General features: G+C 34.4%; 1 long non-coding RNA gene across 1 annotated transcript; it reads right to left on the reverse strand.

Annotated features, from left to right (window-relative positions):
- Window positions 1-21863: 21863 nt before the first annotated feature.
- On the reverse strand, window positions 21864-119817 carry LOC113604753 (uncharacterized). The gene is made up of 3 exons (XR_008297590.1): window positions 119656-119817; window positions 84052-84119; window positions 21864-22659 (listed from the first exon to the last, which is right to left on the reverse strand). It is a non-coding gene; the product is annotated as an uncharacterized LOC113604753 (long non-coding RNA).
- Window positions 119818-144179: the final 24362 nt, after the last annotated feature.

Below are 144179 nucleotides of genomic sequence, written 5' to 3' on the forward strand. Positions count from 1 at the left end.
CAAGGAAAGCTTTATCATATTCCTGGAGCTGTTTCTCAATGCAACACTCTCTTTTCTAATACTCTGCACAAATTGCAGTCCCCTCAGCCATTCTGAACTGTCTTCTCACCTCAGTGTGAAAGCCATGCTCTGCTTGGGCTCCATCTCAAAGTAATATTATCTAGAGAGTGTTTTCAGGCAGAAGCCCTGGGCAATTGTAGAGTTCACTTGCTTTGTTTTCGCTGCCCCAGGCATCACAGTCCTGAGCTGATTAGTGTCTAATGTTCAAAGGCTATTGTCTCATATTTTTCTCCAGACTTTTAGTTGTTTTTGAGGCAGTGATATTCCAGTGTCAGCTACTCTAATATGCCCAGAGCATACAAGCTGTTAGTGGTTTTTCATTGAAGAAAGCATTTAACTTCTCTGTGATTTAACTTCCTTATCTTTAGAGTTTGGATAATAATAAATACCATACAAAGGATTATTGCCTTTATCTCAAGCTACACTGCAGATAAGATACCCTGAACTTTTGTTGTGTTGTTTTCCCATAAAAGTGCTCTTTCTCCAAGCTGCCAGATGGGGAGACAGGTTACTTAAGGCCAGATCAATCATATCATGAAACTAAGGGCACAGGTTTGTTTAAATCATTTGCCAACACACCTTCATTAGACTATCAGATGGAATCCTATCCTCCTGATGTTCCTGTTTACCTCTGTCAGCACCAGTAGCCTTTTCATCCATCAACACCAAGTCTTTTCTTCTCATATTGATTTGTGCATCTCAATATACAGATCTTCCTTTTTTCCTGTTCTCTTAGTCCCTTCACTGGAATCTTAAGTCTGCATTTCCTAAATTTTCAACTTCTGTCAACCTTGTCTCTGAAAAAATTTCCACCTCCTGGTATTAACTGACCCGTAGATATATTCTGAGAGTGCTCCCTAATCTGTAGATGGCCCTGTCGGAAGCTCCTTTTATTTATTTTTGTCATTTCTACTTACCTTAGTTCTGAACAGTATAATAAGTATCTGTTTTCCATCTCTGCTATCCAACCATTTCTTTTTCTTTCTCCTTAACATCCCACTCTCTGTTTCAAAATCATGCTTTCTGTATATGTCCACAACACTTCTTCCTGCTATCATTCCTTAGCTCTTGCTTAGTCCTTGATGTTATGCAAATTTTTACTTGAGCCTGTTTTAACACACTAACAAAATTTGGATTATTAATATAATAAATAAAAAATAAAGATCTAAGTGACCCCTTTCTCATTATTATCTGCATATAATTATTCAACAAATAATATTAGTTTCCCTTCAATTTACGTTTCCATCTTTTCCTATCACTAATGCTACCACATAACTCCTAGCAATATAAACTACTGAAAATATTTCTCCGGTTAGATTTTTGCTTCTTTTTTTCTCTCTCTACAAGTCAATCTTCACTGTGCAACCAGAAGGAATTTTATTACCCTTTGTGGTGAACATCTTAAAAAAAAATAATGTTTATTTATTTTTGAGAGAGAGAGGGAGAGAGAGAGAGAGACAGAGCATGAGCAGGGGAGGATCAGAGAGAGAGGGAGACATAGAATCTGAATCAGGTTTGGGGCTCCAAGCTGTCAGCACAGAACCCAACATGGGGCTCAAACTCACAAACTGCGAGATCATGACCTGAGCTGAAGTCAGACACTTCTGAGTGTCTCAGAAGTGAGTGCACCAACTGAGCCATTCAGGTGCCCATGGGGCAAACATCCTATATATACACTGACCAGCCTTTTCTTCTGGAACATCCAAGTTCTTTCCCATTTCTGACTTTCTGAATTTGCTTTTTCATGGCCTGAAGCACACTTTTTTGACTATAGGTATAGGAAAATACTTTCACATTCATTTTTATCCTCACTTCTTAGCTGAAATGTCAGACACACTGAGTGGTCTTTCTTTCGTATTCATAAAATAACAATCATCCCTCCAATATTTTTAAACGATTGTCTTTTGATTAAAAACACTTACCATAATGTGATTTTTTTGTTATTTATTCTTTTTACTACTTTTTTCTTTCTCATATTGCTTTTAAGCTCCTCAAAGGATTGTATTCTCTCTCTCATGGTTACCATAGTGTTCCCAGAACTTAGAAGACTGTCTATAAACAAATGTTTAACATGTATTGAATAAATGAATAATAAACATCAATAATGAAGAAGTCATGTTTGTAAACTACCTTGTACTGTGTCTTATTAATTGTTATATCTGGTCTAGGTCAATTTGAAATACTTGTGTATGTGGTGCTATACTTCCAACCTTGCTGATCCTATCAGAAAAGTCTGCATTTTAGTTTGATTTTTCATTAAGTAGACTGTCCATATACTTCCCTAGAATCATCTAAATTATGAGATCAGGGCTCTTTTTTTGAACCCCTTTTTTGAACTTATGGCCATGTCCAATTCTTAGCAGACTTCTTTCTTTACTTCTGTTTATTGCTATCCATATTCTGTCTCTCTTTTATTATATATTATATATATATATTATAACTCTCTCCATTAATAAATTTTCCATTGTTCATAACTTATTCAACTTCTGAATTAATCACTTGGCTATCCTTCCTAAATTTGACCACCTAGTATAATCACCAAAATCAACGATGTAACCATGCTTTTGGGTAATTGCTTATGGATTTGTGACTAACTTTGCCCAGTCTTTGATTATGTATGTGGATCAGCTTTCTGTGCCCACCTTGATACTTTTTTTTTTTAATAAATCTGTCCACTACTAACATGTTTCTAAGACTTAATATCCCTATCTTTTTCATTTTTACAACACCTGGTTGGGGGTTATTTTTAATTTAAATTGAATATGCAGTCACCTATATCATATATCTATATGGATTTGGAAAAAGTGATTCTACAACAAAAGTATTTTTCTGTTGCCTCTCATAATGTTCAAAACATCCATACTAATTTTTGATAAAGATGTAGAAAGAGTAACCTTGATAAGACATAAAAGTGCCACCTAAGAAGGTAAATTAATAAACTATCTCCAGGAATCATTGTGGGTTCTGGAGAATCAGAGGGGACCAAAGAATCTCACAAGTATGTAGTTATTCTGAAAAATGGAACCAAAGGCAAACCTTAATTCTAGATCCAATTGACCTAAAATTATTTTTTCATTTGCTTTAATGAATAGCAAAATATGAGTAATGGATCATCATCTACATTACACATCTAGTATCTACATTAGATAGCTGTTTGATTATGCTAACTTAAATTAAATCCTTACTGTAGCAGAAATTTAGCAAATTATGCCATTCTTGTTTTCTCAATTTTTAGTTCGTTTTAACAAAACACCAATAATTCTGGAAATTGAATTATTAAAGAGATGTATATCTATACTTAAAAAAAACATAAACAGTTTCCCTTGTGCCTTTCAGATTCCAGAAATACCAGCTGTTGCTGCCATGTGTTATGAAATTCTGGCTACAGGCCTCAGACAAAACAGTTTTTTTGTTTGTTAGTCACAACAAAGTGAACTTCTAACAGTGTAGCAGCATGGTGGGATGCTGGAGGAAAGAAGAAACACTTGGAACCAACCCAACCAATTAAAACTAAGTAAAAAACATTTAGATAAAACAAAAAAGTCTGCTCAAGGGAAAAATAGTGTTCTCTAGAAGTACAAAGTGAAATGATATTCCTCTCTCTTTCAAACTCATGTAACAAAAATAGTGTTATTGCATTGGATTGTCATAATACGAGATGTGTGTATGATTTCAAAAATAATTCTTTATTAAAAATTCATAAAAGCAAGTATCTGTAGAGACCTATAATTTAGCCATTTCTCTTGTATAGGTCAATCCTGTATTCATTTATTTTGATGTTACCATTGGAACCCTTTAAAAATAATTTGATAGTTTTTCTATTGCTTTTTTTCATTGTTTTTTTTTTACCTATCAATTTACAATGAAAGATCTTGAAAAGTAGAATTTTTCGAGACTTTTCCTGATGTTTATTTAAACTATTAGAAATATGTTCCAAATTAATAATCATTTTAGTATAGGTTTTGAGACTACACTCTTCTGGAACTTAAATGAAAGATAAAATATTATGGCAAAGATATGACAAAAATGAATTTGACTTATCATCCAAAGAGATTTATTCCTGGAAAAGCAGAATTTGCTTGAAATCTCTGGATGTTATATTATTCATGTTCATCTATTTGTTAATTTAATGTTTTTTAAAAGCAACTGACTATGATGCTTAGTATAAATGGTTCCTAGTATAAATTTTAATTTGTCTAAATGCTGTATTTTTTTTGTGCATTTCAGTGACACTATTTCAATGTCTCAATGATCTTAAGAATGTGTGTATATGTATATTCCTTGAGACATAACAGTTCTACATTTTCCAGTTCTGTCTTCATGGATTAATCAAAATTCTTATTACTTCCATTACTTTCTGGAAATCTTATATAGATCTAAGTATTGTGATAAATTGAGTCCATTATTAGCAACATACACTTACCAAATAAATGGGACATACTGACTGATACATATTTTCTTATTTTGACTCTTTCCTTCTTCAGCAAGAGACTTAAAATTTTTCTTTGGTTGTGAAAGAGAAGTTGATCTTTTTTATTTGTTATCTATTCAATTTTAAATTAGATGCAGAAATCTTTGTACATCCAATGACAAGAATTCAAATTCAAACTAGATTAAACAAAGGGGTTATTATGGCATGCTTTATATGGAAATCCAAGTATTTTAGGAAAGGATCAATCCATAGGTTAATGATGGGTTCTTTGCCACTTTCTATCCCCTGCTTCTTTCCTCTGTGTGTTTGTATGCATGACTCATACTAAGGATTGGTTTACTTCAGGACATTAGGGAAGCCCACCACCAGTACTCCCAGATTGCCCACTATCCCAACTTGTGAACCAAGAAAACAACTTCTTCTTCATTTTTTGTTCTTTGTTTTTGCTTTGTTTTTGGTATAATCTTAAGGGTATGTCCACTTTTGGAAGAGTGGGACCGGGGAGAAGGCAAACAGTTTCGTTATCTATTCCTTATCTTAACTTGGACATGTAACTGGTCAAACTTCCATGTTTATAGCTGATCTTAAAACAGCAGTTTGCCTTTAATGAAGTAATCCAAGTCATGTATCAAGAATAATAATAGCTAGGGGTGCCTGGGTGTCTCAGTTGGTTAAATGGCCGACTCTTGATTTCTGTTCAGGTCGTGATCTCCCAGTTTGTGGGCTCTAGCCCCTTGTCAGGCTCCATGCTGACGCTATGGAGTGTGCGTGGGATTTTTTCCTTCCCTGTCTCTTTGCCTCTTCCACACTCGTGCTCTCTCTCTCTTTCAAAATAAATAAATAAACTTAAAAAAAGAGAATAATAATAGTTAACATTTATTGAGGTCTTGCTATATTCCAGAGGATGCTAATGATGATTGTGTGCACTGCTTTATGGAATCCTTGCAACAATTTTATAAAGTAAGTTATACTGTTTAGATATATTTTAGTGTTGAAGAATCTGAGGCACAGAAAGTTTAAGTAACTTGTCAAACTTCATATATGAAGTGGTAAAGACAGGATTCATTAAGATAGGTTAGCTCTCAGAGCCACATTTTTAACCATTTTCATACCTTGCTACTTATCCTATTAGATATTTAATCTAATGCATTTTCAGTCATACTAAGCTATGATCCTGTATCTTTTTAAAAATGTCTATTTATTTATTTTTGAGAGGGGTGGGGGAGGCAGAGGGGCAAAGAGAGAGACAGAGAATTACAAGCAGGCTTCGTACTGTCAGCGAAGAGCCCAATGTGGGGTTCGAACTCATGAATGGTGAGATCATGACCTGAGTTGAAATCAAAAGTCGGATGCTTAACTGACTGAGCCACCCAGGTGCCCCTATGCATCTATATCTTAAAGGTTAATATCTAGGAATGAAAAAGAGTAGGAAATTTCAATGTTATCTTGGTAACCAGTCTATCAACTAAACTATTAATACACATTGAAAGATTTCAATAAAGAATATAGAGGAAACTTGTGATTTTAGGAAAGCAAGAAACACATAGAAAAAAATATTTTCTCCCTACCTCATATGAATAGCAAACAGAAACAATAACATTGCCACAAGAAATCAAAGGCTTTGAAAAAGTCTAGGAAATTTGTGTTTTTCAAGTAATCATTATCTTTCCCTACTTAAAAGAAGTATTAAAACTATACCATGCTTAGTTTAATCAAATACCAAAAACTTAAAGTTTATGGCTTGTTGCCAAAATTACTACATTAAACAGGAGGAGAGGGGGATAACTTTAACACTCATCATTGTTTTGATACCTGTTTAATATTAATCATCATTGTTTCATGAAAAACTTTAGTCAATGCCTCTTATTGTTTGACCGCCAAATAAATTGCTGAAATATGCAGGGATCCTGCAAAATCCCTGCTTCCTTAATTCTCCCAGATGATAACTAAAAATCATCTAATTATACAAATGGTTTTATTCCTGTGTTCATCAACCTTCCCTAACAAACCAGATCACAACATTACTTTAGAAGGGCAAAAGGTTCAATTATTTTCTTTCCCCCTCAAAAAAAATACATTAAAAAAATTTTTATTTATTAACTTGGAGAGAGAGAGAGACAGACAGACAGAAACAGAGCATGCGAGTGGGGGAGGGGCAGAGAGAGAAGGAGAGAGAATCCCAAACAGGCTCCACACTGCCAGCACAGAGCCTGACTTGTGGCTTGAACCCATGAACCATAAGGTCATGACCTGAGCCAAAGTCAAGAGCTGAACTGACTGAGCCACCTAGACACTCCCCAAAAAAAAGACATTTAGAAAGAAGCTGTGTGTAGGATGAATTCATTATAATGTATTTTAAGTTTTTTTCTTAAAGATTTTGTTTTTAAGTAATCTCTACATCCAACATGGGGATGAAACTTACAACCCTGAGATCAAGAGTCATATGCTCCACCAACTGAGCCAGCCAGGCATCCTGATTTTTTTAACTTTTTATTGAGGTATGATTGACACAATAAACTGCATATATTAAGAGTGAATATGTTTTCAAAAAATTGTTGAAATGTTAAATGTTATAAGGAGATAGATATGGATACGTATATCTGAGAATATTATCTAAGATAATAATATACATGGGGGCACCTGGGTGGCTCAGTCGGTTAAGCATCGGACTTGGGCTCAGGTCATGATCTCTCAGTTTGTGAGTACGAGCCCCACTTCGGCCTCTGTTCTGACCACTCGGAGCCTACAGCCTGCTTCAGATTCTGTGTCTTCCCTTCTCTCTGCCCCTCCCTTGCTCATGCTCTGTCTCTCTCTGTTTCTCAATAATAAATAAACGTTAAAAAATTTATATAAAAAAAGAGATAAAAATATACATGAATCAGATGTCACCAATGTGTTCAATATTTTATTTTTATTTAAAATGAATTTCTACATGATCCACTTGACTTGTTATTTTACAGCACATGTTCATGTCATATTGGCTTTTTATGAGAATCTGTTTGAATTTAACAAAGGAAAATGCTACATTTGTATAAAAGACATGCTCACAATTTTAACATGAAAAAAATATTAGGTCTTAATAAACAGATTTTTTATACCCCTCTTTCTGTCACAGTCCTATGGAGGAATTGTGCTATATTATAGTGCCTCATACAGTCCTATCACAACAAAATTGTGATTCTAGTGAACTCTGTCACATGTTTACTGCCTGAACTTATTTCTAAGATAAAAAAAAATTGCTTCCTTTTGACTTGATTTATGAAAAGATGTGTTTCTGTGTTTGTAAAATCTTAGTTGCAATGGATGATTTCCTAAGCAAGACTCCTTAAGAATAATCTTAATGAACATGAAGACTGTCAAATCATTACCTTAATAAGTGCTAAAGGGACTTGATACCTAAAATATTGCTGGTGGGGGGCCAAAAGAGAACATCTCTTTTAATAGTAAAAGTCTATGGGCACCCGGGTGGCTCCGTCAGTTAAGCATCTGACTCCTGACTCCGGCTCAGGTCATGATCTCACTGTTCATGGGTTTGCCCCTGTGTCAGGCTCTGCACTGACAGCATGGAGCCTGCTTGGAATTCTCTCCCTCTCTCTCTCTGTCCCTTCCCTGCTCATGCTCTTTTTTTTTTCTCTCTCTCTCTCTCCCTCCCTCTCTCAAAATAAATAAATAAAATAAAATCTTAACAATATAGTAAAAGTCTAGTGTGAATCCTAAGTGTTATTGTATTTACATAGATATAAATTTGGACATCTAAAGCATGATTTTTTAAAAATTTTCTTAACACCAAAATATCAGTTTAATTAGTAGGTGTAGGGAAAAATACTATGATATAAAGTGGATTTAACATTGCATTATATTTCAGAAATGCACTATTCTAAAGCCAGTATTTTTAGGACCATTTTGTAATGCCATTTTAAATTACACTCAAACCTATGCTACTTTATAATTATATATGTTAAAACACAGACATGGATATAGAAACTAAGAAGAAAATAATGTGGTTTGAAAATACTTTTTTCCCCATTTTATAGGCTACCTTTTCATTTTGTTGTGTACTGTACAGATTTTAGTCTGATGTAGTATCATTTTTTTTTAATTTTGTGCTTATGCTTTAGGTGTCATATCCACAAAATCATTGTCAAGACCCATACCTGAAACATTTTTTTTCTATGTTTTTCTCTGAGAGTTTTATGGTTTCAGACCTTACATTTATACCTTGAATTCACTTTAGGTTAATTTATGTGAGTGGTGTAAGAAATGGTCCAGTTTAATTTTTTTTTTTATTTTTTGTATGTGAATACTTAATTTTCCAAGCACCACTTATTAAAGAGACTTTTCTCCATTGAATATTCTTGGCTCCCTGGTCAAATATTAGTTAATATGGGTTTATGCACGGGTTTATTTCTGGACTCAGTTCCGTTCCATTGGTCTATGTGTCTGTTTTTATGTCAACACTATACTGTTTTGATTTATATAGCTTTGTAATGTAGTCTAAAATTGGATTTCCACTTTAAAGAGAGTAACAATTTCTTTTATACTTTTGATACATTTCTATTAGAATCAGAATCTTTGCACTCAAATCTCTTAAACAGAACACTAAAGTGTTTACTTTATGAAGCAATAAACAATAATTATAAATGAAAGAAAATACAATACTATAGAAATATAAATAATTGTTTTATTTAGTAATAACACTTATTAGTATTTATTTTATACAGATACTATTTTTATAATAATTTATATAATGTATTAAATAATATAGAAAATATAGAAAAACATTTACTGTTCTCAAAATAGATATTAGATTAAATTGTCAAGCATGTGTTTTGTTTTAGGGTTATCAGCCAATTAAGCTATACAACATAGGGTAAGCACTGAGTCTGAAATCTTAAAATATAAGTGCCAGTCAGTTGATGGGGACAAAAACAACAAAACAAAGTCAAAACTATATATGTATATAAGTATGTATAAATTTTTGTGGATATACATATATTTGTAGGCATATATTTATGTATTTAAAATAAAACATATTTATTTTCTTTCAGTTCTGGCATTCCAAAAAGATAAATATAAGAAAACACAAAGTTTTATCACTCAATGATAATAATTTTAATTAAGTAAACTAAAATAAAACTCTATTCAACCTTGGATATTAAATCTTATGGAATTCTTACCTTTTAATATGCTACATAATAACCATTTTTATCATGAAAAAGATATATTCTTTGTGCCTATTACGTTATGTTTTTGTGTACTTGAAAAACTTAGTGATCATTTTAATCTTAATATTATCTATCAATCTGTCTATCTATCTATATGCATGTGTATATGTATGCATATACACACATGTGAGTATGTGTGTGTCTTTATCTGTGTAGACTGTTCATGAATGTTTTGGGCAAATTTAAAGTACCCTATTTATCTTGATAATAACTTTATAGCAAAATATATTTATTACATGGCATTTATTATATGAAGGATCTTTTAATCTTCAATTATCTTTAGGAATTAAACCTTAGGGATGCCTGGGCCTTGGGCAGTTAAGCGTTGGACTCGATTTCAGCTCAGATCATGATTTCATGGTCGTAGGCTCAAACCCTGTGTTGGTCTCGGCACCGAGCACGAAGCCTGCTTGGGATTCTCTCTCTCCCTTTCCTTCTATTCCTCCCTCCTCCATCTCTCTCTTTTTCTCTTTCTAAAATAAATAAATAAATAAATAAATAAATAAGAAATATTAAATAAATAATTAAACCCTTGAAAATGGCATGTGTATAAAGCTATACTTTGGAAAACAGATATGATTTTTAAAATCTAAAATGATGATTCTTCCAGAGTGTGTGTGCTTGCATTATCTTTGTAATAAAGCAATCAGAGTTAGGAAAGAATAGGAAAAAGAAACTAAAGTAAGGCAGAAGGAAAAGACAGATTAAAGGAATAATTATAGGAGACATTGCTTGAATGTACATGTAATATATAAAAATTCTTAAACAATTTTTCAGTTTATTTATTTATTTTGAGAGAGAGAGAGAGTGCAAGTGGGGAAGGAGAGAGAGAGAGAGAGAGAGAGGGAAAGAGATAGAGAACCCAAGCAGGGTTCTGTCAGGGCAGAGCCTGACACAGGGGTCAAACTCATGAATGGGAGATCATAACCTGAGCCAAAGTCCGACGCTTAACTCACTTAGTCACCCAGGCATTCATAATATATAAAACTCTTAAACATTTTGTTATGGTATGTGCAGATTTCATTCTACTGAAAGGATATAGTAGTTTAAAAATATAAAAGTGGTGTTCTTAGCTCTCAGAATAAGCAAGAATCAGTAAAGAACTTAGACACTAAAGTTTCTCATTAAAATATGAAACTGCTCTTAAATTAATAAATATATGAGTGATGAAATGGACATTTCAGATGTTTGGTTTAGCACTTCAAATAATATATCCATAGTGTTAATTAAGCCAGAAAAAAAAATACTAAAGGTAGCAATTGTTTCTAGTTAATTTAGTGACATTTTTTAAAAGAAATTTTCATTTATTTAATATCAAATATCAAGTATGTACCTTAGATTAGAGCTATGTTTTTTACCATGTGAAAGTCAAAGCCTGGCCTAAAAGGGCATATAAAACTAAAGGTGACATATAGATCGCATTTACAATAGGGATGACAATGTAATGTTTCAGATGTGGCATTAGGGTGAAAAAGGAATCCTTCTGAAGACCTTTGTGGTTCCAAGTAGCTAAATAAATCAGGATTGTGTGTTTACTAAACTGAATTATATGCATATCATGGAATAAATCTGGAATGTTGGCTCCGTAATGAGTATACCCAAACAACATCAATATTTCATTTACTAATAGTAATGTCCAGTGCAAGACAGGCCATCGTGTTTTGCAGAGGCATTTAGGCAAGGAAATCAGACGTGGAGGAACATTTTGCAGAGCTGAATACACTGATTATGCTCAGAGATTGTGTATCATCTCTGTGTGAGCCCATAAATCATTGTGGAAAAATTGAAGACCAGATTTTGATAAGGTATTATTGGAGTTAATAGAGTTGCAAAAATATATAGGCTACATACAATTCTTGGGAAATAAAATCTATTTTTCCCCACCAGAAAAGGAAGTGCTATTTTCTTTCTGTTTTCCTTTAATATACTATTTTTAAAACACCATTTCCAATAATAAAAACATGTTTTCAAATTCAAAATTCCTTTAGGAAATTTGGGGAAATATTTAGTTACACGGCCTAATGAGGTTATCTTCAACCTGGGGTAGATATCCCTCTCTTCATTTGGGAATTAGGGCTTAACAAAGTGGTACAGCTTACTCATCATTACTCATCATAGAGGGATGAATGTTCAAGAAATAGAATTTTCACAGTTTTCATCAATTCTGCAGAAACAGAATTAAGTTTTATAACCCTGATCTAGTGAATTTTCATCCTGTGTTATATCTTATTTTCCTTTAATGAAAAATACCAGCATACTAAGTGACATTACAGAAGTAAGCAAGAGTAGACCAGTCTTCATTGGAAAATAAAGATGTTGGGGGCGCCTGGGTGGCTCAGTCGGTTAAGCGTCCGACTTCAGCTCAGGTCATGATCTCACTGTCCGTGAGTTCGAGCCCGGCGTTGGGCTCTGGGCTGATGGCTCAGAGCCTGGAGCCTGCTTCCGATTCTGTGTCTCCCTCTCTCTCTGCCCCTCGCCCCTTCATGCTCTGTCTCTCTCTGTCTCAAAAATAAAATAAACGTTAAAAAAAAAATTAAAAAAAAAAGAAAAATAAAGATGTTGAAATAAAGATCTTCAAGCTTTTTGCCAGTTTTAAAAATCTATCGATTTGTTAGTGCAGCTGTGGGAAAAGTGGCACTCACACGATTTTGGTACAAATTCCAATCAGTAGAACCCTTATGGAGAAGAATTTGATAATATCTAACAAAGCAACATTTCTGTAACCCCCAAATTACCCTTCTAAGCGTTTATGTTGAAGTTATACCTCCAACAATATGAAAATACATATACATGGAGCGATTAATTGCAGCATTGTCCATATTTAAAAGATACTGGGGACAGAATATATATATATATATGGCTAATAAATTGGTATATCTACAAAATGGTCATGCAACTTTAAATGGTATAAAAAAGACCCATAAGAACTGATGTGGAACAGTTTTGAAGAAAGTGGAAGAAAGTATCTATATGTGCAAAGAAATAACATATTTTGTGAAAGAATAAAAGAGACCCATGAACTTAGCGACCTACATTATGGTGTATACAGGGCAGAAATAATAGAAATAATAGGCATGAGAATTACACTACAGTGAATATATCTTTTTGTCCTGAGTTTTGAAATTATGTTAAAGCTTCACATATTAAAAAAAAAAAATAAACTCAGAAATCAAAAGGGATAGAGAAAACACACTGATATAAGATGACAGTAACATGTAGATTCAAGTGGATTTCAAAGGCATAGCATAACTATAGTGAAAAAGGAAAAAAAACCTAAGTAATTTGGACTAGCTCTTAGGCTCTTAGGCTAACCATAAATCCTTTATTTTAGTAGCTGCTTCAGTTTCCTATTTTTATGTGTCAGTAATCCTGTAAGTACTTTGCATGTATTTTATGAATGAGTAAATAGGTTAATATATTGTGGATAACGAGATTTAGATTTGTCACTGTCAAAGGAAGGAATTAAAATACAGAACTGGTGAAAACTAGAATGAACCATGAGGTGTTGAATTATAATTGGCAGATAGATGATAGATAAATACTGTGAGAGAAAAGATATTTATTTAAAAAAGATGTTTATGGGTATATGGATATGCACATACATTCATTTATTTCCTAGCTGTGTCCTCTAATATAGCAACCAAGTCATGAGCTTCCGTAGCATTGAGTACAATTAGTGTCCCGATTTTGGTTTCCAAATAAAAGTCTCTACTAAAAGGAACTAGAGGTCCTTCAAGAAATGGCTGATGCCAAGACTAGATCAACTGATTCTAGATGAACTGAGAACACCTTTTTGTGCCAACAAGTCAGGAACTGTTTAAAGAAAGAATGAGGTTTGGGGCGCCTGGGTGGCGCAGTCGGTTAAGCGTCCGACTTCAGCCAGTTCACGATCTCGCGGTCCGTGAGTTCGAGCCCCGCGTCAGGCTCTGGGCTGATGGCTCAGAGCCTGGAGCCTGTTTCCGATTCTGTGTTTCCCTCTCTCTCTGCCCCTCCCCCATTCATGCTCTGTCTCTCTCTGTCCCCAAAAAAATAAATAAACGTTGAAAAAAAAAATTAAAAAAAAAAGAAAAGATGAGGAATATATTTCAAAAAGTCACAAAACTTCTTACTGGGAACTTAATGACAATTTGAATATCAAATAAATAAGTAAATAAAAATAAAACAGTGAACTCAATAAGAATCCATGAACCCATATGGATATAAGTAAGTTAATAAATGCAAACAAATAAATACAAAGGAAGTGTTCTTCGTTATAGTAGAAAGATAACTCAAATATGTAAGAAATAATGATATTATAAAAATTGCCAGTTGACAACCATAAAAGCAATAATTGACTCAGGCAAGGATCATCAAAGAATGCTAAAATTAGCATTTGGAAGTTTTATCATTAACAGTTTATTTGTAATAATATCAAAGCATATCACCATACAACAGTCATGGATTAAAATGTTGAAAATAATAGTTTTACAGTGGAGAAACGTGGCAGTCACCACCTTAACTGAGTGATTAAAATTAGTATCTATCATAGTGGGACAAGTAGACATCATGAGTTCCTGAAAAAAATGCAACTCTTCTGGACTATTCAGTATATAAATGCACTCTTTGAATTTAATCATTAGAAGGATAATAAACACATCATTACTGAGGGATATTTTAGGAAATAACTGACTCAAAGTGTCAATGTCGAAGACAAAAAAGATTGAAGAGCTGCTTGGGATTAAAGAAATGGGATGACAGGTGAATAGAACACCTGATGTGAGTTTTCTTCTGATATAAGGCAAATTTGGAGGACATTCCAAAATCTAAGGTATTAGGTTAATGCGAGTTAATTCCCTGATGTGGATAATTTTATGAATACACCTGAGAGGGTCCTGACTTCCCAGGAGGTATACACTAGTAATATGTTTTAGAAATCTACCCTTTACATAGATTAGTAGAATAGTACTATTGTTGTAGCATTTTATTTAATTTGCAATTATTTTAAATAAAACATTAAAAAAAATTTCTATGGCAACAGTTTTTTAAATTTTATTAAATGTTTATTTATTTATTTTTAGAGATAGAGGTGGGGAGAGGCCGAGAGAGAGAGGGAGACAGAATCTTTGAGCTGACCCACACGAAGTCCAACATGGGGTTCGATCCCATGAATGGTGAGATCATGTCGTGTGCTGAAATCAAGAGTCCTACACTTAACCAACTGAACCTTGCTTCCTGCAACATTTTTAACTATAATTCTGCCTATCAGAGTTCTTTCATTTTAAACTGAACGAGTCCAACTTTCCTATTTTACATATTGAGCAACTTTGCCAAGCCTCTTATTCATAGAAAATGCTTAATTCTTTTAAATGTATGTAGCACTATCCTTTCCATCTTTTGTTTCCAGAGTAATAAATGGTAAATGATTAATAATAATCGTTTGATATCACAGAAGTTAACGGTTTGTCTAGGTTCAGAGATCTGAATTCAAATCCCCCCTATACCACTTCCTAGCTGTGTATCCATGGACAAATTATTAAACCTGTTAACCTTTTGGTTGTTAATTTTCAAAACATAGATTATTATCTAAGTTATTCAACCCCACAGCATCACAACCATTGCAAATTAAAACAGGACACTCTAGAAGGTGAACATAGCTTAATGACCGACATGGTAAGCAGTAAATACATATGTGGCAGTCAGAATTTCAAGATGGCTTCAAGATAGACACCCCCTGGTATACAAGTCCTCCCACCACTTCAGTGTTGGGAAGGCCTGTAAATATGGTTGGATATTGCTGCAACGAGTGGGTTAAGCTGTATGGCAAGAATAAGGAGATTTTGCAAAAGCAATTAAAATCCCATGCCAATTTATAGTTGAGCTAATCTAAAAAATAGGTTTCCTGGGGCACCTGGGTGGCTTAGTTGGTTAAGCATCAGACTTGGGCTCAGGTCATGAGAAAGCGGTTCATGAGTTGGAGCCCCGTGTTGGGCTCTGTGCTCTGAGCTCAGAGCCTGGAGCCTGCTTCGGATTCTGTGGCTCCCTCTCTCTCTGATCCTCCCCTGCTTGCAGTCTCTCTCTCTCTCTCTCTCTCTCTCTCTCTCTCTCAAAAATAAATAAAGATTAAAAAAAATTAAAAACAAATAGATTTCCTGAGTGGGCCTGGTTTAGTTATATGAATCCTTAAAGAAAGACTGAGCCATTCACAAGGAGAGAAATTCATTTGCTGGCTCTGAAGAAATGAGTTGTCACATTATACAAAAACTTGTGAGATGGCCATGTGGCAAGAAATGCAGGAAACTCTGGGGCTGAAAGGAATCCCCTGCAGACAGTCAGCAAGAAAATGTGGAACTTACTCCTATAACTGCAAAGGACTAAATTATTCTGGCAACCATATAAGCTTAAAAGAAGAACCAGAAGGAAAAAAAAAAAAACGAAAACAAAATAAAACTAGTCCAATAACCTGACTGCATCATTGGGACATACTGAATGCAAGACCCAGCTAAGTTCTGACCAGCCTCCTGAGCCTCAGAAACTATGAGCTAACAAATATACATTAGTTAAAGCTGCAGAATTTGTGGGGTGCCTCGGTGGCTCACTTGATTAAGCATCCAACTTCAGCTCAGGCCATGATGTCAGGCTTTGCGAGTTCCAGCCCCACTTCGGGCTGTGTGCTGACAGCTCAGAGCCTGGAGCCTGCTTCAGATTCATAAACCTTTGTGTTTATGGAGTCTGACGACTCATCTAGGCATTTTCAGTGCCTTGCTTTATGTATTTAAGCTACATTAACTGGGACGTAGGGTTAATTTGGGTATATAGGATGTTGTTCGATAGGGACGAATTAGAGATCAGGTCAGTGTATCTATAGATAGCTGCGAACAGAGTTATGATTTAGTATTAATAGCTAGTAATGATAGGGGATTGGTAAAGCTTATAAGCGTTTTCTTAGGCCTTATGTTTAGGTACGGTCTAGTCTTGTTTTTGGGGTTTGGCAAGACATAAATAGACACGTATTATTATAAATAAGGTTAACGGGGGGTAAGGGGGGTTTGATTAAGCTAGTTATATACTAAATCAAAGTGTTTGCGTGTGTATACGTGTGTATACGTGTGTATATGTGTGTGTACGTGTACGTGTGTACTGTGTACGTGTACGTGTATACGTGTACGTGTACGTGTATACGTGTATGTGTATACGTGTATACGTGTACGTGTATACGTCTCCCCTCTCTCTGTCCCTTCCATGCTCACGATCTGTCTCTGTCTCTAAATAATAAATACATGTTAAAAAATTTAAAAAAAAACTGCAGAGTTTGTGATAATTTGTTACATAGCATAGACAATTAAAACATCCATGTTGTTATTATAATTATATCAATTCTGCATCAGGATACTAATACATTTGACTGACACTATAATGTTCTTTTTTCTGTTCTCTCTTTTTTTAAGATTTTATGTTTAAGTACTCTCTACACCCAACATGGAGCTCGCATTTACAACCCTAAGATCAAGAGTTGCATGCTGTACAGACAGAGCCATTCAGGTGCCCCTATAATGTCGTTCTTGATCATACTGAAGCTATAACTGGCATTCAGTTTAATTGTTTTATACAGTGTAAACCTATATTCTTTTTATATATTTAAAATTTTGATTTTAAGTCCTTCCATTCTACTATTAGATTTTTTTAACTGTCAGGTATAAAACCTATCACAAAGCCAAAATTTATCTGTTAATGATTTATTACTGAGACTAGTTAAAAAAGGAACATCTTTCCTGGTGCAATAATCACATATGATATTTTTTATATAGTTAAGAGATATCATTTACTTGTTATCATACATCACAATTTAATTATTGTTATCTATATGTGTAAGCATTCTATGAAGCACATTAAGGTCTTTTAAATATTTTTTAAATATAGATGATAAACAATGTTACATTAGTTTCAGGTGTACTACATACTGATTTAACACCTCTATGGGGCACCTGGGTGGCTCAGTCAGTTAAGAGTTCGACTTGCTCAGGTCATGATCTCACGGTTTGGGAGTTCAAGCTCTGCACTGGGCTCTGTGCTGATAGCTTAGAGCCTGGAGCCTGCTTCAGCTTCTGTGTCTCCCCCTCTCCCTGCTCCTCTCTCCCCTGCTTGTGTTCTGTCTCTGTCTCTCTCTCTCAAAAATAAATAAACATTAAAAATAATTTTCTTAACAACCCTATACAGTTATTCTATGCTCACTACAAATGTAGCTACCATCTGTCACATGCAATGCTATTACATCACCATTGACTATATTCCCCATGCTATGCCTTTTATTCTCATGACTTATTCATTCCATAACTGGACTCTTATCTCCCACTCCTCTTCATCCATTTTTCCATCCCTCTGCCCCCTCCCGCTGGCAACCATCAGTTTTTTTCTGTTTTATAGGTTTGATTCTACTTTTTGTTTGTTTATTCATTCGTTTTGCTTTGTAGGTTCCACACAGAAGTGAAACCATATGGTATTTGTCCTTTAAAAAAAAATCTTTTTTTTTAACCAAACTTTACTTTGTAGAACGGTTTTGTATTTACTAAAATAATGCAGAAGACAATACAAAGATTTCTTTGTTTCTTCTATTATTAATAAATTACGTTAGTATTATGCATTTGTTACAATAAATGAATGAATACTGATACATTACAATTAACTATAAGTCCGTAGTTTATTTAGATTTCTTTATTTTTTAAGATTTCTTTATTTATTTTGAGAGAGAGAGAGCAAGTAGGGGAGGGGCAGGGAGAGAGGGAGAGAGAGAATCCCAAGCAGGCTCCATGCTGACAGATGGAGCCTGATGCAGGGCTCGATACCACAGACCGCGAGATCATGACCTGAACCGAAGTCAAGAGTTGGCCGCTTAACCAACTGAGCCACCCAGGAGCCCCTAGATTTTATTAGTTTTTACTTAATGTCCTTTTTTGGTTGCAGAATCCATCCAGAGTACTACATTACATTTAGTTGTCACATTTATGCAGGCTCCTCTTGGCTATTGCACTTTCTCACTTATCTTGCTTTCGTAACTGAATGTTTTGAGCAGTACTCAAACCTTCTTGTAGAAGGTCTTCAATTGGGATTTGACATTTTTTCATGGTAAGACTAATGCTATGGGTCACTGGGAGGAAGACCACAGAGGTAAAATGCCATTGTCATTATATCGTGTCAAGTGTGTATATTATCAACATGATTTATGACTCTTGATGTTACGATAAATGTGTATACAGAATAATTAAGTATATGCTTGATAGATGGTGAGCACCAGGCTTCTCATTTGAGAATGGATTGGAAACATCAGAATAAACTCAAGTCTATCTTAGTGTACATATAGATGTTTACATATATAAATATTTATAGATACGTGTATATACACAAGTTTGTATAAATATGTATAATTTCATTCTGTTTGCTCAAAAGGGGGAAAATAGGCTGTAAAGTAAAAAAAAAAAAAAATCAAAACGCCCCAGTCACAATGAGTACATCTAGTGTTTAGATCTTGTATTTTTATACCATTCTCCAACAAAAGGAACCAGTTCTTCCTATTGATATGGCTGATTCTGGGGCTAGGGTAGGATATACATAAGATGAGCCTACAGCATCTTGTAATATTGGAAAGTAAGAAAGTTCCCCAATACACACACACACACACACACACACACACACACATTTACAGTAATAAGGAGGCATGTCAAAGAAGTAGAGGAGCAAACTGAATGAGTCTCCAACATTCAGCTAAAGCTGAAATAATTTGGGCAATCTTAAAATAGTGTAATGCAAAGTATAAACTAAATATCCATAAAACCTTAAGAATAAAAATGATTGAATACACTGCTTAATTTAATTAATTAATGAGCGAGAAGAGATAAAACTCTCCTGTGGAAGTATTCCAAATAAGTTACATAGATGCTCCACCCTCAAAGTGGGGGAATATACCTTCCACCCCTTAGAAAGGCTGGGCACAGTGACTTTCAAGATGAACTGTGTGGAGACATGAGGAGAGGTAACGTGGGAAAGGATTATCTTCACACAGAGAATGTTCCCCAGGTGATTAAGGCCAATAAGTCATAAATTCTTTGTTACTTCGATTACTTATTTCACCGACCTATGGTAGTACCTGACATTTGTTCTGAGTATGGTGTCAAACTTGTGGGCATGCTCAGTCGCAGGATAAACCGGTACATTAGAAATAAGAAAGGGTGACTTAGAAAGAGATTGTCTTTTTGGGGCATCTGGGTGGCTCAGTCGGTCAGGCGTCCGACCCTTGCTCAGGTCATGTTCTCACGGTTCGCGGTTTGAGCCCCGCCTCAGGCTGTGGACTCACAGCTCAGAGCCTGAAACCTGCTTCAGATTGTGTATTTCCCTCTCTCGGCCCCTCTCCCGCTCACTCTCTGTCTCACTCTCTCTCTCAAAAATAAATAAACATTAAAAAAAAAGAGAGAGACGTTGTCTTTTATGGTTCTGTCTTGTGAGATACGTCACCACATTTTTTTACTGAAATAAAATTTATGGATTTAGAAAGATGCAATTTAAAAATGATAATGCAGAATTACTTAAACTTATAAAAATCTGTAAAGATAATTCTGAAGCAAACGAAAGGCTCTACATACTTTTGTTTCCGAGTATTATGCACATTTACCTTATCATTTTAATGTTATTTAAACTGTGGTTAATAGATTGCCTTGCATCTACACATGTTTAATAAATAATTTTTATTTGATTTGGTTATGACTTCATTGAGCAGAAAGAGTGCTGTAAAGTGATTTTTCATTTTGGCATATTATTTTCTGCCCTTTAAAAATGGAGATTTATGTATGTGACAATTGCATAGTTTTAAATGATACTTCTGTTGATGAAAACCCAGTTGGTCTTTCAGGAAAAAAAAAAGGACAATCTATCCTCTTTACCAATTAGAAATCAAGAGAATAAGGATTTTAATAAGCCTCCTGGGAGACTTGTCTTTTGTATCTTTGATAAATACATGATTATAAGGACAAATTATATGAGTAGCAATAATTCCCCAGTAATGTGATCATTAAAAGACCTCTCAACTGCAATATATCAGTATTAATTGGGGACAGATGATCATTTTAGTGACATGCTCAAGTCATTATCCATATTTCAATACTTCATGAATACCTGAGTATTCTTAATGATGTGATTATTTTTTTAAAGATTTTTCAGTGCAATGATCTTAATGAGGTTGTTTATTTTGAAATGAGGAAAAATACAAAAAATAGAATTAAGCATTGTTAATGAAGACTATTTAAGAAAGATGTTTGAGGAAAGTGAACCAAATATTAACTTTTAGTTATGGATGTAGAAATGCTTTAGCATTTACTCTAATTAAGCTGTGTATTAACAGGTTTTTTATATAAGCAAAATAAAACATCGATGTGTGTGTTCTGAATAATTGATCCGGATTATATTATATTCAAAATACTAAATAGTGTATGCCCCCATATCCCTACAAAAACCTCGTATTTTCTGATGATTACTTTTTAGTTATGTAATTTATTTAATACCATGTGTATCTTTCCATCTACAAAACACAGGCTACACCATCTCTTGTATATAAAGGGATCCCAAAGCCAATCAAATTTGTTCACATCTTTTTCTTATAATTAATTGTGTGCTTCCTCATTTTGATTATGATATCAGAGACATGTCCTTTTGTTAAGCTTACCAATATGGCAAAAGTAGTTTTTACTGTAGACTCAGTTTCTGAATTTCAACTTGTGCTCTTTTTACTAATACATCATTTCATACTGCATATTTTAGTATGATGCCAAATTTTTGACAGAATGTATTTATGCTCCTCTCCTCTCACAAAGCCAATAATCTTTTTTTTTTTTCAAAGTCCATATTCTCTCTACTGGCTTCTTTTGCACCTCGCTATTCTGGTTTGCTTCCTACTTCTCTATTTCTTCATTTCAAATTTGATAGATTTATTTCTTATTTGAAATTGTTAAGTATTAAGATTCTACAAGTTCTGCTAGTTATTCATTGTCTCTTCTACCTTCCCCTCCTACATCTAGTGATCTTATATTCACGTTCATTAATTCATGAATCTCAAAATGATATTCCCATTGTCTTGCACTTCTCATACTGCTTTAAGTCTTACAATTCTATTTTCTCATTTAATTTTCATAACAACTTGTGACTGGTGCTGCTATGATTTTCTAATCACAGATAAGCAAACAGAGATGTGGGGGAGTTGGGTAATGTTCTCAAGACCACACAGGAAAGTGATGGAGTGAGAGTTTTAACCAAAGCAGTAGTACTCCAGTTACTGTATTCCATGGGATGTTTTCTCCACCCCAAATTTAAAAAATCAGTTATTCTCCAGGAAAGTACATTTCTTGTTACTCAGTAACATGTTCACTCAAAATAGAAGGCTTGTGATTCTCTTCCTTTATTATGCAAATTCAATAAATTCTCTAATTTCTCATGTGTGAACATGACTTTCCCATCTAACCACTCTATTCCCACCTCCACAGTGTTAAATTTGGAACTTGCAATCCTTTATTTTGGTGACTGCGGTAGCATCCCATCACTGTGATCAGTCTCTTCCTCCATCTTATTTCCAGTTAATCAATCATCAAACTATCTTCACTGTCTTTTCAAAGATAATATTGGCCAGGTCACATGTTTCTGACTGTTCAAACCATTCTGTTTAGAGGACATCATGTTAAATATTTCTATGCCTTAAATTGACATCGTGTCCTGTTGGCAGTGTATGGCCAGGACTACCATATTAGTCCCAATGGTAAATTAAGAAACGCAACCAAAACAAATATGATGACTGTGGCACAATGACCAAAATAGTATACGGTATTATGGTCGACAGTGCCTAACCCCCAGGTAATGGTGTCCTGAGTTTCTTTGGCTTGACAGACTTTTCATTCTTTGTTGACTTCATCAATCATTTCCATTGGTAGCCTTGAGAAACAAAGGAGAAAATAAATGACTTACTTCCACTCTTAAGCTTGTGAGCATACTTTGCATGGCTTGTTAATAAGTTCTTGCTAAACAAATTGAGAACAACTCAAACCAACTCCAGATTTCCATTCAAAATCCTCATCTGCCTTTGGAACCTGATCAGCTTTCATGGCAGCCTAATCACACTTTCAAAACCTGACCCCATCTTAACTTTCCAGTGTTATCTCTGTTTCTAACATATTCTATGTGACATTCTCTATTTTCTGGAAACACCGTAGATGCTTCTTGTTCCTCTGCCTAGAACATTCAATCTTTGACAAACTCCATCTCATCCTGCAAAACCTATCAAAAATATTGTCTCTTCAATCAAGCCTGCTTGCAGACTTTCCCAAGCAGTCTATTGATTTATACTCTGCATGTTTTTTGTTTTTTTTTTTTTAATTTTAGGGCTTCTCATACTTCATTGCAATTTATCTGCCTCCTCTTCTCATTTCCTTGATAATTAGAATCTTAAGGGCGAAAATCGTATTGACTCATTCTCTATGTCATTCTCTCTTTTCCATTTTTGCCTTTTATCAGTTTTATAACTGATATCACTTGGTCTATGGAGATTTTCCACTCTTTCCTCCCCAAAATGCCTTTTATTTTATGACACTCACTATGGTTACTTTATAGTTATGTTTTTGCTTTATTTTTATCTCTTCACCACCTCCTGCCCTCACCATTAAATCAGCAATTTCTGTGAAGATAAAGATTGTATCTCACTGATTTTTATTTCCTCTAAAGCCCCTAGCAATTGTTAGATATTTAATAGTCTCAGAATAATTGTCTCTGAAATAATATTTCTAAAACCAGCCCAAAGCTGGTTTAACAGATTGTTGATGATCTTCATATTTTAGGCTCTGTTAGCCTTTGTTATAAACCATGTTACCACCAAAGAGAATTCTAATTATTTTCCCTGATGAATCCTGTAATTCAATCAAAGTTAATTTTTATGTACAATTTAATTTGTAATTAACCAAATGTATATACATCTAACCGTTAGAGTTTGCCATTAATAAAAAAAATTACTAACATTACCATACTGAGCTGAAATAGTTTCTACTGTAAAGAAGAAAATAAAGAATAAAACATTAGTTGGCTTATGATATTTTTTAAAGGTAAATACACAGTTTTCAATAAGCATCATTTTTTCTACAAATAGCACCTTTCCAATAACTTCCCGGACTCTAATGGTGCTGAAATTAGGACAAGGCAGCATGGAATGGTCTAGTCAATGGTAATACTTAAAATTTTATTATTTCCCCAGGAATAGTAACAAATTATTATCATCCTACCTGTACTCTTTAGATTCCTTTGGCTAAAATTGGGACACCTGTGTAGCTCTGGGGTATGGCTCAGTCGGTTAAGAAAGAGGCCAACTCTTGATTTCAGCTCAGGTCATGACCTCATGATCCACATCAGGCTCTGTACTTACAGCATGGAGCCTGCTTGGGAACCTCTCTCTCCCTCTCTCTCTGCCTCTTCCCCACTCAAGTACTCTCTCTCTCTTTCTCAAAATAAGTAAATAAACATTAAAAAAATAAGTAAAATGTAAAATATATGTGACTTCGGCCAAAACTTATGTGTGTGTGTGTGTATGTGTGTGTGTGTGTGTGTGTGTGTGTATGTGTGTTTAATAATACGATTTTATGAGAAGAATACAAAAGAAACTTCAAAACATTTTATTTCTGTTAAGACTGTGATTAGCTTTGAAGACATGGAGAGATTAACAAAAAGGTGATGGAAAATCATAAATAGAGGTGCAGAGGCAGTACCCTCAGGGTTACAAATATGGAATATTGGGAGACTGACAATTAATATCATGATGCTGGCATGACATTGGAAATCCTAGTGTAATTAAAAAAATAAATATAAAAAGTCCTGTTGGAAAAGTTTTTGATTTACAGGAGAATGGAGGGGACAGTACAGAGATCCTCATTTACTGACACACAGTTTCCTCTATTATTGACAACATATAATTATGACACATTTTTTATAATTAACAAATACTATTAATGAAACAAGTCCATACTTTATTAAGATTTCCTGAAGGTTTACTTTACTTATTTATTTATTTTTTCTGTTCCAGGATCTTACCTACAATACTGTATTGCATTTAGTGTCATATTCTCTTAAGTTCCTCTTTGTTAAGAGAGTTTTTCAGTTTTCTTTGTTTTTGATGATATGGACAATTTTATGGAGTACTGATATGGTTTTTGTACCTCAACTGGGATTTCTATGACATTTTGTCTATATCAGATGAGGGTTATAGGCTTTTTGGTAGGAAGACTACAGAGATAAAATACAATTATTGTCACATCATATCAAGGGTAGATACATATACATATACATCAATATAACATATCTCCAATGAAGTTGACCTTGACCTCTGGGCTGAGTTGAAGTGTTTGTCAGGTTTTTCCATTCACATTTACTCTTCTTTCATCCACTTTATATATCCACTTTACACTATATACTTTGGAAGAAAGTCACTGTGGGTAGTTCATGTTTAAGGACTGGGGACCTATATTCCATTTCCTTGATGGTGAAGTATCTACATAAATTATTTAGAATATGTCTGCATGGGAAATATGTCTATTAAATCTCATTTATGTATTTAATATTTTATTTATATTAGTGTGGATTCATGAATATTTATTTTATAAGTTGTGTGAAAGTCTAATACTATTTTATTTATTTTATTGCTATAATTGTTTCAGTGTTGATTGTCAGGAGCTCTTTTATCCACTCCTGTATCCCTTGCATATATCACCATTATTATTTTTGTTATTTTTAAACACTTTCTCACTTTCTGGCACTCCAAAATATTCCAGGATTATCTTGTCTATTTCTTATTATAGTCATAGTGTCAGCTACTTTTCTAAGGAGCCCTGGTTCCTCTTGTCTAGAAACAGAAACTGGGTGTGCTTTTGTGACTGACATGGCAATCATTCAGCTTACAGAGCAAGGAAATATATGTATATACACAAACCGATATATGTATGCCTATCTGTTTCTCTCTCTCTCTCTCTCTCTCTCTCTCTCTCTCTGCCTGCCTGCCCATCTGTCAGTCTGTCTATCTAATCTATGTAGATATTTCTATATATACTCAACTGCATCTACATTAAGCTAAACATAAGTTAATACATTACCCTAATATATTACCACATATATCATCCTACCCTCTACCTTTTTTTTATATATAAATTCTAAATGAGGAAACTGACTGTACCTCTCCAGTACACCTATATGGAAGTACCAAAATTGTTAACTTGTATTCCTATGGGACATTACTTTAACAACTAGAATGCAATGCTTATGTACAACTTATTTTGTCTTTAGTTTTATACTCTCCACTCATATATTAACTTTCCATATAGTTATATAGTTATTAAGACTCCTCTAGTCTTAATAACTGAGAGTCTTGATCATAAATAAGTTTGGAATCTTGTCAAGTGCTTTTTCTGAAATTATTGCTACTATAATAACATTTTTCTTCTTTAGCTTGTTGATGTGGTGATTAATTTTCAAATATTAAGTCAATCTTGTATATCTGTAATAAATCCACTTGGTCACAGTATATAATTATACATATACATTGTTGGATTCAATTTAATGATATTTTGTTCAGGATGTTTGCATCTATATTTCTGAGAGATATTGGCTTATAGTTTTCTTATAATGTCTTAATCTGTTTTTGGTATTTGTCTCATAGAATGTTTCTGTTCGGGGAAAAATTTGTAAAGAATTAGTATCATTTATTTCTTAATTATTGAGTAGAATTCATCAGTGAAACCATTTGGTTCTGGTGCAATTTTTTTAATGTTTACTTATTTATTTTGAGACAGAGACAGTGAGAGACAGAGAGAGCACAAGCAAGAGAGGGGCAAAGACACAGAAAGAGAAAGAGAATCCCAGAAGGCTATGTGCTGACAGCACAAAGCCCAACACTGGGCTCAATCTCACCAACCGTGAGATTATGACTTGAGCCAAAATCAACAGTCCGATGCTTAGCCTACTGAGCCACCCAGGTGCCCCTCTGGTGCTCTCTTTCATGGAAGTTTATTTGATTACATCTTCTTAATAGATACTCTCATATTCATATTACCCATTTCTTTTGAGTTTTTCTTGAGACTTTATCTTTACACCCATGTGTTATTTAAACTTGTTTCATGTCTACTTTTCTCTGTGTCTCCATCAGTGGTTTACAGAGAAAGAGGTATTTGACCTGTGTAAGTCTTCAATTTAGTCTCTTTCACTTTGCAAATGCTTAACTTTGTTTAGTTAATAAGTAAGTTTTTTTTTTTTCACAGAAGGCAAATCACTCATCTCACAATGTAAACTAACTTAAAAATTACATATATATATATATATATATATACACACACACAAAGTAATCTTATCTCTGAAAGTATCATTTCTATAAAAATTCATCACCATCATTTTATATATTAAGCAGCCATTTTATTTCCATAATTTCAGTCATAATTTTAATTCTAATCAAATCTCCTTAAAATAAAAAGTGTTAAATTCTAGTATTGGGCTTCTTAAGTCTTAATTGATTACCTTATTTCTGTATAATTATTTTGTCTTTTCCCAACCCATTTCTTTTTAGGTCCCTCCATGTTTGCTCAACCTCTATTTTTCTCTTTCCCTCCCTGACTTCCTTCTCTCTTTTTCCGCATGCACATGCGTGAACACACACACATACACATACACAAACACTCTCATGCATGTCTTTTGACAAAGTGAAAATGAAAAGGTGATTTATAGATTCTTGTGAAGTATCAGTGAATATTTTATAACACAATAAAAAGTTTAACAACAGAACTTTTCATTTGATAAATTGTTATTCTTCTAAAAGAGATATACTACAGAAACATTTTTTTTCTGAAAAAGCGGTGAAGTACCCTGTTTTTTTTTTATTACATTATCTTGAAATAGATAAAAAAAATCGCTCAAAACAAGCTTACTTGATTTTATCATGTGTGAAAGTAATTTTCTTTTGAATCTTATTTACCTTGGGACGGCAAAAATGGGATTTATGAAGTATTTTGTGCTATAAGAAAGTGCAATTTCTTTAACTTCTGTTACATATGTTCTGTTTTTTTAGTTTTACTTTGATTTTTAAAATATTTATTTTCAGAAAGAATTCTCAGTTCATATCGCTAGTCATTCCCATTATTAGTGGAAAGGGAAAGAAAGGAAAATGCATAGTTTTGTAGGCTTCTTTTCTTCTATTGCTTTTTTATTGACATATCTAAATCTTAAGCATATTATTACAATTTCAATATTTATACAGGAGGGAAAATAAGAAAAGGCATTTCAACTGATGGCCGTAGGATATTTCATTTTCTTGTTCATAGGAATTATATAGTTTTCCCTTCTCCCAGACATTTACCAGATTATTTTAATCTCATCCACCAGTTTCCCATAGTCACCATGTTGTATTATTTTTATTAAGCTAGACTGAATATAGCTATTTGTCCTGAAAAGGTTCTGGCCTACATCTATCCTGTACCCAATTTTTATGAATGAAACTGAGATTCAGAGAGAATATCAATAATTTACTCAAAGTCCACCATTCATTTGTGTGCTCTGACACACACATTACTATTGGATTTCTAAGCTTGTTTTTACTGTACCACACTGTGGTTCTTTATTTAATATTTTCTTGAATGCTTCCCTGCTGGTAAATTTATTCATCCATTGAGGTCGATACCAACTGTAGATTAAACGTTATTCTTAGTCTAAGTGATCAATTTGGATCGGACTCACCAGGAACGAAGTATCTTTAGGACTGTAATTTACTGAATCAACATTAAACTAGCCTTAGCCTTGGTATACGTTTCTGTCTTGACTATGGTAACCACGTTCCAGCAACTGAAAATCCTACACCAAATCCCTGTGTTCCTGTTCCTTTCACCTTCAGAGATTGAATCTCAGGCCTGCATACTACGTTTCTCTAAAAGAACTGATTCCTGCATCGAACCCCAACCTCCTAGTAAGGAAATCTCTCTTCCTTTTTCCTACACTCCTTTCTCTGCTAGGAGAGATAATAGAGATGTAAGACTGAAAAGACAAGTTCCAGTCCTTTGAATTTACATTTCTTTTCAACTGCTCTGTGATGCCCAATCTGTTTGTCTCCTTAACAGTTGTATACCCATTCTGCATTTAATGAATTTATAAGTCTTCTATTAACTGCTATTGGAAGTAAAGATTCCTTTATGACTGTCCTAAGAGTAATGACTATGTTAAGAATAGATTTCCCGGCTTTCTCTGTCTTCAGTTTAGGGGCTATTAACTTCTGTAAACTCTGCTGTATCCTCACCTTGCCATATTTGTCTGGTTCTCAATAACTGAGTACCATTTATCATTTGATGCTGTCTCCAATAATGTTCTTATGCAGTGTAACAATGTACTATTGTAATATAAAGTTGAATGAAATCACTGCACTGCCCCAGTCTTAGCTATCTCTAATTACTGCATTCATTCCACATATACTTAATTATAATAATCATGACCAAAAATAGTGATATCCTTTAAAAATGAATGCACATATTTCTAAAATCGTTATATATATGATACTTAATAAATTAATTACATAAAAATGAGATTTTTCTACTTCATCATTACTTAATATTCTCCATAAGAAAATTCAAACATTGTTATACTAATTGGAACTAATGGCCAATAATTCCTTTTCTCTTAAGGAAATCCTTTAGCATATTTTTAATTTTTCCTTGTGTTTTAAGGATTATTAGTTGCATCACTGGGGTTCCAACATAAGTATATAAAGCTACTTTTCAACTCTACACTTTAAAAAAAGTAATTAAAGCTGTCAGACATCATGTGTAAAGCATTTTTTGAGAAAGTCAGATTTTATTTGTGGTTTCATCTGCTGAGATGACTGTTTTCATTACTAGAGAAATCAGTTCTATAAATTTTTAATGGGACAATTTCTCAAACTAAGTATAACTTCGGGAAAGAAATTATTCAAATGATGCTTTCTAGTATGTGAATTTGTCACTATGAGTTAAAGTTTCATGGATTCCTGCTTGTTGAAAAAAAAAGAATATGGAATTTCATGTTTGGGCCTTTTAGATGATATAATCACGGCATTTAAAACAAAACCATGTGTTCAAACTTTTAAGAAAATACTACTCTAGAATTTGCATCTATCAAGAACCTATGATCAATTTTTTTTCTAGCTTGTTTATCTCATGTTTGCCTTTTTTATTTTCATGGAATATAGAATAAAATATTCCTGGGGTTTATAAACCTATCTGAGAAGGAAATACTTCAGGATACTTCTTCAAATTTAACATAATGTTCTTTTAGTTTTCGCAAAAATTTGTAGAAGATTCTGATTTAAAAAAAAATATGAAAGTCTGTCACCTGATGTTAGTAATAACAGAAACCAATAATATTGATTTTAAAAGTTAATTTACAAGAAAGTGAATTAAAAAAAAAGATGAAAGTGTAACTATGCTTTGAGTTTAATTCATTTGTATTTCTTTAGACAGGTGCGACCACTGACAAAAACATGAAAGACAGCTTCATATGTTATTGAAGTAAAAGCATGAACTTACAGATATACTGAAGATATATGAAAAGTCTAGTCATTTTAAACATTTTATTAAATTACTTTATAACAACACATCTACCTTTAATATCAAGAAGGTCTAGAAAATGACACAGATGGATAAGCTACATAATAGTTATGTAAGCTTGTGTTCTTAATATATCCTTTCTGTGAAAACTGAAAAAAATAGCTAAAATGATGAAAGGTATAAGCAAAGTATTTGTTTTTGTTTTTCTCATACATTATTATATAGAAACCGCAGGATACTCGATACATTGAAGTCCAATTTTCTTGGTAAAAATAAAGCACATATATCCTTAAATTGTTTGCTTTTATGTCAGAGGAATAAAATAAATTAATTCTAAGTAACAAAGTATACAATAGTGGTCAGAATTTGTCTTATATAGAGTCATGTTTTAGAGGACAATACAAAAGGCAAGGAATAAACAAAGGAGAAGGAAGAAGATGGAAAGGCACACAGAAAGACAGACACATAGAAAGACAGAGACAGAAAGAGACAGAGAGATGCAAAGAAGAATCTAGGTGAGATTAGTTTTTGCATGAAAACAAAATTATTGAAAAATTTGATTTAACCAAAAAGTATGTATCCTTGTATAATTTATAGTCCTAGATAAAGACTGGCTTTATTAATGATTTAGATGTTTAGTGCTCACAGATGGTTAATCCATCATCTGGTTAAAAATGTAGGGATTCAACAAGAATTTGCTTGTTGAATAGTAATAAAGTGGAAGTCAGAGTCCTGATTTGTAGGAGACTTACAGTCTGGTTGCAGAGGGAGAAAAATGATTAAAACATATTTAATACCTAGATCACTAATTATCAAAATATGTCATCATTTGCAATTTTCTGAGGTTCAGGAGAGAGTGCAGGAACTAGATAAGAACAGGATGAGCATAGTTTGGGACAGATAATAGGTTTAGCAATGACCCTGAAGACATCTAGGTCCTAATCCTTGGAGCCTGTGAGTATTACCTTATATGGCAACATGGATTTTGCAGATGTGATTAAATTAAACATATTACAATGGATAAATTACCCTGAATTATCTTTGCCAGATCTAAGTGTAATCACACTATGAGGCAAGTAGAAGATGATTGGACTACAGAAGAATAACAATGTGAAGGAGAAAGAAGGGGGGGAGACAATGAACCATGAAGCAAGCAATGAGGACAGCTTCCAGAAGCTGAAAAGCAAAAAGACTGTTCTCCCTAAAATCTTCCAGAGTACTGCCCTGCCAAATCCTTGATTTTGATCTTTTGAAACTGATTTTGGACTTCTGACCTCTGAACTATAAGAGAAGAAATATGTGTTTTTTCACACTACCAACTCTGTATAACAGCAACAATGGGGAACTAATACAGTGCATTCATGAATTCATCCTTTATGTTTTTGTTAACTATCATAAGCTAATGATTCTAGCATTGTGCCATTATAGTGGTGATACAGAAATTTTCTGCAAACATGAAATATGTGTGGTTTGTGGTGTATAGACTGTAAATAAGTAATCTCATAACTAAATCAGACATTTTCAGAAAGTATTAACTCTTATGCAAAAAATAAAAAGAGTGTAGAATAATGTAAGAAGAATAACTTTCAAGAAAATGGAAAGACAGACTACATATGGAAAGAAAATACTTCCAAATCACATATTCAACAAAGGACTTATCCAGAATATATAAGAACTCATCACAGAACATGAGAACAAAAGCAACGCGGTTTTAAATTGTACAAAACACATGAACAGACACGTTATCATTATCAAAGAACGTGAGGATGGCAAATGAGCTCAAGGAAGATGTTCAATATTATCAGCGTTTGGGAAAATGCAAATCACAACCACAATGAGATGCCACTAGACACATATCAGAGTAACTTTACAAAAAATTACTGACAATACCAAATACTATTAAGAATGCAAAGCAACTCAAACTCTTATACATTACTGGTGGGAGTGCCCAATGATAAGGCTACTCTGAAACACTGTTTGGCAGTTTATTATGAATTTATACATATGGTTACTATATAATCTGGCTATCCCACATTTGGAAATTTATGCCAATAAAATGAAAACTTTTATTCACTCAAAAACCTGTACACAAATATTTATAATGGTCTTATTCAAATTTGCAAAAAACAAAACAAAACAAAACTGGAAATAACTCAAATGTCCTTCCAAAGATAAATAATATAAAAATAGTGATACATACATGCAATGGATACTACTCATGAATAAAACACTGTATTGATACAAATAAGCAATTAGATAAATAGCAAAGGTATTATGCTAAAGAAACCAGTCCCAAAACATTACATACTATTTGATTTATTTATATGAAATTCTTGCAGAGAACAAACTGTAATGAGGGAGAGAGAATATATCAATGAATGTCTATGATTTGTAGTGGGTGGAGTGTGTGGCCACAAAGGAATAGCACAACGGGGTATTTTGGGGAATTTGGAATAGTTTGGTATCTTGATTATAGTTTGAATACACTTATCTAAACATAAATCAGAATCCATAAGACGTACATCAAAAGAAAAAAAAGATAGTCAATTTATTGTAAGATGATTTTAATTTATTTTAAAAATAAAATTAAAAAAAAGACTATTGTGGCTTTTCTTTTGTCCATTAAAAAATATAAAAGAATTACAATGGTAGGAATAAAGCAGAAAAATCTAGAGTCGTCATGGAAAGGATTCTGAGAAGATGAAATCAGATGACAAGAGGGATGAACTAATGAGGATCTGGAACAGATGGGTTAGACATGGTTGAAGGTATATGTAGAGTTAAAGCAGGGATGATAGTTGTGTATCTGAATAAAAATACAAAAAAAGGCTAGTATGGGTGACATAGTGGAAATGGAAGAATAGGTGTTGCTAGAATCAGGTCAGAGAAAGGCCAGTTAAGAAAAGCTTTACTAAATAGGTGCATCTTGAGTAATCAGGACAACAGAGTAGTTGAATAAAAACTTTTTTTTAAAAAAAGGGCCAAAGACCTTAACAGAAATCTCATCAAAGAAGATATGCATATGGAAAGTAAGCATGTGAAAAGAGACTTCACTTTATAAGTCATCAGGGAAATGCAAATTAAGCAACAAGATATCATTAAACACTTATTAGAATGGCCCAAATCAGGAATATTAACAACACCAAATGTGGGCAAGTCAGTGGAACAAAAGATTCTCATTCATTGATGGTTGGAATGCAAAATGGTACAACCAGTCTTAAACAGAGGTTAGTGGTTTCTTAAAAACGACACGTATTCTTACCATACAATTCCCGCAGTTGTGCTCTGGTATTTACCCAAGGAGTTGAAAAGCTATGTCCATTCAAAAAACCTGCACACAGACATTTACAGCAGCTTTAGTCATAATTGCCAAAGCTTGGAAGCAACCAAGGTGTCCTTCAGGAAGTAAATGGATATATAAACTATGGATACATTCAGACAATGGAACATTATTCAGTTCTAAAGAGAAATGAGCTATTGAGCCATAAAAAAGATGTAGAGGAAACTTAAGTGCATACTGAATGCTAATGAAAGAAACCAATCTGACAAGTTGTGATTTCAACTATATGACATCCTGAAAAAGGCAGACTGATGGAGACAGTAAAATTATCATTGGTTGTCAGGGGTTCAGGTGCAAAGGAGAGTCAGATAGGCAGAGCACAGAGGATTTTGGGGGTAGTAAAAATATTCTTTATGATACTATATAGATGCATACATGGCATTATACATTTGTCCAAACGGATAGAATGTAACAAAACGCCAAGAGTGAAGCCTAATGTAAATTATGGGCTTTGGGGAATTATGCTGTGTTAATGTAGTTTCGTCAATTACAATACATGTACCCCGCTAGTGGGGGATGTTGATAATGGGGTAGGCTATGCACGTGTGGGGGCAGAGTATATGTTGGAAATCTCTGTGCTTTCTTCTTAATTTTGCTGTGAATGTAAAACTGTTCTAAAAAATGTCTTCCAATCAATAAATCAATCAGGTAGTAAATAAATAAGCTAAAAAACAAACAAAAACAACAAGAAAACTCTTTACTGTCTCTCTGTATATGAAAATTTTTTCCTCTGGAATGTTTTAACTCTACTGACACGCTCACTGATTTGGCAAAAAAATCTACACTTGTCTTCATGTCTTTTCTTCTTACCTAATTCCCTCTTGGTCTTCCCATCCCTCCCTCCTTCCTTTCATTTATTTCTATCTTTGTATGTTATTTTTATATCTTTACGTATTGTTTTTAAAGTTTATTTATTTATTTTGGGAGAAAAAGAGAGTAAGGGAGGGGCAGAGAGAATGGGGGAGAGAGAGAGAGAGAGAGAGAGAGAGAGAGAGAGAGAGAGAGAGAGATTCCCAAGCAGGCTCCACACTGTCATGGCAGAGCCCAGTGCGGGGCACAAACTCACCAATCATGAGATCATGACCTGAGCCAAAATCAAGAGTTCGTCGTTTAGCCAACTGAACCACCTGGGTGCCCCTAATTATCTTTTAATTCATTTCTGCCATGTTACAAATACCACCAGTATTTAAAAAACTGATACTTTCAAAGCACAAGTAAGTGTATCTTGTGGCCTCATAACACATATGATAATGTTTTCTGCATTGGAGACTTTTGGTTTGGTGTCTGATTTTTGTTTATTGCTTCTAAACATTTTTTATAAAATATGTATATTGTAAAAAGAAATGTAACATAAAGGTTTCTTTGCATAGTTTTCTAACATAGTAGAAAACACAAGTAAGTTTCTAATATATGCTGTATTTATTTCAGCAATACTTCTCCCACTCCAAAATGAGTAAGAAAAATTTCAAGATACTTAAAAATGGAAAAAGTGGTCCTATGAAAAAATGTGGAACAGTCATAGACATATATTTAGATTAGGAAATAAAAGGTTAAGAGGATAACTGATACCTGTTTTCAAGTGTACTAAGCTTGATTAAAGAATCATGTTGACCATATTTTTCTAAGTTTATAAAGGTCATGACTTGGATAAAATTATCATAAGTTGCTACAATACCACTAATTTACATAAGGAAGTAAAAAAGTTTAACCTTGATGGTAATTAATTACTCAAGCAAGTTATCATGGGGATTGCAGAATTCTTATCATGGAAAATGAAAAATATATATATATATTCCTAGATTATTTCTCTCTTAAAGAAAAAGTTTGGTACAAATTAATCCTCATAGAAGTATAGTTCACTTATTAGAGAAAAATAAAATTCGCTTTAAATTAGAAATACTTTGTAAAACTAATAAAGATGCTTAACTTTAAAACTCAGTGTCTCAATTGGTAAGACATAAGTAAAATGATTTATGTTCAGATAGTTTTATTAGTTAAAGTCAGTAATTCTCCTGAGACTGTTTTCTAAGTATATTGAAAGTTCTAAAAAATAAAGTGACTTTATATTAGTCTCTATAATTATTTATTTCCCTTCTTTATATGTGTATATATATATATATATATATATATAATGTTTATTTATTTTTGAGACAGAGGGAGACAGAGTGCGAGTGGGGGAGGGGCAGAGAGAGAGGGAGACACAGAATCTGAAACAGGCTCCAGGCTCTGAGCTGTCAGCACAGAGCCTGACACGGGGCTAGAACCCATGAGCCGTGAGATCATGACCTGAGCCGAAGTCAGAAGCTCAACTGACTGAGCCATCCAGGCACTTCTCTCTTCCTTATTTTTAATCTTTCCAATGAAACATATTTTCTATCAGCCAAGGGAGGATATATTTTACATCTCAATTTAGTTTAGAGTTTAGCACACAACAAGGCAGAGAGAAGATAATTGTATTGGATTGTATGTTTTAAAATCATATCCATATTCTAAACGTTGATCAAAAGCAATTTATCAAAGACATTCAGTCATTGTGGTAGGTGAAATAAGGTATACAGAAGTATAAAACTATGTCTTCTCTTTCTCAAAAAAAAAAAAAAAGATAAATGCCACAGGATATGATTACTGACATGAAAAACTCATTTTATAAGACTATGTCATTAGATGTAAAATTAGACTTTAGATCTTTAAGGATAGAGAGGTCAGAAGCAATTGAGTAGCTGTGAAAGGCTTCATTTACTTATTCAACTATCACTCAGATTTTACCTCTTTCTGTTTCTTCTAGGCAGGGAATTACTGACATAAAACCCTGCCTCCACAAAGCTGGAAAGACTGTGGCAGTGATGAACTTTGCAGGCAGAGTGAAACAATGTAAAGGCACAGATTAGACAGGAACACAGTGGGATTTCAGGATGTTTAGGTACATGCTGGAGGTGTCAGGAAAATCTAATTGGCTGAGCACAATGGTGCCAGATTTTAGAGGAGATTAAGAGCCAGACAAGGTAGTAGTAAGGAATGGAACAGGAAATGATATCTTAGACCAAAAAATGAGTTGGATCAATTCTCACTACATTATTAAAGGTAATGAATGACTAACATTTAGATGCTTGAAATCCATTTCAGTGTTCAGGACTTTTATTTTAAGATTTTTTTTTTTATTTGTTATCTTGAGAGAGAGATGGAGTGCATGTGCAAGTGGGGGAGGGCAGAGAGAGACGGTGAGAGAGAAAATCCCAAGCAGGCTCTGCGCTGCGGGCTCTCAGTGCAGAGACCCACGTGAGGCTTGAACTCACAAGCTGTGACATCATGACCTGAGCTGAAGATGGACGTGTAACCGACTGGGCCACCCAGCTGCCCCAGAATTTTACTTTAAGCTGTGATATAGTAACAGCATTATTTGAAAACATTTTTTTTTGAGAAACATGAAAAATGTGATGCATAACTTTAGAGTAGCCTAAAAAGATTTAGCATATGCAGGACAATAGTTTAAAAAACTTGAAACCATTTCTACTTTCCATCAACTATTTTTATTAAAGATTGTTACCAGCAGAACAGAATTACTGTTAAGCTCCAAGTTCTTATGTATGGATTTATTTTTCCCCATAGGAAATATTCATAAATGAAACATTATCACACAATATCTATTCACATATCAGGGATTTTTGCTTTCTTGATACCCACATTGGTGTTTTTATGACAACTTTGCTATGTAACCTATGGGGATATCCTGAAGGAAGTCTGACATTACCCTATTCATTGCCAGTAACCGCAACATTTACCCTTCTAGTTTAAGCTTAAAATGTGCTTAAAATAAAGTCTATGTAAAAATGAGAAAATTTCTCCATGCCTAAAATCACAGTCTATTTTGCCAGAAACTCTGTGCTCCTACTTCAGCCATCTAATGTTTCCTTTTAAAACACTAATATATCTTGAATTAGTCATACTGTGAGACATCGTTAATTTCCATCTGAATTATCAGTTAAGATCTCAGTAGGTTTTAATTAGCAACCCCAAACAAAAATAGATCCAAAAATAAGTGCTGGGTTTGTCAGAAGGTTCTTAGAGAAGAGGAAGACATTATACAAGGAAAAAAAATACAGTGGTCCCCTTCTGATCCACGGTTTCACTTTCTGTGGTTTCAATTACACACCATCAACTACGGTCTGGAAGCAGATGATCTTCCTTGAGACACTGTAGCCCAAGGCTACATCACAAAGCCTACCTGCATCATTCACCTCACTTCACCTCATAGCATTTTGTCATCTCATATCATCACGAGAAGAAGGCTGAGTATAGTACAGTAAGATATTTTGAAAGTGAGAGACCACAGTCATAACTTTTATTATATTATGTTGCTATGATTGCTCTATATTATTAGTTATTGTTGTTAATCTCTTCCTGTGCCTAATTTATAAATTAACCTTTATCATAGGTATACATGAATAGAAAAAAAACACAGTATATACAGGGTACAGTACTGTTATGGTTTCAGGCACCCACTTGGGGTCTTGGATTGTATCTCCATAAATATGGGGAAACTACCATAGTTGTTAATTGAGAGAGTGTTATCACATATTGCACACTTCATAAATTGGATGAAGCATGCTATAGATCCTCACCCAAATATGCTTTCCTTCAGATCTCCATAAGAATTTTCCCCCTCATTTTCTTATTTAAGTGATTGTTCATCTGTCACTCTTATAATGCAATTCTGCTTAAAATATTCTGGACAGTAATAGATTTCTGCTTCTGAGGCTTCTGAGGCCAAAGTGTGGTAGAAGGAGCAGGGAAATTAAACACATTGGCCAGTACCCGAATACACCAACGATAAGCTGGGCTAAATAAGATTAGGGTAGGGGGGATTATCCGAGCAGCAGAAGGCAAACACCTATTGAAAGGGGACAGAGATAATTATTGACCACTCAAGACCTGTTAAGCTCCAAGTTCTTAATCTGTGAAACATTAAGTAATCTTCAGATTAATAGGAGTACAAATAAGGAGCAAAATGAAGATCTGGGGAGATGAAGGGTTGATTTAAAACAAGGCAAACCAGGACCAGGTTCTAAGTAGTTTCCGAATAATTGGAGGTCCCAGGGACCTGTCCATAGCGGTGTGTGTTAGCTGAAGGAAGAGGGAAAGGGCAAGTCAGTTTGAAGACCTGAAATAAACCCAGCAGAAAGAATATCACACCAAGAGAAAGGAGACAAGCTGTTTTTTTTTTCCTTTTCTTTTTCTTGTTTTCTGATGAGCCTCATGACCTTAGGCCATTTTTCAATATTCACACAGATCTCCGTAGATATTCCACACTTGTGTGGCCAGGAGTATGTAGGCCACTGGAGATGCAAAAATGAATAAGGCACAGACATAATAATATGGCACACGCCTGAAGGAAGCTGGCTAGACTAGAGGATATTGTGAAATCCCTTTATGTAATTTTGTTAGAGATGCAATAAAAAATTCTTTGTTACTGGTTTCTATACCTTTGGTTTATTTTGTTTGTGCTGAAAAACCACCTCAGTAAATTGGGAAAATTTTTATTTGCCAGCAGAGAATCTAAAGAAGCTGTATGTATATATGTATGGCCATTGGATTTTTTTTCCCCCACCATTCTTATCTTTTTGTTGTTGTTGTTGTTAAGCAACATACCAGGTCATTTCCTAATAGGCACTATGGTACATTATAGTGCTAAGAACTACATCTTTGTTTTTGATTTTGAGGTATACTTGATTTGATATTTTCATCAAAGTGAGAATTATGTCAGGCAAAATTTACAATGGGACTTTATTCCCTTCGACTATATTACAGAAATTCTATTCATTCGATTTATGAATAAACTCCCTGACAGTAGCCTCCCTCTGTCTCCTATATGCACTCATCATCAAAATCCATCATTTTCACGTTCTAAATATATTTTATAACCATCTACTTCTCTTCAGGCTAAGTGACTGTTATCCACAGCTTCCTTTCTCATTTCCCTACGTCTCCTCTCAGCCCCTCCTAATCTATTCCTCAGAGCAGCAAGTGGGAGATCTGCTCACAATGCAAACATGATCATGTCAAGCCAGTGCTCAAAATCATTCAGCAGCTTCTTTTTTTCTATTTTCAAATATACACAAATGCGCGCGCGCACGCACGTACACACACACACACACACACACACACACACACACACACAGAATGACCTGTCATCTGTCTCCTGTGTATTTCTCCAACCCTTTCTTTCTTCAGTTCTTCCAAAGCACAGTATTCCATTTTATGCAGATTCTTCTCTTAGGTTAATTTCTTCTTACATGACTTCTTTTCCATTTATCGCTCAACAAATTCTTCTTCATTCTGTCAGACTTAGATAAAGTGTCATTACCTCGGAAGCCTTCACGACCATTTCTGAGTAGATTAGGTTTCTGTCTATATAATTTAACTGTTATCTATATTTTTACCTTATAAATTTATCAAAATTCACAATTATGGCTTATTAATAAGTGAATGAATCCACTATTTCCCCAGGAAGGCAACATCACAAAAAATTATATAAAACAAAGCACCAGCTCTGGGCTCCCTTAGATAAGGGAGATTTGATATCATTTTATAAATATCACAAATGCCTAACCTTGAAAATATCTCCATCCTGGCCTTGGTTCCTAATTCCGTGTCTTTTGTAGGCGTTTCAATGGATCTACTCACTGGCAAAGGATACAGAGTTTTTATGCTTCCATTATAAAACCAGGGAGTGGCCAGATGTCTAATAAGTTTTTTTTTTCTTTTTCTTTTTCTTTTTTAAAGCTTACTTATTTTGAGATAGAGTCAGAGAGAGTGAGTGGGGGAAGGGCAGAGAGAGGGGGAAAGAGAGAGAATCCCAAGGAGGCTCTGTGCTGCTAGCACAGAGCCAGATGAGGGGCTCAAACTCATAAACCGGGAGATCATGACCTGAGCCAAAACCAAGAGTCAGACGCTTAACCATCTGAGCCACTCAGGCACCCCTTCCTCTCTCTCTCTTTGTTTTAATTAAGTCTCTTCCATTGGATCATATACTCTGTGAGTGCAAGAATTATGTCAGGTTATATTCCTAGACTCTGGTATTGTGCCTTCTATATCGTGAGAATTCAACAAATGTTGTGAGTGGATAAGTGAAACTAGTTATTCCTACATTGCTTCTGCCTAAACATTTCATCCTACTTCCACCCCTAGATTCACTTCAGTTAATCCTTAAAGCATTCATATATTTACTATTCTTATATAAATATATTTGCTTCAGTGAATAAGATATGCTTATACAGATTAGAAGTCAGCAAGTTTGTTTATCCAGTTGTATTGTGAATTCCACAGTTCTAATATATTTTGAAACCACTAAGAGTTTTTAACTCAATAACTTTTAATTAGTTTTTCTGAAAGACAAAAGAGAAATTGAGAGGTAATTGAATTTATCCAATTTAAGTATTCACATCTTGAGAGAGAGAGCAGGAGCAAGTATCAGAAAGAAAAATCAGAATCAAAACATTACTTTATGAGAAAGAACCATGACACGACCGTTTTTTTTTCATTCAAAACATTTTATGCCATAAATCTGTTTCCACACAATATGTTCAACAGTTCTCATTCCAAATGAAAGCACATTAACTTTTAATCAGACATAAAATGTCAGCTCTTAGCCAAAGAGTAGAGAGATTCTTCATAAAACTTACCCTGATAAATTAAAGCCTGCTGTTAGCTCTGCCAAATCATCTACTGGAATTACTTTAATGAATGTTAACATAACTAAAAGAAAGGAATTGCAATTCAAAAATTTGGTACAGGAAGCCTCAATTTGAGTTTTTTCCTATGTGACTTACTTTAAAGAAGAAAGATTTGAGAGACTCTTTAAAACGCACGGCTTTGCAAACAGAAGCATGTACTAATATTCAAATTTATATGATAAATGAAGGTAAAATAGATATTAAAGTATGTTGTAATATGTTATTTTTCTCTCCTACCATGTATTTTATTTTAAATGAGATCCTTATTAGAAATTGAAAATGTTACTTGCACAATGATGTCAGAAGCATACACTTGCTGAATAAAGGCAAGCAAAGTCGTAAATTTAGAAAGCTTAGGAGAAAGTAAAGAGTAAGACATTTGGGTTGTTTTCAGTGAGAGTGTACTACTAGTTATTTTTAAGACTGTAGATGGGCTTAAAGAATTTTTAAAAATGCTCAAGAAAATGAATTAGTCATAAATTAATATTCAGAGAAAATAACCATTAAAACCAGAATTATTGCTATTTTACAGTATATAGAACACTTTGCAGATTGTTAATTTTAGTTTTCAACAATCTTAATTTGTGTGAGGTACAAATACCACCACAACCATTTATCATTGTGGGTTCAACACCAATACATGAGTGAACACTAGAGTTCTCTTTGCCCATGTTGCTTTTTTTTCCTTGTATTCTTTTAAAACTTACAGTTCTTGAATATAGTTCTGGTAAAACTTTCTTTGTGAAAACGTCTTTCTGAATGTCCTAGCCTAAGTGCCTGCCCACAAACCACATGCTCACTTATGCGTAATGAGCTGCCTTCTCTCTGAACACCCATAATATTGTGCTCTTAGCTCCTTATTTTTGCATGAGCTCTTTTCTTCAAGGCCCCTAAAACCATCAAAGGCAGGGAATTTGTTTCAAATATATACATATAAGTATCTAGCCTAGTCCCCATTTCAAGGTAGATGTTCCAGAAATGTTGAGCATCTTAATCTATGATGTAAAACCTAAGTTAGGTAACAGTTCACATACTTAAAATTAAAAAAAAAAAATCTGCATTTGTGTCCCAGAAACTATTTCTTTGAGAGGACTTTAATATGCAAGTTCCATTCTGAATGTATGGAATAGATTATGCCATTTTGACACCAGGGTGATTTTTTTTTTTTTTTTAACATTCACAAGGATAACTTAAAACCGAGGACATCAGGGGTGCCTGGGTAGCTCAGTTCATTAAGTATCCAGCTCTTGATTTTGGCTCAGGTCATGATCTCACGGTTTGTGAGTTCAAGCCCATCTTTGGGCTCTGCACTGACAGCAAGGGGCCTGCTTGGGATTCTCTCTCCTTCTCTTTCTGCCACTCCCTCCCCCCCCCTTCTCTCTCTCTCTCTCTCTCTCTCTCTCTCTGAATAAAGAAACATAAAAAAAAAAAACCACCCAGGAACATCAAAGTCATTTCCAAAAGGGACAGGAAAAACTAGTATAATTGAAAGAAAAGAGAGAGAGAGAAAAAAAAAAAAAAAGGAGCACCTAGGTGGCTCAGTCAGACATTTGACTTTTGATTTGCCTCAGGTCATGATCTCACAGTTCGTGAGTTCAAGCGCCACTTCAGGCTCTGTGCTGACAGTGTGGAGCCTGCTTGGAATTCTCCTCACTCACACCCTTTTCAATAAAGAAATAAACTTAAAAAAAAAAAGAAAAGGAATAAATAAGTCTGGTATGAAGTAGGCAATGGTAGGGATTATGGCCAAATAACATTATTCTACGATTCTAAAGAGGCAGATACTACTGACTTCTAGAAAACTATTGTACAGAAAGTATGTACTTTTGGATATCCTGATTTTTCATGAGAAACCAAACTTTACATTAATTAGTTTGTATGCCACTCGTGATGTATTTAAAACAACTCTGCCTTCATTTATTATTCTAATGCAACTTCTCAAATTTAAATGATACCTAGCTCTTATCTAAACCTAATCACCTTCTTAGGATTTCGTGTTAAGACAGTAAAGACGTAATTACCTTTAGTTACTAATGTCAGCATTCAGCTGAACACTCTCTGGCTTTCTATTGTCTATGAGAGTAATCCATTGTGTCTTACCCTGGGGTTCTTGTGCCTAACACCAGTCACCTTATTCACATTTGTATGTTTTGTCATACGTCACGATTTAGAGCAATCAGTCAACAATCAATGCATTTGTTGTCGGAGGGGAAAAAACACTTCCTTCTTCCTTTCTAGGTTCTTTGGCTTGTCTAATTAAATTGACGTAAGACAGATCAATGGGATAAAACAGATTTCATACATACAGGAGCCCCATAAAAATAGGAGACTCAAAGGTAGTCAAGTAATTGAGGCTGAGATGCCAACCTAAGCCGAGGAATGGGATAGAGGTCTGGGGCTTCAAAAGGAGGAAAGCAATTCACAGGAAGATAGTAGGAGCAGCTGTTTGGTAATCAGGCGCTCGCTGTGTCACGCAGGCAAGACTTTCGGATAAAGGAATTATTTCTGGTAATAGCTCTCTTTCTGGGGTAGGCCCCAACTAAATTCTTTTAGGTAGTTAAGGAGAGGTCAAGGTTTTCCCTGAGTCGGCTTGGCCCCAATTGTCTTCAGCTAGAAATAATCCACATGCCGCAGTGGCACATTCTGGGGTATCATATTCTTCTCCCTCTAATTGACTTTGTGTTTGAATCTGCAAAGCACTCTCTTAAATACAATATGCAAGGGGACTTAGGGAATCTGAATTACTTAAGATCTTACATACTTGATTTTGCAAAGGGTCTGATTTAACACATTCATTATTTCATTCACAAATTAGGGGTGCCTGGGTGGCTCAGTCGATTGAGTGTCCAACTCTTGATTTTGGCTCAGGTCATTATCCCAAGGTCGTGGGATGGAGACCCATGTCAGGCTCTGTGCTGATCATAGAGCTTGTTTAAGATTCTCTCTCTCTCTGTCCCTTTCCCTGATTTGTGCATGCTCCCTCTCTCAGATAATTTTTTTTTTAAATTACCTTTTCCATATCAAACAAATTCATTCTGTAAACTAAAAAAAGCAAATGTATTTTCTAGCTTTGTGTTTACAAAGCAATGTGTTTACATGGGTTTAGATTCCAAGATTACATGCGTGTTTTTGTTTAATAATTGAAAAATCATTCCAAGTAATAATTTCATTGAATAACTTAGGAAGGACTTTAGGAAGTAGAGAGTTTCTTGCTTTTCCTTATTGATAGTAAGAATCAGAATCTCATACATTTAAAGTGAAACCTTTTTACCATATTCAGTCATTTTCCCTTGTTCTCTCATAATGTTCTCTCATAATCATTAGAATATAAATCTTCCACAACTCTCTCTACATTACCTTACTGATAATTTTTATACCTGTGTTTTGTTAACTCACAGGATTTGACTTTATAAAATCCTGGTCTTGAAGTCCTACCGTAACAAATAATTTGTAGTAATTTTATCCAAAGCAGAATCATTTATCATTCCTAAGTTTTCTATGTATAAGAATGAAAAACTTTCTCACTGTCCTTCAAACATGCCTTGCAGGTAAGTACTCATACCCTTATGCTTCTTATTCCTAACCATAACTATAACCACTCCTTAATTTACACACTATGAAACATGGGAACTTCTAACATTTTTAAAAACACTTCCAGGTCATAGCAATCCATTTGCCTGAATTCCTGTGCATTATTTTGTATTCCAGAGCTTAAAATTTTTATCCATTTTTTGTTTCTAAATTTGCTACAGGTAAACAACTCAAGAACAAAAGTGTTTTTTTTTTCTCTTACATATGCTTAAATTACCATAGTACCTTCAATGTTATAATTGATCAATAATCCTATAGAAAAAGATACCAATAAAATCTAGGCTAGCATTGTAGCTTGGAACACAAATTTTGACTGAGGCTTCCTGTAAATCAAAACAAAAATGGAGAACTGTCAGATATAATGCTTTCCTTATCTAATAAAGGGAGGTAAATAAATTCATAAGGAGAGGGAAAGAAAATTTGTCCTGGCTCTAAGTGTAAAGAGAAATTCATTATGTAAATTTTTTGAACAACCTAACGGACATGCCTTTAATGCAGTGCCACAATATATTGGACTGACTTTTCATGTGATTGTTTTCTATGTCTATCCATAATAAAAACAAAAAGCATAATGCAGAATCACATTTCTATGAGGGAATCTCTGTGGAGCTAGAATTTTATCACATTGTAGTTTTGAAGAGTTCTTATTGTGAGAAAGAACCATTGAATAACTCCATATTCCTGAAAGAGTAAAACTGTAGGGAGAATAGGAAACAGAAAAGCTAGAAAGTTTGGGTTGGAGGTAAATAATAAAGTAAAGGTATTTTAATTTAGCTATGGGAAGAAATTGAAGGACTATAATGTGGGAGACACATAATTAGGCTTGTGTTTAGCATGATGACAACTCAGATTGTACTACCACCTGAAATTCCACATATTGACCCTATTGAAACAATCATGCAGGCATGTTTTCAAAGGCTTCTGTAGAAACAATGCTTGGTCAAAAAAAAAAAAAAAACAGAATAATTAGTGACCATGATCATACATAATATAGTATAAGTTCATATTAAGAAATCATCTATAGCACTGCAGAATGTAGATTTATGTTTGCATGTAGAAAAAGATATAAGGAATATGCTAGTAAAATAAAGAAGTTCACCTTAGGGTTTTGCCCAAGATATAGATTGCTGGAAGTAGGCTCTTTCCCACATTGACAACAGAGGGTTGGAATAACTTCAAATTCACAACTGTTTTCCAACCCTTTGGAGACCTGAGACTACAGAGTAACCAACTGGCTCAATATCTGAAAGAGGGTGCCTGCAGAGAGGTAGAATACATGAGTTGAGCTAGAAAATTTGACACAAGAGTGAAGACTGAATGTGGGCTGGCAGAGTGAATAAAACGTTAGATGTTTCAGAAACTGGGGGAATCTATATCCTTTCAAAGGCTCTTTCTCCATGAATCCTCTAGACATACAGAAAAGCTGTGAAAGAGCCTTAAGTGATCATTGTGGTGCAGACTTGAGGAGGAAAGCAACAGTCATTGGGGAGGCATAAGAAACTCCAACAGGAACTTTCTTCTTATCTTCACTACAGAACAGAAGTCTTAATGTGTGGAGAAAAGGTAATAAACGCTGATGACCTTAGTACATTGTGAACACTCATTGAAGATAGGTGAAGGGAAAACAAAAAATTACAGTAAACAAATACACTGAAAAAACAATTTACTTCTTGGGGATGAGCATGATTTTATACTGAGCCCATACCCAGTGGTAGCAAGCAATATAATATTCTGGAAAATGTTTCGGCAGGGTTTTTTTATGGGAAGATTTTAAATGACAAATTCAACTTCATTACCATGTCAAGGGCTGTTCTGGTTATTCATTTCATGTTGAGTGAGGGGTGTGTGTGTGTGTGTGTGTGTGTGTGTTTTAAGAGTTATTTCATTTACCTTAGTAGACTTGTGATGCCCACAGAGTCTATAATGATTTATTACCTTTCCTTACTCTTATGGTTAGTTTGTGTCTTCTAATTTTCTTTCTATTTTTCTAGAGATTTATCCATTTCATTGATTTTTTTCAAATACTGGTTTTAAGTCTCCTTAATTTCCTCAATTATTTTCCTGTTTTCAATTTATTTTATTTCTGCTCCTATTTTCATTATTCCTTCATTCTTCATTATATTCTTTGTTCTGCATATTTGGATTTTTTTTATTCTTCTATACTAGTTTTGCAAGGGGGAAGCTGATATTATTGATCCTAGATGTTTCTCATTTCTAATAAAAGCACTCAATGATATAAATTTCAGCACTGCTTTAGTTATGACACATAAATTTGATATGTTATAGTGCTATTTTTGTTAAGTTCAAAATACTTTCTAATTATCCACAGTGGCCAATGAATTATTTAGAAGTGTGTTATTTTATTTGAAAATGTTTGGATATTTTCCTTTATCTGTATATGAATTCCATTATGGCCAGAGAATATCTTTGCATGATTTCAACTTTAAAAATTTTTTGTGTTATGATGTACAAACATAATATCAACATTATGATAGTCTCTATATCTTGGAGAATATTCCACATGCAATTAAAAAGAAAGTGCATCTTGTTTCATTTTGTGTTTTTAATATTGTATTTGGTATTGTGCTTTTAATATTATGTGATGAAATTCTGGTTTTCTTTATATCCCATGGAAGACAATTATGTTTTTGGTTTAACAGACAATTGGCCTGGTTGAATTAGGCTTCAAGTTCCTATGAGATTTCCCAGGGTTATCATTTCAACATTTATTCTATTTTTAAAGTCTTTGCCATGCTATTCTGATATGTTCTGCATTTACCTACACAGTTTGTAATCAAGGTAATGGTTTATTACTAGTTCCTTTTTTACAGTATGTTATATGTTGCATAATATCAGATCCATTTATATAGACCTCAGAGCTAAGTCCAGAAGTTTATTTTTTTTAAATGCATAACCGTCAGGAGATTCTCCCTCTCCCTTATATCTATAGTATTTCCTGGTTCCCTGAGGCTTCTCTTTTTGTTCCACCAGACAGAATGAAGAACTTTATTTAAACTTTTCTTCCATGAACTCCTGCACCTGTACCTGCATTCAGGGCTAAGATTCAAGAAGTCAGAGAAAGGAAAAAAATGGTCCCATAATCTAGGGACTATAACTTGCTCAATCAGAGAGGAAGGTGTCCCTCCCACAGAGCTGAAATAACCTGCATGGAGTCAACTGCCATTGAACACTCGCAAGAAATCACTTTCCTGCTCCTAGAAACAGAATTCATGTAATTAGCCTGAGTTCTCTTTGGCTTTCATCACTACTGCCCCTAGAAGAAGAAGAAGAAGAAGAAGAAGAAGAAGAAGAAGAAGAAAATTCAATCAATGTCTATTCAATGATATTTTGCATGCAGTTCTTCTATAATAAACCTGCTACTATTTCCTTTTCCAAATCCTTAAATATTGCCTCTAAAATATTGCCTCTAAAAAATCTGGGTTTTTACCTGAGTTCAATGAGGTGGGGGGGGTGGGGGGAGATGACAGAGTATAGTAACTCTATCTTACCCAGAATCAGAACTTAAGCATGCACCTATGACCCAGCAATCTCATGTCTATTCAACCAAGAAAAACAAAACAAAACAAAAAGCTACACACACACACACGCACGCACACACACACACACACACACACACACACACACACTGTCTTTGCTCAGGCTGCCATAACAAAGCACCAGTAACTACATGGCTTAACAACAGGAATTTATTTTCTCACAAGTCAAGATCCTAGGAAGCTCCAGATCAACGTTCTGGCAGGTCTCAGTTTCTGGTGAGATTTCTCTTCCTAGATGGCTGTTTTCTTGTGTCCACATGTGATGAAGAGAGACAGAGAGATGGAGAAGAAGCGAGAGGGCGAAGAGAGATTTTTTCTTATTTGTCTGTTTGTCTTATTTGTCTAGACCATTAAACTCATGATCTCATTTAACCTTAATTACCTCCTAAAGACCCTATCTCTGGAACCTGTCACACTGGGAGTTAAGTCTTCAACATCTGAATTTTGGGGAGACACAATTTAGTCCATAGCACATACATATAAAACATCTATCTATCTATCTATCTATCTATCATCTATCTATCTATCTATCTACCTATCTATCATCTATCATCTATCTATCCATCCATTTATCATCTTTCATCTGCCTATCTATCTACCTATCTATCATCTATCTATCCATCCGTTTATCATCTATCTGTCATCTATCTATCTATCTATCTATCTACCAATCTATCTATATCTCTCATCATCTATCTATCTATTTATCTGTCTATCATCTATTATCTATCTATCTAGCATATATCTAGCATCTATCTGTCTGTCTATGTATCTATCATCTATGTATATGTTTGTGTGACATTTATACCCAGCTCTTAAGAGCAATTATATAATGAGTTTTCATTTTTGTTTGTTTTCTGGGTCTCTTCACATGTAGCATTTTCAGCAATTTGTCATTTGGCAGTATGATAATTTCCCCAAGCCATGAATGAGTTTTTTTTTTTCTGTTTTGTTATTTTTTTTTCATGTCCTTCCACTGCATTTCTTTTTAGAAAGTCACAAAAGTGTTCATAAGTAACTGGGGTATATCCAAATTATAATTGTTGGTTCTTCATAGGAGGTAGATGTTTCAAAAAACTAAAGAAAAGAACTCCGGCTTTCTGGTTTTAGCTCTGACTAGTAAAGTACAGCAAATAAATAGCTTAGAAGTCATCACTCCTTGCCTTACAACAAGAAAACATAAGAGAAATAACATTTCTTGAGCCCATCAAGACACTGATGTTACAGGGCAAAGCTGCTCCAAAATGTGGTGAGATAGGCAAAACAAGAGAGATACAGGGACAGAGATCTGGTCTCCAAAGCAAAAGTCACTAGAGCCATAAACTAATAGAACACATAGATGGTGAAATGTTGACTTTAGATACCATCAGAATAACTCCAGGTGCTCCACCCAGCTCCTATGGGAAAAATCTGAGTAAAATCCCTTCCTGCCTTTTGCAAGAGAAAGGAAAGAGTAATCCTTGTGAAATATACTATCTTCTTATGAAAAAGGACTATTTTCTAGGGCCAAAGTCACTGCCAGAGCTTCTCTTCTGGGAAAGGGAATTCTTCTGTTTCCAACTTCCACCCTGCCTGTATTAACTAAGGGAAGAAAAATAACACTCTGAACAGGGGTCAAGGCATTAAGAAATGGATTGGAAGCCCTGCAACCAGTGATGGGAATAGGGAAACAAAACTACAGCACTGAAGAAACACTTGTGCCATTCAGAGACCCAGACACAGCCCATCCCTCATCCCCACATCAACAGGGGGTACAGCTGAGAGATCCACAGGCAAAGACTCTCTTGGAGGAAGACTGGAGAAGACTAGTCAGGAAGGGATAAAACAAGAAGACTTCAGGAATTTGAAACTTCTGTACCTATAGCTTTCCAATAAGTTTTTCTTATGTGTCTGATGAATGAGCTAAAAGTATAAAATCATTCTCAAAAGTAATGATCTCCTCATACAGTTCTTGCCATATTCAGTGTTACAATCTGAAAACAATTCTAGTCCTGTTCAACCACGAATTTGTTTTTATTATTGGTATCTTGGTCTCTAAATTGATGATTTTTTCAGTTGGCATTTGAAGCAGGGCAATTCTTAGTTGCAAGGTACTTTCCAGCACATTGTTAGTACATAGCCAACAGGGCCATCAATCAGATTCACACATTACTGTGACAATCAAAACTACCCCCTTCTATTTGTCAAATGCTCTTTGGAGAGAAACTCTCCTTGGGTTGAGAAACACTAGTAGGCACTCTGAGTATTATACCCAGTTCTAAAATTAAGAGATTAAAATAGTCCAAGTGATTTTTGCATTCTGAACAAAATCAAACCCCTATAATTTCACCCCAATAAGTTTTGTGGTTAACACTAATTATCTGAAAGAATGACACTCAATTATATTTCTCATTTTTTATGTTTATGAAAATATGCTCATTATGCCACTCAGAGCCTGTTTTATCTGAATAATGGAACATTGGAAAAATCAGTAGCTCTCCCCCCCCCCCCCCCCCGCCCCTTTGGCTAGCACTGATTAGCTTACTTCTAACTATGTAGGCTTCTTGGAAGATAGAGAAATTACAATGTAGATTAGTGATAACTGATATTCCAAATAAAGTAATGAGAAAGAATTAGGTTACCAAGGTTAATTTGTACTAATTCACACTTAATAAGCCATAAAAGAGCAAATTATATTATCATAATAAACATAATATAATTGACTTATCTCTATTAGTAATCACTCCATAATAACTCTCTAAATTAGATGTCTAGTCATAAGCTGCTTATTCTAGCCACAAATCCTTAACAATCTTATATTTTTCTCTAGGAATAATGCCACACTATAGTAATATATGAGTATACCTCTATATGTACATATGTACATTATATATATAACGTACATATATAATGTACATATATAATGTACACATAAATATAATGTACATATATGTACATATGATGTATATACATATTATGACAGTATTCACTTTCTGAACCCTTGTATATGTGGAATCCTTTTGAGTTACGCTCATTATACTAGTGAGGACTAACAATGAGGATTCTCTGAATATCTGCCAGAGTTTATATTTGAGTTCACATGAGAGGACCTATTATACAAAGAGTAGTATAATAGCTTTTGGCCAGTTGAAATTTTTTTTGATTATTTCTATTAGCAAATTATTAAAATGTAGGGCTTATCCTTCATTCCATAAATATATATTGAGGACTTACTCTATAATATGGATTCTGCTATTTCTGAGAGAACAGTGAGAATGAAACATACATGACATGACCAGCCCACTGACGGAAACAGGCAATTAAAGATACAGTTGCAACACGTGAATATCGTTATGTTGTCAGTTTCTCAAGATGCTCTGGGAGCACACAAAAGGAGATCAGATAAAAAAAAACACAAATGGAAGTAAAAAACCAGAGAGATGGATTATACAGGAGATTGGAAGGTGTTTTCCATGACTGCAAAGTGCAAGTGGCATGGTAGCAAAAGATGAGGCTGGAGAGCAAAGCAAATATCAAAGCATGAAGTGGCCCTCTGTCTCTGGAGAGGAGTTTGTCCTTCACACTTTGAGAAAAGTAGGAAGTCACTGAAGGACTTTAATTAGAGGAGAGACATCACTCTTTAGATTTGGATTTCTAAGACTTTTGAAGATCCCTCTGGGCATAGTGTACAAATAGATTATAAGAAAAAAAATCAATTATATTCTTCTTGCTTCATTAATTATTTTTTTAATTAATTAATTTTTTTTGAGAGAGAGAGAGAGAGGGTGAGCGGGGGAGGGGCAGAGAGAGAGGGAGACACAGAATCTAAAGCAGGCTCCAGGCTCTGAGCTATCAGCACAGAGCCCAAGGCAGGGCTTGAACTCACAAGCCATGAGATCATGACCTGAGCCAAAGTCGGATGCTGAACTGACTGAGCCACCCAGGTGCCCTTTTCTCATTAGATTTTTTTTTTAATTTTTTTTTCAACGTTTATTTATTTTTAGACAGAGAGAGACAGAGCATGAACGGGGGAGGGGCAGAGAGAGAGGAAGACACAGAATCGGAAACAGGCTCCAGGCTCTGAGCCATCAGCCCAGAGCCCGACGCGGGGCTCGAACTCCCGGACCGCGAGATCGTGACCTGGCTGAAGTCGGACGCTTAACCGACTGCGCCACCCAGGCGCCCCTCTCATTAGATTATTAAATATACTCTTATAACTTCATAGTTTTATATAATTTAATTATATATTATATAGCACTAAAATAAAAATACTTTATACAACAGAGTATTTTAAATGCTATTTCCCCTGATATGCTTTTCTATCCCTCCATTCCTTTTTCTTTCGTTAAAGCAATCATCTTCATTGTGTTTTATAGTATATTTTTGGTAACATTTCTCATGACAGCGTTAAATCATTGATCTTTGTGAAACGCAAGTAAGGCTGGCCATGAATCCTTGGCCACAATAATTGGAGCTGGGAAGGAGAGCTGACTCATCCTGGGTGAATTGGGTGCTCTCTCACATGGCATTTAAACTCCTAATCTTGGGGTACCTGGATGACACAGTGGGTAAAGCGTTAGATCTTTTTTTTTTTCAATTTTGTTTTTACATTTATTTATTTTTGAGAGACAGAGAGAGACAGAGCACAAGTGGGGGAGGGGCACAGAGAATGAGAAACAGAATCCGAAGCAGGCTCCAGGCTCTGAGATGTCAGCACAGAGCCCAAGGCGGGGCTCCACCTCACAAACCACGAGATCATGACCTGAGCCGAAGTCGGACACAACTGACTGAGCCACCCAGGCACTCCTAGTGTTAGACTCTTGATCTGAGCTCAGGTCATGATCTTGGGTTTGTGAGCTCAAGCTCTGCATGGGGCTCCATGCTGATGGTGCAGAGCCTGCTTGGGGTTCTGTCTCTCCTTCTCTCTGCCCCTCTAGGGCTTGTGTGTGTGCATGCACATGCGCTCTCTCTCAAAATAAATAAACTTAAAAAAAATTTAAAAAAGAAACTCCTAACCTTAATGAGTGTGGTGGATACCTGAGTCATATAAGTGGTAGAAGTAGAAATCAATGTTCTTCCAGGTCTTACATTAAAATCCTTGCAGCAGTATGTGATTATGTTCTTCTTGGGACTGATTTATAATTTTTTCCTTAAATTTTGTATGATACCAAGTATCCTTGAAATAAATACATTTTACTTCAGGTATTTTGGTTTGCTTTTATGTGCCTTAGAAACAAAATTATGAACCTACAGAGTTCAGGTCTGCTAGTATTAAAATAGCTAGTGCATTGGTGGGGCACCTGGGTGGCTCAGTAGGTTGAGCCATTGACTCTTGATATCGGCTCAGGTCATGATTTCATGGTTGTGATCTCACAGTCATGAGATTGAGCCCCTTGTCAGGCTCTGCACGGAGTGTGGAGTAGGCTTGGGATCTCGCCCTTCCCCTCTGTCTGCCCCTCCTCTGCTTGTGCTCTCTGTTTCTCGCTCTCCCAAAAGAAATAAAACATTTAAAAAATGATATCTAGCGCATTAGTATCTATTTCTCTAAGCAGAAATATTTTTGTTGATGTCCAGTCAACCTATTAAACATGTACCTGTTACGTTTTAAAACTTGTTAGGATGATTCCATCTATATAACACAGAAAATCTAATTCATCAAATTTGAAAATTCAGGAAAAAAAATTGTCATAGTACCAGAAGCTCTGGGATAAGGTGAGAGTTAATTTAGCAGCTCGATGACATCATTGAGAATAAGCCACCTCTCTCTTTGTGTCCCTGCTGTCCTCAACATGCCAACTATATTCAATCACTGTGCCAACGTTGCAGCTGTGGTCATTTCATTTTCCCACAGCAATATCGTATTTCTGGACTACATGATGCTACTTTAAAATATTTGCATTTAAACAATGACTTAGAACTTCAGATAAAATTAGAACCTTAGATAAGCATCTTTACAATCATCAGATATAATAATCTCATGTAAAGGTTTTAAACTGTTTTCCCCCAATTTTGCTTAATTGAATTAATGGTTTCCTGGCCAATACATTATTATAGAGAGAGATGCAAAGTATGAATGGGGGTCAGCCAGGGATCAGGGCAAGGAATGGAAAAGGTGAACTGTGATTGTCCTCCAAGGTACTGGAAACTTGGTGGTGATTGTAAGTCGTGAGGATGAGGAAGACTGAGGAAGTCAAGAAAGGGAGGAAGTTGAGGAGGGCAACAAATATATTTAACCAGCTTGACGATTCCGGTTTGCACTTGGCACAATGTGATTTTATTCTCTATACATGACCATTTCTGGGCGTTTGAAATGTCAAATTCCTGTGGAAGGACCCTCAGGCCTCTGGAAGAATGTTTCATTTAGAATTCAGATTCCATGGGGATTGCACATGAAGCCTTGGTTCCTGGTTGTTAGAAACTCACAATCAAATGGGGAGACAGAACCAATACAAAGAGAAGACAATGTATTGCTACAAAGTAAAGTTAAACTGAAGTGCTCCAGAATGACCGCACTCAAAATATACCTTACAGTTTAAACATTTCAAAGGCCACTTTGGAGACCAGAGGCTACTAAGAGTCCCTTTATTTGGGCACTAATGTTTCAACCAACATACTCATATTTTTTTTCCTGTTTTACGTGTTGAGTTTCCACCCTACTGCATTTAAGGAAAAAGAGACAGTCACAAAAATCGTGCAAATCAAAATTTTGAAAGCTGTAGAAAGTGGTATTTCAAGTAAGGGTTAGAAAGTTTGGTAATATAAATGTCAGATTTTACTTGGTACATTTTCTTCATGACATCAATGCAATATAAGATTTTTTGTAAATATATATATTTTAATAGGAATATCATACATTTAAAAACAACCATATTTTCATATTAATGACAACAACGCCTTCATCTTAATAGAAAATGTCTTTTATGTTATATTCTTAGGCTTTTCAGAAACTAAGTTTACACATATGCAGCTTCTATCTTTCTCTCTCTTATATACTCAAAGTTCCCCTTTGTCGCATCTCTTTTATACAAGTGGAATGTTATAGATAGAATAAGATAAAAGAAATCTTCAGTCATGATTTTTTTTAGACATCTTCTCTATTTGACCCCAACAAGAGTAATGAAATCAATTTTTAGTGGAATTTCAAAGCTTAGGCAGCCAATATAATATGCTCTCTGAGATCAGTAGAAGCTATCCTTCATTTGTTCTCATTTTCTATTTCACTTTGTACCTCTTGGTTGTTGATGAGCTGAATCCTAAGTGTCAATTTGGAAATCTGCTTTTCATCTTGAGGGTTCCAATATAAGAGCAGTTACTTCGGAGAGAGAAGTCCTTACTCCATTGAATGCAGATGGTCAGTCCCTGCTCTTAAATACTTTATTTGAAGAGTTTTTCTGAAATATTGTTTTAAAATACCATTTAACTAAACTATGGTTTAGTAAACTATTGAGACTTCCGATCCATAAACATGAAATATCTCTCCTTGTATACAAATTTTACTAATTTTTTCAGCAGAACTTTGAGTTCAGCAGAACTTTGAGTTTTTTTATATTCTTTATATAAATATATATATATACATATACATAAGCATATGTATGAATATACATATAAATATTGCAACCTTCCATATATATGCATATATATGTATATATGCATATATATGCATATGCATATGTATATATGCATATATATATGCATATGCAAAACAAACTAATCCCTTATTAGTTCCAGGGGTTATTTTGTCATTTTAAAAATTTTCTACATAGATAATTATGTTATCATAAATAAACACAGTTTTATTTTTTTCTTCTCTAACTTTGTTCCTTTTCTTATCTTACTGCATTATTAGAATATCTAGTATGTGATGGAAAAGTAGTGGTGAGAGGGAAAATCCTTGCCTTGTACCTAATCTTAGTGGTAAAGATTCAAGTTTCTCACTATTAAGTATAATGTTATTAACTTAGTTACTTTTTAATTCATCTGTTAATCTAGGTCAATAAAATTCTGCAAAGTTGAAAATTTAAAACAAACTTGCCAAATATCTATTTATTTACCTTATTTATTATATTTAATTATTATATTGACTTTTATTTATTTTTTTTACTTTTATTTTTAATGTTGTCATTGAAAATGATCTTTTTGATAAGAATAAATGTATTTGTTAAGAATGTGTTATTATGCCATAGCTCTAGAGATTCTATACTTCCTTTGAAATCAAACAATAAACTCACATAGACACTGCAAAATCAATTTTCTTTGGAGAAGCAAATCTATAGTATATCAGTAAACAAACTGACTACATGGAAATAATAAGATTGACCTTCAGATTCTCATGGTAATTTATAAAACCTGTTTTTTCATTTTCCTTTCAATTAAATTAAATGACATTCCCGAAATGTTAATTTACCTTAAATTATTGGCAAAGATATGATATTATGCAACAATTTATTTTGTGGCCAATGGTATTAGAAAAGATTATGTTCATGTATCCAATTTCTTATTAATAAGATTAAAGCATTAATAAACATCATTAATAACAAATGATGAAGATCCATTCATAGTTTCTCTAAGTCACTTTAAAGGTAATATTTAGCATAGCCAAAGATAAGAATGGGTTGTTTTGATGCTACTCTGTGGAGGTTTTGTTAGTGTGTGTGTATCTGTGTTTGTGTATACATGCACTTTAAAATTATGTACAGGTGTTTCTGCACAATTTTATATACACATTCTTGACAAACTTTACATTCTGCAAAACTTCACACTTTACACTTTAAAGATAAAAGGACTTGTGAAAAATTTTTAAAAAATAAAATGACTCGTGAACGTGAAATCATAAAACACCTATAAGAAAACAGGCAGTAATTTCTTTGACATTGGTGTTAGAAAAATGTTTCTAGCTATGTCTCCTCAGGCAGTGGAAACAAAAGCAAAAATAAACTATAGGGACTACACCAAATAAAACATTTTTTTTTTGCAGTGAAGGAAACTATTAAAAAAATGACAGGGCAACTTACTGAATGGGAGAAGATATTTGCAAATTACATATCTGGTAAGGAGCTAACATCAAAAATGTATAAAGAACTTCTACAACTCGACACCCAAAGATCAAATAATCCAATTAAATAGGAAAAGAGGATCTGACTAGACACTTTTCCAAAGAAGACTTGCATATGGCCAACAAATGCATGAAATGATGCTCAATATCACTAATTATCAGAGAAATCAAATCAAATCCACAATAAGACATCACCCTACACCGGTCAGAATGGCTAGAATTACAAAAAGCAAACAATAAATAACAAGTCTTGGTAAGGATGTGGAGAAAAAGAAACCCTTGTCCACTTTTGGAGGGAATGTAAATTGGCAGAACCGCTGTGGAAAACATTAAAAATAGAATTACTATTGGATCTAGTAATTACATTACTGCATGCTTACGCAAACAAAATAAAAACACTGATTCAAAAGACATGCACCCCTATGTTTATTGTAACATTGTTTACAATAGCCAAGCTATGGAAGCAACCCAAATGTCCACAGAAGAATCGATAAAAGAGATTTGATACATACATACAACGGAATATTACTCAGCCATAAAAACTAATGAAATCTCACCATTTGCAACAATATGGATAGATCTAGAGAGTATAATGCTAAGTGAAATAAGACAGAGGAAGACAAATGCCATATGATTTCACTCAATATGTGGAATTTAAGAAATGAAACAAATGGATAAACAGAGAAAAAAAAAGAGACAACATAAAAAACCCAGACAAATACACAGAACAAACTGGTGGTTGCCAGAGTGGAGGTTGGTGGGGAATGAGTGAAACAGATAAAAGGAAATTAAGACTACACTTATTGTGATGAGTAATGAGTAATGTATAGAATTGTGGAATCATTATATTATACCCCAGAAACTAATATCACATGGTATTTTAATTATGCTTCAATAACAATAGAAAAATATTGCATTGAATTATGATTTATCTTGAAAAAAATAATATGACTTGTGGGAAAAATAGGCTGGTGCTCACCATTCAAAAGATGTATAACTTTATAACCATTAAAAACTATTAAAAACTAAAGACTATTAAAAACATAAAGAATCATAATAAAAATATAACAGCATTTAATCTTTGCCCCCCTTTGCACCTAACATTACATGTTCCCAACTTTTTACAGCCTTAAACCTTGGGCATGTGCTTTCTCAGTTCTGTAGATCCTGGAAGGCAGTCACTTCTAATAAAGACAGTTTCGCAAGTGGTACATACTAAGAGGGGTGCTGGCAACTTTATCCCTTGCAACCATGGCTTCACTTAGCATAGTGGAACCGTTGTGCTTAATGAAGATGCTCAAACAGCCACCACTTACAATAAAAGATAGTACTTCTCTAGATTTTAAAATAAAACGTTGTGTTTAAAATAATTTCAAAATTATGAAGCTTACAGATACAAAACAGGGAGTGACATATATCCCTCACAATGTACAAATCTCTCTCTCTCTCTTTCTCTCTCTCTATATATGATCTTCTATCACCATGATACATTGGTCAGAGTAAGAAACCAATCCTGATATGTTAAAATCAACTAAACTATAATCTTCCCTCAGATTTCAGCAGTTTTTCCACCAGTCTCCTTTTTAAATTCAAGGATCCAATCCAGGATATCGCATTGCATTATTTATCATGTATATTGGTCTCCTCTGGTCTCTATGATAGTTTCTCAGTACTTCCTTGTTGCCAATGACCTTGACAATCTAGCAGAAATAGCCAGATAGTTTTGTAGTGCCCTCAGTTTCAGTTTGTCTGATGTGTCCCTTGTAAGTAGACTTGAGTTAGTTTTTTTTGTGTGTTGGTTTTGTTTTGTTTTGCCAGAAGACCATAGAAATAAAGTGCTGTTCTCAGCACATAATAACAAGGATACGTGCTATCAAAATGACTTAACCTCGATTACTTGATTGAAGCAGAGACTGTAAAGTTTCTTCATTGTAAACTTACTGTTTGTTTCCCCAGGTCCTTACTGTACTCTTAGGAAGAAAGTCACTTTGAGTAGCATACTTAAGGGGTGGGGAGTTATGTTTTGCCTTCTTGTGGGTAGTAACTTAATAAATCATTCAAAAACATTCTTCACAGGAAATTTGTCTGTTCTCCTTCATTTATGTATTTATCCAATCATTCATTTCTATCAGTATGGACTTATAAATGTTTATTTTATACTTTTGGTTATACTCCAATACTATTTTGCTTATTATCTTACTCAAATTATTCCAGTTTCGTCTTTGGGAGCTCTTTGAGTTGGTTCCTGGGTCCTTTTGACATACCCCTTTCCTTTCCTTTTTTTTTTTTTAATGAGCACTTATTTTACTTTGTGGTAGTACAGAGTGATCCAGATTCTTTTCATTTCCCCTGTCCCAGTCATTTCTCCAAAAACTGTTAGTTCTTTTCATATAATAGTTGTTCTCAAAATCAAGACATATGAGGTCTGGGTATGTTCATTGCCACTGGCTGTCACTGATTTTGGGCCCACAGGCCTACATGTCTAGGAACTATGTGTATTCATACTATCCCTGTATACACATATTTCTTTAATTGTAGATAGATGAGAGATGATAGATAGATAGAGAGATAGATAGATAGATAAATGTACATATTGAAGTCTCCACCTCTAATCCCATACCACAGTTTTTTTCTAGCCTTCCCTTTTTGCTTATCTATAACTTCCATCTCTGATAGAAACAAATCTAGCTCTCGCTTTTCACCACCCATTTACTTGTTGGTTCATTCTCAGTATAGCTCTAAAGCAGATTCAGAATCACTGACTCAAACCCCTGTAAGAAATTTATCATTTACACCACAGTGCTATGGGCAGCTTCTTTTGCCTTCATCCCTACAATTCCTATTGAAACACATTTTCAAAAGTTGCTTAGGTCAGATCCTTTTTTCTTCTTGACTGGTTTTCAGGCTTTTACATGAAGACTTCTATAGATCACAAAGCATCTCCTTTAATTGTGAGAAAAATTGCTTCCGATTACTTCAAACAATAACACATTGTAAAAAAAATAGCATATTAACCAAAAGAGTTTCTATATAATTCCTCTACTTGCTAGGTGAGAATGAAGTAATTTTCATCAAAGCACCTAATTTAAACCAGAACAGATGGTACTGTGTGAATCAGGTACTGACTGATTTCTGCATTCTAGGGAATTGGTGAAAGCCATAGCCAAATATGGCTAAGCTAGTGAATTTGTTCTGATTCAGTATGCGTGTTCTTTTTCCTGTAGCATGTGGTCATTGATCAGCCATTTCTATTCTTCTATCATATGATTCCAAACTGCATTGGAAGAGTTGGTACCATATCCTGGGACTTTTTTAAAGTTCGTACAATATTATTTTTTCTAAGAATTCCACAGTTGTCATTTGACACCAACTTTCATGTTGGTATACAATTAACTGATGATTACATAATGATATAATTCTAGCTATTTTCTGAATGCCGTCATTTTTTTATCCCACAGATATTGGTAAATTATCTATAAAGTACAGGGTTAGGTAGTGTCAGTTTTCTACTGCTGTGTAGCAAATTACTACAAATTTAGCAGCTTAAAAGAATACCTATATATTTATTACCTTACTGAGTCTATGAAGCAGGCTTTCGGAGTTTCACAGGGCTACAATTAGGATGTCATCTGGGCTATATTCTCATCTAGAGACTGAATGAGGAAAGTATCCACTTCTAAACTGATACAGGGAGTTGGCCAAATTTATCTCCTCGTGACTTTACGATTCAGGACCACCTGATTTTACTGGCTGTTGACTGGAGGTCACTCTCAGATCCTAAGGCAACTGTCACAGTACCCTACATCATGGCCCTCTCTCGTAGGCAGTTTCTTTCTTCAAGACCAAGAGCATCTCTTCGTCCAGGCTGCTAAGACAGAGCCTTATATAATGCAACATAATCATAGGATTGACATCCACACCTTTGCCATATTCTATTGATGAGACACAAGCCTAAAGCTCTGCTCCTAATCAAGAGGCAAAGGGATTATATGAGAGTTTGACTCATGGGGGAGTCACCTTATGGTGTGTCTGCCACGTTGGTGTTGTGGATGTTAGGGTAAATATAAAATACACGTTCTCACTATTTATAAGTTTTTCTCTCTGGTGTGGCAGCAGGTAACAACAAAATAAACAAGACAAAAATAATCATAAATATCAGAGTGCCACACAGCAGCGATAAACAAGCTGCTAAGAAAGATAATAATGTAGGGAGAATCTGAAGTTGATATTCTTCAGATAGACTAGTACTGAATAGCTTTTGGAGGCTGAGACCTGAAGGATGAGAAAGAGCTCACCATAAGAAGAATGACAAAGGGAGGAGGGGTAGACTGTTTCAGACAGAAGAAATAAAATAATCTTAGAGGTGGGTGGAGTGACTTGCTTGAGAAGCTGCAATAAGGCACGTGTGACATGAATAAAACAAAAGACGGACATGGATATGTAGAGACCATCATAGATTTTGAGACTAAGAAATGAGTTTACATTTTATTTTAAGAGCCATGTGTACCTGTGTGGGAGAAAAGTTGCATGATCTGATTTACGAATGAATAATCTCCCTCTGTTAAATACGTAACAGTTGGAAGAATAGGCGAGGACCGACCAATTAAAAGGTTATTGTATATTATCTCACACAAAAGATGGTTGAGGGTTCACAAAGAATGGTGACAGAGGACCCAAATGAGGAATACAGAGTCAAAGTATATGCTTAAGGTAGATTATATGGATTTAGTCTCAGTTTTAGATTATGATACATCAAAATTAAAATATTGAATGCACATACCTGGACCTCAGAAAAAAATATTTTGATAATATTTAAAGCCACGAGAAAAGCAACTATCACTTATGGAAATGTTCACGTAAAGAATGGGTCTAGCATCTTCATAATAAGTGCTCAATGGATGAAGAGTATATAGCAATGGAATATGATTAACATTGGCTAGTGTGTTGGGGAGACAGAAAAACAAGAAAACACAAAATCGTGAGGACAAGAGAGCGTCAGTTTTCCCGTTGAAGGAAAACAAACAAACATGGCTGCTGCAACCAACCACAGACTGTGTCACATTTGGGCAATTCACACAGTATTTCAAACTTTTTCATTATTATGTTTGTTGTGGTGATCTATGAGTACTTATCTTTTTTGTGATCTGTTATCTTTAATGTTACTGTTGTCATTGTTTTGGAGTACCATGAACCATGCTAATATATAACATAGTGAACTTAATTGACAAATATTGTGTGTGTGTGATTGCTCCGCTGACCAGCCTTGGGAGTCCCTATTTCCTGAGACACAACACCATTGAAATTAGGCTAATTAATAACCTTCTAAGTGTTATTATAAAGCCTTCTAAGTGTTCATATAAAAGACTCGCATATCTCTCACTTTAAATCAAAAGCCAGAGATGATTAAGCTTATGAAGGAAGACATGTCAAAAGCTGAGAGAGGCTGAAAGCTAGGCCCCTGAGGCCAGCTGGCCAAATTGTAAATGCAAAGGAAAAGTTCATGCAAGAATTAAAAGTACAATTCCAGTGGACACATAAATAAGAAAATGAAACAGCCTTATTGCTGATCATGAAGAAACTTTTAGAGGTCTGAAAAGAAGCTTAATTTAGAGCAAGGCCCCAACTCTCTTCAAATCTATGATTATATGACAGTTAACAGAGATGAGGAGGCTTCAGAAGAAAAGTTGGAAGTTAGAAGTTTAAGGAAATAAGCCATTCCTATAACATAAAGGGACAAGGTGAAGCAGGAAGTGCTAATGTAGAAGCTGCATTAAGTTACCCATGTCTAGCTAAGGTAATTAGCAACGTGACTTTCAATGTAGATGCAACAGCCATCTATTGGAAGATGCCATCTAAGGTTTTCATAACTACAGAGGGAAACTCAAAAGTGGAACATAAAAACCATCTCAGGTGCAGAATTGTAGCAGTGGATATGGCTGTTGACTTTATCAATGTGGAGATGGCCAATGCTATAGATAATGCTAATTAATGAGAGATATCCAATAATTTTGCCGGATAGTCAAGGACTAAGAAAGAGGACGGTTACTCCTTGATGACAAAAGTGATCAAGAATAATGTGGCCTCTTGTTTGTGCCCCACACAAATCTTCACCTAAGAAATCCACTACAGAAAAGGTTTTGCTAATTATATAGACATCTTGTCCATTTACCACCCACCCAGCCTCTTTTACCAGGAACTACAGTGTTTGGTCATTGCGTTCATGTAAAAATCTGGGTGGCACAGGTAAGTATTATGTGCAGCATTTAATATTGGCCCTCAACACAACTTCTCTGTTTACAGAAGTGTTGAGTGCACAAACCACCAACACCAGAGGCCATTACTGAACCACTGACATGGCTGGCACAATGCATTACCTGGGCAAACCGCTGGTAGGCTGATTACAAAGGAGTATTTCTTGATGCTTTCTTGTAGCCAAAATGGTATATCAAACAAGTACAGCCAGTCGTGTTTTGGTCTTACCACGTGCCCCAATACCAAAAGCAGCTGGCCTGATACAATTCTGGAATCACTTACTGAGAGTATATTATGATTAAGGGCATTGTCTTACAGGATATAGTCTTAATTTTGTGGTGTTTCATCTAAGCCAGAATATATTGGTCCAGGAGATAAAATGATTCAGTGGAACTGATTTTTTCTCTCTATGATACCAAATCACCACAAATTTGAGTCTGAATAATTGTCCCCTGAATTGCAAGTTAAAACCACCATCTGGCCATTTAAGTATTTCCAAACTACTGAAACACCACTTGAAGGAGAGGATTTGTGGGAAAATTGATCCTTTTAATCAGGAAAAATAGATGTTGCTACATAAGATGACAATGACACTTGTGAGTAATCCATAGAATTATCTGGGGGTTTCACTTAAAAATTTTATTTCTCTAGTGAAATTTAAAGAAAGCCTAACACAACTGGATAAAGCATGGTCACTGAGCATCCCCAGCCTTCACCCCATCAGGTGAAGAAACTCAAATAGCTGAAGTGAAGGAAAATGTTCATGAATGGTTAGTGGAAAAGGAATTTATGTATATCAATTAAGGTCTCATGATCAGTCACAGAAACAAGTATTTAAGTAGATATGTATCTTTTCTCTTGTTTATTAATTACATATTTATATATAAACATTTTTTGCCCATTCCCTTTTCCCTCTTATTTTCTAAGAATATGAATTGTGATTAACTTCAGAATGTCATCTCTAGGTTATAGATTATCTAGGTAATAATCCTCAAACTTTAATAAAATACAAAACAAAATATTTTGTAGGAAAAAAATTCTCATGAACCCCTCTGTATCCCTGTGCCAGGTAAAGTTTTCAAAGATAATCTGATGTCGAGGTAATTTACTCCCTCTTACCACTGGTTGCATGATGATGCATATATTTATCTCTTCAGATGGACAAATGTAGGACAATTGGGATGGTGTTACTCTATCCCATTAAAAAAAAAACCTTGCATACATTTAACTATCGCCTATTAAAGACAATTCACCGTTGCCTATCAAAGCTGAAATGTTGTGCTTGGCCTCTCTCCAATTCTCGCTTTATTCCTATCACACACCTCCTCCCTTCATATAGCAACAACATGGAACTACTTTCCATTGTCCACATACACAAGACACTGTTAGTTTCAGATCCACCATCGCACCTGCTCACTGTCTGAACCACCAATTTTCACCAAATCCATTGTATCTCCCATGAAACGCACAATATGAAATCCAGACTGGCTCCTATCTCTCATAGAACTTCCCGATTAGCAGAATAAATCACTCCTTTGTTTGTTCTTCCATAGCACATGTATTTATATCTGTAGCACTAATTAGAAAAAGATAGTGACTGAGAAGATGAACAGGCATCTCCATTGGGAATTCTCATTTGTTCACTACTAAGTCTCATTGCTTAGCACATATATAATATGAGATGGCTGAATTAATGAATTGGTTTGTAATCACATGGAAGTGTTACAACATAGGTAGTGGCCTGAGCACAGGTTACTATCACTGGTGGAGCGAAGTGAGTGGTTAAAGGCAGTAAGACCCTGCACATACTATGTCATCTCTACAATCCTCAATTTCCTTAACTGTGAAATGGGTATGACTGAATCTACTTCACCAATTAGTAGCAACGATGAAGTGAGAAAATCCGCACACAAGCAATTACTATAAAAGTGATTTTACTATAATTGCCAGGTTTAGGTAGGTTATTGTGATTAAGTACACTGATCTTGGAGTCACCTGTATAGATGAAAGCCCCACTCTGCCCTTTACCAGATGAATAACGTTGGCAAGTATTTAGTCTCAGATCCTTGTTTTTAGAAAAGCATAATGGTACCAACATCATAAGACTCTTGCGACAATTAATACATACGAGGTGCTTGGATAGAACTTGAAAATAGCAAATACCAAATGATTAGCTCTTACGACTAAACCTAGAGTAAATTAAAAAAGGGGGGTGTATAGTACAATCCTCTTCCGTATTCTGCTTAAATGATTTTTTTTTATTTAAAAAAATTTTTTAATGTTTATTTATTTTTGAGACAGAGAGAGACAGAGCATGAGCAGGGGAGGGGCAGAGAGACAGGGAGACACAGAACCTGAAACAGGCTCCAGGCTCTGAGCTGTCAGCACATAGCCCGACGCAGGGCTTGAACTCACGAACTGTGAGATCATGACCTGAGCCGAAGTTGGACGCTTAACCGACTGTGCCACCCAGGCACCCCGCTGTGTAAATGATTTTTACAGTTAGGTTGTGATGCACTTTCTAATTTGAAATAAACATTAACAATGGAAAGTATGCATTTATTTCATGGATAATTTCATTACGCTAATTAGATTTTAAACTCTTAAAATATAATCACCATGTAGACAATCTATTAATATTTCATTAGGATTAAAGGGAAATATGGAGTTAACATTCATAAATAAAAACAGACACATTTTCCCCAAAATGATACTTATACAGTAGAAATAACACACACACACACACACACACACACACACATACAAATTTTATGATCATGATGTTGATTATACATTGAATTTTCTTCAGATAGTGGGTTATATACATTTGTTATGAAGGCAACCAGCCCACATTTATTCAACATCTCTGATAAGAAAAGTTAAGACGACAGCTTCCTGACTGTCTCCCGAGTACATCAATCACTAATAATACTCACAAGCACTCGAAGCAAAGTCTTTGAGGAGTATCTATCAATTCTTTCAGTTCGATCTCTCTTTCTAGAAGATTTACATAAAGCCTTTTGAAGGCACACTCCCTAAGGCAGATGAATTGGTTACATTCATAAAAGGTTCTAATACTGTTACAGCCAAACCTTGAGACTCCATAGTTTCTGACAGCTCCAGAGCAAACAAACAGCAGCAGCAACAAGGGCAACCAGGAACAAAAGCAAGAGAAAGTCAGAGGGAGACAGCTTGTTTCAGGTACAGAGACGATAATAGCTCACATTTCCCTCCATGATTTTCTCCAGGGTTAGTACAACACTTGGGTTTAGTGACAAAAACTCCAATATGCTAACATACCTGCTCTAAATCAGCATCATCGCTGTGTAATCTGTTGAGAATTCAACAGAATGGTCACGCACTGAAGTCACTGAGTAGTGAAGAGGACGCTTAGAGTAAATGCATTAAGTTCAACCTTAAACATTTGGCTAATATTAACACAATTGTGTAAAGGTTAATTAGTCCTCCTCATAACTTTAAGAAATAGCCTCCATTTCAACTATGAGATATTGGTGAGATTATTGAAGTAACTGATAGAATATCCACTTTTGAAATACAGTGTCATCTGACCCAGAGCTATTATTTCTTATGTGACAGGCGCCAAACAGAAACAGTCACTATGAAATCGACGGGCTGTGGTTTTCTTCCAGTTTAGGATAAAGGGAAAAATACTGCACATAATTCTGAGCAGTGATCCTTCAGAACTGAATTTTCAATCCAAATTGAATTTTCGTTTATACTGCTCTTTTACTTTTCACAGTTTTAAAATTTTGTTTTAAAATGTAGGCTTTACAATGTGATGATGAGAATCTCTCTCAATTAGAAGCAATGACAGCAACAATTAGTTCTATTGCTTGGAGGTCTGTAACAGACATGCATGATTAAAGCTGCTAAGATCAACAGGTAGTTTACACTCTATAAACCAATTTGATATTTAATGTTATTTGCCAATGCGAACGTGTGTGTGTTTTAATACCTATGTTTTTAACATCCCTTATTCTAATATATTTATTCTTCGAAATGTGAAAAGTAAAGTCAAGAAGCATTAGTAGCATTTGAGATGACATAGCAAATACATCACTTCTGACCTGGAGGAGTGCTCTTCTATCTGAGTACCGAGGCATCTGAGGACATATTGTATAATGCACCCTGAGGGTCACTTTCCTTTGTCACTTACACAGCATGTAACCTCTGCTTCAAACAAGAGAGGTAAATTATGAGCAGTGTGGGTAAGAAGGACAGGATGAAGGAAAATGGCATTTCTGTCTTCAAATCCGGCCTGCAGCGTGCATCTCCAATTGCTTACCAGCTCTGCCAGAAATGACGTCAGCATTTGCAAAAAGAAGGAGACTATACAAAACATAAACTGGAAATAGTAACTATAAATCTCATCATTTCTCTCCCTTTTACTAAAGTACCAATTCCCTTTATTTTTAAAATACTCTTCAAACTATAACATTTTGTGAGTGGTGTACATGTTGAATGAAACTCATTTCATAATAGCGATCTAATACAAAAAAGTCACAGAGAATAATGTAATTGTTCCACGAACGACTTTAAAATTTTTTTTTTTACTTTGAAATAAGTCTAGACTCACAGGAAATTGTAACAATAGTACAGAGTGGTTCTGTGTGTCAATCACCTATTTTTCCCCCCAATTGTAACATCATACAAGACTATGGTGCATCATCAAAACTAGAAAATTGATTCATGACTTTTTAAAGACATTATAATTACAAAGATAATTAAGAGATTAAAATTTTAAGCTGTAATTAATACTATAATTAAGTCATTAGACAATCCAACTATTTTTGTTTTCATTTTCACTCTTCTACCTATTTTCAAGTAAGGAATAAGTCACTATTTCATTGAAGAGAGTGTAAGCATCTAGGACTACAAAGTAAATCTGTTTTTGTTTAGTAACAACAATTTGTTGTGCATTTGCTGAATATGTGGATAATTTAGATTTCCATATGATAAATATGCATGAATAAACTTGCTTTCTAGTAACGTTTTTCACATTTATACAACCACTATTTTTATAAAGCTTAGAGTACTTACCAACCCTGGCAAATATTGTAATACATTCTTGGGCTATTCCTGATTAACTGAAGAAAATATTGAGGATTTTCATTGTTAAATTAATTAAATGAGGAGGCTATTAGACTGATGTGGCTTTAATGCTCTGGCAGCCACCCTAAGCACACCAAAATCTGAGCCTGAGGTTGCGTCAGGGTTACAAAATCAAAAAACCAAGGACATCTAATTGCAAACAGCCAAGAAGATTTTAAGTTATAGCAAGTCAAATAATTTCCTTTCTTTGCATATCTTCATTATAAGTCTTTCCCCTGACTCCTGTCCAAGAACTCTCCTAAACACTTTACATTTTTTTAGCCTTGCCCAATTTGAATAGATTTTTGCTCAAAAAACCCCTCTTAAACATTTTAATGACTCATTTTATTCTTTTAACACTATTCACAAAAAATCATATAGCCAATATTTATTTGAAAATCAATTATTTTCAACTTATAGTGCATTTTTATGTTGGAAAAATTGTCAAAAATGAAGAACAGTTTCTCAGGTTTATCTGTCAAATCTTGTTAAGCAAATACTGACTCCAAAATTATTTACATTTTCAATGAAACAGCAGGAAAATACTGTTGCAGAATAAACAGTTAAGAAGAAAAAACACAAGTCAACAGACCAAAAATAACAATAATAAATAAATGCTGATAACCTAAAAGGAGAGAGCATAATGAGAAAAAAGTGACTCTATACAGTGTCTGAAAAATTTCTTACATATTTTCACTTGTTGTAAATATTGAGGGTGCTGGATATGAATTACATATCTATAATATATAAATCATAATTAAGGTCATTTTCACTTAATTTTCATTGTGGAGGAAAAGGTTGAGCAGGAATAATTTGATTAAAATCATAAAGGGGATAAATGATAAATGTGAAGATGATATATTTTCTTCTCAAGAAAAAAAGGTGGCATTGAGGTGAAATTAATCAAAGTATACAAAGCAGAAAATTCTGTTTCAGGTAAACATTTATTGAAATGATAAAACTTTCTTTCTGAAATAATGTATTTCATCAGCAAAATGTTTATTACATTCATTCATTCACTCAATACAAGTAAATTAATATGCTGTTTTTCTTTTTTTAAGCAAATGCTTTGTCTTAAGGCACCAATCAAGTAAGTTGTTTTAGTACAAAATAAAGGGAAAATTCAGTATGCATACAAATACTCCAAAACACAAACATGCACAGATATTTTGAGAAAGCAAAAATAAATTAACATGTTTAAAGAGGCAAGATATGAAATTGGGCTGGAGTTGAATTAAGGAATTCACCTTGTAGCAAGTAATAAATAATTCATAATTCCAATAAGATGCCAATGAGCAGAGGCGTATACTCATTTATAGGGAGCATGGAATTAATTTAGGAGAACAGAAGAAAATAGAAAAAACAGGTCACAATTTTATTGTGAGCAATTCTTTTTTTAAGCTTTATTTATTTATTTCAAGGGAGAGAGAAAGAGAGAGAGAGAGAGAGAAAGGGAGCATGAGGTGAGGGAGAAGGTCAGAGGGAAAGAGAGAGAGAATCTTAAGCAGACTCCATGCTCAGCATTGCAGAGCCCAATGCAGGGCTCGATCTCATGACCATGGAAACATTTCCTGAGCTGAAAACAAGAGTTGGATGCTTAACCAACTGAGCCATTCCAAAGCCCCTTATTGTGAGCAATTCTTAATTCTAAGCTAATTATTCTGGACACTTTTAGGTGAGCACTAAAGTTCTACATTTTCACTTGGGGGTGACATTATTAGAGTCAGATCAATAGTGTTTGTACAAATATAGATTTGTAAGTTGAGATAGGTGATTTCCACAGAGATAAGCACTGTAAGTAGACATATAGTTTAGCAAGTGGAAGTAAAAGATTGGGTGAAAAATAAAGAAAAAAAATATATATATCCCAAAGAAGAAGGCAAGCCAAACTTGACTTTAGTCTCTGGTCCAAGGAGCTTAGAAGATTTTGTGGCTGAAAAATATTAAAAGCTACAAAAGGAGTTCGGTTGGGTGAGAAAAAGGAATGAATTCAGTTTAGATGTGTCAAGTTTAAAGGGATCATGATAATTATAGTTGAAGTGTCTAGAGGGAGAAATGAAGACTGATGTAGAATTGTAATTATTTTAAAAACGAATGGGGATACATTTAATCTACTCCAAATTGTGTATCTTCATTATAAAGGTACACATTCTAATGAGCATCTGTGAAAGTTCCAACAAACAGGACTCTACAGAACAATTACCAGAAGGCCACTGCGGACTCAAGGCAGCTCTAGGGGCTTCAAAAAGAAGTCTATGTGCAGTCTTATCCAATTAGCTGTGGCTAGGAGGAAGACAGTGCTGTACTTTTCTGAACATGTACTCTTAGGATATTCACCCTGAGGGATTCTCCAGGTAGGATAGTAGACATAGAATGGGCTGCCTGAGCTATTAGGCTATGGTAGAAAGGATTCTATGTGATTTACTAAATCTATTTCATTTTCATCCTGTGTACATAGCTCTCCTATATTGTGCTGCTTCCTCTGCAATTAGATAGGTCCTGTGATTAAGATCAGAGCCATAAAATTTGCATGATAGATGTGTTTGACACTTTGGGTCCCAATGCCTTAAACCTCCTCTATAGTCCTTCTAATTTATCTCCTCTCTATCTATTAGCAGGATGATGCCAGGGGAATCTTAAAGCCACATGCTGAAGATGAACATGAAGGGAATCCACTTGGGTTACAGCAACTGAGCCCAATGAGTGACAAATAAACTTTTACTATATAAAGTCACTGAAATTTAAGGGCTTGCTGTAGCAGGTAACATTAATTATCCTAACATATTTATGCAATGGCATATATAGCACATTTTTTTCCATAAGCTATAAAAGGAAACAAACTTTTAGGGAAAAAAAACACCTACCCACATGAAGAGGAAAATGTGTTTTGACTAAACTATTTAGAATCCTTTTGTTTCTAAATACTATATATGTATTATATATATTGTATGCTAAATTTAACTGTAAATACAACCCCCTCCTTTTTTTTTTTTTTTTGACTGAACATCACTCACATAGATGTATGTTTTCTTTCTGAGCTATTTATTTCTCTCCTTGGATCATGTAAATGGTGAAGATATATCTTCATTTAGTTTTTCCAAAAGCAGACCCTGATCCAAGAAGTAGGTGCAAATATGTTCTTTGGATAATGATCCCCCAAAGAAGGAAATGAAATCAGAAATGAGGGAAAGCTAAAAAAAAGTATGCTCTTGAGTTAGTCACCTCTGTGGCCACTGGGGTTTGCTACCATTTGGGGCCCTCTGAGAAATCCGTACAATGTGCCTCAGGATTATTCCCTTGAAGGATAGGAAATGGGAGCATTAAGTCACTGAGGACCCTTTCCTCATTGGCTGAGAGGTTTTCCCCAAGGTGGAAATTCACTCACACTTCAAGGCTGCCCTTTGCCTGGTTTAACTCAACTCTTATTGCTTTAGAGAAAAGCCTTTATACAGGGAAAAAAAGGTTCAAAAGATGTTTGAGGTGCGATGTGAATAGAATACACAGAAACTGTCAACCAAATTGCAAGTATTGTCATATCCAAGCTTCAAGGAGTCATTCCATATCCCTATTATACTTTCCCCACATTAGCCCTATATCTTTAAGATCCATTCCCAATTATATTTTCCCTTTCCTACTGGAACATATTCTGAAATTCCTTTAGTGAATCAAATATTTCCTCTGGGAAAGGACCATACTTCCCTGCTTGGGCTATGCTGAACCCTGACCAAAGTTATTTTTAGACCTTGTAAGGGGATCTGTGGATGAATTTGAGAAGACATTTCATCTTGCAAGGCATCTGACTCAGTTGAAGTCTTAGCACTGACTCCATGAAAGCAGACTTCATCATAGTTAGAAGAGTGAGGGAGTTGCCTTCATCTGGAGGATTCAGGGTATTTCGCCCACATGCTGCCATCTCAGCTCACAGCAATTCACATATTTCCTTCCTAGTTTTCAGTGGTGAGGTCCTTGTCATATTAGAGGAATTAACCACTCAGGATCCCACTCAAAGGATCTGACTTCTAGGACCACTGTCAATAGAAACTGGTTTTATGTGGGTTCCCCTAAAACAAGGCCTGAGACAAGGACTTATGTACAAGTGGTTGCTTGGGGAACAGATTCCAAGAAGCAAGAGCGAGGGATTGGTAAGAATGAGAGAAGGTAAAATGAAAAACTAGTAAAGCTGCATTATTTTTGGTTACTACTCTCAGCACCTGGAGCTCAATCCTCCTAGAAATACCCTGAAGAGCCTAGTACAATGCACCTCACTATTTCCCATCTGAAGGAGGAGAAATTGTGGCATTTTATATTAGCTCCTGATCCTTATTTGTTGATTATTATCTCTGGGAAATTTAGAAATTCAGTTATCACGGACTCTCTCTTAGGTTTTAAAGACACAATCAGAATAGCAGAGAAAGAAGAGAGGCGTGGTGGGAGGTAAGGAGTGAGAACATGGAGGGGAAGCTGACAGAGTGTGTAACTATCTTTGAAAACAGATAAATGGGAGATAAGGGAATATGGTATGGGCACAGCTGCTAAGATACGGGTTTGGGAAAAGGTGATACTGGATAGATCTTATGTAGAAGTTCCCAAAATGAAGACTTGTGTTTGGAAAGAGGAAGATACAGCAGTGATATACTTTGAACTGACTACTGAGAGTAACTGAAAATCAAGGATTCCCATTGGTTGTCACTGTAGATAGAACTTAACCGAGCGCTGTATGCCTGCTTCCCTCCATCTGGGAAAGATATTAGAGGTAAGGGAGTTGCTTTAGCAAGGTTTACTGAGAATTGACTAAAGTTAATTTTGGGCCTCTCAGTAGACCTGGAGCTGCCAGTAGAAACCAATTTTTATCTTTGAAATATAAAGAGAACTATATCCCTTGCACTCTCATGGATTGATAGTCATAACCACTTTATATTGTTGGGTCCTTCTGAACTTTCAAAGAATCCTCTTATAGAGCATAACTGCAACAGTGGCCATTTAAAAGCTCTATCCTTGAATTAAAGGCAATTCACCTTGAAACAAGGGCTATAACCCTGTAAAAAAGGTGGTGTGCAGAGATGAGGTGCACTCTCAAAAGTCACTTGTGGTTTTAAGAATACCAATAGACTGTGATGAGGCTCAGTATGGTGGAGTACTATAGAAAGCTTTAAACTATTTATAGATTCAGGTAGTACATAAAGGGAAGAAAAAAGTCAAATGCAACTTTGTTAATGTATTGAAAGGTTTAAGTCATCTGACTTCTCGAGTCAGATAATAGAAATAACAAGGAAGAATGAAGGATGTGATTTTTTAAAATCACTATGCTATATGCTGAATTTTTGTGTTCCCCCAAATTCATATGCTGAAACCTAATCCCAATGTGATGGTATTAGCATGTGGGACCTTTGGGAGTTAATCAGGCTATGAAAATAAATCACTCATGAATGGGATTAGTGCCCTTATAAAAGAGACTCCCTTGCCCTCTCCACCATGTGGGGGTACAGCAAGAAGATGGGCTGCTATGAACCAGAAAGCAGGCTCTTCACCAGACACTGAATCAACTGGAACCTTGATCTTGGACTTTCCAGACTCCATAACTGTGAAAAATAAAGTTCTGTTATAAGCCACCAAGTACATAGTATTCTGGCATGGGAGCCTGAATGGACTAAGGCACACTATATTAAAAACAATTTCAGTGAGAACCTAAACTTTTCCTATAGGATAATGTTCTCAGAATATGCTCAAATCACCAATGCAGAGCCATCCGTACACTGCCAAGCAGTGACATTTCTTGATATGCTACACTTCAGTGTGACACAGATTCATTAACCAAAAATACTTGTAAGAGTACCAGAGAATTGGAGGTAGAGACTGTAATGGAGGATGTTGCTGCCCCAACTAGACCTCACTTATCAGCATTTGTAGTCTATTCCCTACTGCTGGGAAATGTCATCCCTTCTCTGAAGAATTACCCATGATTACATACATGAGGCTAGAGAACTCCTACCTTCTTTCCTCAAGGTTTGACTCTCCGGAGTAATTGGGCTCCAGAGGTTTTCTCCCTGTGAGATTAGACACAACTTACTATTCAGTTAAGGCCACATTCTTGCTTAGCTTTTCTCCCACCTCACATTATTTCCTTTATGCTTTCTGGAGGACATTCACAATTAACTCACTTCAATACTATTCTCCGTCTTAAGCATTACTTTAAGGAAACCCAACCTAAGGGGTACCTACAGGGCTGGCTGCATATGCACATAACCTATGAAGTCTCATAGGTCCTTAATGTTCTGCTGTTGTCTCGAAATTCTAAATTTCTTTTTTTTTTTTTTTTACTTTTTAAAGTTTATTTATTTATTTAAAGATAGAGAGAGAAAGAGAGCAAACAGAGGAGGGGCAGAGAGAGAGGGAGAGAAAGAGAATCCCAACCAGGCTTCACGCCAGCAGCATGGAGAACAACATGAGTCTTGACCCCATGAACCATGAGTTCATGACCTCAGCTGAAACCAAGAGTCAGGCATTTAACGGACTGAGCCACCCAGGAACCCTGAAGTTCTCATTTTTAAACAAAGGGTCTGTAATTTTCATTTTCTCTCAGCTCTGCTGACACCAAACTTTAACGTCTTGTAACATCCAATAAGGTTCTACACGTGGAACAAATCAAGATATTATCTAAGAGTTAGGAGCATTTCAAATTCCTTTCACACTTGAAATAAAACAAACAACTTAAAACAAGCAGTTCTCAGAAAACCCTCCAAATTGTCACCAAGAAGTATAAAGTAAGAATTGCGACACCTTAGAAATCTGAGGAGACAGACACTATCGGACTATAAGGTTGACATGTTCTTGGCATTATTTTGCTAGCCTTAGAGAGATATCTAAAATCTAGAAATGCTTGGAAGGAAGAATCCATGTTTGGACAATTTGGTTGGGTTCCTAGTCTTGATTGCCTCCCACCATTAAGGCAAAGAAAGAGTGTACTCCTTGTTATTTAATGGGGATGTGTACTTCTTATCACAGCCCAAGGTAGACTCTACATTGAAAAGGTCATACTGGGCACATGGGTGGCTCAGTTGGTTGAGCATCTAACTACACCTAGGGTCATGATCTCGGGGTTCATGAGTTCGAGCCCCACATTGGTCTTGCTGCTGTCAAGCTATCAGGGCAGAGCCCACTTTGGATCCTCCATCCCCGTCTCTCTGCTCCTCCCTTGCTTGCACTCTCTCAAAAATAAATAAACATTAAAAACAAAATCTTGAAAAAAAAAGAAGTCAAACTTTCTCAAAAGAAGTGACCAGACTTGAGTGAACATCTCTCTTCCTAGAAGAAAAGGTATCAACCTTAGATAGCAAAGTGAGAACTTCAACCAATAAAGAGGATTACTAAACATAATTCAGAGAACCTTAGATAAAAGTCACACTTATAGTTAATGCATTGTGTTGCATTGGGAATTTGAATCTCAGAGTACCCAGATAGTCATTAGTATAGTTCCTGCAGTTTGTCCTTGGAGATGGGGATATGGAGATAAGTATAGTTACCCAATGGAGAAACACAGATTCATGGATTTATCAGAAAGGCAAGGTGGAGAAGTACAGGAAGATGCTATTTTGGTCTATGAACTCTCTACCTCAATGCCATTCTTTGTCTCTCTGAGTCTCTGAGCTTTCTTATGGTCCAGGGGACTAAAAAGTATTCTAACTTTGCCATTCTGGGAATGGGGTAAAGACATTTCAAGATTTCAGATATTTAAATGCTCACTTAAAAAGAAGTGTGAATTCATTTTATTAAATGCAATTTAACTTTATTTATGTAACAGAATGTATAGACCCTACCATCAAATGCTACAGAAAATGTAAGATAAGAGCAAAAAATGAGCTGTAAGACTTCCATTCAATCGGGGGAGAGATCTAAGCCCTGCATACACACAAATGAGGTGAGCCTTGAACTGTTTGTTGTCCAATTTCTCAACAAAGACTCACTGAGATCATTTATATATGAATATGACAGGCTAAAGAGCATGATGGCCATCCAAAACTAATCCATATATCAAGTTTAAGATCGACTGTTTTAATGGAAAAGATGTGATGGTTCTGTCATTTACTGACTGTAGTAAAAAGTGATAATAACACTTTACAAGGTGTAATGGAAATTAGAGATAATGTATGCAGTATTCTGGTCCCATTCTTGGTTCACACAGAAGCTCAAAAAAAAGTGATAAGATGGCTTTGCTCACTAGAAAATTATATCCTATTCCTCAGTTGTTTAGTCTCCAGAGAATGCATTCATTAAGCAATGTTTTGATACACATTTTTATCAAGGATTTTCATAAAAAGTTTTTTATAAGAATTCCATATCTTCTGAAAAACTAAGGTTAACGACATTGTCCATTATGTTGTTGTATTCAATAACTCCAAGTTAATGATCCATGGTAAACTGTTCTGAGTTTAGCATCAAAAAATGGTTTCCTATTTTTATTTTAATGTTATCAGTGAAAATCATTTTTTCTTCCTTCCTTCCTTCCTTCCTTCCTTCCTTCCTTCCTTCCTTCCTTCCTTCCTCCTTTCCTCCTTCTCTCCCACCCAACCTTCTTTCATTCTTTTTTGGTTGCCAGGGATCCAAGGATTAAACTGAATATAGCATTACCTTTTGTGTTCCTTTTCCTCCTTCTATAAGTTTTAGATTTTGGCTTCTATTTTCATTTGAAATCTTATTTGAAATGTGTATGTTATCATTACTATAATATTACACTATAGTTACTGCTACTATTACCTCATATAGCAATTTGTCAGATACATAGGTTTATCATCACTATATAATATGGCAAGTGTTCTTATTATCAGCCTCAATTTAGAAGTGAGGAAATTGAGGCTCAAGAAGTAACTTGACCAATAGGTGAAGTAAAGTCATATATTCTGTCTTTAAGTCCTGGGTTATTTTTATACAATCACAGATATTTCCTAGAAGCAGACTTGGCAAAAACTACTAGTGCTTTGCACGGTATAAAGGGCAATATTTTCCTCCATGTTTGTTGTTGTTGTTGTTGTTACTAACATTTGACCCAGATGTGATTATTTCACATGACTTGTAAAATTGTTTTTGGTTTTCGGTACGTTTTTAGTTTGTTCTCTAGCAGCATGAAATTGTTGTAGTGATTAATGCCATTCTGCATGTAATGATGGTTGATAATCCCATGTGAAGTATTTAGCACAGACATTGGCACCTGATACAATTGCAATAAATATATCATTACTGGACACTATGCTGGGTGTGTTACTAAGCTCATAATATGCCTGGTTTGAAATGAATTAGGGGTTGAACTTAGTTACCTCATTAGTCTCACAGCAGGTGAGTGAATTAGGCAGGTGATTATTCCTGTTGTCCATATCAAGAAATTAGGGTTAAGTCAATCGTTTGATAGGTTATTCCAATGAAAACAGTTACCAATTACTATACATCAAAAACAAAAGAAAGTGCTCTGTAAATATCATCATTTCCAATCCTTGCAAAAAGAATTCTGTGAGATAACATATATTGTCTGAATTTTCAGAGGAGGGAATGAAAAGAAAGTAAATGATTTATTCAACATACTTCAGAGCCCAGGCTCCTGAACCGTCCTAAGATCTATCTCATCTTATTTTCCTCTTCTACTTTCCCCTCCTTTTCTCCTCTTACCACTTTTTATGACATTGACATTGAGATATCATCCACATACCGTGAAATTCACTCATTTAAAGGATAGAGTTCAATTTCTTTGGTGTATCCAGAGTTGTGCGATCATCACTACAATCTTAAGTTTAGAACATTTTGTGTCATCTCCCAAGTAAATCTGTACCCACTAACACTTCACTCCCCGTTCCCTCTCATCTCCTCCCCAGCTTTAGGCAATGACTACTCTATGTTCTGTCTTTATAGATTGACCTCTTCTGGACATTTCATATGAAAAGATTCTTGCAATATGCACTCTTTTGTGTTGAGCTCCTTTCATTTAGTATAATATTTTCAAGGTTCATTACTATTGTAGCATGTAAGATCTTCACATTCTTTTTTATGAAAAGCAGTTTGGTAGATTCTCAAATTCATAAATATAGGGTTGCTATAAGACCTGACGATTCCATTTTTACGTATGTATATAAAATAATTGAAAATATACTTGCACAATAAAGCTTGCACACACACATTCAAAGCTATATCATTTATAATCACCAAAAAGTGGAAATGTCTCAAATGTCCATCATCTGATGAACAGATAAAAAAACTGTGTTCAATTCTGAAACAGAAACTTTAACATCAGTCAACCAAACTGAAAATTGCCTTGTACCTGCCTGGTGTTTTTTATCTCATTACTCTTCAAGAGCATGATGCTTTGGATAGCTCCTTGTCCAGAATTCTTCTAGCTATTACTTGTGTTTTGTTCCATTATTGCTATTCACTCCTCAACTTACTTCATTCTGGTCTTTGCTACTATGGCCAAATATGATTTATAATGTTATTTTATTACTTAATTTAAGAGTCCAGTTTCGGTAAATAACTTTCTTGTCTCATTAACGTAATTCTATGCATCGTCTATAGTGACCTCCTTCACAAAACAATCCCTCTCATTGGTTTATTTGGCACAATTAATGCTATTTTAATGCCTACGGAGCCCAAACTTTACTCACAAACTCCAGGTCTGTGTTTTCACCTAAGTGATATTTCCATTCGATCACTCATAATAAACTCAAATTCAACAGGTAAAACTCTTTTTGTTTGCTTTTTTTGGTGGCCCTTATCTCTGTGAAGTTAGCTCTATAAACGGCAGCACTATCTATTAAGTTTTTAAGATAGAAAACTAGGAATGGTGAATGTTTACCTGCTTTTCTCATTTCTCCTACACCACCCAATTAATGTCCAACTCTGTTTCCAATTTACATGTATCTTTTGAATTCACCTGTTAAACTGATTTCCTTCTATAATGCCACCTTAGTGAAAGCCACAGTGATCCCTAAGTTAGACAAATGCAAAAGCATCTGACATTGATCTCACTTAAATAGATCTCCTGTGTGACTTGTTGCCCCACATGCACCTTACCTAATCTATTCTAGACACTTCAGTAGAAATAAACATTTAAATGATTATTGTTTCACATCACTTTTGTTTACCCTTATCCCTTGGATAAATTCTATAATCCTTTCCTTGACTTATATTGCACATGATTGGGAACCTGACTGCTCTCCGACCTCATTAGTTTCTACATTCCTCAGTGCTTCTTCCAGCAATAGCTATTTCTACTTTCTCTCTCTCTCTCTCTCTCTTTTGTTTGTTTTATGGGATAGGAACATGCTCTCTCTCAGCTATGTAAATCCCAACCTCTTTTCCTTCTACCAATATTCTTTTCCTTTCTGCACTAAGTCAGACTTCCTCCTTTCCTAAGACAGACCTTCTTTTATCCAGAAGATTCTGTTAGCTCCTATCATTATATACATTCGTAGTTCTCTGCATTTCCTCTTTCATACACTTGTAAGTATATGTTTGCATCTTTTCCTCTACAGTGATGATATACTCCATGAGGGAAAAAACATGTCTATCGTGTTCCTAGTTACGTCTTCAGCATCCAGAACCATCCTTTGTGAACTCTGGGTACACAGTATGGTCTGTGGGGTGAACAAATAAGTTATAGTGACTACAGACAGTCTCATCACCATTGTGATTAATAATAGAGAAAAAGAATCATTGTCACTCTCAAGACAAGCAACTACTCATAGTCAAAGGGAAAAGACAGGCAAACCCGAACCAGAAACAGAATTTTCAATGGGTCTTTCCTTCAGGTTTTATCTAGATTTCTTTTTCATGCTTAGGCATATTAAGGTTATATTCATAAAATTCAATATTTTTTAAATGTTTTGACTTACATTCCAGTTGGTTAACATACAGTTTAATATTCATTTCAGGTGTACTGTTTAGTGATTCAACACTTACATGCAACACCCAGTGCTCATCAGAAGTGCACACCTTATTCCCCTTCACCTATTTAATCCATCTCCACACGCAAAATTCAATATTTTTAAACATTTAAGATAGGGCAGAGAATTCAGAAAACAAATTGAGAAATAAAATAATTATAAGTGCCTATTGCATGGTCATTAGATGGTCGAAAAGCTGAATAAACTTAAGAAAAGAATGCTTTTTGAAGGTACATTTCAAAGCTCAAGTCAAATGATAGGAAAAAGGAACACTTTCATAAAGAATAGTTTGTTGGGTTTTGGGGAAAAAGGTTTAGGGGTGCCTGAGTGGCTCAGTTAGTTAAATGTCTAACTCTTAATTTAGGCTCAAATCATGATCTTGGGGTTTGTGAGATCAAGTCTCATGTCCGGCTCTTCGCTGACATCATGGAGCCTGCTTGGGATTGTCTTTCTTCCTCTCTCTGCCCCTCCTCTGCTCATGCTCTCTCTCTCTCAAAATAAATAAATAAACTTAAAAGAAAAAAAAAAGTTTAGTTATCTGTCCAACTAGTTTGAAATAAAGTCTGTATTTATATTCCCATTATTTTTAAATGATAAAAAATTTGGTTTCTTCTAAAATCTGCCACTGCTGTTTTTTCTCCCAATCCTTTTCTCTTAATTTTTTTTAAATAGTAACTGCTTCAAAAAATAAGTAATTAGCATAACAGACGCAAACCTAAAATATTATGTTTTCTAATATATATTTCACTGTATTTTTTATTTACAAGTTCTAAACTCTTCATGTGACTGAAGAGCTGGTCTTTGAAAAGAAATCTTTAACTGTTATTTTTCCCTAGAGATATATTAGTCACTTTAAGTTAAAAAATAAAGATTTTTAAAATCATTTTTTGATTTTCAGAGACTGATGTACCAAATAATCTAATTAAATATCTAGCATGTGTAAGGTCGAAAGAGGTACACCACTGAAAATTCTATTCTTATTTCCTACAGAGAAATAGATATCTTTCTTTTTCTTATTTAAGGAAATATGAATCTCCCAGTGGCAGATTCTAGTGTATTTTCTATCTATATTAACCTTTACTGTCTCCAGGTAGAAGTACTCTCTTAAGACTATAGTCTTTCCTCCTTGATCAAAAGTCAAAGGCAGAGCAAAGAAAACTTCCAAAGCACCAAGAATCTTTAAATATAAAATGTAATTTTAAAATAAAACATGTATTTCATATTTTACACCTTCAACAGTAGTTATTCCAGAATAATAAAATTCCCTATCATAATCAAAACTTCCCTTTTTGACACTTGGCATTTCTTTGAAATTTTATTTTTCATGGGTTTCTTTTATCCTTTTAGCATATACAGAAAAACCTTGGATTGTGAGCAACTTGTTTTGTGAGTGTTCTGCAAGACAAGCAAACATTTCTAATACATTTTAACTTGATAAATGAACGAGGTCTTGCAATTCGGGCAGCACATGATGCCAAACATCGCATAATCAAAACTGAGCCAAAGGTTCTTGAAATTCGCTTTGATATACAAGTGCTTTGGATTACAAGTAGGTTTCTGGAACAAATTCTGCTCCTAAACCAAGGTTTTATTGTACTTTTTTTCTTCAGAGCTATTTATGTACTTTCTGCTTATATTTAGGTGGGCAATCTAAGAAAAAATTTAATGTAATTTATAGCGTTATATGTATTTTTAAAAATGGAGATTGTAAATACTACATATGTATAATGATAAGGTAAAATGCTCAATAAAAATCACCACTCCTGAATTCTTCTTCTTATCTTGGATGTTTTTTAAGTGCTGCTGACATTAAGGCAGAATATGAAAACTAATGGGCATTTTTCACTATTTCATTTGTGACTCTTTGTTGGGTTGACAACTCATATTAAAAGAGCTTTTTCATAATTAATATTCAGTTCAAGTTACCCACATTTATGGAGCAGTTAAATAAAACAAAAATTTGGTTAAGGAATAAAGGTCCGATATTCAACAATTTAAATAAAGTTATTTGGGGATTTTTTCCCAAGAAGTTTTATCTGCAGTTTGTTTCATTACATAAAAATTACAAACATTCTTAGCTTTAGAGCTGCATTATAATAAGCCATCATTTTACTAAACATCAATTTTCTCAATGCGTACTTGACAATTATGTTAGATTTGCCCAAACTATTTAAAATATAATCTCAAAATTAAAAATACTATGCTTATGATGGTGTTATAGTTTTTTTTGCTAGTATAAATGGATGGAAATATTTAGCCAATGATAAAGAAAATTGTTTTTAATTCTTGCTTCTAATAAAAAAGCAAAATGCTTTTAATTTTTATTATGGTTGGTGCAGCTCCACTAAATTATCCATACTAATATGGATCAAAATAGGAATCAAGATAATAATAATTTTATAGTCCTGATTGACTTTCTTAAAAATACAGAGCATCACTGCTAGGAGAGAAAATCTTACAAATTTTCAGGAAAAGTAATAGAACTGAAAAATGTATTGGAAATTGAATATTCTTGGAATAGCAATTCAAATATGTAGTTTATATCTAATTCTGAGGAATAATTTTTAGACTTTTCCCAATTGCCATATTCATGGTAGTAAAGCTTCTCATTATGTATCTGTCATCTATTCTCTAGCTTACAACCCAGAAGATAGACATTATAAAAAGAATATATAGTTTAGATATTTCATGTGGTTTAGTTTTTTTGCTGTTGGTCTGGCACAATTTACTTAAATAAATGAATTTGAGGATAGTAATGATGACTTAGCAAAGGGCAATTATTCTTTACAAAGTCCTATACCACAATATGCATTGTTTTCTTTATGAACTAGTTGTATGATTATAAGAACTAAATGGTATGCCGTTGTGTATTCCATCTTCTATCATGGCGTGTTGTAAAAGAGGAATAGCAGTCAAAGATGGAAAAAAAAAATGTCCCTTATGTTTTTGAAGGAACTAATAGCACCCTTTGGAGTTGCTAATTGGCAAAAATCTGCAACCATGGGCTTTCAAGGTACGGTTACCATGGCAAATTTGCTTTGAAGTTGGCACTTGTGAATATTTGACTTAATTTTCTTTCCAAGTTTGGGGACTGTATGAACAACACAGTAATTCTTTCACAGACAAGTCTCTTTTGAGAAGTCCAATAAATGATTGCCATCACAATAGTTTTGGTTTTCTCTACAGAGGATAAATGAGCTTACCACAAAAAGACTTCTCCTAATGTTTTGTAGTAATTTTTAATCTTTATTCTTTCCATAATATATGGGGTCTGTAGAAAGATGAGGGAAAAAAAATTAAAGTCATTGTCTACTACTGTAGAAGGTCCAGCAATAAAGCAGTTCAAATTTCCCAATAGTGGACATATTAAATATCTAACTCAGAAACATAGTGTTTAATTGCTTGAGTCTTATAAATGGAGACCATTCATTAAAAGTCTGTGATCATGTAATAAGATTCATTTGAACATATTGATCTTGTGTTTTCTCAAATTATCAAAAACCAAACAGTATGGTTTATAAATAAAGGTGAAAAATTGTATACTTATAAATAATTTAGATTTATAATATAGATTTATATATTTTTTATTCTTTTAATGTTTATTTATTTATTTAATTTTTTTTAACGTTTTGTTTATTTTTGAGAGAGACAGAGACAGAGTGCAAGTAGGGGAGGGGCAGAGAGAGAGGGAGACACAGAATCCGAAGCAGGCTCCAGGCTCTGAGCTGTAAGCACAGAGGCAGACACGGGGCTCGAACTCATGGAGTGTGAGATCATGACCTAAGCCGAAGTCGGATGCTTAACTGACAGAGCCACCCAGGCGCCCCAATATTTATTTATTTTTGAGAGAGAGAGAGAGAGAGAGAGAGAGAGAGAGGTGGTGGGAAGAATAGAGAGGGAGAGACAGAATCAGAAGCAGGCTCCTGTGCTGACAGGTCAGAGCCTGACAAGAGGCTTGACCCCACGAACTGTGAGTTCATGACCTGACCTGAAGCTGGAAACTTAACCGACTGAGCCCCATAGATTTATAATTTTTTAGCAATAAAAACCACGTTAAATTTCCTTCTTAAAGTTTGTGTTTATCAATATTTTAAATGAAATATGTGAAAACGGTGTTCAGATAAAAGACTCATAGCATATATTTGAATAAGCAGAAATAATAGAGGAATGTCAAAAAAGAATTTAAGAAAATAGCAAGTAGTGAAAATTTTAAGGGTGAATACAACGAATGTACAATACAATAACTGTAATGTAGTCATGTAGTAAGAAAGTATTTTGAAGCACACCTCTCTGTGTTCTTCTGTTTCTTCTTTCCTTGCACAGCAGCACTTTCATATTATATCTCAGTAACAGCAACCAAATTTATATTTTGAAATTTTATATAAAGGATGTCTAAATTAATCAGACTGGAAGAATAGACAAACATGAAAAGTTTATGAAACAGAGGCAATATTTATATTAAAAAATAAATGTACATAAATGTAAACGTGTTACTGATTTTAAGATGCATTGTATCCTTAGATTAAAACGTAATTGCCTAATATTTAGCAGGTTTTTTTTAGGGAATCATAATCAACCTTATTAATGGAATAGCTATGAATTAATTACTTTCTTAGCAGTTGTTTTTAAATTTTTTTAACGTTTATTCATTTTTGAGAAACAGAGTGTGAGTGGGGGAGGAGCAGAGAGAGAGGGAGACACAGAATCTGAAGCAGGTTCCCAGGCTCTGAGATGTCAGCACAGAGTCTGACCCGGGGCTCAAACCCACAAACTGTGAGATCATGACCTGAGCCATGCTAAACCAACTGAGCCACCCAGGTGCCCCTTAGCATTTGTTTTTAAGTTCAATTTCTTATGTTTTGTCCCCTCCTTGTTTTTATAAGATTTTTGCTTCCCTTCCCTTATGTTCATCTACTTTGTATCTTAAATTCCACATATAAGTGAAGTCATATGAAATTTGACTTTCTCTGACTAATTTCAATTAACATTATACCATCTAGTTCTAGCCACATTGTTGCAAAGGACAATATTTTTTGATTGCTGAGTAATACTCCATTATATATACCACATCTTCTTGATCCATTCATCTGTCAATGGACATTTGGTTCCTAAATATAGAGAACAAACTGAGGGTTGCTGGAGGGGTTATGGGGATGGGCTAAATGTGCAAGAGGTATGAGCACTGGGTGTTATATGTAAGGGATGAATCACTGGATTCTACTCCTGAAATCATGATCAAACTATTTGCTAAGTTGGCTATAAATTAAAATATATATATATATATTTTAAAAAATTTAAAAAATACATTCAATTTCTTAAAAATGGATCAGAACTGATATTTGTGAAGAAATAGGATCTGATATTCATTATTGTAGTTAACTTTTAAAAAATAAAATAATTTCCTTCTACTTTTTGTTATTTTTTCTTATATTTCTTTATGTTCAATGACTCAAGTATATGGCATCATAAAATAGCATATTTATTCATGCTTATATATTATTTTTTTATACTTTTTGGAAATTTTATTTATTTATTTTTGAGAGAGAGAGAGAGAGAACACATGGACGTGCACGTGCAAGTTAGGGTGGGGCAGAGAGAGAGGTAGAGAGAATCGAGAATCCCAACCAGGTTTGGCTCTTTGGGCAGTGTAGTGCCTGACATGAGTCTCTAACTTATGAACCAAGGTCATGACCTGAGCCAAAATCGAGAGTCAGATGCCTAACTGACTAAGCCAACCATATGCCTTAATGCTTATATATTATTTTAAATAAATTACTTGAATTAATAAGGGAGTCATGGTTCTGTTTGCATTGGACTTTCTGATTAGTAGAATTATTTTTTCAGTTTATTTATTTAGTTTGAGATAGAAAGAGCCAGAGCTATATGATAAATGACTAGAAATGTTAATTAAGAAAACTAATAAAAGTATTAGATAAGTGCGTTTTTGATCATACCTTTAAGATAATAAGAAGTAATAATATAAGCAATTTTATACCATTATTCTAAAGCTTTTGATAAACCAACATAAAATAATGATCATGAGGTTGGATACTTTATGACAGCATGGACTATTGATTACTTATTTTGTATCCCTCAATGTAAAGTTTAGTGTCTTCTTAGTAGGTCTTCAGTAAATATTTTTTAAAATAATAGTTTCTTTAAAAAAGCAGCAGCATGGGGGCACCTGGGTGGCTCAGTTGGTTTAGCCTCTGATTCTTGGTTTCAGCTCAGGTATGAGTTCAATTTTTTGAGTTCAAGCCCGGTGTTGGGCTCTGTGCTGACAGCATGGAGCCTGCTTGGGATTCTCTGTCTCCTCTCTCTCTGACCTTCCCCCACTCATGCTGTCTCTCTCTCAAAATAAATAAATACATTAACCCCCCCCCCCACCAAAACAAAACAAAACAGTAGTTTAAGCAATAATATAGGGATCGTTTTTAAAGGAATACATTTCTAAAATGTTTTTAGAGTATTCCAAAGTCATAGATTTCTAAGGGTATTGTTGAGAAATCAGTTCCTGCTTCAATGATTTCATATTGTTTCAGAGAACACGTGAGATTGAATCTGGGTTCTATTGTTTCCTGTGAATAATAACTGGACATCTGTTTATTCTGCAAAATCTGTGATGATTAGCTTTTTCATCTGTAATTTGAAGGATTAAATTGTACTTACAACACTGGCTTGCTGTGAGAATTAAATGAGTTAATAAGTCTGAAGAGTTTAAAGAGTTTTGAGTCTATTCATTTCAACATAGTTCATATTAAGACCATTTGTTTGGTAATAAAAGTCTTACTCTATTAAGAGTTGATTTTTTTTTAAATTTAGAACTACTTTAATGAGTTCTTAAAAACTGCATTTCTAGGGGCACCTGGGTGGCTCAGTCAGTTGGGCATCTGGCTTCAGCTCAGGTCATGGTCTCTTGGGCTATGAGCTCTAACCCCGCGTCAGGCTCTGTGCTGACAGCATGGAGCCTAAGGCATGCTTCGGATACTGTGTCTCCCTCTCTCTGCCCCTCCCCTACTCATGCCTCTGGCTCTCTCTTTCTCTCAAAAGTAAGTAAATATTAAAAAAAATTTAAACTGAATTTCTAAATCCATTGGGCCATAAATTCATTAAATATTTTGGTACTACTTCAGTAAAGTATAATTACCCCTTATTTTACTAAACTATTGACCAGCAAATGAATTAATTAATAGTTCCTTGCTTTGCCAAAGATTTTGAAATCTGGCTTTCAAAACCTAAATCATGTAAGAGTAATTCTTTATTTATTTGTCACTGCCAAGATTGAATTCTATAAAATTTCCCTTAAAATTCAAATGGTCTTGACAGATGTCTTTCTATTATTTTATAACTGCAAAGTTTATACATTTCTGTATAACTACTTTATCTGTATGGTTTCTCAAGATATTTTGGTATAGTTTTTTTTTTTTTTTTTTTTTTGTCTAAGCAAAAAGCCTTTCTAGGCTTGTCTTTTTCCACATATAACACTAACATTCCTTCAAAGCCCCAAATATAATATAACCACATAAAAGCTAAGAGTCAGGTAGGGTAAATTCATTTGAATGCAGTAATTGACCTTCCCCAGACTTCAGAAAATCTGGATATAGATGGTAACACATTGACACCGACATCTCAATTTGCAGTCAATTCAGTGATTTTGCTCGTCACCAGTGTCTTGAACATATATGTGTATAGATAGATCTACTTCATTCAATGTTAGTGGTTGTAAAGTATTCCTTATGTAAATAAATTACTGAATTTTTAGTATTTCCATATTTGCTTATAATTAGATTTTGTGACGTTTATGTAGTATATCTTAGAAGTAACATGTGATTATTAACAAGTTTATTGGGGCTGAAGAACCAACATTCACCTGCCAGGTTTTGCTTCTGTTCTGTGTAGACTTCCCTCCCCATCTATTCTGTTGGGCATGGAGATTGGCACACCAGGTAATTAGGGAACTTAGATAGTCAGTGATGAACTTGTGGACTGTTGCCCTTTCAGTTTCAGTAAAAGGAGTGAAAGTAAGTATAAGTTAAAAGGAGCCAAACACAGTAAAGTTTTCAATTAATATGTGTGCAACTGATCACTTCTTAACCAACAATAGCTTCTGGAATAATATAGATTTCCTTCTAAAGAACTAGAGGCTTTTAAAGTCTATGTCTACAACAATAAATTGAGAGATCAGTTCCTTGCTTCAGTTTCTTTTATAACAATGAGACCATGAAGGGAGATTACATTTTTGTGCCAGTTTTCTGAAAATAAACTTTTCCCTTAGTAGAATCTAGGCATGTGTCCAACATATTTTACCCTTCCTCTGGGAAAAAAAATGCTAAGGGCTTAATTTTTTAATTAAGGCAATCATTCCTGGGTTTTTCTTCCCTCAGAATAAACGTTTTTTATAATAGACAATTTCTTGGTCCCATGCCAATTGACTTCCATGTGATAGGTCCAGCAATGTCTGAACCCTCAGAGATGCATCTTAGTTTCTCTGTGGGGAGAGTCCTCAGTTTCTATACAGATGTATTAAGGGTGGGCCCATGACACAAATTTACCATGTCCAAACTTATTTAGATACCATTTACATTTAAACTGGGAGTTTGCTAATAAATGACTTAACAATACATCAAAACTATCTTTCTATCTCGTGATTTTGTGGGAACATAAAATAGATCATCATTATTATATTTACCATTTATTTGTAAAAGAAAGATGCAAAGCTAAACGCATCAACTTTGTCAATGAGGGTGAATCCATGGCAGATGATGGGCCGGCCAAAGGCCCTTACCTTTCTAGATGGCTGAACTGAAACTCTAAGTTACTAATAGCAATGAATCAAATTGAATTTAGTGTTCAAGGACTGAAAGCCACAAAACCGCATCAAGCACTATTGATTTTTCTTAAGTGCTGAAGCTTTTAAGGGGATTTTATAAAGAAGTGTGTTGTATAGGTCTATGTGCCATCAATTTTGTTGAATTTTGAAACTTGAATACAGTTTGGGAGAACTAAACAAATGGAGAGACCTTTGGGGTTGATACAAATAAAATCAAGTTCCCAAACAATTGTTTGGTGGGAAATAGAAAAACACACCACAGACATTCAGTCTTACTGCACTGGAATGGTAGAAACCAGTGAGGCTATTAGATGTTGTCATCAAGAGTAAGAGAATAAGGCTAAAATAGCACATGGGTTGTCACACTTCACTACTTCCCACGCACAGGGGACATGGCTAGCTCACCAGTCATGTTCACGTGTTCCAGAGCAGCATCAGACATACGCATGACAGAAGCCTCGCACACACAACTCTTGCATTTACAGTATGTCACCATACTAAATTTGTGTTTTCACTTGCCATTACATGAGCTCCTTCCTTCCTGACAGTTTACTTTATACCTATCTCCCAATACATGCATGGACTACACATTTCCAAGACAACCACTAAATCATATAAATTTAAATTCAGTATGTTTAAACTGTTATCTGATGATGCCTTGAACTAAAACATTTTTTTTTTATTTTAAGAACTCAAATCCAAGAAAACAATTCAAAATGATCTAAGTGAGGGTGTTACTGCCTTACATCTGTCTTGCGTATATGTTTACAGGGCAAACTTACAAAATATTGAATGCCTAACACACTAAAGCAGATAGAAACAGAATGAAAGCACAACTTGGAAAAGTTTTTCTTGGGGAAGGAGTAAATATAATGTGTATCATTGAAACTGAACCTCTGTCTACTTAACTTCCATGTATTTTGGATGATAATTGGAGACCCATTATTTTCCTCCAAATTCTCCCTTGAATTGTGTTTATATTGATATATCTTGTGTATCTAATAATTCATATTTTTGCAGCCTTTTTCCATAAAAAACGGGTTTTGGAAAAAATTTTATCCTTGACTTTTTGAAGTAAACAAAAGAATAATTTTTATATTTATGAAAGGAAATAGTTTATGGACACTTCTTGGACATTTTTATGTTATAGAAGGAAGACAGTTTTGATTATAAAAAATATCTTCCCATTTGGAATAGATTATTTGGGGAATAATTATATTATTGAGTGGACTATCCATATGGTTTCCTATATAAACAACCTAGATACTCATATCAATTTAAGGTCAGTTGATAATGAACTGTGTAGAAATAAAATAGAAATTTATAAACAAAACCATGAGTTAAAGTCTCAAATATATTTAAAGTAATATTTTCTCATTTGGCTATTTATAGCCATAGTTATCATTAATCTGAACTGCTGCAACAACTTGGAAAAAAATGAATCTATTTCCAATGAAAGCAGATTAATATTCAGGTTGGGATAAGAGAGCTTTATCTATTTATCTAAGAGAATATATAACACAGACTACCACGAAAGACTCAACCCAAAATTCCTGAGAGAAAAGTACTGAGCATTGCCCACACCACAAAGTATTTTCTACAATTATATAAGAGGCATTTAAAATAGATCTAGATAAATAATGTAACATCGAAAAAATGTTCATTCTATAAGGAAATTTGTTTTTCATATTTAAATTGATTGCTCTTAAACTTTGATATAGTTGTAAAATATTTTTGTTTTTATATCCTATATTTCAAACCTTAGAGTCTGATAAGTACTAAAGGTGATTATTTTATCAAAATTACATTAATATGTGTTTATTCAGTGTCCCAAAGGACAGTAAGGAGTATATTGTTATAGTATTATTAAATTTGTCTTGGAGGCACCTAGGTGGCTTAATCACTTAAGTGACCCACTCTCGTTTGAGGCTCAGGTAGTGATCTCATGGTCGTGAGATTGAGCCCCCGAAGCTTAGGATTTTCATGCTAAGCATGAAGCCTACTTGGGATTCTCCCTCTGTCCCTCCTTCTCTGCTCTTCTCCCACTTCTGCTCTCTCTCTCTCTCACTAAAAATAAATAAATAAACTTAAAAATATTTATTTTTAAAATAAAATATAAAATATTTTATTTTAAATATTTATTTTTATATATTTTATATTATATAAATATTATTTATATTATATATATTATATATATTATATAATATAAATATATTTATATTATATAAATATATAATATTATATATTTATATATTTAAAATAAAATATAAAATATTTATTTTAAAAATAAAATATAAAAATATTTGTTTTGGAAAGAGTGATATTTGGCAACGAGAGACAACTATGTTTTATGTGTATATGTGAAGTCACAAGAGAATATAGTAAACTTTAAACAGTATGTTCATTAACTTTGTGATTAAGACTTTTAAGAAAGCATAATCATTGATTTAATGTTAATCTAGAAGAAAATGCATTCAGATATTTCAGACAAAATTTGAAGCTGTTCCAGGAAGAACGATGAGATTAAGGAATGGAAATATGATGGTTTTCCTTCCAGAAAATGAGTACTGTTACAGAGCAGTTTTGGAGCATTCTTTCAGCTAAATTGTGGAAAATAGCTGAAAGATGAGGATTCAGCTGTTTTCATTGAAGTCTCAATTATTAGGAAAATGTTTTGTTTTTATATGGTCATTGAAGAAGGAAAATCTTTTGAATGATAAGGCAGTCTGGAACATGTAACTTTTTCCACTAAACAAAAATTGCATCTGCCCCCCAAAATGAGGATTAATTTTAGATCAAAATTGGAAAATAGACAATAGAAAGAAAAGAGAACTGTCAGTTGAGAAAGAGGCCTCTTAATAGCTTCTGTTAATGTACCTTTCTCTGAAATATCAGAAATAGAGTAAAAAAGAGCTGTATTTAAAATGTATCACTTCTGTTAAGGGTCATGACTATTGTCTAGTATGTTGGAAATTATTACATACTTACTGTGATCCAGATAGATCACCATAGTTGACATGAATCTTTGTATTTCCCTGTACAGAGCTTAGACAGAAAGCCTCAGTAGAAAAAAATTAAGTAGACTTCAATCTAGTTTTTTTTTTCCTTAATTAAATCCCATCATTCCTCAGGTCAATTCATTATTTGATATACAGACGCGGTACAGATAAGATTGCATCTCAATTTTCCAAAGATGATCCACCTGTCTTAAAGCTCCAGCATCCTCACAAGAAGAGAACAGTTTACTTTCTCTTTGATGGTGCCCATCGTTAGCATGGGAGTTTGGCAATCATTTGGATTCAGTACACACATTTGTCTGCTATGCACCTAGCCTTCTGGGGGTTATGGTATAACTTCCAATTTATCACATCATGACTCAGGCTACTGCCATTTGCTGTGAGGAGTAAGCACTCTAATTCTCAACTAAACTTTCACCTGGGAAATGGAAACTCAGATTTCCTAGAACTTCACATAAGAGCCCTGAAAGTGTTTGGAGATAGTCAGCAACGCCTCCTATAAATGTTCCATGAAACTTTTTTTTTTAATTTTTACTTTACCTGTATTCAACTGAAGGGACCATATAAGGTTTTCATTTATGGCCAGAGATTCAATGTTCTCTTACCCTGAAGTTAATTATATTATAAATAAACCCTGCTTTGTTTTTTATAATTATTCAATTTTCTCTACAAATTATTTTCATTTTCCTCCAGGTCAATGTTCTTTATGATCTTACTAGTGTTGGCAATTCCTGTAGTTCACAAATACTTCCAAATCTGTGATAAGTGCTTTGTAGCATGTCAGTTAAGAATTTGGGTCATTGCTTCATTATTCGTTAAAGAGATGCTGGGGGCAACTTGGAAAGGAGAATAAAATACAGTTTTACTTTCTCACATTATTGATAGGTCAGACACGGATATTCCTCAGAAAATCTTACACTATCTGAGGGCTTTTTAGTCGTAAGTCTTAAACTGCTCTTTTTAATAGGGCTGCCCACATGCATATAATATTTGGAATCTATACTTAAGATATAGTCATTGGTTTTGTGAAATTCAGATGTAAGGGGGATCCTGTGCTTTTTATTTACTACAACAGGTGACCTTTATATTAATTTCTTAGAGCTACTATCTTAGTCTATTTAGGCTGCATAAAAAAATACATAGGCTGGCCAGCTTATAAACACTAGCAATATATTCCTCACAGTTCTGAAGGCTGGAAGTTCAAGATCAGGTGGTTGACTCCTGTGTCTGGTGAGAACCAGGCTTCCGGGTCAATGCATAGCCCTCTTTTCCCTGCAACCTCACCTAATGGAGGGGGCAAGGAATTTCCCAAGCCACTTTTATAAGGACATTAATCCAATTCACGAGAGGTCTGTCCTCATGAGCTAGTCATTTCCCGAAGGTTCCACTTCCCAGTACCATAAACTTGAGGTTAGGTTTCAACATATAAATTCTGTCAATGACAACTACCATAAAAAGTACCACAAACTGAATGGATTAAAACAATAGAAATTCATTATCTCAGGGTTCTGTACTCTAGAAGTCTGAAATCAAGCTGTCGATAAGGCCATGCTCCCCTTGAAACCTGGAGAGTTACCTTTTCCGAGTTTCTGAGATTCGCCAAGTATCCTTGGTGTTCCATACTTGGAACACATACTTGGGTTCCATACTTGAAATGCTACAACATTGCAGTCTCTGCCTCTGACTTTACTGGTGTTCTACCTTGGTGTGTCTGTTCCTCTGTTTTTCTTCTCTTCTTATAAGGACACTACCCTCCTCCAATATGTATGACTCCATTTTAAATAAGTACATTTATAATGACTGTATTCCCAATAACGTCACATCATGAGATAATGAGAGTTAAGATGTCAACATATCTCTTGGGGGCATAAAATTCAGCTCATAACAATTCAATTTACAAAGCTATTTCCCTTTACAGAAACAGAATGTGGTTTCTTATTTTGAATTAAGAAACAACAACTACCTGTGTTAAAAATAGCTCAGTTGTTACCTATATCCCAAGACTCCAAATACATAGGAGTTAAAGTGCTTTTGAATATTAAGTTGACTAATGTATTTTGTTCAAATTAATAAGCATTTTTCTTAAGAGATAGGATGATAAGGAGTTTGCCAATAATAGTTAATGTTTTTATAAAAGCCAAAGTAAACATTTCTGATTTATTACCCCAAAGACATGAAGATTAGTTGATTTCTATGCCATGTTGTTAAACATAAGTTTCACTTGTCAGTTATCGAGATTATGCTAAATATATATTATTATGTTCAATAAAAAGAATGATGATGATACAGACATTATCTCTTGTACCTTCTAGTCTGATAGGCAAGATAAATGGGGACATAGCAAAAGATATAATCATTCAACTGTCATCACAGGTTCATCAATACAAAGTTATGATCAAAAGGAAAAAAAAAGCTAATTGCCCATTTTTAAATGATGTAATATTCCTTGTTATACAGCGATTGCTGTCAGATCTTCTTCAGAGAACCAAGAAGTAAATAATTCAAAACATGAGAAAAAAACTAAGTTATGTCTATTGTGGAGTTATTATCATAGTGAAAGCTGAAATAATCTAAAAGTATGATAATGCAAATATGACATACTTACTTGGTTTATTTTACATACAAACGTATACAGGCATATGTAAAATTTGGGAAAGTAATAAACAGGACTAGAATTTTGCATATTACTTGAAAATAATATATTTCTTCTTAATTTTCCAAAATTTGAATTATAACATATGTGATTAGAAAAAAATTAAGTTCAGTTTTATATTTTTCAGGTCTATGAAATTTTATAACTAAGAAATTACAGAAATGAAGCTTCTGCATAAACATTTGTTATAAAAGATATATTCAAAATAAGGCACTACAGATTTCAGAGAAAATCACACTGTATTCAAGAGATTTCATTCTTGCTCTGAAACTCTGGTTATTTCAGGCTACTCTAGTAGTAATCAAACAAACTGGATCCATTAACAGAGAGAGTGAAAAATATGGTATATATCAGCGAAAAATAATCCACTAATGAAAATTTACCCATTATGAATGTGAAAATCCTAATAATATTTCTCTCTCATTTTTGATACAATTAAATAGCATTTAGATTTCCCTATTGATATTCCTTTTCTTATGAATATAGCTGAAGAGGTAAAGTTGAGCTATGATGTCAACATGATAAATGTTTAAGGTTTATATGTCACTTTGTATAATTATCCTTATGATTCTTGGTGAGTCTAAGTGATTCATTGTGCTGCTGTCTGTTTGTCTTGAAATACCAACCCTCTATTTCTCCTTATAATGCAATTGGCAGGATCATAGCATTTCTTAACATCAAGAATGGTTAATAATATTCCTTTGTGTGATACCATTAAAATATGCTAACTAAGGTAAATTTGAGGAAGAACACAAAGACACTTCGAAAGGTTATGATCTACGACAATCCACAGCTTTAGAGATGGTTTAATTGAATTAATTGTTGCTCAGAAGAAACTGAGGAACAAAGAACACACTGACTGGATGTTTTCGTGGAAAAATTTTTGACCTTTTCAACATTAGTGCATTGATTGGCAGATTATTCTATCTCTCTCACACAACAAAAGATAGGAAAAGGTAGAGGTGATATTTGAAAATATAGAAAATTTATGCAAAAATGGAAGCTTCCACCTCTGACAGGAATCAGAAAGAATTAATAGCATATATATACATTTTGTGTGTCTTGTTATGACAATAAAATATTCCAGTGTGTTTGTCCATCTTTTACCTTAAGAATATTACATTATATAATATTCTCAATTTATATTAATTAATTTATATGGAGAATATTACCCAACAGCTTCATTTTGTTCAGTGATATCACTGGTCTAAAAAATTAATTTTTTTTTTCTGTTTTGCAATTCTAAATAACTGTTTTATGAGTTCATAATTTTTTAACTCAGTTGTCTCAATCTATGTCTTCAACAAACACATTCCCTAGATAATCATGAGGCAGAAATCAAATCGCACCACATGAAAGGTGACAACAGAGTAGTTGGAGAGAAGATTTATTCTGGCTGAGCAGAGCAGGGAAGGCAGGATAGAAAGAGGTGGTAATCAGGTTGAGTGGAGTTGCTTATAATTCCCAAAACACTGTGCATTTTTATCCCTCCTAAACTTGATAGTGGCTATTTAATCTTGGAATTTCCAGCCTCCATTGTCTTGTATTCTGGTCAAACTCCTACTCCTCTTACAAAGGCTTGGCTGTCATCTTCTCTGTGAATTTTTTTTCTAACCTTTTCAGATCAAATTAAGCATTGCTCTTTGAATTCCCCACTACCAAATTGCACGCAAGAGCTACAAAATATAATTTACCATACTGTGTGGTAATTTTTTTATGCCTGTATCCATGACAGAATGAGCCTTTTTTTGGTCAGGGGTAGTGTTCTTCAACATTACATTTTTAGCGGTGGAGAGTTGGCATTCAAACAAAGTTTTGTTTTATGTCTTTAAAAATGAAATAAATGCCTTTGCAGGCATTCATTAAGATTTAATAGAGCATTTTAACCTTATTTTCTCTAATTTTGCAATGCTGTTCTCTGTATAAGTGAGAATTTTTATTCTGAAAATGCATTTTAAATATTTGAGTTACATGATGTGATTTGATTCAATAACAGTGAAAGGGAAATTCATAATGCAGTATGATAGACCCCAAACACCCCCATATCAGACAGCTTTTTGTTGAAGAAACACAGGAAAGAGTACAGGAAGATAACAGTGAATGCTTCAAAGAGCATCTGAAATGCCAATATGAATTCTAATGCATCTTGAATGCTAACTGACAGGTAAATCCTGATTCAGAAATGACAACAGAGATAGGAACCAAAGATGGACAGTCAACGTCCATCTGGCATTTGGCGTTTCCAATTAATGTTGATTTTTGCTTACTAACTGATACTGTTGTTAGACATTATAATTGTAAAGAGTAAAAAGAAATATATTTTATATTTCATGTACCCCATATATTTTTTTCATGTACCCCATATTTAGTAACACTTCACAGTCAGATGTCAACAAAAGTAGACAGAGAAAAAGACATTTCCAAATGTTTCTATTTATATTGATGAGTTGGTTTTTTCTTAGCACTAGAGGAAGTGGTCACATACTTTGATATACTTACATTGGTTCTTTAATATTTTGATACCAAACTTCTTAAGTATTTGTTTTTATTTTTAAATTTAAAAAATGTATTAATTTTTGAGAGAGAGAGACAGAGTACAAGCAGGGGAGGGGAAGATAAAGATGGAAACACAGAATCCGAAGCAGGCTTCAGGCTCTGAACTGTCAGCATAGAGCCCGATGTGGGGCTCGAACTCGTGAACCGTGAGATCATGACCTGCGCTGAAGTTGACCGCTTAACTGACTGAGCCAATCAGGTGCCCCTTTTCTTTAAAAAATTTTTTTTCAATGCCAAACTTCTTAATTATTATCATAAGGACCATTTGTATTTTTCTAGTAAGACATGAGATGGAAAAATATCAGTGACAGGAGGAAATAAGGTATTCCATAAATTGAAGAGTAAGTACATAAATATGTCAAAAGGAATGGAAAAATAACCAGACAACAACAAAAACAGTCCAATTAAGACCAAATATGGCATATAAAGATTATAATTCTCAACAGTTCAAGGTTCTGGGTATCATACATCTAGTAGATGCTTCTCTATAAGTTCTTAGGCATAAAGAAAAGGTTACTAATAATAGAATATATCATTGTTGGAGTTTGAGAGGGGGTGCTAAGAACTTTAAAAATGATTTCATTTTACGATTCAGTTTTTAAATAAAAGTCAACTTTTACTTTACTGTTTATTAGAATCATCTGATTAATAGGTTTTAAGAATGACCTTATCTTCAATATACATTCAACTCCACAGATATTCTACTCTATAAAAATAAAGACAGTCAGTGGGCACGTGGGCTGTTCCCATAATTTGGCTATTGTAGATAATGCTGCTATAAACATTGCAGTGCAGGTATTCCTTTGAATTAGTGTTTTTGCATTCTTTGAGTAAACACCTAGCAGTGCAATTACTGGATTGTAGGGCAGTTCTATTTTTAACGTTTTGTGGAAACTCCATAGTGTTTTCCACATTGACTGATGAATGGATAAAGAAGGTGTGGTGGAATATTGCTCAGCCATAAGAAGAACAAAATCTTGCTACTTGCATCAACATGGATGGAGCTGGAGAGTATTATGGTAAGTGAAATAAGTCAGTAGGAGGAAAAAAATACCATATGATTTCACCATATGTGAAATTTAAGATACAAAACAAACAAGCAAAGGGGAAAAAAAGAGAGAGAGCCAAACCAAGATCAGAGTCATAACTATAGAGAATAATCAGATGGTTATCAGAGGGGAGATGGGCAGAGGGGAGGGGCTATTTAGGTGATGGGGATTAAGGAATGCACTTGTGATGAGCATTGGTTGATGCATGGAAGTGTTGAATCACTGGATTGTGTACCTGAAACTAATATTATACTATATGCTAACTAACTGGAATTTAAATAAAAACTTAAAAAAATCAAGACATTTTCTGTATAAGCTTTCCAACCCTATGTTTTTCAAACCTTAGCTACAAAATTTTCAACGAAACTTCAAACCCTTTCTCTATAATAAAGTTTCTTGAGCATCTACTCTATTTCAGATGAACTCTGTCAGATGGTGTGGATAAAGAATAAGAACATATATCCAACTTCCTCAGGAATTTCACAGCTTACAAAATAAGAGATGTACACAACATCAATCACTGCATATTGTGGTGACTGTAAATCAGAGTAGCTCTTTCTTTCCCTTGGCCATTGTTGAAACATTTTTTAAATTAAAAAAAATTCCCTTTTATTAACACAAATAAATGAAACTGACAAAATATCTCATTTGAAAAGTTGATGCTTATTTATCACCTAATGATTTGAATAAACATTTTAAAGAATGTTCTTAATTTTGACATAATCTTTTATCTTATTTTGGTTTTAAATTACAAAGATTTGAAATGGACCCAGCTTAATAAATATTACTTTAACCTTACCCAAAGTTTCTATGCTTTTTCCTTTGTTAATGCTAAAGTAAATTTTAGATTGACTGTAAATAGATAAATAATGTTTTTACTACTCATCCTCATGGAAAAAAAAAAGAAGTCTTTAATTCATGAGGGAAAAATCAATATAATGCAACATTTTCCTTAGGTTAAATAGGAGCAAAATCTTGATAACTATTTGTTTACTTAATTTTTTGCTTGCTTCAGACACAGCCTGAATGCAGTTATGTTGTAGGACCAGATAAATGGGGCAAACACTCAAATGTAACAGTGTGTTCCAGTTCACTAGCAAAATTTCCCAAAGCAGGGTCTGTGATCCAAATCACATTCCATGTTCTCTCACTAGGCAGCTGAAGTTCAAAATCCTCAAGAAATTGCTTGGGCACCTTTAATGAATAGCATTCCAATGGAAATGATGTGATGAGAAGAGTGAAGACTTTGGTTGCAACACCTGTACTTCCATCCTTGATCCCCTACAAATGGACATTCAACTCTGAGAAGTCGTTTAACCTTTCAGCTTATCCAGAAACAATCACAATATTGGTGCCATTTCTTTATCTTTCTTACAGGATAGTGTAGCCCTATAAATACAACTACTTGTGATTTATTTTTTTACTCCTTTTTTGTAAGTGTATTTATTTTCAGAGAGAGAGAGCTGTGTGTGAGTGACGGAAGGGCAGGGAGAGAGAGAGAGAGAGGAGAGGGAGAATCCCAAGCAGGCTCTGTTCTGTCAGCGTGGAGGCGGAGCCCGAGTGGGGCTGGGTCCTGAACCTTGAAATCATGACCTGAGATCAAGAGTCCGATACTTATCTACTGAGCCACCCAGGCGCCACTAGTTTTTTACTTCTAATTAACTTTTGAAAATTATCCATTCTAGTTCAAATATTCAGAGATACAATGTCTTTTAAAAATGTTTCCTTTAATTCATACATTCTCGGAGGATAATTTAGAGCATCTATTAGAGATTAATGCAGCCTCGTTCATACATCAGTTGTTTAATGATTATATATATGAAACTGGGAATAATTCAGAATTCCTGAAACATCTCCTTCTGATTCATTGTGCTTTATTGAAAATTCATTTTTATATGCAAAAAGACAGTTTAACATCACCTCTCAGGGAATTCTAAGTTTCTAGTTAAGTGTTTACTAGCCTGGTCATACCAAATGAATACTTTCCCTTATGTTGTATCTTTGGCATCAGGGCAGACTTTGAAGAAATAATGTTAACCTCTTCCAAATTAATTCTGTGGTTGGAAATTCTATGAACACCCAACCAACAAATGCCTAATTGTCATCATTCATTATGCAGTTATCAGAGGTGGGCACTGATTTTAATATCTCCTAGAAGTCTTGTTTTTAACAAAATAAGCTTTCGTTAGTAATACAACCAGCAAGTTATTTTAGATAGTAGTTTCTGATTTCGTTTTCATGGCAGAAATTTGTCCTCTGTAAAAAAGGAGTTTTCCTTTTTTTCTTCCTCTTTTTGTATTTTTGTTTTTGTAATCTTCCCTCTTGTTCAATATTTTGCATAGCCCATGTTAGCTGATGTGCTAAGACTTAGTATACCTGATGAACTGCATTAATATCCAATGTATAACTCACAGAGAAAGATAGAAAATTAAGCTTGTGGGCACATCATTTTGATTGAGGCTATGATGAAAAAATTCCCAGAGATATTAATAACATTTTCTGATATATGTGCATAATTGTGTGCAAGATAAATCTCTATAGAATAATAGGTAGCGATTTTTAATGGCTCATTGCTTTGAGCCATTTGTTTCTTAAGAAAAACCATCAGTTTCAATAAAATATCAAAGCCCTTAAAGCAACTATTTTCTACTTATATCTTGGTCTTTAACAAATTATCACAGGTCACTGCTCGAAGTAATATGATTGTTCTGTATAGCTACACTCACTTTAATTTTAACCACAGGTCTCTTATATGTTTTGTTTTGCTTTGTTTTTTGGCCAAATAATATCAGGTTATGTCAATCTGGGAATTCAATAGATAGACAAAACAATGTATCTTATTTTCTGAATTATCACTTCTATAATGTCATTTAAGGGAAGTGCTGTGAATCACTTGTTCTCAAACTTATTTTCTGAAGTGATAGAATGGCTGAATCCTGACCATCATGTAACACTTTAGTCAACAACGAGGTCAAAACCCAATGTTTTTGCTTAAAAAACACTCATTCCATGTTCACATTATGTTGGCAGACTGATTAATATTTGGCATTGGGCATTTAAATGGTAAGGTGATGTTCAAAATTCAAAGGCCATTATTAATCTTCACTTGCAAAAATTCACAAAGAATCATTTTATATATGTTTTAAACCCATTATTAGCTTCTCAATTAAAAACATGAAGTCCCTTTAAGTAACGTAGTGAATTCACTGAAAAGGTGCTCTAACTACTACTAGTTTAGAATGCCCTGAGAATATTCTGTCCTAGGTTCTCAAGCACATTTTTACTTCTGAAAATAAGGGCTACAGGAAGCAAATGTTATTTAGAATTTTTAATACACATGGATTTTAATAGAACAAACATATGATTAAGAAAATGATGAAAGTATGAAAAATGAAGACTTTTAAGGCTCTTCTCCTTGAAGGTATGAACATACCATTGTTTGATGTCTGATTTAATAGAAATGAAAAGCATTTTCTTAGATGATATGTGAGAGCAAATTAAAGTGTTTTTGACTTCCCAAATGAAAATAAAAATCTCTGAATTTTTTGATAAAACTTTTAATACTTTAAGCTATTAAGATTTATATGGCTTTCCGTGTTATCTTTGATGTATGAAAAAATTGTGGTTTCTTTGTGTATTCCCATACTTCACAGTGTCACAAGTTGGGGATTTATATACATATTTTTTAATAATATAAATGCTGTTCTATGAGAAAATATATTCATATGCTAGGATACGTGATTAAGTATTTCTGATAAAAATCAAAACAATATTTTTAATGAATTTATTGAATTGCACTTTAGAACATTCAGACTGAATGAATATTACTTTGCAGCATTTATTTGTATGAAGTCCACTGTGGTTTGCTTCTCAGATATCCCGGGTATTGTGGAAATCCTAACATTTGTTTAGGATAACATTATTTAGTTTTAATCAAAAGTCCTCATGAGTTTTGAGTCTTGAACGGGTCCAACTGGGAGAAATGAGAAACAGCAATATTTCATGTCAAAACTACAAAAGAAAAAATAATTCAAAGATACTGTACTAATTTCTAATATCAGATAATATGCTTAGTACTAAAAGGTAAAGTTCATACAACCTGAAAGTCAATATATTGAAAATATGCTATGCCATACAGTGAGTAGTTTTAAAATAATACGAGCATTAAAAAAAATAGCAAATATATAGGAGATACATTTAGTAAGGCAATGTTCACATGTGATACTTTATTAACCCCCAATTCTGCATGCTTATGTTTGTTTTATTATTATTTTTGTTATTAATCCTTTTTATACATGGAATCAAGATAAAAAGAATTAAAAAACTAGCCCATGTCACCAAGCTAATGTGAGCAGTGTAATTTAATGAAGGCAGAAAATACCTTTAAATCCCTATTCTCTACCTAGAAAATAAACTCCAGAAATATGAGGGTCTTTGTTGCTCTTGTTTATTCATGATGTTCATGCCCCTTGAGCACAGGCCACACGCAAGGGAGACACTCAGAAGACATTTGTTGAATGATTCCACATGTGTCCGTTGGGCACTTTAATTGCATTCTTTCTCTTGTAGAGCAGTTGAGTCATTAATGACACCTACTACGTTGAGTGATAAGAATTATGTAAGATATTACCAGAAATGCATTTAGTAATGCTCTCTTAGTTAAGTTTGAAACAACTTGATACATTAATTCTGGGTATGTATTTTGATAGTAGATTCCCACTTTTATCTAAAGACATGCCTAAAAATTAATTCTAGATCCCAGGTCAGGCTAAAATAATACATTTAAGCAGATTTTTCACCAGTAATATTCACATTATAAAAGAAAATCCCCTATAAAATTTCCCAGAAATGCAAAAAAAAAAAAAGAAAATCCCTCTTTGGTCTATGATACAGGCAAACGGTGGATTCTGACAAAAATCATGAATATTAGTAAAAATTAGCTATGTGATAGGAAACTGTTAAGTACTTTACCAACATTAACGCTTTTATTTCTTCTCCTTTTACAATCTCGTAGATATATAAAAACCATTTAGGGGCGCCTGGGTGGCGCAGTCGGTTAAGCGTCCGACTTCAGCCAGGTCACGATCTCGCGGTCCGTGAGTTCGAGCCCCGCGTCAGGCTCTGGGCTGATGGCTCGGAGCCTGGAGCCTGTTTCCGATTCTGTGTCTCCCTCTCTCTCTGCCCCTCCCCCGTTCATGCTCTGTCTCTCTCTGTCCCAAAAATAAATAAAAAACGTTGAAAAAAATTAAAAAAAAACCATTTAAAAATTAAGAATGTACTTATTTAAATTATAAACCCAAATTATTATTTTAATATTTAATTATATGGAAATCATTATTGTGATATTTTACATTATTTAATCTTTGAAATCTAGTGTGTATTTTATACTCACAGAACATTTCAATTGAGATGTTAAATTTTCATAGAGAAATTAGATTAGCTTTCATAAAACTTATTTGAAAAATTAGACTTATGTACTCAGAATGTTCCAAATATACTTAAAAGTTTTCTAATAACTGAATGGAATATTAGTTTTAAAGTTCAGACAACATATTAATAGAGAACAAGGAAACAGGAAAGCATGATGCTTAATAAACATATTTTAAAGGCATAAATTCATTTATGACCTTTTAAAAGATATCTGCCACTTAATAGAACTAGAATTTCTCAATTTTCTGTGTCCTTTCATATAAACTATTTATATTAATATTTTCTAAGGAGCAACAATTTTGCTTCATCTGATTTATTCAGATGAAATCTTTCACCAAATTATACATAGGAAATTAGTTTGGTGATTCTTATATAAATCAATATGCCCCTAAATCATATATATGTATATATTCATCATATATATTTTTTTAATAGATAGATGCATTTTCTGAGACTGTGTGTGTGTGTGTGTGTGCGTGTGCATGCACGCACACGCACATGTTGGTAGGTGCTTGTTAGGACTCTAAAAAGGAAAAACTAAAATAGATGAATGTGTTACTAGGGGTTAGGCTGTAAAATACACATGTTGAACAAGAAAACATAGATTCACATTTGATAATCTTTTTTTTTCCCCATTAAGGATTGTCTATCTTTGCAATAATTTAGTAGCAAATGCTATAATAACTTATGGACATGGAAAAATGAGCACATATTTTTAACCTGTCCAAAAAACTGATAAAAGTTAATGTAGGAGACACAACTAATTCACATTAATTATTTTAGACTTTGCTATTATTGATTATTGTGTTCAAGGCATCTTTGAATCTAACACTCAATTGCAATGGTGTCAAATTTGACACTGAGCCAAGTCTGATCTCATTTTTCCAGGCTTTGCATGATTATATCCTAAACACATAATTCATTTGTTTGTTCTATTTTAACATCGTAAAAAGATGATGAGTTTTGAAATTTGAGTGAGTGTATGGTTGTTGATTGACAAGTGAAGATTGAAATTATAACAAGTTTGCTTTATAATTTGGTGAATTTGTTCAAACATTGCCATCTGTTTTTGCAGGGAAACCAAGAACAATCTCTCAGATACAAATTGATTCTGCTTGGTCACTCAGCTGGTGGAACATAGGGGTAATTTACAGAGAGATGATTGTTCATTTACTTAAAAATTTCCTCATTCTTAGGCAAGTGATCATTCCAGAGGCAATACACTACTCACAAGTCTGTGTACAGTCTGATATTTCTCAACTGATTCAAAATGGAACTCTTGTCTCTGAGCTACTGGCTTTCAAGTAGAATCCAATTATACACCTTTCACTTTTTATAAAAGTCTCAGTGAGATTTTAAAGATCAATATAACTCCAAGGCAGAACAAAAAGAGGATAAAAACTATTATTTTAACTAAAGATATAATAACACAAATCCTTATTTAAAAATTATAATCATTTAGCAACTACTATGCTAAATTCTGGTGGTTGAAAGGTACCGTACATTTGGCTTATTTTTTAACTCTTCCCTGAATAGACTAAAGAGAATCTTTTTTTGATTTTTGAAAACTACATAAAAATAGAACAAAATCTATAATTAGAATCTATGTCTTTTCTTCAAAAGGCAAGATAATGTCATTTGGAACTGTTAAATTAATTAAACCAAAAGGCCATTGGTCTGTTCTAATGCCTTTAGTAGTCTGCAAAAGCTGCAAATGTTGTAAGATAATGAAATCAAAACCTAAGGACAGACAATTAGGCTTTCCGAAATAAGGCAATCTATATGCTATAGCCAATTATATAATTTCCTTGTTTTGCTTCGACTTTTTTATAAAAGTCTTTCCTCTAATCTCTGTGGGTGGAACTTGCCCCTAATCACTTGTGGTTTGACACTGCCTTATTAGAGTTGATTCTTTGCTAATCTAAACTCTTGAAATTTTTAAGAGGCTTCAGTTTATCTTTTAACAGAACTGAGATTCTTTGAGAAAGATAGTAACGTATTCATTCAGTTTCCAACAGATACTTTGTAAATACTTGTTGAATGGAGGAAACAATTAAATTGAAATAAATTGAGTAGAATTGAAATGAGTATATTATTTATAAATGTAAAACTTCTTTATATCAATGGGATTGTAAATATTAAAAAAAGAGATAACTTAGTAAAATACTTGTAATATATATTAGAGGAATTTTTTTAATCTAAGGATGACTTTTCAAATCAATAAGAAAAAAAATCAGCACTTCCACTGAAATAAAAAAGAATATGGACAAAGATAATGGCTTGTGAATTATTTACAAGTGACAAAAATTTTCATTCCTATGAATAACCAAAAAAAAAGGGAAAATTAAAAGAATACAATATACACATGATTTCAATTAGTGTATTACAAAATAGGGAAACCAAAAGTTTTCTTGTATCCCTTCCAATCCACCTGTTCTCTCTCCAGCCAAAGATGACTCCTGATCTGTTTCTTATGTCTACAGATTGTATTTTTTATAATTTTATAAAAATGATTCTGTAAAGAATATTTTCTTTGGCTATCTACTTTCACTCAGTGTAATAATTTTAAGATTCACTTATATTATAGACTCATTTTTCTTATATATTTGTATATATTATGTGTAAAGACTTTCAAAAACACTATTTGACATGACAATATATATTTATATTCATATATTGTATATAAATTATGTGTATTAAACCATATTCAATTATATGTTCTTATTAACTGTCATTTCCACTGGAGTAAAATCAAGGTGGAGTCAGAGATTTTTTCAGTGACATTCACTTTTTTAATTTCTTTAGCTATTAGCTTAAGAAGTAGTTTTTGGCACATAGTAGAAAATAAATACTTGTTAAACAATCATCAATGTCTGTATTTATAAAACATTTTATACATATCTGATGCTTTTTTTAAGATGCATTCCAAAACATGAGGGGCGCCTGGGTGGCTCCATTGGTTATTCGTCCGACTCCAGCTCAGGTCATGATCTCATGGTCCATGGGTTCCAGCACCACCTGGGGCTCTGTGCTGACAGCTCAGAGCCCAGAGCTTGCTTCACATTCTGTGTCTCCCTGTCTCTGCCCCTACCCGCTTACACTCTGTCTCTCTCTCTCAAAAATCAACATTAAAAAACATTAAAAGAAAAGATACTTTCAAAACATGAAATGGTAGATTTCAAAAGGTAGGACCATCTCTCCACTAATGGATGGATAAACAAAATGTGATAAACCCATACATGACAACTTTTTAAAAAAATGTTTATTTGTTTTTAGAGAGAGAGAATGCGTGAGTGAGTGAGTGGGGGAGGAGCAGAGAGAAAAATGGGACAGAGGATCTGAAGCAGGCTCTGGGCTGACAGCAGAAAGCCTGATGTGGGGTTCAAACTCACAGACCTTGAGATCAGGACCTGAGATCATGACTTAAGTCAGGCACTTAACCAACTGAGCCACCCAGTCTCCCCATGACAATTTTTAGATAAAGTGGGAGCTAAGTAGAAAAGTAGCAGGACATACACATTTAAGATATCCTAAGTTTGCTTTGAAGAATTTTTGTGTGGGGTACGTGCAAGAAATTGTTATCTACTAACTGTTATCTATTCTCTGTCTATTGCCTATTTATTTATTTTTTTCTCTGAGAAACTGGATATACAATTAACCATACTGTTGTAACCAAATGACACTATGTTAGCCATGCTCATTCTGTTGATCAGATGTTACAATGATAAATGGAAATTGTGCTTTATTACTTTCCTTTTTACTCTCTTTTATGTTCTTTTCATTTTCTACAGTGAAATCAGTTACATTCATATTCACAAAATTCAGGCCATTTAAATTGAGTTTACTCAAATATACAGTTGTATTTTCATTTCTTTGGAAGTTGAAGTGTGACTTGCAATTATTTGAGTTTGATTGTAATTAAAACATTTGTAATGTCTATCCACAAGATAAGGGATAGAGATGGCCAATAAATAAGAAAAATATTTCATCTCCTTTAAACTCCAAGAAGCACAAAATCAGGTTAAATAATAATGAACTACTAGTTTACCTTACCAAATTGGGAGTAATAAGATAAATGTAATTCTTTTGTTATATGATTGTTATTTCTGTGATATTTATAATACTTACATTTTTAATTATTATGCTTCTTAGAATGTAGTCAGAAAAACTGGAAAATAATTTGCTAGTAATGTTTATATTGCTTGGTTAAAAAAAAAAGAAACAAAACGTGTATGTGTAAGAAAATGTTGAAAATCACGATCTCTGATAGATGAGGTGTTGATTATTCCATTTTCTTCTGCATGAAAATGTATTATTTTATTGGGAAAGCTTATAAAGTTGATATGCTGTGGTGAATTAGGGGACAAAGACCTAAAATTTAGCTTAATAGCTTTATTTCTTTTGTATTGCCTACATGAACGCCTTTTCAATATATTATTCTAAGACTACTCCCACTGTGTTTCACGCATCAGTGTCACCAAAAACTGATTCTATCTCAGATTATTTTCTGTTATGTAGCAATATATTTCCATCTCAAAGACATTGTTAGACATTCTACAATGTGAAGGTAAAATAGTTCCTCTTCTATTTACTGATATGAATACCCAAATGTCTCCAATGTGTGATTTTCCCCAAGTTGCTTACCCTCTGTAAGTCTCATTTTTTCACCTATGAAATGAAGCCATTGCTAGCATGCCTAAAAATTAAAAGTAACTAAATAAATAAACAAATAAATAGTTTGTATTATTTTAATTACAGCTAAAGTTTATTGGATAGCCACCACATCTCAGAAAAAAAGGTTAAAGGCTTTGAAAGAATTATTTCACTGAATTCTAATTGGCAATATTTTAGTTAGAAATCCCACTTTACAGGTTAAAAATACTATATCAAGATATTTTGTGTTTTCCCCAGTAAGAGAGTCCTTAAAAGATAAAACCAGGATTAAATCTCATATAGTCTAATCTGAGTTCTTTTGTTTTTAGCCTCTCACTAAACTTTCAACAAAGGCCTGGTTCTCAACATGGAACATGCACCCATTTAGACTGGGAGTCATTTGTAGTGCTTTCTGGACTTCTTGGCCTGGAATTTTATTTATCTATTTTAGTCATAATCATATCATTGTTGACTTATGGAAAAATAACATTAGTGGTACTTTTATGCAGAAAATAATAGGGACCATCGCTACAATTCTAATTTAGCTATTTGTGGAAATTGATTCAAACTGGACACACAAACATTACAAGCCCTAATAAGCAATCTAAGGATAGTTATAGTGAATTTAGCTTCCCTGAGCATCCAGTTTTGCTTGACATTGTAAATACTTCACATTTTCCCTTCAATTGTCATGGTGGTTAATTTTATGTGTTAACTTGGCTAGACAATATTATCTCAGGTTTTTTGTAAAACACTATTCTAGATACTGTTGTGAAGATATTTTGTAGATGTGATTAACATTTATAATCAGATGACTTTAAGTAAAGCAGATTATTCTCTGTAATGAGGGTGGGTTTCATTCAAGTAAGTTTAAAACCTTAAGAGCAAAAACTAAACTTTCCTAGTAAAGAAGGAATTCTGCCTTAAGACTATCATAGAAATTCTGTCTGAAATTCCAGCCTACTAGTCTATCCTGTGAATTTCAGGCTTGCTGGCCTTCACAATGACCTGAGCCAATTCTTTCTATTTTTAATCTCCATCTCTGTCTGTCTATTGATATATCTATCTATCCTATTGACTCTGTTTCTTTGGAGAGTCCTAAAATACTATTTTATAAGACTAGCAATAGTAAACCTAGTCAAATAGCTGATCCAATTTGTCTTGATAAGCAAAATAATACAAACAAAATAGATCAATAATAAACAAAAAAAGTAATTAAAGTACTCAGCTTTTCCATATGACTTGTGAAATGATGCTTTAAAAACCATATAATATACTAGCTTACTTGACATGGATTAATGAAGTCACATAACATTATAAGCTCTTGGGTTTTTCCTTCGTTCTTTGTTGTAGAGTTTCAGGGACATCCAATTGAAAGCACACTAGTTCGACAGCTTTTGAATATAGCTCTTCATTTCTGAACTGTATTTTACCTTTACAATGAGGAAAGTTGCCTGGCTGGCTCCTAAGATTCTGAGTATTTCACGTATGATACACTGAGTAATGGAAAAACAATTGTTTGTTTCTATCCCTGCTACTACTATTGAATATGTATATAAATGCTCACTTTGTGAATGTCTGAAAAAATATATTTACTTCTTTAGAAAAACAATCACTTTAGAGGAACAACTAAATTTCTCTTTGAATTCGACCTAGAAATGTTTTAAAGATCATATAAAAAATATCAGCTCATATTTCTCACTCAAGAATTGTCTATGTTTCTATCCTAGTGAGTTTTGTTACTTGAATTAAATCCCTGAGAAGTTATTTCAGAAATCTTCATACTTGTCAACACCAAAGAAAATAAATATAATGGAATTAGCAAGAATTAATTACTAATTTTATTTCTAATTGATAATCAAATCCAGTGCCATGTTCTGAGAACTTCTGACATTTTTCCTTTTCTTTTATTCTTGTAAACATTATAGTTAAAATTTTAATGGAGTGAAACCCCTTAAGTAAGTAATACCATCATAAAAACTGATAATCTGTGACATCTAATACTCAGAGTTATCACAAATTATTAAATGGGAAAACTAGCTCTATATGTTTAAAAAACATTATATTTTGAACTTCCTTTTAATACCTGTTATACTTAATGGTCTGTCATCATTTCATTATAAATCCAATAAATGCAATGCATATAACTCATTTTGATCATCCCTTAATTGAAACTTATTATATTGGTTTAAGGCTATCTTTTAGGTAGACATGGAACACTTTCTTTCCCTTGAGCAACATTATTTAAAAATTAAATTGAAAAAGACCCCCCCAAAGTTCCTAATGACACCTTAGTATTTTCTAGAGATTATAAAGCACAAATAGAGAATATTTTTAAGAACATCACTTTCTTGGTATTTGCTAAGTCCAGTGAACTTATTTAAATGCAAGTGAGAATGACCTATGCCCTTCCCAAAAGGTCTTCGATGCATAGACATTGGCCTGCAGGCAGCTAACAGAGAACTCCGCTTGTCTGCCCTGATAAAGTATAAATTCATTGGAAGCACACAGTTATATTATCAACAATGAATAAACAAAACTAACTGGTGAGAACTATTGTTGTTTCTGTAGAAGTGTGCATTTCAAAAAAAGAGAACTGTTCTAAAGATATTTTGAAGTCTTGTCTTTTGAAATAAAGATCACTGTTCAAGAGAGAGTAGATTCATTGATTATCATAGGAACATTAGAATGTCCATTTAGAGCACAAGAGCATTTCATAAGCTCTATAAAATGAAATGATCTTTTCCTCTAGACCTTCAGCTGTACTCTAAAGCCAAGTTTTCTCAATTCTAAATGATTATTATAAATTATTCAAATTTTAACAATATTGCAAAACATGAAAAATATAAGCTGTGACATGAATATTATATTTTCAAACACTGTTAAACAAACTGACCAAGAAAACAGAGCAAGTTCCAACAATTATTTTTTCCCAGGTGAGATGTGTCACAAGAACACAATAATCTCTATGTGACATTTATTTTATTCTGTATGATGCTACAGAATATGCTATAATTATATGTCAGTCTACACCCAAGATTTTAAGCTGATACAGATTTTAAGAGACATATTTAATCCATAACCACATACTCAAGAAAAATGAAAATTATTTAATTAAATAGAGGCATGGGTAAATGTACTTTTTTCTACATTTTTATCAACTTACTTACAGTCAAGATCTATTGGTAGCCATTAGCAATCATGTCACTCTTTCCTTTTATTCTTGTAAAATGAATTTTTGTAGTTACTCTGACTTATTTTCCTGATGCTTGGGAAATAACTCCAGTTACAGCCAGACACATTTAACGGGTGACTGCATTTAATTACAACATCTCTAATTTTAAAATTTACATTCTGGATTATAACTCTTTTTATTCAATAAAGGGTCACATATTTTATATTTTATCTCTAAAATATCTCCAGTGTGTTTGTCTTTCTCCTTCCACACAACACCATTGAAATTCAGTCTCTTAGGTCTGGCATAAAATTCTGGGGTGCGTTTCTTGTCTATTTCCCTGAGTCTAGAATATTTACTTCCCTACTTTTTCCCCAAACTGAAAATTACCTTCATAACATGTACATGTAACAATTTACTTTCTATGTAAAAATTACTCAACAACTATGAATTACTGCTTAACTAGACTTAAACTATATTCCTAAATTGCCTTTCCCACCTAACTTTGAAAGATTTACTTTTTAAAGAGGCACGTAGTCCACTAAAATTTTTATCAAGCCCTTTTTCTTCTGTATGTATTTTCTCATCTATACTCTGTGTCTAAAGTTCATGGTTTCTGACTCTACTTTCAGGAATCTTACGCCTTTGGTCATGCTACCCGAAGTATAGACAAGTGAGAATAATAGTGTGGACTAGATTACAACATTTTAGCTTGTTTTTAAACGTTGTAACCTATTCTGGCCAGTTATTCACCAAAGTCTTCCTATTCTCCCTATGAGAGTACCATTAGAATATACCTCCCTCCCCTCTTACAGTCAGATGTGGCCATGTGATGAGTTCTGGCCATGGGAATGTGGACAGAAGTAAGTTTTCCAATTTTACAATCCAATACATATGATTTGACATAAAGCTCCATGCTCTCTGTTCATCTCCATGCCCGGACGCAGAGTGCCAATGAGGGACTCTGAGGTCCTAGGTAATAGCAGCCCCCCCTGGATGAACCAAGAATAGAGTTTTCAATGATTGCCTAAAACAAAGCCCCCCTACAAACTGGTATGACCTAACACAAATGCATAAATCTTTATTGTGTTAATGCACTGAGAGTTTCATTACACCAACCAGTAGCTTTCCCTGAACTATAAAAATGCCCAGCACCACATTTGGTAGATAGTGCTACTAAAGATTCTACTAAACATGTATGTTTGATAATTCCTCTACATGAAATCATGAGTGTTGCTGAAACAAACTCAAGTAAAAACTAGAAGATAGCCTATTTTCTCAGTCTCTATCTGGATCCCTATCCATACCTACATATTTTTAAAATATCCATTTTCTTAAAGGCCATGATATGCATCTACTCTAGTATATGCAATTTTTCATATATTTAATAATAGTTTTGTTATGAAATTTCAAATCATGTATTGATTTTGTCCCTTTACTTGAACTATATATTATTATTTATATAGAAAGAGTTTATAGCCAGAGTTTGCATGAGTAAAAATTTCACCTTATAATTTTCCACCTTAACTTTGCTGTGCCTCAAATTCACCAACTTCAACAACCATAGATTCGGTAGAGATTAGTAGTACGTTGAAGAAGATATATAAAGAATGGTTACTATCATTGAAATTGGTAACTAATATGTGACAACTTACTTTATTTTAACTTCATAAGCAAGTGGATGTGAGCAAATGAGACTGCTTTGATACAATAATAAACACTTTAGTTTTGCTATAAACATAGTGATATATTAATAACACAACAGATGTATTATGAAACCCCAGTTGGTACAAAGCACTGTACTGATTAATTTGAAAGAATGTGTTTCAAAATAAAGCTTCAACCACATGAAAGATATTTAATTCTTCTGATTTCAATTTCCAATTTCCAATTTTCAATTTACATCAATACTCATATTTTGGAGCTACTGCTTTCAGATTATATGAAGAAATTTTATTTAGAACACATGATGCTGCGCCCGGCACACACCAGGCTTTAACAAATGTAGGTTCCTTCTTCATCCTCTTCACTGAAGCCTTTGGCTCTGCTGTCCAGGTCTCCCTTCCAAGGCAGTGTCCATTTCTTCCACATTCCTATCTCATTTCTGTCTCACAGGAAAATTCAAATTCTCCAAATACCATCTTTCCAACTAGTATCACAGAACAAAGTTAGTCCATAAATATCTACTCATATAACATGAGCCTATTTAATGATGACTAAATGTATTGATCTCTTGTGCTAGTGTATTGGAGTTCTTGCTATTTATTAGCATAAAACTGTCTTTAAAGCCATATCATTTTCCCATTAAAAAATGAAACAACTACTAGCTATACAGCATTTTCTAAGTGCAAGGCACTGTTCTAATTACTTTACATATATTGACATTTTTAAGTATACCCCGAATCCTGTGAGATCAGCAAAGTTTCTCAGTTCCTCTAAGGTGCAAGTTTGGATTTCTGTTTCCAATAGATTTTTTTTTCTCCTAAGACACTGACTAAACATTCTGACTGTATGGAATAAAGTAATAGCTCATATAATTTTAAAACATCTTTTTAAGTATATCGACAAGATGGCCTGAAAGTAAGGATAGATCATGCCCCAAATGCAATGAAACTGACAACACTAGAAGATAAACACAGATACCAAACATAATCCTCAACCTGAGGACTTTCACTGAACCTTGGATATATTAAGCTTCTGTTGAGTCACTGAATTGGGAAAAGAGAATAAAATCTAGGGATGTATAAGCCAGGGAATCTAGTAGGACAACACTGCATAAAACTGAGATTCTGGAGGATACATATTTAACATAAGAATGAGTGAGAATTTCTAGGTACACTGGAAGAAAATACAAAGACAATCTGCCTCTCTCTCCTTGACACTGAGTAAAAGAAAATATATATATATATATATATATATATATATATATATATATATACACCCTCTAGAATCATATCCCCATGATGTCCTTCACCCCCATTGTTGCAGTAAATTCACACACACACACACACACACACACACACATACACACACACAAAACGTGGGATTCAAAACAAAGCAAGAATGTTCACCATTTCAAGGCATTACTAAAACATGACATGAAAAGAAAATATAAAGCACACAGTTTGGAAAAGAAAAAGTAAACAAACTTATTTACAGAAAACATGACTATGTATGCAGAAAATCATAAGTAATCTACAAAACAGCAATTAGATCTAATAAGCCAATATAGTAAGATTGCAGGATAACCAGTCAACATACTAAAATCAATTACATTTCTATATGCTATTGGCAAATACTCTAAAAATAAATCTATTAAGTGACATCATTTACACTAACATAAAAATAAAGGTTTATAAATAATTTAAGAAAATAGGTCATGATTGTATTTAAAATCAAGATTTGGTATTGGCAGTGTTAAGTTTTTTTTTTCCTCTGTAATTTTGAGTATATCTATTGTTCATCATTAAATAAAAAGAAACATTATAATATAGAGAAAACTTCAACCATTTGTTACTAAACTATAATGCAAGGCTCAATATTCAGACCTGAGCTCCAATTTTACTTCATACTGAAGGCTTGAATGGTTACTGAATTTGGTGAAGTTCCACAAACACAACATACACACATGCATGCTAGTAACTCTCTATGGAGCTTGTCACATTAATGGCTTTCGATTAACACAATACCTGATAACCATGCCCTTGTGTAGCCCCCTCCCATATTGGCTCTGAACATCACCATAGAATTGTATAAGCCAATGGGACGATCAGCAAATTTGACACAAAGAGATTTAATAATCCTTATACACGGGAACTTGCCCTCTTTTTGTGTTGTGACCATCATGTAAAGAAGAACTGACAAACTTATTGGGGAGGCCCTTTCAAAAGCCATCAGTAACTTCTAGACATGTGAATGAAGCGATGTTGAACTTTCAGCCTCAGCCAAGCCACTACCTGAGTATAGTTGCATAAGGGGCCACACATGACACCAAATGATCAACTCAGCTCAAATTATCAATCCAGCAAATCAGAGCAAGTAATAAGAGTAACTTTAAACCACTAAGATTGAAGGTGATTTGATGCATGGCAATCTGTAACTGATACACACTGTGTAGTTTTATTTTCTTCGTGGAAGCAAGTACTATCTTGAAATGTCAAGTTTATTAATGTATTTATGTATATATTTACTTTATCTTGTGTACTGATTTTCCTCAATAGAATATAAGCTTTATAATATGAGAAGCCTTATCTATCTGGCTCACTATTGTATTTACATGGCCAGGAATATTTAGGGTACCTCTTAGATATTTAAGCAATATTTTAACTTAATTTGAATAAATAAAAGTGCCTTTATTCCAAAGAATTCCTGGCAATTTATTTCTCTGGAATAGAGCTTCGACTGCCATATTCTGTTGCTCAACTCCAGTGAGTATCAGAAATATAGAACAGGCATGTTCAAAACTCTTACTATAATAAAAAAATAATAAATTAACTTGAAAACACTAAATATAACTATATAATATACATAATACATATAATATATAATATACTATCTATAATACATTCAATATACATATTTAATACATATAATACATAACAGTGTATGCTATGAATATATTATACAACCATAATAATATAATACACAAATAACATAAGAAAAGTCAACAAGCAACATGCTACCAAATAACATTTTAAAAGCCTTTAATTCATGTATATTGGGTTAAGATGGAGGAGAAGCTGAGTAAACTTTTCTTGTTGAATTTGATGGCTAAATCTATGATTGAGTGCTAATCTCAGGATTACCAAAAGTTATTATAAGGGTCTTTGTGAAGTCCTAATAAGTAGCACCGTTCCAAATTACCTGATTTTTGATTGATTTGAGAAGTAAGATTAAGTTGTAATAGGTGGAGGCCAAATTAGCAGTTTACTGATAAAGGTATTTTTGAATATTAACTTTTATGTAGGCTGAAAGGATTTGCTTTATGTAACAAAATTGCCAAGATTGTGCATGTTTACTTATAGTATGTACTCAGGACAGGCACGAACAAATACACAAACACATCTCATAGAGGCATTTGGCCAGGATTTATGATCTGAAATAAGAGAAGAGAACCCTTGATCCTAGTAATTAGTTACTCCCAATACAAAAAATGAAGAAATTAGTGAAGAAAGTTCCATTTACTTCCTTAAGTAGGGAATTTCAGGTGACGCTCAAAGTACTCTGGACAGAAAGGGACAGAAAGAGGGCAGTCATCTCAACCTGTTTAATCTCTGTTCGTATGGAAAGAAAAATCAGGTATAAAGAGACAAGATCTCCTTCACATCACTCAGTTATTTTCCTTTGGAAATTTTTAGTCTCTTGCCAAGTAGGAATAGAGCAATGTCATCTCTTTATGGGGACAATTTTGCTCCCACCTTTATGAGGTCAAACAGCGCATTCATTGAACTAAATCAAAAGTCTCTGCACCTAAGACTGAAAGTTAACTCATTCGTTCATTACTCAGTACAAACCCTCTCCTTTTCATGGAATTTTTAGAGAGAAATTCGATGCCAAATATCAAATGCCATAACAAATTCAAACCCAATGATGTTAATTTTAAAGGAATTAAAGTCAAAAATAAAAGTATTTGACCCTTGTCAGTTATATTCTAAATAAACTACATTATAAAATTCATCCTTATCTATTCACTGAATCTTGAATCTGAGTTAGAGGAGTTCTTGATGCAGGAGCAGAGTGGGGTCTCTCAGCAGTTAGAGAGCTCTCTTACAAGAACAGCAAACAAAAATCAGGATCTCAGAAAAAGTGTTATCCCAGTACAAAATCCCTAGTGAGTTTTATGTTTAAGGATTATAATGAGTTAGACACACAAAACTATTAAAACCTAGATCTCCACACTTCACATTTAGAAAACAAAACAATCTCCAGGTTCTAGAGCAGATATCTCAGGGGAAATTATTTTTCTCAGAATTCAGTTCTAACCTTAAATGTCACTTCACCAGGATACTTTTTATTTGTCTAGAATGCATGACCTAACCTGTATACTTGAACTTAAGCGGGAGAAATCTCGGCAAGTTTTTTTTTTTTTTCATTGTGCATTTACCAGAACTTGAGGATGGAAGGAATGGAGAGGAAAAGGTATCTGTCTATAATGAATATCTTTTTTTAAGAAAATGGTATTTGGTACACTATTGCTTTCTTCAAAATTTAGAGATTTGAAATGCTGGAAGCCCCAGTCAACCATTCTGTATATTAAACTCTTTGTATCTTCTTTGTGAGCCCTTCAATGTTTGCATTTGAATGTTGCTTTTCTGGTGAGTGCTACTGCTGAATATGGCCACATTGTCTTGTCTGCAAGCACTTTTAGTCCTGTGCCACAGTTTCTTCATAGCTATTTTATAATTTTACATATGCATCAGCAATTTATGAGGGAGCTTGTTTCCCTAGAGTCTTGCCAACAGAGTCTGTCATCACAAATTGGATTTTGAGACAAAATAATTCATTAGACATGATCAGTTTAAAGTTGTATTTCTCTTATGGGTAAGTTTGAACATCCTTTAATATATTGAAGGGCCTGCCATATTTCTATTTTCCATGATATGTCTGTTTATACTTTCGGTTCAATTATTACCAGATTTTTTCTTTTCAAATTTTAGAAGCACTTTAGATCGTCTCTTAGCTCTGTGTGATTTAAATTGAAACTACTTTTTCTTCTGGTTTCCATTTATTTTGTTTTTGTTATTATTATTACTATTGCCAAAAAGGTGTTAAAATATATTTATTAAGATATCGTTTTACATGGCATTAAACTTTTTAGTGTAAAATTCCATAGGTTTTGATAAACTCATACAGACATGTAACCACTACCACCATCAAGGTAGAGAAGAATTTCATAACCACTTGATAGACATTGAAAGTCTCTCACAATTTCAGGTAGGACTGACTTCACAGGGGAGGTATTATTATATGACTCGAAATTAACCAAAGTCAAAGTAACCTCTCTACATTCTAAAATCTGATATTGAAGGCCTCATTCTGGCCTGTCAAAAATTCACTAGGGTTTATTGTTTTGCACAAATACTACTTCTTTTTTCTTTGCTACTCATATTCTCAACCCGTGCACTAGAATAGGGGTTTTTGTGGATTTTTTTGAGGGGATAATATCTTTCAATAGTCTTGATACTCACTGGTTGATATATTGTCACGATCACATCCCTAATTACATTTCATTCCTTTGAATCCCTCTGAAATCTGAAACAACTATGACCCTTGTGGAGATAATGGGGATAAATAAAATGTGTGACTTGTGTAACTTTTCTTCTTGTTTCACATCACATTCTTTCTAATACAGATTTATCAGCCCTTCACACATGAAAATAATAACTCTAGATGGAGAGTCAGGAAAATACCATCCCTCAGATGAGTGGGTATTTGAGTGACTGACCTTTACAGGATCTGGCCAAGCAAGAAGATGATTCATGTGTGCATTTAGTGGGTTTACTTAGGGGTCATGAAACACATTCCATGAATTGTTGGCTTTTTCCCAGTGATTCCAGTGAAGGTTTGTCTTCTAGAACTATTCTTACCTCACAATAGGCCCACTTGCCTAATGTTGTGATATGAAGGTGCAGGCCAGAAGTCAAATAGTCACAGAAAAGTGTTCGGTGGCAGCTGACATCAGAAATATGTAAGTAGTGGGGGCGTCTGGGTAGCTCAGTCGGCTAAGTGTTTGACTTCAGCTCAGGTCATGATCATGTGGTTCATGAGTTCAAGCCCTGCATCGGGTTCTGTGCTGTCAGTTCAGAGCCTGTAGCCTGCTTTGGATTCTGTGTTCCCTCTCTCTCTGACCTTCCCCCGTTCATGCTCTGTCTGTCTCTCTCTTTCAAAAACAAATAAATATTGAAAAAAATTTTAAAAAGATGTATATGTAAGTAGTAGAGGAGAAGCAAAATTTGAATTGTCAGAATCCAGAATTAGTCTGCTGAAAATTATAATAGGAGTGTCAGGAAATCAAGAAAACAGCACCTTATTTTTCTAGATTTATTGTATTTATGGGTTTTGTTACATTTTTCAAATGTAATTTGTGGCGATTTGTTTCTCATTATAAATAAATCATTTCCCTCTACAATTAAGTTTGTATTTTAAATGTCATATTCATGTTCTTAAAGGAAGGACCTCAAAACTATAATATTTGTGCTCCCCAAATCTGGATATCCCCTTCTTATGATCTGAATGTTTGTATGCCCCCCAAATTCATATGTAGAAATCATAAGTCCCAAATGCTGATATTAGAAGATAGCGTCTTTGGGAAGTGGTTAGGTCATCAGGGTGGAGCCCTCATGAATGGGATTAGCATCCTTATAAAAAAGGGTCCAGAGGAATCCTTTACCCCTTCCAACTTGTGAAGATACAGCAAGAAGATAGTAATCCGTGAACTAAGGTGTGAAACTCGCCAGTCACTAAATTTGCTATCCCCTCGATCTCTTAATGCCAAGCCTCCAAAACTGTAAAAAATGAATTTGGTTGTTTATAAGCCACCCAGCCTATGATATCTTATTAAAGCAGCTCAAATAAATTGAATACTAATTGCTTTACTATTCACATCTCTTTCCACCAGCCAGGAGAGTCATAACCCATTTTTATTCTCTTGTGGACTTCCTTTGCCATGATTTTTAAGTCACTTCTTTCCATGTTACTTTGTGTTCTGTAATACTTTCAAAATCCTATGTAACACTTATTGTACCTCTCTTGGTACATTTCTTTCTCCTACTGAGTTAGGTACCATTTTCACCACCATTTTACAGATGAGAATACAGAGAATAGAGAGTTCAGTCAATATCTAGGTCAAGTTTACGTGATCATCTGAGGTCAAGTGTCTGTGTGCTTAATCACTGTGTTATCCTGGAATCATTTAATCACAAATACAAGTAATAACAACTCCAAGTTGTTGATTAACTATTTTATATCCTTTTATGTTTGAGTTATGCATATAAGATGGCCTTCCTTCCTTTTCTCTTATTCTTTTACCAATATCTTCTCAAAAATACAATGAATAATGTACATAAAAGTGTTCCATTGAATAATGTCTCATCAAAACTTTATCTTCAGAGTATCTTCTATATCATTTAATATAATGGAAGATAGGTGTACCAGGGTGGCTCAGTTGGTTAAGCGTCCAACTTTAGCTCAGGTCATGATCTCACAGTTCACAAGTTCAAGTCCCACGTCAGGCTCTGTGCTGACAGCTCAGAGCCTGAAGGCTGCTTCAGATACTGTGACTCCCTCTCTCTGCCCCTTGCCTGTTCACTCTCTCACTCTCTCTCTCTCTAAAAAATAAATAAAAATTTAAGAATTAAAATTAAAATAATAGAAGATATTGAGAAGCGAAAATCTCACAGCATGTGTATAAACTTTGAAAATAAATGTGAATCCAGATTTTGAAGCAATTAGCAAGTCAGAATATTTACTAGGAAATAAAATTTTTGTTCTAACAACTGAGTGAATTTAGGGGATTTAGTTCCTTCACACATCTTGTCAGAGAATAATGAGATTTAATGCTTCATAAATTATAAAACGAGCACTGGTTTCAGAATGACATGAGTTTTGAAATGCTTTTGCAGCATGTACATAGTCACGAATAGCCCTTTGTCATCACTGGTTAATCACAAATGAGTTGAAGTCAGATCGGTTTAGTGTGTAGCAAGCTGCAACTGAAACTCTTTTTTATTGCCCTTCTGACTAGACAATATTCACTAAAGTACATCTCAATAATACCAAGAACGGGGTTAATATATTTGACCCATATTAAAATTGACTCTTGTTGAGTCTACATATACTGCAATTCATTATGATATAAATTAATGTTGAAAATGAAAAGCAAAATGAACCTATAAAGAAATGCTGATGTCTTTTACTTCCTCAATATATATATTTGAAACAGTTCTCTGAAAAGTTTCTACACAATGTATTTTAGCCTTGATATTAATAAAGACAGCCGCCAATGTCTTCCTGGGCTACACTAAGGGAATGATGCTATATATTTGCATAACACTTGAAATGTTGAAAGTTATTTCATAGATCATATGTTATTTATGCTCTATTATGAACATCTGATGTACTTTACGTAGATTTGGTATTTTTTTGCAGTCATTCTATAGTTGAAGAAACTGAAATTTGGAGATGCTTAAAAATATGCACATAGATTTATGCTTAGCTCAGCATAGGGAGGATCTCTCAAAAAGTTGTTACTAATGTGTAGTTTCAGCTGCTTTTGCTTTTATCACACATTCTTATTTCTTAGCCATATTTGTGGTTTGTAAACATTTCAGAGATAATGTTATGAATTTTTTTTTTTTGAGAGAAAGAGGGCGCAAGTGAGTCAGGGGCAGAGAGAGAGAGAGGAAAAGAGAGACAGAAAGTCTCATGAGGGGCAGAGAGAAAGAGGGAGAGGGAGATAAAGAAAGAAGGAGAGAGAGAGAGAGAGAGAGAGAGAGAGAGAGAACCCAAAGTGGAGCTCCAACTCACGACTGTGAGATCATGATCTGAGCCGAAGTCAGACGTTTAACCAACTCAGCCACGAGCCACCCAGGCGCCCTGTTGTGAATATTTTTGAAAATTGTTTTTAGTTTCTAATGGATGTGGTATTAATGTTTACTCTCCTCTATTTCTCAGATTTTACAGGAGTTTCTTTTTTGGGGGAGATTATTCTTTTAAAGGTATAATGATTTATAACATTTCTCTTTATCATGTGTCATACCTTAATAATTCATGGAAAACACATCATATGGAAATTATTATATAAATTCTTGTATACTTACCTCTGATTTAATATGACATGTGTCATATTATCGCAGTGCAGGTGTATTTGGATATGACTTTCCTGGGAATCTCAGGATTCCCGCACCATTTTTTCTGGATATGCATTTAGCTTTGAAATATTGTCATTGCTTTTGCTATGCCTGATTTGTTTGCTTGGCAATAATAATAGTCCATATTAGTTTAGTACTTTTATCATCAGTACTATCAAAAACAGGAGAACAGATTCTATCTAACCTGCATAATTTTAAATCAATCAAGTTTACCTGTATATGTATATAAATATATAGAGACTGTATATTTTTATTAATATGCATATATCTACTAATTCATATTCATTGCAATAAATGAAATTTACAAGTCAATTATTTACTCATAAATAACCAATATTTAGACAAGAAATTTGCATTTTTAAAAATATACGAGTTGACCATTTCCCCAAGATCATCCATTTATTAGGAAAGTGGTATGTAGTTCTAATTTACATGAAAAAGAAAAAGAGGTAGCCGAAACCTACTGAAAAAACATAATCCATAAAATACTGAATTAGTATAGGAAAAAAAAATGTGCTTTCTTCTCCAAGTAACATATTTCAATACACTAAGGAGTAGAAGTACTGATTCCAACAGAGATAAATCCATTTGTTTCTTTACTTTTACTTATACTTAATATTGTTTACCTTATACATTAAAATCTTATATTTTAAGTGATTTGTTATGTGACATTGTAACATAGCAGACATTTGAACATATATCTCAAAATTAACTTTCTTTTACACTAAAGGTCCTCTTTTGAGCATACTACTAATTACTTTCTTGAGATCAAAATTTTTTATTCTGGACATGTTTCCAAGATTTATTCCTTCTCTATATCAAGTCAGTGAGAAAAATTTTTCTCCTGCTAGCATCTATATAGCAACAATTAAGTGGATGATTAGAAAATTGCAAAATGTGTAATAATAGCTTCCGTTTAGACAGTACCAATGTGTAAATTGCTGTTAATACGTGCTTTATTTATTATGACTTGTATAATCTCCACAAGAGTTCTCCAACATCTTATCGATAGTATCCCCTTCTACATTTGAGGAAACTGAGGCACAGAGCTCTTAATAACATGATCCAAGTTCTTACAGTATTAAGCATGAGAAGGTTCATTTGAATCCAAGCTTCCGACTCCAGAGTCTGAACCCTATGATGTCTTGCCTCTAAATTATATATTCTGATAATTTCATTCTATTATTCTATTCTATTCTTTTTATTCTATAAAATCTATTCTATCAAAATCTATTAATTAAAATATCACTAACATACAAACACAACAAAAAAGGATATTTAGTCTCTATTCCCACACAAGGAAAGTAAACCATTAATAATAGATTGATATCACTTTGCCGACTTGAAAATTGAAACATTGCTCTTCACTTTGATCACCTTAGATATTCTACTTTTCTCCTAATATATTATTGTTTTAGGAACTTGGTATTCATAAGTTAAAATACATAAATGTAACTAATTAAACTAAAATTAGTAAATTGTCTGTACTGCTGGACTGATTCTAAGCAGGTGTTAATTGCATGTCTGAATATGTTTATAAATTTGCCATATAGGCAGGATTCTCTTTACTGTTTACTATCATTGCTTAGTGGATTTTGATTTAAATCATTCTGTTATTCTGTTTAAATATTGTAAACAGTTTTTTTAGAAATCTTCTGAGTCATTTTGAAAGGAAGTAACTGCGTAGTTGAATATTCCAACATACTCATATTTAAAACATTTAGATAAGAACTCCCTTGCCAGTTAATGAAGCAAGGAGTGTTATATAGACTAAAATTATCTATAAAAAAGGTTGAGCTTAATGCATCACTTTCAACATACTAATGATAGATACAAAGTTGTTTTTTTTTTTAAATATGGGGAGTGTGGGTAAGGAAAATACTATAAATCAGGAGAGTGCAGTGATAACAGAAGAGCACATTTAAAATGTTGATGAAATTGGAATGTGTCTTGGGATATATAGTGAATATTCATTCACCCAAGAAAAACTCATCTAATCTCCATCTAATAATTCAGCATTCTAATTACATGGTTAGATTTGAATTAATATGTTTACCAAGGATATGCATTTTAATTTTACTTAACCCCATCATAATTTGATCCAAAATATGAATGATTTTAGTCTTCTGCTGAATACTTGGCTCTTTTTGCATGTACACAAATGAAGGCTTATGTGTTGGAAATTGACTTTGGGTTTTATGCAAAGTCTAGTCTGTTTGCATTGATGTTAAATCCTTTATTATTAATAATGGAAGAATATTTTTGAAATATTGCAAAAAAGAGAAATGAAACATTAATATTACTATTTAATGGAAGGTTTTCATTCTTTCACAATTTTTAGAAAATTGTACTTTTTTATGATACATTTTATTTATTTAATTCCGTGGATGGAAAAAAAAGTGCTTTGGGGTAAGGTTATACATGAGGCATAAATTAAAGAAAATTTAATGGGAACGTACTTAGTAAGGAAAGGAGAATAAAATATCTCTGTAACAAGAAAATTATTATTTTTTTCAATGCAGACTCAGGGTTACATTTGAAGGTAATTATTAAAAATACAAAATTCCGGGGCGCCTGGGTGGCTCAGTTGGTTAAGCGTCGGACTTGGGCTCAGGTCATGATCTCACAGTTCGTGAGTTCGAGCCCCCTGTCGGGCTCTATGCTGACAGCTCAGAGCCTGGAGCCTGCTTCAGATTCTGTGTCTCCCTCTCTCTCTGCCCCTCCCCTGCTAATGCTCTGTTTCTCTCTGTCTCAAAAATAAATAAACATTAAAAAAAATTAAAAAAAAACAAAATTCCTTTGTATTTATGACTGTTAATGGAACTTTATGATCTTCGATTCCAGTCACTTCTCCACTTAAACTTAAATATTTTGTGTGTGTGTGTGTGTGTGTGTGTGCGATATTCAATTCTTCTATCACAAGAAATGCCCTCAAATATGCTGTCCATCATCTGGCTATTTTAGTTAGCCTTTATCCCATCAGCAACAAGCAAGCAAGACTCTGGGGCTATGCCTTTCTTATTAATCCAAAATCATTGGTTTGCTCCTCAGTAATTAAACTTCTTTCTAACCTTGGGCAAATAAGACATTACAATTTAAATGAGATTATTTTTTATTGTGAAAGTGGAATGAGAATAATTTCTTTAAAACATCTAGGCTTGGGGCAACTGGGTGGCACAGTAGGTTAAGCATCAGACTCGTGGTTTAGGCTCCAGTCATGATCTCACAGTTCATGAGTTCAAGCCCCACATTGGGCTCTGCGATGATGGTGAGGAGCCTGCTTGGGATTCTCTCTCTCCTTCTCTCTGCCCCTCCCCCACTTGTGCATGTGCACATGTGCATCGTCTCTCTCTCTCTCTCTCAAAATAAATAAACATACTTAAAAAAAATCTAGGCTGAAAAATATGTTCTATAACTGAGAAAGCTTGCCACTCATTGGTAGTTAACACCGAAGTTTCCCAGACCTTAATGTTCTTATCTAAATTATAACAAAAGCACTATTTTTATAAGTAGTTTTGATTATTTAATGAAGTGTTAAATTTAAAGAACATATTGTAAGACATAAAGCGTTATACATCTAAGCTACTACTATAACAATTAAAGAAGAACAAATTTCCCAAATGAAGCAACTACTGAAATACATAAAAAAAAAATCATATGGGATAATTGAAGAAAGCAAAGAATACAATTTTATCACAGACCTAGCAGCATGTATGTAGGTAATCAAAATAAAGGATATTTGAGAATTGTCACATTACCATTATAGGCACAGTAGTCAGGGCAACATTTTTCATTTACGATTTATTGTCTAAAGTGTACTGTATTGGGATTAAATTTTAAAACTTTCACCTACAGACATTTTTCTTTCTATTAGTTCATTGAATGATTTACAGATATTTGAAAAAAATAAAACAAAGATTGTGTTCAATAGTTTATAGAAGGGTAGAAATATTCTTAAATTATAATTGATAATCACTTTTTAACTTAGCTATTTCTAGAAACTCCTTTCTTCCACGTATGCTTCAAGTGTCACAGAGAAGATGTCAATCTTTTGACTCTGTCCTTGAAATAAATGCTGCAGATATGAATTGTGCATCTGTCCTTTGATGATATGATCTTCAGCAGAGGCCCGAGAGAGGTGTGTGGGTGGCTGAAATTGTGCTTTTTAGGTCATATATAAGCTCAACAGCAGAAATGAAGTAAATGCACATTTCAGCTCAGTCTTCTGGCTTTACACTTTGCAGATTTGCCCCGCAAACTATATTTGCTCTAATTCCTGTATGTATTTTACCATGCTTTATACAATCCATTTTAATGTCTTATTTTATTTAATATTATAATGGACTAATTTGTGGCTCCCAAAATTCATATGCTGAAGTTCTAATCCTCGATAACTCAGAAGGTGACTATATTTGAAGATAAAGTCTTGCAAAGGTAATAAACTTAAAAAGAGGTCATTAGAGTGACTCTTCACCCTTATGACTAGCATCTTTGTAAGAGGAGGAGATTAGAACTGGGATAGATCCAGTGAAGATAGATCTTCCAGGGGAAGATCCAGTGAAGATAAAGAGGAAAAGACAGTTTTCCACAAACCACAGAGAGAGGCCTCAGAAGAAACCAACCCAATGCACCGTGATCTCTGACTTCTAGCCTCCAGAATCATGACAAAAGATCTCTCTATTGTTCAAGCCACCAAGTCTGTGGTACTTTGTTATAAAAGCCTTGTAAAAGGAATACAAATATTAATAAACCAAATAAGCTATAATTTTCTATTTTTCTCATTTATTGCCTTTTGATATTTTGTTTCTTATGTCACAAGTCTCTGTAGACTAACCCACGTTTCATGATGGTCATTACTAACTAAACTACAAGATGTAGCAAAAGTAGATTGTTACCATAAAGTACAGTCATAATGAGTTCATGAGACCCAGAGAACTGAAGTGACTAGAACCCACTTTTTCTGACTAATGACAGAGTGGAATCTGACATATGATACTATGCTTATCATTGGTCAAATTTGATATTGTTTGTCTTTACTGTTAGAAATGTGCTCAATTGTGAGAAGTCTAGATTAACAGAATTTTAAAAAGGTATCATTCCAGGGGCATCTGGGTGGCTCAGTCGATTAAGTGTCCCACTTTGGCTAGGGTCTTGATCTCAGGGTTTGTGGGTTCAAGCCCCACATTGGGATCTCTGCTGTCAGCACAGAGCCCCTTTGGATCTTCTGTCTCCCTCTCTCTCTTCTGTCTCCCTCTCTCTCTCTGTCCCACCCCCGCTTGTGTTCCCTCTCTGTCTCAACAATAAATAAGCATTAATGTTTTTAATGTATCATTCCAAACACCACAAAAAAATAAATTAACCTCTTTTAGGGAAATTCTCAAGAATTATTTTGATATTTGTTATCTTCAAGTTAAAATGAAATCTTATTGTCATTATGTATCAGATGCCAGAAAATGATAAATATTTTCTGACTGAAAAAAGTAAGCAATTTGACTACTTAAAGAGACCTGATAATTCCACTGTTAACATATGTGGAAAAGAACAAAATAATGAGTGGGAAGTTTTTACTGTATTTTGGATGCTCATTTGCAATGTGGGCTGCAACTGTTTTTCTACTAAATATCAAATGAAATTATGAAAGTCTAGAGTCTAAAGAATTAGTAGGTGAGGTCAGTTTCAGAGAGTGAAAGAGGATGTGTTTTTGAGTAGGAAATGGTTGAATGCATTAATTTGGTAGAAAAATTTTGAACTCATTTTCCCTAAAATTTTAAAACGCATAAAATGCCCTTTAAATTTTCCAGACACCTTGGTAGGGGAGTTATTCATTCTGATGGAACAGGGAAACTGATCTGGCACAAGAATAAGTGAGCAGAGCCAAAGGGCTTAGCATAGTATGGGTTATTAAATTGCTTTCCAGGCAGGTACTCAGGAGAAATGAGTACCAGGAGAAATGAGTCCAGGCAGGTACTCAGCATCTAAGAAAAATTAAAGTTAAGGGGTGCCTGGGTGTCTCAGTCGGTTAAGTGTCCGACTCTTGGTTTCCGCGCAGGACATGATCTCACAGTTTGTGAGTTTGAGTCTCGTGTTGAGCTCTGTGCCAACAGCATTAAGATTGCTTGGGATTCTCTTTATCACTCTCTCTCTGCCTGTCCTAGGCTTGTGCTCGCTCTCTCTCTCAAAAACTACATAAACATTAAAAAAAATTAACACAAAAAAGAAAAAAGATAGAGTTAAAAGGTCATAAGATTAAAATCTCTGAGAGAAATAGAGTCTCAAACAGCACCACTTTATGGCCTTCTAAAAGAGTAGCACACAGTAGAGGGAGGTTTTCTAGCAGAATAGGAGTAACTAGTGAACTAGGACCAAAAATTGCCACTGGAGATGATTTACTTTCTATTAGTTTGTTGGATGACTTAAAGATGCTATTCAATAGTTTATGGAATTGTGGATATATTCTCTTTTATTTTTCAAGTTTATTTATTTTGACAGACAGAGAGAGAGAGGTGAGGAGGGGTAGAGACAAAAGGAAAAGAGAGAGAATTCCAAGCAGGCTCCACACTCAGCACAGAGCCCCATATGGGGCCCCAACTCTTGAAACTTGAGGTCATGACCTGAGCCCAAACCAAGAGTTGGAGCTTCACAAACTGAGCCACCCAGGCGCCCCTGGATATATTCTTAAATTGTAATCGATAATCATTTTTCAAATGTGCTATTTCTAGAAATTTCTTTTTCCATGTATGCTTAATGTGTTACAGAGAACATGTCAACCTCTGTCTCTGGCCTCGACGCAGAAGCTGCTGGCTGCAAGAGCAAGCTAGAGAGTTTCAATTTGTTCACACTCCGGTGACTCTACTGCACCATCCACACTGAGGGTGGACCATATAGGCATTTTCCAACGTCAGTAATTTAACGATGCCTTACAATCAAATCAATTCTCAGTTCAAATAATCTTCTAGGAAAACTTTCTTTTGCAATTAAGAAAAGTGACAGTTCCCTAAAATGATTTTTTACAACTGCTATGGCATTTTATTCCTGGATTCCCTTCTGGATACGCTACCTATCTTGTCAAAGCCTGGTTTACATTGGGGCACCATAACATGTTTATACAAGTAACATAATTATATCCTGAACTCAGCTGCCAGCTGATTACATTTTCATTCATAACCCAACTCGACTGCTGTGCTCATTATTCTAGGTTAAAAAGGCTTTAGATAAAGAAAATCTTCATTTACTTACATGAAATTAGATCTGAGTTTTGCATTCTAACCTCCATTAACCCATTCTTAAGATTACCCAATACTAACATAGGAAATCATTTTAAACTCTTTAATACCCATTATATGCAAAGTGAAATATATAAATATAACAGTTTTAAAGGCTTTTGAGGTATGACACGGTAACAACATTTTTAAGATGTTACATCTAATCTTTTCTTGCAGAGAAGAAATATTTTTAATTACTAGGTGCAAATAACAGAAAATTCTATATATTTCACCACCTATCTCTCCTCTTCCATGTCATTATGCCTCACGTTATCAAAGTGACTTAATAACAACTCTTTTTCTTAATTTTTTAACGTTTATTTATTTTTGACAGAGAGAGACAGAACATGAGTGGGGGAGGGTCAGAGAGAGAGGGAGACACAGAATCCAAACCAGGCTCTGGGCTCTGATCTATCAGGACAGAGTCCGAATTCGGTCTCAAACTCACGAGTCGTGAGATCATGACCTGAGCCGAAGTTGCACATTTAACCGACTGAGCCACACAGGCGCCCCGAGTAACAACTCCTTTTAATAAGATTTTATATATTGATTTATTTTGGTTGATAGTACTATTCTCAAGGAAATGCTATATAATATTTAAATTGGAAGATTTTCTAAGAAATAGCACTATCCTGATTTTTATTTCCTTAAACATTGTTCACATCAAATCATGTCATTTTAGTTTGTAAATATATATTAAGATTGGCACTTTCAGTTGACCTTAATGGCTTGACTGAATTTCAACTTATGTGATTACTATTTGTCTATGCAAAGCACTCCTTTAATTAAAATTGCATAATGTAGTTCCAGTTCTATGACCCAAATTATGCTCTTTTTCTTGGAGTCATTAAATTTTATTAAGGATTGGCCATGCTTCTGGTACTAAAGTTTCATGGATTTATTTCTTCCTAAATCATTTAACTGATGAATTGGGACACAAAGCAGTCGCTTTGATGCAGCAACTTTGTACAAACGATCCTATGAAAATATAAAGGAATGATGTTTTATAGCCAAGTAGTACAGAGAAGAGGTAGCTGTCATCCGTATCACTATCCTCACCTAAACTATGACATTGCTTACTAAATGCTTATATTGATTAATTCTTATATAAATTTGTTATTTAGGGGCGCCTGGGTGGCTGAGTCGGTTGAGTGACCAACTTCAGCTCAGGTCATGATGTCACGGCTTGTGAGTTTGAACCCCACGTGAAGCTCTGGAGCCTGCTTCAGATTCTGTGTGTGTCTCTCTCTTTGCCCCTCCCCTGCTCATGGTCTCTCTCTCTCTCTCTCTCTCTCTCTCTCTCAAAAATGAATAAACATTAAAAAAAAGTAAAAAAAAAAAAGAAATCTTTTATTTAATCGGAAAATTAATTGCTTTTAATTATGTTAGAATGAGGCTAATTTCTGAGCCATCATCAATCCAGTCTCCCCAGATTGTTGTTATATAAGAATCCTTGTGTGTTGGGGAGCCTGGGTGTCTCAGTCAGTTAAACCTCCGACTTTGGCTCAGGTCATGATGTTGCAGTTGGTGAGTTTGAGCCTCGCATCAGACTCTGCACTGTTCGTGCAGAGATAAGCTCTCTCTCCCTCTCTCTCTCTGCCCTTCCCACACTGTTTTTTTCTCTCTCAAAATAAGTAAATAAAAACTTTAAAAAAAAAAACTTCCTTGTGTGCTAAATATAATGTATTAGAAACTCAAATGTAACAGAACTTGTTACCAGTCTGAAATATATGCTAAGTCCAGTAGGAAAAAATAGAGTGATATTTGCTTTGGCTTTATGTAGAGGCTTAGTTATAAGGAAATTGTCTCACAAAAACAATAGGAAACATTCTTCAAAAACCTCTTTGCCTTTCCTCTCCCTCCCAAAGTTTGCACCACACAGCATCAAATCCAATCCCTCTCCACACTCTAGCTCTCCTATCCTGTTGTCTCTATACTGAGCATTAGCTCATTTTCTCTTAATTTCTCATTCACATCTGCCTACCCCTTCCTGCCCCTGACACTCTTCCAATTGCCCTTTACTGGAGCCCAAAATACCTTTCAGGCGTCATTGCCGTCTCCCTTTCCTCTCTGGCCCTTGCTGTTAACAGAGTAATCTTTCAGGATTGTTACATTCCAATTATAAAATTGAAAGTGACATGTATTCTTCCGTTTCCTCTCTTTTTTCATTTGTTCTTTAAGAAAATGAAGGCTTGGATGTATTTATATCTACAAAGGGGACAAATCCAATAGGATTCGAGCAGTTAAAAATGTAAATGAGGAAGGTGATAATCAGAAGATTCCAGAGGAAAAGGAAGGAGAAGTGATCATGAACTCTGATGGGAAATTAATGTTAGGCAGGAGAGAATGTGTGATATAGATATGATCATAGAAAGGAAGAGGAGAAGCTCACTTCAAATATCCTGATCTTGGGGAGTTAGACAGACATATGATCTCTTAGGAATAAAGAGAATAGTCATAGATTTTCTTGGACTTGCAAAGAATAAAATAGACTATTGAAGTGTATATCAAATATAAGTGAACTCAAATATAGATTAATAATGAGGGCTCATTCAACATTTGATAGGTCGATTTGTCCTCAACAAATTGAAAATTCCCTTATCACTCCTTTAATTAAAATTGCATAATATAATCTTAGTTTCATGACCTACATTATGCTATAATCCCTTATAGGAAAGGGCACAGTTAGGATACCTGAGTATCTGATGTATGCTGAAAAGCAAGACAAATCAGGTCATCAAAGCATTGTAGCCTGTGAGCTTAGAAAGAGGGAAGAGAAAAACAAAGAAAAACCAGTATTTGTGTCAAAGATTAGGCTTGATGTATAGAAGGGATTATTGTGAAATAAAGAGGATAGATGACATTTTACATTCACGTGTTTCTGGGGCACCTGGGTGGCTCAGTCGGCTAAGCGTCTGACTTCAGCCCAGGTCATGATCTTACTGCTCATAAGTTCAAGCCCCACGTCAGGCTCTGTGCTGACAGCTCAGAGCCTGGAGCCTGCTTTGGATTCTGTGTCTCCCTTTCTTTCTGTCCCTCCCTGGCTCACACTCTCCCTCTCTCAAAAATAAATAAACATTAAAAAAAAAAAAAAGAATCTGACTTCAGCTGAGGTCATGATTTCATGGCCCATGAGTTCCAACTCCACATCAGGCTCTGTGCTGACAGCCTGGAGCCTGAAGCTTGCTCCAGATTCTGTGTCTCCCTCTCTCTCTCTGACCCTCCCCTGCTCACATTCTGTTTCTCTCACTCTCAAAAATGAAAAATATTTTAAAAAATTAAAAAAAAAATAAATTGAAATGTTTCTGATGGGTGATGAGAACTGGTCATTGCATTCAGAGTAGAGAGGGGTCTCTAAAGTTAGGATCATGAGGAACTGTGCATATCAGAGATGCTAAGTATGCTTGTTGGCATTATCAAGGATGGATTTTGGTGATATCAACACCCTCCAGTGAAGACAGAATAAATATTCGAAGGCTCCAAATATCCAAAGATAATAGTCCATTCAGAAAACAGGTGAAATATTTGGGGGGTGTGTAAGCTCCCCTGTGACTTTTGCCCGTGCTTGACCTTACCTCTTTATAATTACCTCATTGTGACAGCTCAATCCACTTTGGTTTCTCTCTGCCATATGTAATCTAATTTTCCTCATCCCTTGGCAACTTGTAGGAAGTGATGGAGTTACACCTACCGATTATATTGATCAGAGTTCAGTTTCATAGACTTGTTACTTCTATAACTAGTTAAGCAAAAGGTGATTTTCAGGGTATTAATTGCATTTTAGAAGAATGAGAAAGGTGAAGACACAGATTCAAGGATGAGCTCATAACAGGCATACTATCAAGGCCACTTTACAAAGTTGGACAGAAATAGCATTGTTTGTTTTCTGTAACAATCACAAATCCTCAGCTAATTCAGGAAAATAAGACTACCGGTATTAGTATTATAACCAGGTCATTTCTGCCCCACATTCCATTTCTCATCTCATTGTACTTGATTGCAGAATCAAAATTACATTTTATAACTTCAGGGACACAGGTGTCTGGGAAAGTTAGTATTTAGTATTCCAGCCTGTCCAAAGAAGAGATATTAAAAGGAGGTTGACATTCATATTGTACAACTCTATGATGAAATTTAAATTTCTTTTTTTTAATGTTTATTTATAATTTTTGAGAGATAGAGCACAAGCGATGGAGGGGCAGAGAGAGAGAGGGAGACACAGAATCCAAGGCAGGCTCCAGGCTCCGAGCTGTCAGCACAGAACACGATGCGGGGCTCGAACCCACAAACCATGAGATCATAACCTGAGCCAAAGTCAGCTACTTAACCGACTGAGCCACCCAGCCGCCCTCCCCCCGATGAAATTTAAATTTCAATAACCCTCTTCCTCAACGCTAGTTGAGAATCTTTGACTTTCTACAAGATCACTGTATTAGTTAGAACTCTCCAGAAAAAAGGAACCAATAAGATATAGATAAGCAATATAGGAAGAGATTATGAGAATTAATACACACAGTTGTGGAGGACAAGAAGTTCCACAGTCTCTTATTTGCAGCTGGAGAACCAGAAAAACTGGTAAGGTAATTCTGTATGTATCCAAAGCTCTGGTGGCAGGGATGGGGAGATATGGTGTAAGTCCCAGTATGGGTCTGAAAGCCTAAGAACCAAGAACACTGATGTTCAAGGACTGAAGAAAATGAATGTCTCAGTTCAAGCAGGGAGTAAATTTGCCCTCCTTCCACCTTTTTGCTTATTCAGACTCTGCATATTTGAATGATGCCCACCCACATTTGTGATGCCATCTTCTTTACCCAGTCTACTGATTCAAATTCTAATTCTTTCCTAGTGACACCCTCACAGACACACACAAATATGCTTTACCAACTATTTGGGCATCCCTTCGTCCAGTCAAGTTGATACATAAAATTAACCATCAACATCTTCAGCAAGTATTTCTATAAGAAGTCCATCTGGTACCTTAATTTCACCCAGGTAGCCTAAATCTCCCTCCTGGTATTGCTTCTTTCCAACTTGCTGGTGATTCCTGTGCAGAAAAGCCTTTATGATAATAAACTTTACAGTAATGAAGTCTCAAAGAAATAACAATTGTTGCCAGTGTTCGGTATCTGAGCAGATTATCTTTCACAGACATTCCTTCTTAGGTTCCATCTGAGAAGCATAAAGAATCTGTTTCACTGTGGTCGGATCAAGGAATTTGGCTGATGATGGTACCATGGTACATCTAGCTTCACTACTCCACTTCTATGTCTAAGGCTTTCTTGTGCACACAAACGCATTATACTTGAGTATTTCTTGTTTTAAAATAATTGCCCCAAGAAGCATATCACGGTTAATGCATATACATAGAACTCTGGTAGATCTACCCCACCAGTGTGCCAAACATTCATAGACATGTAATTTCTACATGATATCTTACCAAGAACCCAAATACACATGACATATAGTCCCCTTTGTCCTAAATAGGTATTCTATTACACTGTTCCCATCAGCTTCTTAAATCCAGGTTTTCAACGTGCCTATAATTGTGCTAACTATTCTTGTTTCCAGCCTGTTGTCAAACTTGGATCAGAAAATTTGCACAAAGGAAAAATATTGGCAAAAGACCTGTGGTATTGAGGGAACTCTGTAAACAGAAAATTGCAAACTTGGGGAGGGTGGGAAGATAGTATATTCAAGTCTTGAAAATCCAATAAATAAAGTCATTTCAGCTCTATCACTAACTCTCCACCCTTCAAAGGAAAATTAACAAAAGTGTAGAAAATCAAATAGGAAACTTTCTTCACACAGGGGAAGTGAGAATGTGTATTTCGTGTTCTTTTTGTGTTATTTCATTTGGCAAAGAAGCAATTAAGCAGGTGAGAGACAACCCCATGGAAATGCAAAAAGTAGAGAAAGTCTGTCTAAAACATCTGTTTAAAAATTCTGAAGTCAGAAGATTAGAGGTTGATAAAGAGAAATATTCTCTGCAATAGGTTTAACACCTGCTCACTGAATCCCCTAATGCTCTCGTGTTGTGCAGTGTTCTCCAAATCACAGATAAATCTGTCAATCAGGAAATCACTTAAATGAGGCCAAAACACCTTGTGGAAAAAAAAAGAAACAGCAATAAAAAATACAGGGACCAGAGAACTGTGGGACATTGAAGATGTAAAAATAAAAAAAAAAATTAAAAAGCACAGATTTTCATTTATGCTTCTTTGCAGTCCTTACTCAAATATTCTTTGTCTTGTAAATTTATTTTCAATAGAAACAATATATATTTTATTTTCCCATTGAGACTCCTTCTTTCTTTTATCTCTTGACATTCTACTATGATTTATTCCTAGGTTTACAAGCAGAAACTATAAGAATGATATTTTCTTCACACCGTGATCATTTTCAACTCTCCCTGTGATTCTGGTCTGCTGGCTCACTGTACCATCACTATTTGAAGCAAAGCAGTTACAGGAGAAGAATGTCCAACTTTCAAATGCATTTATATTTAAAAATCATAATATGAATTTTAAGGACAACTTATAACATAAATTAAAATTTCCAGGGTTCACTGTTTCTTCTTTTTGACAAATTGTTTATAAAAATGTCATTCATATTCACGACAGTTTTACTTATTATATTTTTCATTTTAGCATAAATGGCTGCTGAATTTTTGGCATGAATTTTCATCATTCCACTCACTGCTACTTTTTACCAAAGATAAATGTGAAATTATGTGTAAATATTTTTTTTCCTAAGCTTGTAACTGCTTTTTAAAAATCTGTTGAAACGTGTTTTTTTTTTTTTTTTCTTTTCCATACATTGTTGGTAAATGGTACCCAGGCCACAATACAAAAATGGAATTTCTGTCCTATCAAGCTTTGGAAATTCAATGAGATGAACCTTGAGTTTCATGTTTGCCTCTCTAAATAATTTTACCAATTTCTTACAAAAGGATCTATTTACATAAAAATAACCTCTAGGGGCGCCTGGGTGGCGCAGTCGGTTAAGCGTCCGACTTCAGCCAGGTCGCGATCTCGCGGTCCGTGAGTTCAAGCCCCGCGTCAGGCTCTGGGCTGATGGCTCGGAGCCTGGAGCCTGTTTCCGATTCTGTGTCTCCCTCTCTCTCTGCCCCTCCCCCGTTCATGCTCTGTCTCTCTCTGTCCCAAAAATAAATAAAAAACGTTGAAAAAAAATTAAAAAAAATAAATAACCTCTAAACTGATAGCATTTTATGATTGCAGTATATGTTTCACTGTAAAAAAAACTAGTGGAAAACAGCAAAAAAATGCATATTAGTATAAATTATTTCAGGTTGTCATAGTTGTTTCAGTTGATTGGACTACAAAAGATCATTGTCTTACATTTTAGATTTTAAATAAGTGTTAATTTCTGAAAATGTTCCATGATTTGTAGGAACAGGCATAAATAGTGCTTTAAGACATGACTCCCAGTAGAATAAGGAATTACATTCTCTGTAACTGGTTCAGTGCTTCAGGGGAATAAATTTGGTTGAGTAGACCGTTGGCTGCCACAACAAACACTGGACCTGATTTCAGAGCCACTATGTTCCAGTCATAGCTCTGCCATTTTATCTTTCTAAATCCCATTTCATCAGCATCAAAAGTGAAGGATTAAATTGAAGTTGGATTTTACATCATGTCAATATTATACGTATTTATTTTCCTCAAGTTGCTCTTTGTAGACCATGTCTTATCACGTGCGTTCAACATGAGCCCACAGGTAACACACGGAGAGTCATGTAGGTCTACTAAATCATAGAGAAATCAGAATCCTAGTATATCAGAAATTCTCATGGTTTTTGAAAACTGATTGATCAATGATAGGAATAGACTTCATTGACCTATGCCTAAAGTTGATGGGGACTGACAATTCTGCAATATTCCTAGGTGTTATCCCAGTTTAAGCTTATGAGTACATGGAGCAGCTACATGACCTGTCTTCTATTCAGATCTATTCTTTCTCTATCCTAACATACTCCAGGAAACTTTCTAGGGCCAACTTCCAGCCTTGATGGTGTCAGTTTCCAGAAATATCATTTATCAAGTTCTAATATAAAAGGATTCTTCATATAATTAAGGTGGGAAACTTGGATTGCACGTACTCCTATTGACTTTTCTATTCATTGACATTGCAGTTAGTAGCCAGCTAATCAGAATCATAGCATGTCCAGTTTGATCCTGATTATGTGTGCTTTACCTTGCTAAGCAAATCTCATGAAGCATAAGATGCCATTATGGAAAGAATAGTGGGAGTTGAGAGACCTTTTGTCACCATCCATATTTTGCCTCTTTAAAAACTGGAGTGGCAAATGTAAGTCCGATCACTGCCAGCTGTTAGTTTCTTCTTGAGATTAAGGCTATGACAATGGCTTATTCTCTAGGCAAATCCTTAATTAGAGTGCAAAATAAAAAAAATGATATAACATTGTACATGTATAGACATTCTGCTTGACTTTCAGAATATTTCTACTTATGTAAATCTCTCAAAGTAGGTATTATTAAGTCATTTAAGGATCAGAAAATACTTGAGTTGACATGTCATAGTCATGGAAGAAATTGGGAATACTGAAGAAAAGACTTGTTGCACAGTCAGAAATGGTTTTAACTTTTTATCTAATATACTTACAACAGGCTTACCTTGTGTCTAGACTAAATTAGGGACTTTTAGCAGTGAGGCAAATGACAGTATGAAGATCTCACTAAAAACATATATTAGGAAATAAAATGTCCACAAATTATTTTCAAAAAGGGGATGTTTTGCTGGCAAAGCCTAAAGACATAGAAAATCAGCAATCACATTTGGAAGTTTAACATTTCACTTCTGGTCACTTCTCTAGAAATGTCCATGATCATAGTACAGCAGAATGAGAGGCAGCATAGTGCAGTGGAGTCTGGGCTTGGGAATACAGAAGAGGCATTCTTTAGATAAGGAATCCACGCTTCTTTATACTAGGGCTGCTGTAACAAATTGCCACCCATTAGGTGGCCTAAAACAACAGAAAACTGTTCTCTCACTAATCTGGAGTCCAAAAGTACAACATGAAGTTATCTTCAGGGACAAACACTCTGAAATCTCCAGGAGAGAATCCTTCCTTACCTCCTCCAGCTGCCAGTGGCTCCAAGCACGCCTTATTTTGTGGCAGCATAACTCCAAACCCCGTCTCTGTCTTCACTTGGCTCTCTCCTCCTCCTCCCTGGCTTCTCTCCTATTTTAAAGACATACATTGCATTTAGAACTCATGTTAATCCAGGTTGAGAACAACTTAAGATACTTAATTGAATTATGCATGCAAAAATCCTATTGCAAATAAGGTCACAAGATTGAAGTATCTTCTTGACGGCTACTCTAATGTTTGCCATGGCTGCCATAACAAAGTACTACAGACTGGATAGCTTAAACAACATAAATTTATTTTCTCACAGTTCTAGAGACTAAAATTTAGAGATCAAGGTGTAAAAAGGATTGGTTTCTTCAGAGGCTTCTGTCCTTGGCTTGTAGGTGGCCATGTTTTCCTTGTGTCTTCATGTGATCTTTCTTCTGTGTATGTCTGTGTCTGAATTTCGTCTTCTTATAAAGACACCAGTCATATCGGATCAGAGTCCACTTATAAAGATCTCATTTCACCTTTAAAGACTATCTCTTAACACAGTTACATTCTGATGTACTTGGGATCAGGACTTCAATATACTAATTTGGGGGTACACATTCAGCCCAGAACATTGATGGAGCAACTGAGTATGAAGTTTAACTGAAACTCATTACGTTCATACTTTACATGACCTAAGCATACCTTTCTGGAGCTCTGAATGAGGATAGGATAGGAATAATGACATCTACCCTGCGGAGGGGCTTCACGAAGATGGTGTGAGAGATTCAGGATACGTGTAAACTCCATGCTGATCTGATCTAATCTGTTGAAACTGCTCCCACAGTTGTCCTCATGCATAGTATATAGTAGTTGCTCTATATATATTTGTTGAAGAATCGATGAGATATGAGCATAACAAAAACTTGTGCTCGATAAATAAAAACAGCTGCAGGTGTTAATCAAAACGGATTTCTTTATGTTTTCCCTCTGACAGACTGGGTAGGAGCTGCCAAACATGAGAAAATAAAGATGTTTTGTGGATTAGGCAAAAATCGTGATACTGTCCATAATGTCACTTTGTATGTTTAATCAATCAGGGATCTAATGCAAATTCCCTTAAGATTGTCCAACCTATAATTCATTTCTATTTCTGTTAACAGCTTTACAAAATGAATGCAAAGGTGGGATTGGCGTCAGTGGAAGTGGGAAGGGAGCAGGAAAGGAAAAGCAAAAAGAATGAGTGTGTTATCTGGTTCCCTTCCATTACTCCATCATGATTAGGAGCACTTGATAGATTTTCATTCTCCAAAGAATCTATAGAAGTTATCTCCAAAATCTCATACAATATTTGTTAAACTATCAACAAACCATTTAACATTATTTCTGAGCCATATGTAGGATAAATAATGTCACAACGATGGACACGTTTTTTATAAAGGGGACAAACATTGCTATTAAAGTGAGGGTTCATAAAGCTTCACTTACACATATGGAGAAATGATTGCAGGATGATATATCTTGCAAGGAATAAAGCAAGACAGGCCTATCTGGTTTGTATTTCAAACTAAATGCTCGGATCTCTCTAACAGTTGGTCTTATTGATTTATTTGGATGGACACCTTTCTGAGTATGTAGAAAAACATTTATTTATATACCTGACTAGGTAGGAGAATTAATATCATCAAGTGACACTTATGAGACACTCCAAAATCATTCCTTCATTCATTTACAATTATGTAATCAGCATTAATAACATGCCATGGATGACATATGTCATAGAGAATAGACTTTAGTCTTCGTAAACGTGCTATTGCAACCAAGAAATAAAAAGTGATGTTATTCCAGTCTAAGGGTGTATGACATGGAGACTGCTAATTCAGACTCTAATTCATTTTACTTTAAACACAGCCCCAAGTGATAGTAACATGGTAACTTGGTAGCATACAGTTTTGTACAATTCTTCTTCCACTAGGTTTTTGAGAAGCTCTATATGTATTCTTAGCAGAGAAACCTCCAAACATAAAGTCCAAAGGACCAAAGTATCCAAGGAATGTTTTATTTAAGATTCCTTCTCTGAGCGGGGAGAATAAGATTTATGACCTCTGCACAATAAACTGAACAATGACATTTCAGTAGAATGATTGTTGCTACTCCCTATTCTAAAACAGGGGCATTTCTAGTGAATCACAGAGTACTAGTAGGGTGTGCATACTGCTGTCCTGGTTCATGGGCAATTTTCCACCTGGTTATACTCAGCTGCATTTTATTTAGCTAATTAATCTTTCTGTTCATGGATTTACCCAAACCCAAAGTACCTCTCCTCCCAACACACACACACACACACACACACACACACACACCTTGAGGATGCTTAAATGTCTATGCACATTTTCTTATCTTGATCATATCCTCAGCTGCAGATTCCTTCTCATATCATATTTATTCACTTTTTAAACAACCACTTAAAATGCATTTAAGTGACTAAAAGCCACTTCCCAGAGGTATGGGGGCAATCAAAAAAAGTTAAGAAAAATGATGTTTCACCAAAGGAAATAAATCAACATGGCAAAAGGGCATCAAGGGAATGATCCCTAGGGAGCATGCTAGCAAATGTATAATAATTTAACCATAATTTTGAGGTGTGCGCATTTGTTTGTGTATGTGTATAAATGATTTTAAAATTTAAATTAAGAAATTGCTGCAGAGCCATTAGGGATCTCAGCTACAAAGCAATCTCATCAGTGAGATCTTTTCCAAACAATGGGATCTAATAGGTCCGATTCAATGATTCTTTATTTCACTTCATTGTTTGATTCCTTTATTGTGTTTCATATCTTATAATTACTTCTCACTTCTGTCAGGTATGCCTCCTTCACTAGATTTGAAACTTCTTAAAGTCAGAATTTGGTTTTGTTCATTACTGAGCACCTAGAACCCACCAAAGTGCTTATTGTTTAGAATGCTTAAGTAATTAAACAAACTAATAAAGGTATGACATTTAAAAAGTCACAGGATTCCTCCTTTCTTTTGTTTGTTTTATTTCAATTGAAGGTTCAAAATATTCTCTTTTTAAAAATCTTATAGTAAATACGCATGTAGGAAAAAGTTACAGATGTAGCAGGAGCTGAAAAGCCATTGTTTAGGAAAACTATTTATACATATATTTATTAATTAAGTACTCAAAAATGTGCAAGGTTCTGTGCTAGATTCTAGGTATTTAATATGCCCTTGAGATTTTTATGGACCAGTGGGGGATATTGACATCTAAACAAACAATACACATGGTACTCTTGTTGTATGAGCAAGAACAAGGGAAAGATTCTCAAGATGAGATAGAAATGTTTTCACAGACATGACCTTTAGTTTCAGTCATTAATGTTGAGCACGCTTTTTACTAGTGGCAAGATAGAGAAAGCACTCCATAGAAAGAGAAAGGGAAAAGAGAAAGGGCACAGCATGTTCACGAATACTAAGGAATTTAGTGCAGCGTTCATGAGTATGTAGGAAACAAGGAGATGTGAGGATGAAAAGTGAAGAGAAAACGTTTGGTCCTCACTTATATTGAAAGTGTTAATCTAGTGTTTTTCATCTCCACCAAGATTATAATAAATAGAAATGATTTGGGTGGAAGCAGGTGGAATTTGGATTAAGATTTTAAGGGAGATTTAAGACTCCCTATTATTGCTAATATTAAAGACCAGAACAGACATAGCCGAGATCAGTTTGATAATGGAGAAATAGACTAGAATACAAACTACTTCCAGGCCTTTTTCTTTTTTCCTAATTTCCTAATTTCCTAACACACAGTGAAAATATCCTAGTAATTTACCCTGTAACTCAAAGTTTGGAACTGCACTTCTGGAAATGTGAAGTTTGAAAACTTGAATCCTTATTACAATTACTTTTCTATACTTTACATTTATATAAAAGTTTTTAACTTCCTGTAGTCTAGAGCCAGAGATAAAGCCTTATTTGAAACTAGTATAAGTGTTCATATTTCATTTATCACTTTACATTGTAAGTGAAAAAACACTGAAATTTCAGAGACAAGCACAATTGATTCACTAATGCCCTAAAAGATGTCATGCTGCTGTTTTTGCAAACATTTTAAAACTTACACAGATCTTGAGATAATGAATCATTCATACTGTATTTCTTTTTAAACTTTGGGATAAATAAGAATCGCCCCAGAGATAAGTTAAAAAAAATCACAATTTACTGAGCGGAGGGACATGCTGAGAGGGAAATGTAATCCTCAGCAACAGAAGGCTGGCGTACCTTGGAAGAAATAAACAGAGACAATGTGGAGAGTATCTGGGGCCCCAGGACCTGTGCTCTACAGGCTCAGATTTCAATGGAGGCAATCCAGAGTAATGGGCAATAAAGTCATCACCAAATGGTTTTCCTCTTTTTTGCACTGAATATATTTAAGATGTTTTGTGTCATGTGTTCCTGTTCTGTAGTCTCCACCTGGGAATTTTATTATGTCAATTATACATACTCTACATGCACCACAGATCACACACATCGTGCAATGGGGGATCATCCTTATAAGTGGGAGAGTCCATGGGACTATAGTCTTCATTCTTCTCCACATCTCTCCTCCCTGACATTCTACTATCTATAGAAATCACTTCCTTATATCCATCAATTTCTCAGAGCTAGATTTCCCAAGAAAATTTATCTTCTTTTGTTCCTTCCCACATAAGGTAAAGAACTTAACTAAAATTTG

This window comes from Acinonyx jubatus, chromosome C2 (assembly GCF_027475565.1).
Source record: "Acinonyx jubatus isolate Ajub_Pintada_27869175 chromosome C2, VMU_Ajub_asm_v1.0, whole genome shotgun sequence".
Lineage (NCBI taxonomy): Eukaryota > Metazoa > Chordata > Mammalia > Carnivora > Felidae > Acinonyx > Acinonyx jubatus.